General features: G+C 42.5%; 2 protein-coding genes across 3 annotated transcripts; one reads left to right on the top strand and one right to left on the bottom strand.

Annotated features, from left to right (window-relative positions):
- Positions 1-13,322: 13,322 nt before the first annotated feature.
- On the top strand, positions 13,323-118,489 carry LOC121282077 (transmembrane 9 superfamily member 2-like). Of its 2 annotated transcripts, XM_041195510.1 has the most exons (18): positions 13,427-13,552; positions 17,853-18,059; positions 26,035-26,102; positions 41,599-41,692; positions 47,908-48,035; positions 54,568-54,697; positions 57,612-57,739; positions 64,033-64,147; positions 66,210-66,289; positions 69,585-69,693; positions 70,573-70,705; positions 75,944-76,063; positions 77,965-78,022; positions 83,178-83,337; positions 86,376-86,527; positions 88,608-88,719; positions 94,924-95,095; positions 117,468-118,489. In XM_041195510.1, exons 2-18 carry the CDS (start codon positions 18,057-18,059, stop codon positions 117,533-117,535), a joined length of 1,830 nt encoding a protein of 609 aa, XP_041051444.1. In that variant the 5' UTR covers positions 13,427-13,552; positions 17,853-18,056; the 3' UTR covers positions 117,536-118,489. The 2 variants fall into 2 exon arrangements, with proteins under 2 accessions (XP_041051443.1, XP_041051444.1); XM_041195509.1 differs by lacking the exon at positions 17,853-18,059 and having other exon boundaries at positions 13,323-13,552.
- An 8,989-nt stretch (positions 118,490-127,478) lies between these two features.
- gpr101 (G protein-coupled receptor 101) lies at positions 127,479-128,744 on the bottom strand. The gene has a single exon (XM_041196202.1). The coding sequence runs from the start codon at positions 128,742-128,744 to the stop codon at positions 127,479-127,481; it is 1,266 nt and encodes a 421-aa protein (XP_041052136.1).
- Positions 128,745-130,945: the final 2,201 nt, after the last annotated feature.

Raw genomic sequence — 130,945 nt, 5'->3', positions numbered from 1 at the left:
AGGGCTATAGGCCAAGCACTGGAAAATGGGATTAATGTAGTCAGATCTTTGTTGACCAGTTCGGACACGATGGGCCAAATGGCCTCCTTCTGTGCTGTAAATGTCTATGAGCCTATGATGGCATTGTGATGGGCAGATAACCATGTCAATTGCCAATCAGAGAGCTGGCTCAGTGATTATGTCAAGCCTCGCTAGTCAGACCTTTAGGTCCAGAGCAGTATCCTCCCACTTGATAGGCTGGCATCTGGGGCCTGGGCATGCATCTCTGATCTCGCACAGTCGCTGCCATCTAGCAGACGTTTCAGGAGTCACCAAGTGCCAGCTAGATCCATAACTCTGCATCATGCATGTGGAGAATGGGAACTACTGTAGGGGTGATGTCTAGCTGTACACGTAGTCACGACATCACACTACAAGCTGCCATGAGCACCTAAGATCCCCGGCTATTATTTGAAATGTAACCTACACCCAAGCCTGACTGGTGTTACATGGAGGCCATTGAAAGATGTACCGAGTTAGATTGACTCCAATGCGGGTCACCATTAAAACCTATAAGATCCACATAAACCAGTCTTCAGTGCAGCAGCATCAGGAGATGAAGATGTAACAATGTGTGTGAGACAATTAGTGGTGATGTCCCTTGCGCTAGTAATGTGTGAGATCCCTGTGGACTGTAACTCTGCAAATGCCTGATGGCCTTCAGAGAGTGTGAGCTGAGATTCAGGAGAAGGTTGACAGACCCTGGCAGAACAGATGAGATCATTCATCCTCTTCCTGCACTGGATAGCAGTCCCCTTCTGATGAGAGCAGTTGCTGACCACACTGGCAGCCTCCGTCCAGACCCTGATGGTGATGCTGGTAGACCTCTGGCTCCCATCACGGGGGTAAAGTATCTCCTGCCGGTCCTTGACTGCTTGGAGGAGTCCCGTGAGTGCCTTGTGGCTGAACTTGTGGGCACAGTGCTTGTCTTTTCTCGGGGACATCCTGGTGCTTGCCACAGCAAGTCCTGGGCTGCAGAGAGTGAATGCGTGCAACCGTGCTGTTTAAATATGGCACTCTGAAATAGGAGCCAATGAGGTCACGGCGGGGTGGACGAATCCCCACCCACCCTGCCACGAGATATGACACACTGCTCATTCATGCAAACATAGGGAGGTGAAAAGCAGGTGACCTGGCGCTAAAGTGTGCCACACATGCTGGCCGGCGGATACCATGGCGACTTTCCAACCCACCACCATACTTAGCCTCCGGAGCTCAAAATTCCACCCATTGACTCTGTTCCTCTCGCTACAGGCACTGCCAGTCCTGCTGGGTGTTTCCAGCACTTTCTGGTTTTATTTCAGATTTCCAACATCTGTATTTTGCCTCCATTTTAAAAGTTATGATCAATCTTCATAAGGCACTGATTTGGCCTCAAACTGAGTACTGTCCCAATTATGGGCATCACACATTAGGAAGGATGCAAATGCATTAGAAAGGATTCAAGATTGGCTCCGGGTGCGAGAGACATCAGTTTCATGGCCAGCCTGAAGAATCTGGGGCATTTTTAAAAAATGTATTCATTCACAGGACGTGGGAGTCGCTGGCTGGTCCAGCATTTATTGCCCATCCCTAGTTGCCCTTGAGAAGGTGGTGGTGAGCTGCCTTCTTGAACCACTGCAGTCCCTTTGGTGTAGGTTCACCCACAGCGCTGTTAGGGAGGGAGTTCCAGGATTTTGACCCAGCGACAATGAAGGTACAGAGATATATTTCCAAATCAGGATGGTAAGTGGCTTGCTGGGTAACTTGCAGGTGGTGATGTTCCTATGTGCCTGTTGCCCTTGTCCTTCTAGATGGTAGAGGTCACGGGTTTGGGAGGAGCCTTGTTGAGTTGCTGCAGTGCATCTTGTAGATGGTACACACTGCTGCTACTGTGCATCGGTGGTGGAGAGAATGAACGTTGAAGGTGGTGGATGGGGTGCCAGTCAAGTGGGCTGCATTCTGCTATGTCATGTTGATTTTCTTCAGTGTTAGAGGTGCTGCACTCATCCAGGCAAGTGGGCCATGTTCCATCACACTCCTGACTTGTGCCTTTTCGGTGGTGGATAGGTTTTGGGGAGTCAGGAGGTGAGTTATTCGTCTCAGGATTCCTAGCCTCTGACCTGCTCTTGTAGCCACAGTGGCTAGGAATCTGGTTAGTTCAGGTCAGTTTCCGGTCAGTGGTAAGCCTCAGGATGTTGATAGTGGGGGATTCATTGATGGTAATTTTTTTTATTCATTCACGGGATGTGGGCTTCGCTGGCTGGTCCAGCATTTATTGCCCATCCCTAGTTGCTCTTCAGAAGGTGGTGGGGTGCTGCCTTCTTGAACCGCTGCAGTCCATGTGGTGTAGGTACACCCACAGCGGTGTTAGGAAAGGAATTCCAGGATTTTGACCCAGCGACAGTGATGGAACGACGATATATTTGTGGGTTTGGAAGGTGCTGTCGAAGGAGCCTTGGTGAATTCCTGCAGTGCATCTTGTAGATGGTACACACTGCTGCCACTGTGCGTCAGTGGTGGAGGGTGTGAATGTTTGTGCATGTGGTGCCAATCAAGCAGGCTGCTTTGTTCTGGATGGTGTCGAGCTTCTTAAGTGTTGTGGGAGCTTCACTCATCCAGGCAAGTGGGGAGTATTCCATCACACTCCTGACTTGTGCTTTGTAGGTGGTGGACAGACTTTGGGGAGTCAGTTTCTGGTCAATGGTAAGCCCCAGGATGTTGATAATGGTGGATTGATACAGTGATGGTAATGCCATTGAACTTCAAGGGGCGACGGTTAGATTCTCTTGTTGGAGATGGTCATTGCCTGGTACTTGTTGCGTGAATATTACTTGCCACTTAAGAACATAAGAAGTGAAGAAATAGGAGCAAGAGTAGGCCATTCGGCCCTCAAGCTTGCCCGCTCCGATCAATAAGATCACGGTTGATCTGCCCCAGGCCTCAAATCCTCTTTTGTGCCAGATCCTCATAGCCCTCAATTCCTCAATATTTCAGAAATCTATCTGCCTCCTCTTTATCTAGTCTCCAGAACTCTCTAGGGTAGAGAATTCCAGACATTCACTATCCTCTGAGAGAAGAAATTCCTCTGCATCACAATTTTAAATGAGTGTCCTCTTAATCTGTATCTTTGTCCCCTGGTTCAGCCCAAGCCTGGATATTGTCCAGGTCTTGCTGCATTTGGATATGGACTGCTTCAGTATCTGAGGAGCAGTGAGTAGTGCTGAACATTGTGCAATCATCAGCGAACATCCCCACTTCTGACCTAATGATGGAAGGAAGATCATTGATTAAGCAGCTGAAGATGGTTGAGCCTATGACACTACCCTGAGGAACTCCTGCAATGATGTCCTGGATCTGAGATGACTAACCTCCAACAATCACAACCATCTTTCTTTGTGCTAGGTACGATTCCAACTGGTAGAGAGTTTTCCCCCTGATTCCCAATGACTCCAATTTTGCTAGGGCTCCTTGATGCCACACTCGGCCAGATGTAGCCTTGATGTCAAGGGCAGTCACTCTGACCTCACCTCGGGAGTTCAGCTCTTTTGTCCATGATTGGACCAAGGCTGGAATGAGGTCAGGAGCTGAGTGGCCCTGGTGGAACCCAAACTGAGCATCAGTGAACAGGTTATTGCTAAGCAAGTGCTGCTTGATAGCACTGTTGATGTCCCCTTCCATTACTTTGCTGATGATCAAGAATAGACGAATGATGCAGTAATTGGCCGGGCTGGATGTTCCTGCTTACCGTGGACAGGACAATTTTTCACATTGTTCCAAGGCTGCTCTCCTTAGAGAGAAGGTTGAGAGAAGATTTGATGGAGGCATTCAAAATTCTGAGGGGTCTGGACAGAGTAGATAGAGAAAATGGTTCCCTTGGCAGGAGGGTGGAGAACTGGATGAGGCCAGTTTAAGGTGAATGGCAAAAAGAACCAGTGCCAACATGAGGGAAAAATGCAACAAGTGGTTTGAATCTGGAATGCTTTGATTGAGAATGAATCGGCCTCTGCCACAATCACAACCTTCAAAAGGGAAATGGATAAGTATTTGAAGAGAAAAAATTTGCAGGGCTATGGGGAATAAGTGGGGAAATGGGCCTCCCTAATATCTCTTACGGAGAGCCAGCACAGAGACGAGTGCGCCAAGTGGCCTTTTTATTGCTGTACATATTTTATGATTTTTCATACAGGTGGCTCTGAATAAGTGATCCAGGCCTGAAACAAGCATAGAATTCCAATGTACAGTGTCAGCTGTGGCTCAGTTGGTAGTACCCTCACCCATTCAGAACCACTAGGTCCTGGGTTCAAGACCCACTCCAAAGCTTGAGTTCATAAAAATCAAGGCTGACACTCTGGTGCAGTCCTGAGGGAAAACTGCACTGTTTGAGGTGCTGCCTTTTGAATGAAACATCAAACTGAAGCCCCATCTTTTCAGCTGGCTATAAAAGATCCCATAGCACTGTTTGTAAGAGGAGCAGAGGAGCTAGTCCTGGTGTCCTGGTCAATATTTATCCCCCAATCGACATCAGCAAAATGAGATTATCTGGTCATTATCACATTGTTAAGCACATTCATAAATGTTGGCAGAATACAGATAGTCTATCACAACCGAAGCAGAAGAGGTCATTTCCCATTTATTCCCATATAGAAATCTTGACCAAGCCCAACTTTTAAAGTGTGATTAAACTGCAAGTGTAAGCACTGTGCAACAGTTTGGCCAAATTGCTGAACTTATGCCTTAACACTGGGAGAGGTTAACTCAATGACCTATTCGACTCCCTGAGCAAACATCAGCAGCAGAAAAATTGCAAGGCCCTGTGGTGAGATTGTGAGTGAGGCTGGATTTGGCTGAGAAATCGGGTCTCTGGACATCAATTCCGAAGAGTTGGCATTTCCGACAATGGCAACTCAATGTCTCCTTATGGCTGGTTCAAAAGAGGGAAAAGGTGCCAATGTATCAGCCCAGTGCCATTGAACTGGAACCACTCTGGAAGAGTGGCCTCTTTTATAGGGGTGCAACAAATAGGAAACTAAATCTTTAAACAAAGGAAACTTATAACTTAAATTATCGTCATTTGGTTGTACAAAACTTGAGTATTGCTGAAAAAAGAGACTTTTTTTTTCTAAGTTTTTCATCTTGCACTCATAAGAACAATTTGCAGGGGAAATAACATATTTACACTGTATGAGAAGAGAGTGCTAATTGATTGGCATGTGGACTTAAAGTGGCACTTTAAGTGGCAACTTAAATTATAATAAAAGCAAAATACTGTGGGTGCTGGAAATCTGAAATAAAAAGAGAAAATGCTGGAAATACTCAGTAGATTTAACAGCATCTGTAGAGAGAGAAACAGAGTTAAGATTTCAGATGAATGAACTTTCATCAGAACTTAAATTATAGTTTATCACCAATGTCCACCAAACATTCCGGTCCCTGTAACTTTGGCCAGTCGTGATGTACTGGCAGGCACTGTGTGCTCTCTCCCCAGGGCATTACAGGATGGACAAAGCCACAGAAGACAGGCAGGCAGCCAGAGCAACAAGCAACCCTGTGCCTGTTCACGGGCTGCATCTTGGATCAGTCAACGGCCACCTTGACGCGGCCCAGGAGCAGGAACGGACCCATGAAGAGATCCCCAGACTTGCACTCCCACCCAACCTTCCAGAGAACCTCTCGCACCCACCCCACGCCACCCTCACCCCCATACACCCCACTGCCACTCACCACCATATCATATCAACAATTTCCAGTTCCCTGGCCCCAACCGCCTCCTCTTCACCATAGACGTCCAATCCCTCTACACCTCCATCCCCCACCAGGATGGTCTGAGGGCCCTTAGCTTCTTGCTCGAACAGAGGCCCGAACAATCCCCATCAACCACTACTCTCCTCCGCCTGGCTGAACTTGTTCTCTCACTGAACAATTTCTCCTTTAACTCCTCTCACTTCCTCCAAATAAAAGGTGTGGCTATGGGTACCCGCATGGGCCCCAGCTAAGCCTGTCTCTTTATGGGGTATGTGGAACATTCCTTGTTCCAGTCCTACTCCGGCCCCCTCCCACAACTCTTTCTCCGGTACATCGTTGGCTGCTTTGGTGCTGCTTCATGCTCTGGTCTGGATCTGGAAAAATTTATTAATTTTGCTTCGAATTTCCACCCCTCCATCATTTTCACATGGTCCATCTCTGACACTTCCCTTCCCTTCCTTGACCTCTCAGTCTCAATTTCTGGTGACAGACTGTCCACCAATATTCATTACAAGCCTACCGACTCCCACAGCTACCTCGACTACAGCTCCTCACACGCTGCTTCCTGTAAGGACTCCATCCCATTCTCTCAGTTGCTTCGCCTCCGATGCATCTGTTCTGATGACGCTACCTTCAAAAACAGTTCCTCTGACATGTTCTTCTTCTTCCTTAACCGAGGTTTTCTGCCCACGGTGGTTGACAGGGCCCTCAACCTTGTCCGGCCCATCTCTCGCGCATCCACTCTCACACCTTCCTCTCCCTCCCAGAAACATGATAGGGTCCCCCTTGTCCTCACTTATCACTCCACCAGCCTCCGCGTTCAAAGGATCATCCTCCGCCATTTCCACCAACTCTAGCATGATGCCACCATCAAACATATCTTCCCTTCATCCCCCCTGGCGGCATTCCACAGGGATCATTCCCTCCGGGACACCCTGGTCCACTCCTCCATCACCCACCTACTCCTCAACCCCCTCCCACGGTACCTTCCCATGCAACCGCAGAAGGTGCAACACCTGCCCCTTTACTTTCCCCCTCCTCACTGTCCAAGGGCCCAAACACTCCTTCCAAGTGAAGCAGCGCTTCACTTGCACTTCCCTCAATTTAGTCTACTGCATTCACTACTCCCAATGCAGTTTCCTCTACATTGAAGAGACCAAATGCAGACTGGGTGACCGCTTTGCGGAACACCTTCAGTCTGTCCGCAAGAATGACCCAGACCTCCCTGTTGCTTGCCATTTTAACACTCCACCCTGCTCTCTTGCCCACATGTTCTTTCTTGGCCTGCTGCATTGTTTCAGTGAAGCTCAATGCAAACTGGAGGAACAGCACCTCATCTTCCGACTAGGCACTTTACAGCCTTCTGGACTGAATATTGAGTTCAACAACTTCAGGTCATGAACTCTCTCCTCCATCCCCCACCCCCTTTCCGATCCCCCCATTCCAATAACGTATAATTTTTTTACAAATATATTTTTCTTTTCCCACCTATTTTTAAATTTATTTTGATCAATTGTTTCATCTCCACCTTTTAGCCCATTTCGATCCCTTCCCCCCACCCCACTAGGGCCATCTGCCACTAGCTTATCCTGCTTGTTACCTTTAATGTCCCCATTAGCACATCCTTTAGATAATATCACCACCATCAACACCCCTTTGTCCTTTTGTCTATGACATCTTTGGCAGTCTCTTCTTGGCCTCCACCTATCACTGGCCCCCTATCCAGCTCTACCTGTCCCTCCCACCCACCTCTACCAGCTTATATTTCATCTCATTGCTATATTTTTTAGTTCTGATGAAGGGTCATACGGACTGAAAACGTCAACTGTATCCCTCTCCGCAGATGCTGTCAGACCTGCTGAGTTTTTCCAGGTATTTTTGTTTTTGTACTAGATTTCCAGCATCCACAGTATTTTGTTTTATCCCCACCATGCTGCGTGGCCAGAAATCAGGAGCGAGGAATTGAACTGGAGCCAGAAGTTGGGAAGCAGCCCCTTCAAGTAGTGGGACAGAGGCTGCATCCTCTCACACTCTATACAAAAGTGAAATGTGGACTCATCAAGGATGCAAATATTATAGGCATCTAGGGAGTCCTTGGAATGGGGTAAAAAGCTGTCTGAAAGAACTGCTTCCAGGCTACAGATGCCAGGAGTGCTAGGAATCAGGTGATCCATTTTGCTTGGCCAGTCAGAGATGTGTTTTTGAACCCTGAACTTTTTATGTACTCCCCTTACCTTTGTTTAGCACTTATCTTATCCAGCCTATTTTACAGATACCCAGACAGTTTGCATCTGAACAAGGGCTATCTTCTATGTGCATTAAGAAAGAACTAACTTGCATTTCTATAGCACCTTTCTATAGCAGCTTCAGAACATTATAAAGCATTTTACAGTACTTTGTATGTGTACTCATTGCAGGAAACGCAGCAGCCAATTTGCACATAGCATGGCCTTGCAAACAGCAAGACAGATAACCTGCCTTAATGATGTTGGTTAAGACATAAATACAGGCAAGGACACTGGCCTCTCCTGCTCTAATAGTACAATGGGATCTTCCCTGTCCTCTTTAGAGGGACCTGTCTCATCTGACAGTGTTGCACGCCCTCAGTATTGTACTTCTCTGGACGTATGCAACGTGCATTTTAAAAGAATCTAAGCAAGTGATAGCAGAGGCACTGTTACACTTATTTAATAATTCTTTACAAAAAGATATAGTGGCAGAGGCCAAGTGGAGAGCTAATATTATATCTATATTTAAGTAGTTGTATGCTGGCATTACAATGATATAATTTCCCCACTGACGCTGTTAGACCTGCTGAGTTTTTCCAGCATTTTCTGGTTTTGTTTCAGATTTCCAGCATCCACAGTATTTTGCTTTTATTTTACAATTTTGCAACTGGGCTAGTAATCCAGAGGCCTGGACTAATGGTCCAGAGACATGAGTTCAAATCCCACTGTAGGAATTTAAATTCAATGAATTAAATAAACCTGGAATAAAGTGCTGGTATCAGTAATAGTTACTATGAAACTACTGGATAGTTGTAAAAACCCATCTGGTTTCACTAATATTACTTAGAGAAGGAAATCTGCCATTCTTACCCAGTCTGGCCCACAGGTGATTCCAGAACCAGAGCAATGTGGCTGACTCTTACCTGCCCTCTGAAATGGCCTAGTAAGCCATTCAAAACAAAAACAGAATTACCTGGAAAAACTCAGCAGGTCTGGCAGCATCAGCGGAGAAGAACACAGTTGACGTTTCGAGTCCTCATGACCCTTCAACAGAACTGAGTAAAAATAGGAAAGGGGTGAAATATAAGCTGGTTTAAGGTGGGGTGGAGGGGTGTTGGGGGAGAGAAGTGGGGTGGGGAGGTTGTAGGGACAAGCAAGCAGTGATAGGAGCAGATAATCAAAAGATGTCACAGACAAAAGAACAAAGAGGTGTTGAAGGTGGTGATATTATCTAAACGAATGTGCTAATTAAGAATGGATGGCAGGACACACAAGGTCCAGCTCTAGTGGGGGTGGGGTGGAAAGACTAGCAGGGCATAAAAGGTATAGATTTAAAAATAATGGAAATAGATGGGAAAAGAAAAATCTATATAAATTATTGGAAAAAAACCAAAGGGAGGTGGAAGTAAGCCATTCAGTTGTATTCAAGGCAATAGCTCATCAACACCTCTACAAATGGACAATAAATGCAGGTCTTGTGAGCATTGTTAATGAATACGAAGTGGACTGGTCTATTGTTCCTCAGAAACAATCTTTTTTATAAGTTAGAGAATTCCAAAGATTTACAACCCTCTACCATTACAACAGTGATGAGTATTTCACTTGCCTGTAAAGTGCTTTGAGACATCTGGTGGTTATGAAAAGCACTTTATAAATGCAAATCACTTTTTTCTCTGAATTAAGAAATTTCTCCTCATAGTCCTAAGTGCCCAAGCCATTTTCTTGGGACTATGATCCCTAGTTCACTGCTCTACTCCATCCCCATTCCTGGCCAGTCACTTAGATTGACCCAGACTGACCCTATGTTGAGTTTCTAACTCCATATCCTTTCCATTATTATTTACATAACATTGTCCATCCCCATCTGCTAAAAATGGACTAAGATGAAAGCAAAATACTGCTGATGCTGGAAATCTGAAACAAAAATAAAAATAAAAATACCTGGAAAAACTCAGCAGGTCTGACAGCATCTGCAGAGAGGAACACAGTTAACGTTTTGAGTCCGTACGACTCTTCATTAGAACTGAGGGAATATAGAAATGGGATGAAATATAAGCTGGTTGGGGTGGGGGGGGGGGAGGGGTGGTGGTGGGGAGGTGGTGGGATAGGTACAGCTGGGTAGAGGGCCAGTGACAGGTGGAGGCAAAGAAGAGATTGCCAAAGATGTCATAGACAAAAGGACAAAGGGGTATTGACGGTGGTGATATTAGCTAAGGAATGTGCTAATTGTGACATTAAGGGTAGAAAACAGGACAAACAAGTAACAGATATCCCTAGTGGGGGTGGGGGTGGGGTGGGGGGAAGGGATCGAAATAGGCTAAAAGGTGGAGATGAAACAATGGATGGAAATACATGTAAAAATAATGGAAATAGGTGGGAAAAGAAAAATCTATATAAATCATTGGGAAAAAGGGGGATCGGAAAGGGGGTGGGGATGGAGGAGATAGTTCATGACCTGAAGTTGTTGAACTCAATATTCAGTCCGGAAGGCTGTAAAGTGCCTAGTCGGAAGATGAGGCGTTGTTCCTCCAGTTTGCGTTGAGCTTCACTGGAACAATGCAGCAGGCCAAGGACAGACATGTGGGCATGAGAGCAGGGTGGAGTGTTGAAATGGCAAGCAACAGAGGGGTCTGGGTCATGCTTGCGGACAGACCGGTGTTCCGCAAAGCGGTCACCCAGTCTGTGTTTTGTCTCTCCAATGTAGAGGAGACCGCATTGGGAGTTGTGAATGCAGTAGACTAAATTGAGGGAAGTGCAAGTGAAATGCTGCTTCACTTGAAAGGAGTGTTTGGGCTCTTGGACGGTGAGGAGAGGGGAAGTAAAGGGGCAGGTGTTGCACCTTCTGCGGTTGCATGGGAAGGTGCTGTGGGAGGGGTTGTGGTGTAGGGGGTGATGGAGGAGTGGACCAGGGTGTCCTGGAGGGAATGATCCCTATGGAATGCCGCCAGGGGTGGGTGAAGGGAAGATGTGTTTGATAGTGGTATCATGCTGGAGTTGGCGGAAATGGCAGAGGATGATCCTTTGAATGCGGAGGCTGGTGGGGTGATAAGTGAGGACAAGGGGGACCCTATCACGTTTCTGGGAGGGAGGGGAAGGTATGAGGGCGGATGCGCGGGACATGGGCTGGTCACGGTTGAGGGCCCTGTCAACTACCGTGGGTTGAAAACCTCAGTTAAGGAAGAAGGAGGACATGTCAGAGGAACTGTTTTTGAAAGTAGCATCATCGGAACAGATGCGACGGAGGCGAAGGAACTGAAAGAATGGGATGGAGTCCTTACATGAAACGGGGTGTGAGGAGCTGTAGTCGAGGTAGCTGTGGGAGTCGGTAGGCTTGTAATGAATATTGGTGGATAGTCTGTCACCAGAGATTGAGACAGAGAGGTCAAGGAAGGGAAGGGAAGTGTCAGAGATGGACAAGTGAAAATGATGGAGGGGTGGAGATTGGAAGCAAAATTTTCTTTGGACTCTTAACTTCTCGTTTCTGATCTGTGTGTATGTGTGTTGCTTTTTAAATTATTTTTCTCGGATTTTTAGACAGTAATAAACTTGATTTTTCTTTAACTCAAGGAAGCCTGATTAAACTGCCTCCTTCTAAAAAACAAATACATTTGGACTGGGAAAAGGTATCCACAGGGGGGGAGGTGACCAGCCTTGTGGTGACCAGCCTCACGGAGACCAGCCTTGTGGTGACCAGCCTCGTGGGGACCAGCCTCGTGGTGACCAGCATTGTGGTGACCAGCGTCATGGTGACCAGCCTCATGGTGACCAGCCTCGTGGTGACCAGCCTTATGGTGACCAGTGTCATGGTGACCAGCCTAATGTTGACCAGCCTTGTGGTGACCAGCGTCATGGTGACCAGCCACATGGTGACCGGCGTCATGGTGATCAGCCTCGTGGTGACCAGCATCGTGGTGACCAGCGTCATGGTGACCAGCCTCGTGGTGACCAGTGTCATGGTGACCAGCCTAATGGTGACCAGCCTTGTGGTGACCAGCCTCACGGAGACCAGCCTTGTGGTGACCAGCCTCACGGAGACCAGCCTCATGGTGACCAGCCTCGTGATGACCAGCCTTATGGTGACCAGCGTCATGGTGACCAGCCTAATGGTGACCAGCCTTGTGATGACCAGCGTCATGGTGACCAGCGTCATGGTGACCAGCCTCGTGATGACCAGCGTCATGGTGACCAGCGTCATGGTGACCAGCCTTGTGATGACCAGCGTCATGGTGACCAGCGTCATGGTGACCAGCCTCGTGATGACCAGCGTCATGGTGACCAGCCTTGTGGTGACCAGCGTCATGGGGACCAGCCTCGTGGTGACCAGCCTCGTGGTGACCAGCGTCATGGTGACCAGCCTCGTGGTGACCAGCCTTGTGGTGACCAGCGTCATGGTGACCAGCCTCATGGTGACCAGCCTCGTGGTGACCAGCCTTATGGTGACCAGCCTCGTGGTGACCAGCCTTGTGGTGACCAGCGTCATGGGGACCAGCGTCATGGTGACCAGCGTCATGGTGACCAGCCTCGTGATGACCAGCCTAATGGTGACCAGCCTCGTGGTGATCAGCCTCGTGATGACCAGCGTCATGGTGACCAGCGTCATGGTGACCAGCCTCGTGATGACCAGCGTCATGGTGACCAGCCTCGTGATGACCAGCGTCATGGTGACCAGCGTCATGGTGACCAGCCTCGTGATGACCAGCCTCGTGATGACCAGCGTCATGGTGACCAGCGTCATGGTGACCAGCCTCGTGATGACCAGCGTCATGGTGACCAGCCTTGTGGTGACCAGCGTCATGGTGACCAGCCTCGTGATGACCAGCGTCATGGTGACCAGCCTCGTGATGACCAGCGTCATGGTGACCAGCGTCATGGTGACCAGCCGAGGGGGTTGGATAAAGTCCATTCCTTCTCACCAGGCAGCAGCACAAATTCGGGCTCCCGTTCGGGGACCTCGCCCGGAGGACCAGTGGTGACAGTGGGATTGTGGGATTCGAAACACCGAGCGGTCAGCCATGGTCTTAGTGAATGGCCGAGCGGGCTCGAGGGGCCTGAATGACCCACTCCAGCTCCCCATTCGTCAGGCTGTAGGATGCTGGGGTACAGGGAGGTCAGGGGTCCTGGTGGTCAGGGGGCCCAGTTACCATGGAGCCTGGTTCCAGGGAGCTGGTTGCCCTGGAGCCCCGTTGCCAGGGGGTGTGGTTGTCAAGGCCTTGGTTGGCAGGGAGCCCAGTTACCAGGGAGCTGGTTGCCATGGAGCGGGGTTGCCAAGGCTCCGGTTGCCATGGAGCCGGGAGGAGGCGGGGCTCTGTGCCACGCCCACCCACAAGGCCCCGCGCGCGCTGGCTCGCTCCCAGACCCGCTCCCGCTCCATGTCGGCACCGTCAGTTCACACAGGCCGAGGCCGGTTCAGGCCCAGGCCCAGCCCCGGCTCCAGCTCCGGGCCCGGGCCGCGGGCTCTGCTCCTCACCGCCGCCCTGCTCCAGCTCTCCTCCGCTTTCTACCTGCCCGGACTGGCGCCCGTCAGCTTCTGTCAGAAAGAAGATGAGACCGAGACCTGTAAGGTAAGAGCGGCCCGGGGAGAGGGCCCGGGGCCCGGGGAGGGGGCCCGGGGAGGGGGTCCGGGGTCCGGGGAGAGAGGGCCCGGGGCCCGGGGTCCGGGTGGAGGGCGGGAGAGGGCCCGGGGCCCGGGGTCCGGGGCCCGGGGGGAGAGGGCCCGGGGCCCGGGGGGAGAGGGCCCGGGGCCCGGGGAGAGAGGGCCCGGGGTCCGGGGAGAGAGGGCCCGGGGCCCGGGGAGAGAGGGCCCGGGGTCCGGGGAGAGAGGGCCCGGGGAGGGGGTCCGGGGAGAGAGGGCCCGGGGTCCGGGGAGAGAGGGCCCGGGGTCCGGGGAGAGAGGGCCCGGGGCCCGGGGAGAGAGGGCCCGGGGCCCGGGGAGAGAGGGCCCGGGGTCCGGGGAGAGAGGGCCCGGGGTCCGGGGAGAGAGGGCCCGGGGCCCGGGGAGAGAGGGCCCGGGGTCCGGGGAGAGAGGGCCCGGGGTCCGGGGAGAGAGGGCCCGGGGTCCGGGGAGAGAGGGCCCGGGGTCCGGGGAGAGAGGGCCCGGGGTCCGGGGAGAGAGGGCCCGGGGTCCGGGGAGAGAGGGCCCGGGGTCCGGGGAGAGAGGGCCCGGGGTCCGGGGAGAGAGGGCCCGGGGAGAGAGGGCCCGGGGTCCGGGGAGAGAGGGCCCGGGGTCCGGGGAGAGAGGGCCCGGGGTCCGGGGAGAGAGGGCCCGGGGCCCGGGGTCAGGGCCCGGGGAGAGAGGGCCCGGGGTCAGGGCCCGGGGAGAGAGGGCCCGGGGTCCGGGGAGAGAGGGCCCGGGGTCCGGGTGGAGGGCGGGAGAGGGCCCGGAGCCCAGGCCCGGACCCCGGTGTCAGGAACCGGTGGGGGGTGGGGTCAGGGCCCGGGGAGAAGGTCCAGGGCCCAGGGTGAGGGCCTCCTCTCTCTCCCCGGGTTGAGCTGTCTCTCTCGGGCGGGGGTGGGGGAGCAGGCCCCGCAGCCTGGAGCTGGTTGGGGAGAGGCCGCGGGGGGGGGAGCGGGGGGGTGGGGGTGGGGCGGGCGGTGAGGGCCCGGGTTCAGAGGGAGGGCCTCCTGTCTCTCCCCCCACCCCCCACCCCGGGTTTGAGGTGTCTCTCTGCAGGGGGAGGGGGAGGGGGAGGGAGGCTGGGCTGAATGTGCCGGGTGGAGCTGAGGTTTCAGTGCTGACTCTCAGCATGTGTTAACAGATGTTAATGTGATTCTTATCAGTGAAACCTTATCAGAATCGGTGTTGAACGGGGTCCAGGTGGCGTCTTATCCTCAGTTTCCTTGTTGTATTTCAGAGGGAATCGTGTTCCACCCCTGGGACTGTGATATAAGCAGCTACAAAACCACAGCATCAGAACCAGGGAATGTACCTGTACCAGACATGAATTCATAACAGGGATATCGATAGTTATTAAAGATATGAGATGTTTAGGAGGAAGAGATGCCTTCGCTCTGGTTCCCAAAACTCCACTTGAAGTTCATCTCTGGGTCAAATACAACACCCAGATGAAAGCAGGCTGGTTCAGCCTCAGACAGGGAGAGGGATGGAGCAGGTGATTAGCTAACAGAGCTTGTAGCTGGATCTTTTCAACATTTACTTGGAGGAAATTTCTGCTGATCCAGTACTGGATGTTGGAGACAAGCAGTCTGAAAATTTAGAGATGGTGGTGGTGAGAGAGAGCTGGATGTTGTTAGCAGACACATCGGAACAGACGTTTTCAGATGCAACAGATGTTGCGTCGAGGTAGAATTTAGATGAGAAATAGAAGGGCGTCTAATATCGATACTGTGGGACGCCAGAGGTGACAGTGAGGAAGCAGGAAGAGAAGGCATTGCAGGTGATACTTTGGTTATGATTGGATAGATATGAATGGAACCAGGTGAGTGAAGTCCCAGTGGAGAGGTGTTGGAGGAGGATGGTGTGGTCAACTCTGTCAAATGCTGCAGACAGGTTGAGAAGGGTGAGGAGAGAAAGTTTATGCCTATTACAGTCACATAGGATGTCATTTGTGACTGTGAAAAGAGCTATTTTGGTACTGTGGTATGGAGGATTCACACATGGAGCCCCAGGATAGATGGACACATATCTGGGAGTTGACAACACGTTCAAGGACATTGTTTTTGTTCCAACCTCCCTTTCTTCTCCACAATGCTGGCAATACTCAGCAGGTCTGGAGAGAGAACCTGAAGAAGTTCTGAAGAGCAGTAAACTTCAAATCGACACTAACTTTGTTTCTCCCTTGACAGATACTGCCAGACCTGCTGAGTATTTCCAGCACTTCATTTTTATTTCAGATTTCCAGCTTTGCAGTATTTTGTTTTTTATTCAAGAGGTTGGAGATGGGACAGTAGTTTGCAGGATGTTGGGGTTAAAAATTGTTATTTAACAAGAGGGGTGATGATGGCAGATTTAAGAGAGATGGACAGCACCTGAAGTGATAGAACTGTAAACATATCAGCTAATTTGGCACTAACAGGAAAGCACAGATAGCTCCTGTTGTTTTGCTAAAATAATTCAAAATGAAGCAGCTCCATTAAGCAATTCAAAAATCAACACAGGAGCTGTCCTTTACATAATTTTGATTTAAATTAAGAGTACCAGGCTGTCTGGACGTTCCAGTCATAATGCAGTAAAGGAATACACTGCTTCAATGCAGAACAATACTAGAATGTGGTGTCCAAATCTTGTTCCATAATAGTTTCTTAAATACACCTAATTTCCTTAATTAACAGATTTAAATTCATTTTTCCTGTATTTCCAACACAGAGTTTAGGTACTCTTTAGATGCATCTAAGAAGCTTTCACTTTGCACTATAATGCTTTTTTTGTTTAAATTGTTTAATAAGGTAAGTAACCTAATACCCCTTTTCTCTAAACTGTCTCACCTTTCATAAACTCCAAACAATGTCTTCCATTTTGTTGCATTGCCACTGTTGAAATTGAGACTTACTGCACAGTGTTCCTGTTCTGAGCACAAGCTATGCAGTCAAACTTTACAAACTCTATCTAGGTGTCAATAGACATTATTTGTAAACTCGCCTTCTCTCTTCCTTGTTTCAACTTTTTTGGCCTGAGCTGATGGGATTTGTGCACCGTAATATTGGGTTTCACATATCACTACGAAAAAATCCCAGTTTAATTTCCTTGCTAACCTCATCCATGGCTGTCATGATCCTCCCATTGGCAAAATAAAAAGCATGTATGATTGTCCTCAGTGGCTTGATGTAGGGAGCAGAAAAATGGCCACGATTGCAATCCCTAGTTGAGAAGTTACTGTTGGGTGAATATGTGACTGGACATCGCGCAATGCTCCTTGTATTCAAATTGTATGGTTTGTAATTGATGTCAAAGGCCAAAATGTCAAGTTGTAAGGGCCCAAAGGGTGAAGAACAGCTGCAGCCCTGCATGGAAGCAGTGCCTCAGAAAAAGCAGGACAAATATTGGGGGAGAAAATTGGTTCCAAAAGGAAGAGAAACTAAAACATATGTGGGAAATTAGAATAATACATAACCAGTGCTTGATAAAGTATTCATGCCTTATTCTTGTTTTGGTGCCATCTTCACCCATCATAGCACTATCCTATTAAAATAACAGGAGTGAATAAAGGGCTATTTATTATCCTCCACTCTTAACATAACTCATTCATCACAGATTCAATTTCTGATAATATTCATAACAGATCCCAGGGCACTTTGAAAATCATATGACTGCTTAGTGTCAGTCCAGATTTGTGAAAGGGGAAACCTGAGATGTTTAAGGTTGTAAATTTTAAGATGGATAAGGGGAGCCAGTGGATAGATTTACTTGGATTTTCAAAGAGGATCCAACAAGAGGTTATTACACAGTGTTCGTGCTCATAGGATTAGGTTATTTTTGGCATGGATTGAGGATTGGTTTATGGGCACAGAACAGAGTTGGAGTAAATAGGTAATTTATAGGTTGGCAGGTTGTTATTACTGGGGTATCGAAAGGATCAGTTCTTGGGCCTCAGCTATTTACAATCTAATGTGTCAACCATGGCTTAGTCGGTAGAACTGAGTCAGAGGTTCAGGGTTCATGTCCCACTCATCTCATCCATAAGGCAACGCCTCCAACAATAGAACACTCCCTCAGTACTTGATTTGAATGCTCAGGTCCAGGTGTTTAAACCAAGGAAGTTTTACTGTGCACAAATCGACTAATGCATTTCCTACGTTACAACAGTGACGAGACTTCAAATAGGACATCATTGGCTGTCAAGAGCTTCTTGGTGTTCAGTGTTTGTGAAAGGCACTATATAAATGCAAATCTTTTTTTTCTTACAGCAGTGACTTAGATGAGGAGACGGTGTAATGTATCCAAGTTTGTTGACAATGAAAAGTTGGTGGGAAAGTGAGGAGGACACAAGCTGCAAAAAGGATTTACAGGTTAAATGAGTGAGCAAGAATGTGGCAGAAGGAATATAATGCAGAGAAATGTGAAGTTGTCCTCTTTTGTAAGGAAAAACAGAAAAGCAAAATATTTTTTACATGGTGAGAATCTGGAAAATGTTGGCATTTGGGAGGGTGTGGGTGTCCTTGTACCTGAATCACAAAGTTAGCATGCAGCTACAGCAAGCAACTAGCAAAGCAAATGGCCTTGACTACCAAGGAATTGGCATATGAAAATATAGGGCCTTGGTGAGACCGCACCTGGAATACGCTGTACGTTTTTGGGCTCCATATCCAAGGAAGGGCAAACTTGCCTTTGAGGGAGTGTAGTGAAAGTTCTCTGGATTGATTCCTGCAATGAAAGGGTTGCCTATGAATGAGGTGATTTCATTGAAACGTATAAATTTCTCCAGGGGCTTGACGGGCAAGATGCTGGGAGAATATTTTCCTAGCTGGTGAATCTTGAACACAGTCACAGTTTCAGAATAAAGGCTTGGTCACTTAGGACTAAGATGAGGAAAAGTTTCTTCACTCAAAGGCTTATGATTCTTTGGAATTCTATACTACAGGGAGCTGTGGATGTTCAGCTATTGAATATATTCAAGTGAGAGATTGACAGACTTTTGAATCTTAAGATATATGTGGTCAGGGTGAGAAGACGTATTTGAGGTAGAAGATCATCCTTGATCTTGTAACATCCGATCAAGGAGCAGAAGTAGGCCGCTCAGCCCCTTTAGCCTGCTTCGCCATTTATGAGATCATGGCTGATCTGATAGTAACCTGAAATCTGCATCTCCCTATCCCTGATAACCTATTGACCCTTTGCTTTCAAAGAATCTATCCACCTCTGCCTTAAAAATATACAAAGACTCAGCTTCCACCACCTTTTCAGGAAGAGAGTTCCAAAGACTCACGACCCTCTGAGTGAAAAAAATTTCACCTCATCTCTGTTAAATGGGTGACCCTTATTTTTAAACAGTGGCCCCCTCAAGATCTTGTATGTTCAACCAAGTCCCCTCTTACTCTTATCTCCAGTGGATACAAGCCTAGTGTGTCCAACCCTTCCTCATAAGACAGCCCGTCCATTCCAGGTATTAGTCCGGTAAACCTTCTCTGAACTGCTTCCAAGGTATTTACATCCTTCCATAAATAAGGCGACCAGTACTGTACAACTGAAGCATTACCTCACTACTTTTGTATTCAATTCCCCTTGCAATAAATTATAACATCCTATTAGCTTTCCTTATTACTGCTGTACTAGCTTTTTTTGCGATTCATGCACCAGGACACCCAGATCCCTCTGCATCTCAGAGCCCTGCAATCTCTCCCTATTTAGATAATATGCTTCACTTTTATTCTTCTTGCCAAAATATACAATTTCCCATTTCCCCCACATTATACTCCATTTGCCAGATCTTTGCCCACTCACTTAAACTTTCTATATCTGTTTGTAGCCTCCCTATGTCCTCTTCACAACTTATTTTCCTACCTATTTTTGTGTCAATGGCAAATTTGGCAACCATCCCTTCATCCTAGTCATTTATATAAATTGTAAATAGTTGAGGTCCCAGCACTGATCCCTGTGGCACACCACTCATTACATCTTGCCAACCTGAAAAAGACCCATTTAGAACTTAAGAAATAGGAGCAGGAGTAGGCCATTCAGCCCCTCAAGCCTGCCCCACCATTCAATAAGGTCATGGCTGATCTGTCCCAGGCCTGAACTCCTCTTTCGTGCCGGCTCCTTTTTTGTGCAGACTCCTCATAGCCCTCAACTCCCTGATATTTCAAAAATCTACCTACTTCCTGTGTAAATACTTTGTGATCTAGCCTCCACAACTCTGAGGTAGAGAATTACAGACATTTACTACCCTCTGAGAGAAGAAATTCCTTTGCATCTGTTTTAAATGAGCGTCCCCTTATTCTGTAACTATGCCCCCTGGTTGGAGCTTCCCTCACTAGTGGAAACACCTTTTCATCATCTACCCTGTCAAACACCCTCAGAATGTTATACGTTTCAATAAGATCACCCTTCATTTTTCTAAACTCCAATGAATAAAGGCCTAATCTGTTTAGCTGTTCTTGATGAGTCAACCTCTTCATCCCAGGAATCAGCCTAATGAATCTCTTTTGAACTGCTTCCAATGCCAGTATATCCTTTCTTAAATACGGGGTCCAAAACTGTGCGCAGTACTTCAGGTGTGGCCTTATCAACACCCTGTACAGTTGAAACAAGGCTAATGTTTTTTAAACTCCAACCCCCTAGCAATACAGGCCAAAATCCCATTTACCTTCTTAATTACTTGCTGCACCTGCATGCTAACTTTTTTTGTTTCATGCACAAGAACACCCAGGTCCCTCTGTGCTGCATTTTTTTGGCATCTCTCTCCATTTTAAATAATAGTCTGCCTTTTGATTTTTCTTACTAAAGTACATGACCTCACACTTTCCTACATTAAACTCCATCTACCAAGTTTTTGCCCACTCACTCAACCTCTCTATATCCCCTTGCAGATTCCTTATGTCCTCATCACAACATGCCCTCCCGCCTATTTTCTTATCATGAGCAAATTTGGATACATTACACTCTGCCCCCTCCTCCAAGTCATTAATATAGATAGTAATTAATTGAGGCCCTAGGACTGATCCTTGTGGCACTCTACTAGTTATGCCTTTCCAACCTGAATAAGACCCATTAATCCCTACTCTGTCTTCTGTGCGTTAATCAATCCTCAATCCATGCTAGTATGTTGCCCCTAATATCGTGAGCTCCTATCTTGTGCAATAACCCTTTATGTGGCACCTTACTGAATGCCTTCTGGAAGCCCAAATACACAAAGCTACTGGTTCCCCTTTAGGGAATTATTTATGCCTACTCTCTGCTTCCTGTCAGCTGACCAATCTTCTACCTGTGCCAATATGTTACCCCCTATACCATGAGCTTTAATTTTCCACAATAAATTTTGATGTGCCACTTTATCAAATCAATCAATTATTGAATAGCAGAGCTGGCTTTAAGGGTCGAATGATTTACTCCAGCTCTTTTTCTTTTTAATGCCTGATGGTAGTTCTAAACTTTTTTGGAAATAATAATGAACTTGTTGTTTCTAACCATAGTAAAGCATGTTGCTGGAGTGCAGTTGGAGGTGAAAGTAACGGTCATTGTTGTCTAAGATAACTGCTATGCTGCAGAGACCACAAGATAGCTATAAATTAAGGAACGTTGTTTAGCTGAGGTAACCACATTACAAATACAGATGAGGAAGGCCATTTGCTATTTTTTAGCTCAATTTCCCGTCAATTACTTCGATTGGATAACCTACTCTCTCAGCTTCCTGTGCCGACCAGAGGATTCACAGGCAAAAGGCAAATGTGCTGGCCAATGGAGGCCAGAATCACCAGTGGACAGCCCTGCATTTGGGGATCCTCTTTGGAACCACGTGGGATGAGTATATTGCACAAAACACCAATGTGGGTTGCTTCACAGCCCCAGGTTTCAGTGTTCATCTTGTGGCCTTGTTAAAAAATGTGCTCCATAATTACACTGGAGATTGCAGCAATCTTTTTTCATTATCTGAAAGGGTTCCTCTTTTACGCCACCCTCTCTATCATCAGTGATATTGGGTGTTTGGCATGAGGGTGAGAGAAGGGAGAATGATCCCTTAGTAGATTTGCTCCTGTGCATGGCTAAGCCTGCTGTCCAGGAGGTGTGGCATCTGACCATTTGCTGCTCTTTCAGACTTTGCACCTGGTGATCTTGGATCGCATGGTGCTCACCAGTATGCTTGAAGTCACCACAGCACATTATTGCTTATTGATCGTAAAATTTGAATGATGTATTGTATTCATGATGTTCTCCTCTTGGGGAGGGCATGTATGCAAAATGTACCATGGTGACTTTGGACTCGCCGCAGTGTCAGTCTGATCTGTTGTTGGACAGTAGACCCAGAAAGTTGTGACAATTCTCCCATCATTGCATCCAACAATCTCTCAAATATTCTAATATCTTTGTCTTCTCTACTTCATCTGGATGTCAATTTCCTGTGCCAATCATTAACCAATATTACATCAACCTGAAATGCATGCTTGTACTTCTGGTAAACAAATCACATGAATTTTTTTATATACCAAAAACTTGTAAGTGGGGTGTTTGTTGTGAGCTAGGGGGTAGGCATTTGGAGCTGCTGCTTTCAATGGCTATTATGAGGTCCATTGTAAAGGATATTTAGGGTAGAGTAAAAAGAAGCTGTGGGCTAGACAAATAGGAATTCAAGCCTGGGTAAAGATATTTGTAGGCGTTTTGGACAGTGCTGGGTTGGGTGGGCAGCTGAAAGAGGCAAACAGCATAGATTATGGTGTGGCTGGTGAAGATTGGCATTGAAGTCTGGTGCAGTAGGAGATGGAGATATGGTTAATATGGAGGGTTGGCCTTTTGGGACTGGAGCAGCAACTGAATGCACAAGAAGTGGAGACCATGGACTAGATCAAAGGGCAGGACCTTCTCTAGCTTGTACTCCTGTTATTTTGACTGTATAGTTCCCAATCGTTTTGGGGTTACTGGTTACTGCTCCACAGTGGGTATATTGTATTGTGCTTACTAGGATTCTACATCACTTTCAATCATTTCCCAGCTATTTTAGTACCATTCATCGAACACTTGGGTGTTAATGTTGACCTCTTATTGATTAGAATTAATGTGTTAACTTTTTCCAGCCACTGTTCTACCAACTGAGGTAACCAGCCACAATTTATTTATTTACAGCCTGGCATAAACAAGTTGGTTTGAATGATTTTGCTGATAATGAACATGCCAACATTTTGAAGTTGAAGTTTGGGACGGAGGCTTTTGATTAACCTACAATCCATTATATTGTGTAAAATTGACTCAGGAATTCATTACAAGCCCTGATAACTTGATACTCCTTGATGTTTCATGATACCCTTCTTCAAGATAACCTCTTCTCAGATTACCTGCAGCAGACATCAGGTGCTCTGTCCTGCAATTTTGAGGACAGTCCTTTAGCCCGTTAAATATTTTAGAATGTAACCAATTTCGTGATCCGTGTCCCAAATAGGCTAATTGTCCTTTAAAATGGTTAATGATAAAGTGTCCAATAGTATGAAAACAAAATGCTGTGTTACAGACAGGAGGGAGCCCTAATTTCTCCTTTCACCAGTCCATAAATAAAGATATTTTTGATCTGCTTCCCCCTTTACAAGTGGTGTATTTTCCAACCCCTCAGTTTTGATGTGATCCAATTTCTATTAATAACCCCTTGAGATAGGATGAACTCAATGGATTAGTTTATTTTCACACTCTGAAACTGCGGGAGGAGGGTTGCAACATTGCGTCCTGTACTTTCATACAGTAAAAGAAGGATAGACAAAAGAGAGATTTACAGGGCAAAGACCATAGAGAAAAGAATTGTTTCACATGGATTCCAGAGGCAAAGCCCGATGAGGTATTTTTCATAGAGGTCGGTGGGCTGAAAACCAGTGCTGCTTAATTCATTTTTCCGGCGGTGTTGGGTTCACGTGATGAGATAGGCATGTAGAGATGAATCGCTGTAATAGGTGAGGGTGCAGGTTTCCAGTGGAGGCAGTGTAGCTGGGGGCCAGATGTTCAATCTGGGCAGAGCCCCTTTTCTGTGATGCTGCTTGGAGGATGGTAAACAGCAGACTGAGATTTTGCAGTGCAGCAAGGCAATATGACTGGTTCCACAAGCTAGGAGCCCATGTCACATGACTTCTACCTCTTCACATTGTCTTTCGTCTGGGCCTGCAAGATGGTTAAACCTCTCAACCATGAGGAATTGAAAGGAAGTTTGCAGGGCCCTTTGTCCGAGCAGATGAATAGAGTCCGATTGGCGAACGTGGGTTATGAAATACAGCACTCTTGAATTTAGCCTGTGCAGCCAACCATTAATGTCTCTTCAGAGACACTGCTACTGTTAAATGGCAACATCTGGCAATGTCTGTTAAATTCACTTTCAGTTTGATTCACTGCATAAGGAGACTATTTGGTTCTGCTGGTTCCTTGTACTTTCCAGGTAGCTCCTTTTGTTCAAAGCTCACAGACAAACACAGCTTCAGCCATTTTAAAAGGTCTTTGTCCAGTTTTTTAAATTTTAGAAATAGTCATGAGGATATCTGTATATTTTAAACATATACAGTGTGAGGCTTTAGCCCCCTCACAGCTGGAAATACTTAGCAGGGCAACCAGTGTCCGTGGAGAGAAAAACAAGAATTAACTCTGTTTCTCTCTCCACAGATGCTACCCGACCACCTCAGTATTGGCAGTGTTTTATGTTCTTACTGCAGATGCTGGGAACCTGAAATATTTTGTTTTTCTTAGAGTCTGATGATGGCTTACTGCACTGATGAACAACTGCACTTTGCACTTCCTGACACTTTTAACCAGCTGCTCAGTCGCTGCTCCTTGGTGTGTTGGTATACAAGTGCTATACAATTAATTTCTTTTTGTGTGTTCAAAAACATGCCCTTCTTGGATTACTGCTCTTAGCACTGCCTGCACTTAGTGCAACTTAAACAAGCAAATTGCTGAACGAAGCGGACTTCACCCAGGATCAGAATCCTCTCAACTACTGATAAATTTATAGTGAATTTTTGGGTTCCTAGCCAAATCAATTAACATAACAGGACTTAAAAGATCTGAAACAGTCTGACACAGTCTGGGATTAATTTTCGACATTGAAGTTTCTCTATATCTGTTTTCTTTACAGAATGATGTTTTAAAATCTGGACATTGTTCAAGTTCAGTGCCCTGTTAGCCTATCATCTTCATGAGAGTTGAAGTTCACACAGGGTTTTAACATTTGGATGTCTTCCCGTAATAGTTCATTATGGACTTGGTATGCAATGAGACAGATATAAACCGCGACTGTTAAATGGCAACATCTATTAATGTTCTGATGAAGAGTCATTCAGCCTCAAAGCGTTAACTGTATTCCTCTCCGCAGATGCTGTCAGACCTGTTGAGTTTTTCCAGGTATTTTTGTTTTTGCTTTGGATTTCCAGCATCTGCGGTTTTTTGCTTTTATCTATTGATGCCTGTTGAATTCGCTTTCAGTTTGATTCATAGAACGATACACTGCATGAGGAGACTATTCGGCCCAGTGTGGCTCTGCTGATTCTTTGAAGGACCTATCCAATTAGCTACACTCCCCTGCTCTTTCCCCATTGCCCTGTAAATTTGTCGGTTTCAAGTATTTATCCAGTTCCATTTTCAAAGTTAATATTGAATCTGCTTCCACTGCCCTTTGCAGGCAGTGAATTCTAGATCATCGTAACTTGTGTGGAAAACTCTTACCTCCTCTCTGGTTCCTTTGCATATTATTTTAAATCTGTGCGCTCTGGTTACTAACCCTCTTGCCAGTGGAAACAATTTCTCCTTACCTTACCACAACCCTTCATAAAGAATTGAACTGTAATTATAACATTTACCCGAACAGTTTTTCCCTGTAAATATCTTATCTGCTAAAGCTGGTTTCAAGTTCTGTGGCATTAACTTTGTGAGGTTTTCAGTATAGACCAAGAACTGAACACGCGACCTTGCTGATATGTTACTTGTAACTTCATTGACTCACTAAGCCACAAGGCCACATCCATCATTGTTTGCACCAGAATAATCTAGAGGAGAAAAATATATCTTCACGTAGCAATTTAATTTCCATTATCCTTTTCTGAACAATATCTTGCATAGTGTTAAGTTTCTGATGAGACAGATGAAAGAATCGTTACAATATTATGTACTGATGCATTTACAGCTTTATAACTAAAAAAATTTCTTAGATTATTTACATTAATAAATTTGCAGGTGATCTCTAGTATGCATGCATGTAAGCAATAAGCATGGGATGAATTATAATGTTTTCAGTAAATAGACAACATTGCCCAGAATTATAGATATTATTTCCCCCTCTTCCTTCAAAATTGCTGAGTGGAAAACTTAGGCGTTTTAGTAAAATCTTAACATTTTGAATACAGCAGTAAAGTTACAGTTTGTTGAAAGTTTATTTAAAATGCAAATACTTAAGTTTGTTTTTTCTATTTTCAGTCAAACATTGAAGTATTTGTAAATAGATTGGACTCTGTGGAATCTGTCCTACCATATGAATACGATGCGTAAGTATATTTAAAAGTTGCCCGTCAATTATATTTTAACAATGCTGATTAATCTATATTTGAGTGTATTGTGGCTGGCCAGAATCCCCCTCAGCTGCTTTTCAAAAGTGCATTGAATATCACTGGCTAGTTATCTTTGGCACTGAAGGTGGGTGGAGGCAATGTTTTCATCCCTTAGTCTTTTTGTGTGTTTGTAAACAAAGTATCTCAAACTAATGGATGGATTTCAATGAGACTTGGTACCCAGATAGAATATGACCCAGGGAAGAACAGATTAGTTTTTGGTGATGACGTAGATCTGGATCCTGCAATTTTTTTTGAAGGACCTGTTAACATTGACATTTTCATTTCAAATGTTGTGGATTGTCACAGCTGCTGTGGTGCAATTTGTAATAGCTGTCCAAATGTGCACAGCATTTTCATAGGTTGTTGGATGCAGATTGGCCTGAAGCCTCCTCAGTTAGATGTAGGCACTTAATACAAAGATTTATTTTTTCAGCTTTGTAGTTAGAGCAAATATCAGGCAGGGGGAAGCCTCAAGAAAGAGCTGCGTAATTGTAATTATGTTGAGTAATTATAGTTTGGTAGCTACAGTGTGGTGGAGGTATGCGCTCAGAGCGCACTCCACTGGTTCATGGAATGTTTTCATAGTTATGGGCTAGGAATAGGAGGGAGAGCTTTAGATTTGTGAGGCATTGGGATTGGTCCTGGGACAGGTGAGACCTGTACAAGAAGGATGGGTTACATCTCAACAGGACTGGGTGTCCTCGCGGGGAGGTTTGCTAGCGCTGTTGGGGATGCTTTAAACTAGATTGGCAGGAGGGTGGGAACCTGAGGGGAAATTCAGAGTGGAGTGGAGAGGAGAAAAACTGGCAGTGGGGAGTAGAGAAATATTAACTCCTAATGAGGATATATCAGGGAGTAGTATCAAGGTACGTAGAATACTTGGAGAGTTTGATAGAATTAGAGTAGGCAAAAGTAAGTCATTGGATGGGGTCAGAATAAGGGGGAATGTTTAAAAAAAAGTCTAAATCAAGGCTAATGTGTATGTATGTGAATGCACGAAGTGTGGTCAATAAGATTGGTTAACTGCAGGCATAGGATGACAAATACAATTATGGTATTGCAAAAACAAAGACCTGGCTCAAAGAAGGGCAGGACTAAATATTCCATGGTACAAGGTGTTTAGGAGAGACAGGAAAGAAAGAAAAGTTGGGGAGCGGTAGTATTGACTAAAGATGGCATCACAGGACTGGAGAGAGGATGTTCCAGAGAGGTCAAGGACGGGGAAAAAAGCATATAATTGTGCAAAGACAGATGGAATTCCGGAAGATTGGACAGAATATAAGGAACAGCGAAGAATGACTAAAAGACCAATAAGGAGGTAAAAATTAGAGTATGAGAGAAATCTGGCGAGAAATATTAAAAAAATAGAGTTTTTATAAATATGTTAAAAAAGAGTTAACAGAGTGAGTGTTGGTCCTATAGAAATCCAGTCTGGAAAATTGGTAATAGGAAAACAAGGAGATGGCAAATGAATTGAACAGGTATTTTGCATCAGTTTTCACTATAGAAGATACAAGTAACATCCCAGAAGCAGAGCTAGACCAGGAAATGGATGTAGTGAATGAAGTCAAGAAAATTACAGGAAAGTGGTACTGAGTAAATTGTTGGAACTGTGAGCTGATAAGAGCCTGGGTCCTGATGGACTTCATCCTAGAGTCTTAAAAGAAGTGTCTAGTGAGATCATTGATGTATTGGTTTTAATCTTCCACAATTCCCGAGATTCAGGCAAGGTCCCATTAGATTGGAAGATAGCAAATTTAACTCCATTATTCAAAAAGAGGAGACAAAAGTGGAAAACTGCAGGCCTGTTAGCTTAACATCTGTCAAAGGGAAAATTTTAGAAGCTATTATTAAATAAGTTATAGCAGGGCACTTGGATAAGCTCAAGGTCATCAGGCAAAGTCAACGTGGTTTTGTCAAAGGGAAATCGTGTTTAACCAATTTATTGGAGTTTTTTGAGGAAGCAACTTGTACTATGGATAAAGGGGAACCAGTGGATGTACTATACTTAGATTTCCAAAAGGCATTTTAGAAAGTGCCACATCAAAGGTTATTGCAGAAAATAAAAGCTCATGGTGTAGGGGATAACATATTGGCATGGATAGAAGGTTGGCTGGCTAACCAGAAGCAGAGTAGGTGTAAATGGGTCTTTTTCAGCTTGGCAAGATGTAACGATTGGTGTGCCACAGCGATCAGTGCTGAGACCTCAACTGTTCACAATTTATGTAAATGACTTGGATGAAGGGATGGTTGCCAAATTTGCTGATGACACAAAGATAGATAGGAAATTAAGTTGTGAAGAGGACATGAGGCTACAAACAGATATAGATAGGTTAAGTGAGTGGGCAAAGATCTGGCAAATGGAGTATAATGTGGGGAAATGTTAAATTTATAAGCCAAGCTATTCCAGTACAGCTACAACACTGGCATCTACCCGGCTATGTGGAAAATTGCCCAGGTATGAACCAAGCAATGAGTAACCCACCTACTAACCCCCCAAAACCTGTCCGCTATCTACAAGACACAAGTTAGGAGTGTGATGGAATACTCTCCACTTGCCTGGATGAGTGCAGCTCCAACAACACTCAAGAAGCTTGGCACCATCCAGGACAAAGCAGCCTGCTTGATTGGCATCACATCCACAAACATTCACTCCCTGCACCACCGATGCACAGTATTAGCAGTGTGTACCATCTACAAGATATACTGCAGGAATTCACCAAGGCTGCTTAGGCAGCACCTTCCAAACCCACGACCACTACCATCTGGAAGGACAAGGACAGCAGATAGATGGGAACACCACCACCTAGAAGTTCCCCTCCAAGTCACTCACCGCTGTGACTTGGAAATACATTGCTGTTCCTTCACTGTTGCTGGGTCAAGATCCTGGCACTCCCTTCCTAACAACAGTGTACCAACACCGTATGGACTGCAGTAGTTCAAGAAGGCAGCTCACCACCACCTTCTCAAGGGCATTTAGGGATGGGCAATAAATGCTGGCCCAGCCAGCAAAGCCAACATCCCATGAATGAATGTAAAAAATAATGTGGGAAACTGTGAAGTTGTCCATTTTGGCAGGAAGAATGAAAGTGAAACATATTATTTAAATGGTGAGAGATTGCAGATTTGAGGTGCAGAGGGATCTGGGTGTCCTGGTGCATGAATCACAAAAGGCTAGTATGCAAGTATTTAGGAAAGCTAATAGAATGTTATAATTTATTGTGAGGAGAATTGAATACAAAAGTCGGGGAGGGTGGGGTGGTGGTGCACGCTTTTGTTGTACAGGGCACTAGTGAGACCACTTTTGGAGAACTGTGCGCAGTATTGGTCACCTTAATTAAGGAAGAATGTAAATGCGTTGGAAGCAGTTCTGAGGAGGTTTACCAGACTAATACCTGGAATGGGTGGGTTGTCTTATGAAGAAAGGCTGGGGAGGTTAGGCTTGTATCTGCTGGAGTTTGGAAGAGTAAGAGGTGAGTTGATTGAAACCTTTAAGATCCAGCGGGGTCTTGACAGGGTGGATGTGGAGAGGATGTTTCCTCTTGTGGGAGAATCTTGAACTAGGGGTCACTGTTTAAAAATAAGGGGTCGCCCATTTAAAACAGATGAGGTGAAATTTTTTCAGAGGTTCATGAGCCTTTGGAACTCAATTCCTGAAAAGGTGGTGGAAGCAGAGTCTTTGAATATTTTTATGGCAGAGGTGGGTAGATCCTTGGTAAGCAAGTGGGGGCTGGTGATAGATTATCGTTGGTTAGTGGGGTGCAGATTTCTGGTTACTATCAGATCAGCCATGACCTTATTAAATATAGCAGGCTCAAGGGGCTGAATGGCCTACTCCTATTTCTTGTTGGTATGTTCGCACTTATGTTCGTCAGAATGAAAAAGGTGCAATAGCATTGATTGGTGTAGTATATAGACCACCAACTTGTGGAAGGGATGTAGAGAAACAAATTTGCAAAGAAATTAGAAAGGTGCAAGAATTAGAGTGTAGTCATAATGGAGGACTTCAGTTACCCAAATATAGACTGGGATAGGAATAGTACGGTGGGGCAAGAGTTCCTGGTATGTGTTCAAAATCATTTTCTGCAGCAGTATGTTTCCATTCCAACAAGAGGGCAGGCACCATTAGACTTGGTTCTAGGGAATGAGTTGGCCTTAGATCAGATATCAATGGGAGAGCATTTAGGGGACAGTGACCATTGTATCATAAGGTTTAGGTTGGCTGTTGAAAAGGACAGGGCACAATCCAGAGCAGGGATGATTAATTGCAAGAAAGCCAAATTTGATGGGATGAGAATGCACCTGAGTCAAGTGAGTTGGAATCAAATATTGTCAGAAAAGACGGTGACTGAAAAATGGGCTACCTTCAAAGAAAAAGTATTGCAGGGAATGTCAAGATATGTCCCCTTGAAGGGCAAAGGTAGAGCAAATAAATCCAGAATGTCCTGGATGATGAGAGAGAGAGAAAGGTGAAGATGAAAAGGAAGAAGTGCGTGTATGACAGATGTCAGGTAGAAAATAACAATGGAGAATCAGGCCGACTATAGAAGGACCAGAGGGGAAATGAAGAAACTAATTTAAAAAAAGCAAGGAATAGTGCCTGGCAAGAGAATGGCAGCTAACATAAAAGGGAATCCCAAGGTCTTTGAGAAGCATATAAAAGGGTGGTAAAAGAAAGATTAGGACCAATTAGGTATTTAAAAAGGGGACTTGCGTGTGGAGGCAGGAGAAATAGCGGTGGTATTAAACAAATACTTTGCATCTGTCTTTACAAAGGAAGAAGGTGAGAGAGGAGGTAACTGGTTCACTATAAGAATTGACAATTGAGAAGGAAGAGGTGTTAGGCTATCTTTACTTAAAATAGAAGGTACCAGGGGTGGATGAGATGCATTTGAGGGAAATGAGTGTGGAAATTGCAGAGGCACTAGTGATAATCTTCCAGTCTTCCTGGTGTGGTGCCAGAGAACTGGAGAATTGCGAATGTTGCATCTTTATTTAACAAGGGGTGCAAGGATAAAGCAGGCAGCGACAGACCAGTCAGTTTGACTTCAGTGAGAGGGAGCCTTCTGGAAACTTTAGTATGGGATAGAATCTCTAATCACTTAGACAAGTGCAGGATAATTAAGGAAAGCTAGCATGGAATCATTGAGGGAAAATCGTGTTTAACTAGCTTGGTGGAGTATTTTGAGGAGCTAACAGAGAAGGTTGATAACGGAAATGCTGTTGATGTGTATACGGATTTTCAAAAGGCATTTGATAAAGTGCCACTCAATAGGCTTGTGAGCAAAATTCTAGCTGATGGACTGAGAGAGAAAGTAGGCATTTGGAGAAGAAATTGGCTGAGTGACCCGAAACAGAGAGTAGTGGTAAATGGTTGTTTTTCATATTGGAGGAAGATTTGCCATGGAGTTCCCCAGGGGTCACTGTTAGGATCCTTGCTGCTGCTGAAATATATTAATGACCTAGACTTCGGTGTTTGGGACATGATTTCAAAATTTGCAGATGATACAAAGATTGGAAATGCTGTCAAGTGTGCTGAGTCTTGAACTTCAAAAGGACATAGACAAGCGGCAGATGAAGTTCAATGTAGAGAAGTGTGAGGTGATTCATTTTGGCAGGAGGAAAAGGTGAGACGGTATAAAATAAGGGGAGAAACTCTAAACGAGGTGCAGGAACAGACTGGTGTATATGTACAAAGGTCATTGAAGATGGCAGGGCATGTTGAGAGAGCAATTAAAGCATATCGTGTCTTAGGATTTATTAGCAGGCGTATTGAGGACAAGAGTAAGGAAGTTGTGTTGAACTTGTACAAGACACTAGTTAGGCCTCATCTGGAGTACTGCATCCAGCTCTGGGCACCATACTTGAGAAAGGACGTGAAGGCATTGGAGGAGATTCACAAGAATGATTCCAGGCATAAAGAACTTAGTTATTAGGATAGATTGGAGAGGCTGTGACTGTTTTCCTTGGAGAAAAGAAAGATGAGAGGAGACTTGATGGAGGTATTCAAGATCCGGAGGGGTATGGACACGGTAAATAGTGAGAAATTGTTCCCACTCGAGAGCATCAAGAACTACAGAACAGGGGAATGGGACTCGGTTTGAGAGCCAGTGCAGACTTGATGGGCTGAATGGCTGCCTTCTGCACTAAAGATTCTGGGATAGGAGATAATTTTATCTCATTGCCTTGCATTTCATTTCATGAATCTTTTGAAGTTAGGTTCTAAGGTTTTTCTAAGAATTTGGTTTAACTGTGAACCATACAGGATCTTGAAAGGCCTGTCACTTTTACTCAGTCATCACTGTTTTTACCTGATGAAAATTTATGTTAAGATTTTTTGAAATCCCTTTTGTCAAAGTGTTTCACTGAGGAGATCTTCTGTTTGACAATTATAGTTTGATTTCTCAACACTTTGTTGCCCGTTAACATTAAAGCAAAATGTTGCTGTGAACTTCCATGGATTAAATGCTGCAATTGATGTCTTTTGAATGCTATAGAGCAAATGCACGGTTATTTCCAACTTAAATTCCATATCCTTATTTAGGAACTGTATGTAATACTGGAAGCTGCCTGCACGACTTGAGCACAAATGACATTAAAAGTCGAGCATGTTGTTGCTTTGCTGTGCTTTTCATCTTTGCCTCCAACGAACATAAGCTGTCCACATCTGGAGCTTGAAAATTATTTTCCTTGGAGGTAATTGCCTGATGTGGATAATGCTACTTATGCATCCTCCAGAAATCATATAGTGTCACAATAATTAGAAAGTTCCTTTTTGGTTTTTGATCCAAAATCGTTAACCCTTACTATAAAGTGATAGTCAGAAACCAGGCAGTATGCAAAATAATGAGGGGTGCATTGCCATAACTCCCTAGGTTTTACTTTTATAAATGGACGTACTGCACTCTAAACTTGTTGAGATGAAAACATCCATTAGTTCTTGGGGCTGACTATTTGAATCAGTCAGTCAGATGACTAGATGTTTATACCTGATCAAGTTGAGAATTTTAGCTTCATTAAGCCAGACCCATGGGCGAAGCTGCTTTCAAATCCTAAATATTGCAAAATGTTGTATTAATCAAACAAAAAATGAGCCTGAACTGACATTTCACCTGCTGATTTGTCGGGGCCCTTCCCTAGGGCTCCCTGGCTGTGGCCCCCTGCTGTCTGGAAAGCCCATAAATTTGGCCAGCTGATGGGTGAGGAACAGAGTTAAAAGATGATAGAGATCCTCTAAATCCCCTACTTTGAGTCCTTCAGCTGCTTCTAACTTTCCCTGCTCTTTCCTTACCTTCCTATTAATATCAAAGCCTTTTTGTTGGTAACAATTAGTATGTTGCAGCTGATGTAAATGACTTCCATGATTGAATGTGACCTTGCCAAATGAGCTTCTGTTTTAAAAAAAAGTTGATGTATTTTCCACAAGTTCATGAAGTGAATTTGATCAAACCCTTTGTTTATCTTACTGGCTGAGATGGAAAGTGAACTTGGTAAGAATCTTGCAGTATAGAAGGAAGCCTTTTGCCCATTATGCACTGTACTGGCACAGTGGCCGTGCTATCCCATTCGTCCCAGTCTCCACTCTTTCCCCAGTGCCCTGCAAATGTTTGTTTTCCTAGTAAATTAGATTTGATATTGAGGAATGAGTCATTTCATGTTGATCCATTTCCCTTTCTCCCAATTTTGTTTCTATCATCTTCCCTTCCTTCTGAACGTTCTGCTGTGCTGGTTTATGGTATTTTTTTATTTATAGGATGTGGGTGCGGTGGGCTTGACCAGCATTTATTGCCCATCCCTAATTGCCCTTGAGAAGGTGGTGGTGAGCTGCCACCTTGAACCACTGCAGTCCATGTGGTGTAGGTGCACCCACAGTGCTGTTAGAGAGGGAGTTCCAGGATTTTGACCCAGCGACAGTGAAGGAACGGTGATATATTTCCAAGTCAGGATGTTAGTGGCTTGGAGTGGAACTTCAAAGTAGTGGTGTTTCCTTGTGTCTGCTGCCCTTCTAACTTCTAGATGGTAGTGGTGGTGTATTTGGAAGATGCTGTTTAAGGAGCCTTGTTGAGTTCCTGCAATGCATCTTGTAGATGGTACACAGGTGGTGGAGGAAGTGAATGATTGTGGATGTGGTGACAATCAAGCGGGCTGCTTTGCCCTGGATGGTGTCAAGCTTCTCGAATGTTGTTGGAGCTGCACTCATCCAGGCAAGTGGGGAATATTCCATCACACTCCTGACTTGTGCCTTGTAGATGGTGGACAGGCTTTGGGGAGTCAGGAGGTGAGTTACTTGCTGCAGGATTCCTAGCCACAGTATTTATTTTTTTTTTGAGTTTTCACATTTTATTTCGCAACTACTGTACATGAAGGCACAGTACCACAACAGACCAATGTACAAGATCTTCTCATGACCAGCATCTGAAGTGCCTCTAAATTGTTGGTCTTAGAAAAAGATGTATAAACAGAAGCACAGAGTCCATTTGCCATGTAAGATTCAACAAAGACTGATCAGTACTGCATCTTCAGCAGTTGTTCACCTGGACCTCTGCCTCATCTTTCGTCTTTTACGCTTCAGCCTGCGCATACGCTTCTTCTGCCACTTAGCTGTCATGTCAACAAGGATCTCAAAATCCCAGAACCGAAATGGCTAGTCTGTCACTCTATCAGTAATTACATGTCAAGGCCCAATAACCACCTTCTTGTTGACTGGCAATTACATTGTATAGCAATTGTATTAAGATGATTACATTGTTAAAGCAGGTGATGGGCATTGGCTCAGGCATAAATGGGTACAGCTGTAACTTCTCAGGGTGGGAAAAGAAGTCTGTCACTGTTGAGCTGGCCGAAAGAATAATCCTGCTTGAGGTAAAAGACCAGCTTCAGCCTCATTCTTCCCTTATATACAATAATTGGAGTTAACGTTCCCATTCAGTTTCTGGTCAATGGTAACCCCCAGGGTGTTGATAGTGGGGGATTCAGCGATGGTAATGCCATTGAATGTCATAGGGCAATGGGTAGAATCTCTCTTGTTGGAGATGGCCATTGCCTGGCATTTATGTGGCATGAATGTTACTTGCCACTTGACAATATCCAGGCTTCAGCTGATCAGGTCTTGCTACATTTGGACATGGACTGCTTCAGTACCTGAGGAGTCACAAATGCTGTTGACCATTGTGCAATTATCAGCGAACATTCCCACCCCTGGCTTTATGATGGAAGTAAGGCCATTGATGAATCAGCTGAAGGTGGTTGGCCTAGGCCTAAGGAACTCCTGCATTGATGCTCTGGGACTGAAATGATTGGCCTCCCACAACCACAGCCACCTACCTTTGTGCTAGATATGATTCCAACCAGTGGAAAGTTTTCCCCCTGATTCACATTGACTCCAGTTTTGCTAGGGCTCCTTGATGCCACACTCGGTCGAATGCTGCCTTGACATCAAGGGCAGTCACCCTCAACTCACCTTGGGAGTTCAGCTCTTTTGTCCATGTTTGAACTAAGGTTGTAAGGATGTCAGGAACTGAGTGGCCCTGGCAGAACCCAAACTGAGCGTCAGTGAGCAGGTTTATTGCTAAGCAAGTGCTGTTTGATAGTACTGTTGATGACTCCCACCACTTTTTGCTCGTGATTGAAAGTAGACTGATGGGGTGGTAATCGGCCAGGTTGCATTTGCCCGTTTTATTTGTGGACAGGGCATAACTGGGCAATTTTCCACATTATTGGGTAGATGCCAATGTTGTAGCTGTACTGGAATGGCTTGGCTAGGGGCGCAGCTAGTTCTGGAGCACAAGTCTTCAGTACTATTGCTGGAATGTTGTCAGGCTCCATAATCTTTGCAGTATGCAGTGTCTTCAGCCATTTCATGATATCATGTGGAGTGAACCAAATTGGCTGAGGACTGGCATCTGTGATGCTGGAGACCTCTGGAGAAGGCCAAGATGGATCATCCACTTGGTACTCCTGGCTGAAGATGGTTGCAAATGCTTCGGCCTTGTCTTTTCCAGTGATGTGCTGGATCCCCCATGATTGAGGATGGAGATATTTGTGGAGCCTCCTCTTGTTAATTGTTGTAACACCATTCACAACTGGATGTGGAAGGACAGCAGAGCTTAGATCTGATTATCTGCTTGTGGGATCGCTTAGCTCTGTCTGTTGCATGCTGCTCTTGCAGTTTGGCATGCAAGTTGTCCTGTGTTGTAGCTTCAGGTTAACACCTCATATATATATAGGGATGTCTAGTGCTGCTCCTGGCATGCTTTCTTGCACTAACACAAATAAAAACAGAAAATACTGGAAAAACTCAATAGGTTCTGCAGCATCTGTGGAGAGAGAAACAGAGTTAACGTTTCGAGTTCTCATGACCCTTCTGGTTGAATACGATACTGTTGCTGCTGATGGCCCACAGCCCCTCATGGGTGCCCGGCCTTGAGTTGTGAGATCTGTTCTGAATCTATCCCATTAAGCTAGGCCACACAACATGTTGCGAATGCAGGACTTCATCTCCACAGGGAAGGTATGGTGGTAATTTTTACCTACGCTGTCATGGATAAATGTGCCTGTGACAGTTGGTTTGGTGAGGACAATGTCGAAAAAATATTTCCTCTTGTTGGTTCCCTCACCACCTGCTGCAGAGCCAGTCTAGCAACTATGTCCTTTCGGACTTGGCCAGCTCAGTCAGTGGTGCTGCTGAGTCACTCTTGGTATGGACATTGAACTCCCCCGCCCAGAGTACATTCTGTGCCCTTGCCACTCGCCATGTTTCTTCCAAGTGTGCTCAACCTAGAGGAGCACTGATTCATCAGCTGAGGGGGATGGTAGGTGGAAATCAGGAGGTTTCCTTGCCATGCTTGACCTGGTCTCATGAGACTTCATAGGGTCCGGAGTCAACCTTGAGGACTCTCAGGGAAACTCCTTCCTGGCTGTGTAATGCTGTAGCGCTACCTTTGGTGGGTTTGTCATGTCGGTGGGTCGGGACATACCCAGGGATGATGGTGGTGTCTAGGACAATGGCTGTCCTGTATCATGCTGAGTATGGCTATGTCAGATTGCTGCTTGACTAGTCTGTGGCAGCTCTCCTGATTTTCGTACAAACCACTAGATGTTGGGAAGGAGGAGATTGCAGTGTTGACAGGGTGGGGTGTGCCATTGTCTATTCCGGTGCCGAAGCCCATCTGTTGTTCCTTCAGGTTTTGTTCCTTATTGATTTTTCTGTTGTGGTTTGATACATCTGAGTTGCTTGCTAGGCCATTTCGCAGAGTAGTTAAGAGTCAACCACATTGCGGTGGATCTGGAGTTGCATATAGGCCAGATGAGACAAGGAGACAGATTTCTTTCCCTAAATAACATTCGTGAAGTTAAGATCGGAGCAGCAGTTTTGGGTGACTTCATGTTTACTTGGGTGGGGGGGTTAGAATGTGAATGACCAGACAGGTGTACATTGGAATAAAAACAAAAACAGAATTACCTGGAAAAACTCAGCAGGTCTGGCAGCATCGGCGGAGAAGAAAAGAGTTGACGTTTCGAGTCCTCATGACCCTTCGACAGAACTTGAGTTCGAGTCCAAGAAAGAATTGAAATATAAGCTGGTTTAAGGTGTGTGTGTGGGGGGTGGAGACAGAGAGAGAGAGAGAGAGAGAGAGAGAGGAGTGGGGGTGTGGTTGTAGGGACAAACAATAGTGATAGAAGCAAATCATCAAAAGATGTCAACAACAATAGTACAAAAGAACACATTGGTGTTAAAGTTAAAGTTGGTGATATTATCTAAACGAATGTGCTAATTAAGAATGGATGGTAGGGCACTCAAGGTATAGCTCTAGTGGGGGTGGGGAGAGCATAAAAGGTTCAGAGTAGTTAAGAGTCAACCACTTTGCCGTGGATCTGGAGTTGCATATAGATCAGATGAGACAAGGAGGCAGATTTATTTCCCTAAATAACATGCATGAAGTTAAGATCGGAGCAGCAGTTTTGGGTGAAGCAGCATTTCATTTGCATTTCCCCCAACTTAGTCTACTGCATTCGTTGCTCCCAATGTGGTCTCCTCTACATTGGAGAGACCAAACGTAAACTGGGCGACCGCTTTGCAGAACACCCGCGGTCTGTCCGCAAGAATGACCCAAACCTCCCTGTCGCTTGCCATTTTAACACTCCACCCTGCTCTCTTGCCCACATGTCTGTCCTTGGCTTGCTACATTGTTCCAGTGAAGCCCAATGCAAACTGGAGGAACAACACCTCATCTTCCGACTAGGCACTTTACAGCCTTCCGGACTGAATATTGAATTCAACAACTTTAGGTCGTGAGCTCCCTCCCCCATCCCCACCCCCTTTCTGTTTCCCCCTTCCTTTTTTTTTCCAATAAATTATAAAGATTTTCCTTTTCCCACCTATTTCCATTATTTTAAAAAAAAATTTTTTTAAATTTAAAAAAAAATTTTTAAAAAATCTTTTATGCTCTCCCCACCCTCACTAGAGCTATACCTTGAGTGCCCCACCATCCATTCTTAATTAGCACATTCGTTTAGATAATATCACCAACTTTAACTTTAACACCTATGTGTTCTTTTATACTATTGTTGTTGACATCTTTTGATGATCTGCTTCTATCACTGCTTGTTTGTCCCTACAACCACACCCCCACTCCACTTCTCTCTCTCTCTCTCTCTCTCCCCGCCCCCCACACACGCACGTTAAACCAGCTTATATTTCAACTCTTTCTTGGACTCGAACCAAGTTCTGTCGAAGGGTCATGAGGACTCGAAACGTCAACTCTTTTCTTCTCCGCCGATGCTGCCAGACCTGCTGAGTTTTTCCAGGTAATTCTGTTTTTGTTTTTGTTTTGGATTTCCAGCATCCGCAGTTTTTTTGTTTTTATCTCTGTACATTGGAATAGTTGGGTCTAGAGGTAACAAACTCATGGATGACTGTATACCATTGTGCTGATGCCTCAGCCAGATCTGAGAGGCAGATTTAATCAAGATCTTTAAAGGAGAATGAGGTCATTATCTCAAAATTTGCAGGCACTGGGGAAAAGGAATGGGATGAGGTAGTTGTTCTTGCTGAGAGACAGCACAGATGTGTGGGACGAATGGCCTCCTCTGACCATTTTAGGATTCTATGATTTGCACATTAAACATTGTCAGCTGTATGTGTGGTAATGTCTGAAAACCCATCTTTGTTTCAGATTCCAAAACATGCTACTGGGAGATGTGCACTTTCCTTGTTTGCTCGATTAGGTTATACTATCTGCTCATTGGGGTATGCCTGTCTGACGGAAGTCCCGAGGGCTGAGATACAAGTTGATGAAGCTAAAGCTTCAGAGTTACAGATTTGTGCTGGTTTGTTGCTAGGGTTTAACTATCTAAAATTGTGCAGCTTAATACTAGTAAGTTTCTTGCTCCTTGTACACCTAGCATCATCCTATCCATTAGGGAATTAGCTTGCAAGATTATCTGATGGGGAGACATCTGGTGTCCAGCAATAGGGCTAACTCTCCATGATTCATTAGTCTGGCAGACTGGCTGACTAGTCATTAGGCTGCCCATTTAGGTACTGAATTACTGATCCAGCCACCAAGTGTTTCTCTGTTCTGAAGAGCTTAGAGTCCATAAAGAACAAACAGTCACATTGATTCAAAAATAATTGACCATGCATTACAAAGGAATGGAATTCTGTTAATTGTAAATTGAGCCAGTGAGGCTAGTCTGTGGGTACATTGTTTATATTTTTGGAATGCCTTAAATTTAAAAATATAGAACTCTTGGAGGTTGATTGGGAAAAAAAACCACCAAAATTTAAATCTAATTGAAGGTATGACCATAGAACATAAGAAATAAGAGCAGGATTGGACCATACAGCCTGTTGATCTTGCTCCCCCATTTCATATAATCATGTTTTTTCTTGGGCATTTTCCTGCCCATTCGCCATTTCCCTTGATTCCCTGAGAAACCAGAAATCTATCTTAGCCTAAATATATTTACTAGTGCATCCATCCACAACCCTCTGGGACCATCCATTTAAAAAAAAAACACTTGTGGGATGTAAACTACAAATTGCCAAGTCCAGGTTTATTGCCTGTTCCTAATTTCCTTGTGGGCAATTAAGAGTGAACCATTGGTATTCCGGAGAAGAGCCATATTGGACTCGAAACATTAACTTTGTTTGTATCGCGCACAGATGGTGCCAGACGTGCTGAGTTTTTCCAGCACATTCTGTTTATATTTCATATTTTCCAGCATTTTGGTTTTATGTAAGAGTGAACCATGCTGGTTTAGACTGGAGTCGCATATTGGCTGAAAAAAGGGCATTAGGGAACCAGTTGGGTTTTTATCAAAGTTCAATGGCTGTAATGTTTGTTTTATTATAATTGGCTTTTTATTCTCAAAGTGCCATGGTGGAATTTGTACTTGCGATCTTTGGATTATTAGTCCAGGCCTCTGGATTGCTAGTTCATGTAACCACTACACTTTCGTACACCTGTATAAAATGCTGAAGTTAGCTCAAGTGTAATGAGTTCACGGTTAACATGCTTCGGGTGATTTTTCATGGGCGGATAGTTTTACCATTGAGTAGCAGGTATACAAAACAGAATCTCAAAGGGTAGTTGGTTGATGATGTGTCGCTAAATTCCTTGAAGAGCAGGATGACGAGCTGGTTGGTGTGTGGTTCAGTGTTATTTGGATAAATGTAAGTAATGAGATACTCGGGCTGCGAGAGGGGGATGAGCAAGATTTGAAGAAAAGATTGAATTTTTAGGAAAGGCCTGGGCTGAGCATCAGAGATGTAGTGATGGATAAATATTCTGAGGTTTTGCCTTCATGATTACAGTGTTTATGTCAGGGAGCATTTATGGAGTTGTTCTTCTCAGGAACTTCGGGATAGATTCCATGATCGGGTCAATTGCAGGTTGAACGGAGCAGGTTTGCTGGAGTGAATGACCCTTTCTTGTTTGGTGCTCTGTATAACGTTTTGTTAACATAAACGGCATTACTCATGTGCCAGGAAAGGTTAGACTCTCCTGTTTAAATGTAGTATCGCACTGGCACTCATCTGGTGTTCATTTCATATTAGTACAGTGAGAACCTTCAATCTTAAATTTGGTTAAAAACTGGTGGGCCTACCTTAGGTCATGTGTGCCAACAAGAATGAATGTAGCAACATGTAAACAAGTGGGTTTGGGGTTGCACATTACTCATGAAGGCATCATTGTTTGATGTTGCATGGTTATTGTTTTTTTTTTGATTTTCAAGTTGGAATGTTTTCTTGAATTTTTTGTCCAAATTATAAATAGAGCATTACAATGTGACAGCTCATCAATTTTGCTTCCAGTTGTTGTGGTATCAGCTACACCTGTTGTATTAAAAGAAACATTTATCATGCTTTTGCTTGTAGTTAAACTGGAGTGATGATACAATTATAATTAGGTGTTTGCTTTCAAAGGTTTGACTTTTGTCAGAACGAAACTGAGAAACGACCTTCTGAAAATTTGGGACAGGTGTTGTTTGGAGAGAGGATCGAGTCATCTCCATACAAGGTACTGCACTTTGAGACTTTTGAAACATGATTAGCAGTGATTGAAGTATTTCACTTTCATTATGTAAAGGTAAGATTAAAATTAGCTGGTATCCGATCAAACTCCATTGTCAATGAAAGAGGGTATTTGCATTGAATTGAATAGAGTATACTGCACAGAAACAGGCCATTTGACCCAACTGGTTTATATCAGTATTTATGCTGCACAGGAGTCTCCTCCCACTACTTCATCTCACACGAGCTTGGCCTAAATAGCCAAGTGGTTATGGTACTGGGTTTGTAACCCCAAGGTCAAGAGATCAAATCTCACAATGGCAAACAATGTAACTTCATCTGAAACAGATGGAAATGTGTTTGTACTTGAAAGAGTTACTTCATCTCACACGATCAGCATATCTTTCTATACATTTCTCCCTTGTGTGTTTATCTAGCTTTGCCTTAAATGTGGGATACAGTTGGGCTACAAATTAAATGGAGCACACTTAAAAGCTAACTCTTTGACCAAGCTTTTGGTCACCAGTCCTAATACTTACTTAAATGGCTTGGCATCAAGTTTTGTGGTGCCTGGGGACATTTTCCTCTGTTAAAAGTGTTGCAAGCAATTTTCAACCACCAGCAAAAAATAGAAGCAGCAAGATGCATATAAATGCAAGTTAACTAATGATTACATTTGTGAAATCATTTTTGGTTCATTCAGTTTGTTCCTGAAAGTACCATCATATCGAAAGGCCGTTAGCAATCCAGACCTGCCAAAATATTAAAGTCTGGTGGAGGGGAAAGGCCACAAGAACAGACTTTCAATATCTCTAGCCTCCACTGGAAAAGAAGCCGGGTGGTCTTTTGTGGAGCAGAATCACCATACTTGTTCAAAAGAGACTCTGAAAATGTGCTGTTGAACTTATTTTTTGTGTTTTATTAGTCCATTGGTTTTAACTTTTCCCATTTTATATGTCAGGAGCCAGACTGTGATTTCCCCCCTCCACCTTCCTATCTGGGCTCACAGTTACACAATATATGGTGATTGACTCCACAGGTTAAGTATGCTCCCTTTAGTTTATGGTCCATTTGTATCTTGCAGCTTCTGATTCTGCTGGTGGTTGACTATTGCTGAAGATCTATTATTTCTGGAGCTTAAGAGTGAGGCTCCCCATCAACTCGGTGTTCTTTTCAGCACTTCTCAATTTATTTACTTTTTCAGTTTGATGGCTTTTCCTCCTGGCTTTTATGTTTTATTCCTAGTTGAACAGGTCTTTTTTACATAACTCAGGAACATACATGGTTGTGATGCTGAATTTTGGTATGTGTAACATTCTTTCTCCATATGTTCCATTTTAAATTTGTAGGTTTATTTTGAAATGGATGCACTTTCTGATTTTTCTCTTGTTCATATTACATTTTTGTGTGTATTTCTACTTTCTAGATTTTTTCACATGTGCCTTGTCACGGATGCTGGTGGATTGTATCTGTCCAGATTTTAATTATCAGTGAAAGAATGAATTTCAATGTATATGATAGTATAAGCAATGTTTTATTTTTGTTTAAACCCTAAAAGTCATTGAGTTAATTCTGAGATAGGTTTTTAGCTGTTCAATGTTTTACATTTCTTTGATGAGAGAGAGAGTGGGATATTTGTGATAAATCATATGTTGTGTGCAACAAGTCACTTTTCCCACCTACAATACGTAGGACTACTATGTAGTACGTCACCAGGCTATGTCCTTTTTATTTATGAAAATATGGTTTTTAATTTTCAACTGACTGGAAATTTTGTAACTTGAAATGAGCCCGAACAAGCTACTTAAAAATGCAAGGCCACATTTCAAGGTGAGGTGAAAAACAAGACACGCTTGGGGGAATGCAGAGGGAGAGATGTTTCCTATAATTCAAATGCAAAGTGCTGGAAGTTGAAACAGTGGCTGCCATACAGACCCACCCAAAACCCCTTGTAAAGACACAATAGGTGAAGTGTTGTGATATGGCAGGTGGTATTTGCCAGGCTGACCAAATTCACAAAGGAAACTTGGCCACCCTGTCACAACGATTTTACAGTTTGTATTTATTAAGAGAAGGCTTATGTACTGAAGTCAGAAGTAATAAGATTTTAAAGATTAAATTAAAACATTTATTAACAAAAGAAAAAACTTTGAACACACACACAAGATTACAGTTAGACAGTTGTAACGGTTCTTAAAATTTCTACTTAAGCAAACTCCCAACTGCACACCCGCTTTAAGGCAACTGGCCAAATAGATTCCAAATTTATAGTCATCCAGCAATTTTACCACAAGCACCCACAGAACAATGGACCTTTAAACGCTATTAACATGACTTTGGTTGCTGGAACAGCATACTTCTGCAGGGTGGCTAGAGGTTTTATCCCCAAGTCTGTTTCACAGTGATTTTTCAAGGGGAGGCGATGGCCTAGTGGTATTGTCACTGCACTAGTATTCAAGAGACCCACAGTAATGTCCTGGCGACCCGGGTTCAAATCCCACCACGGCAGGTGGTGAAATTTGAATCCAATAAAAAAAAATTTAAAATGAAATCCATCTGATTCACATAAGTCCTTACCTGGTCTGGTCTACATGTGACATTAGTAATGGAAGGGGTCATCAACAGTGCTATCAAGCGGCACAGTCTTAGCAATAAACTCCTGACCTCAGCTACTGCATTGTTTCAAACATGGACAAAAGAGCTGAACTCCCGAGGTGAGGTGAGAGTGACTGCCCTTGACACCAAGTGCGGCATCGAGGAGTCCTAGCAAAACTGGAGTCGATGGGAAGCATTGGGAAAACTCTTTGCTGGTTGGAGTTACTCCTAGCACAAAGGAAAGATGTTTGTGGTTGTTGGAGGTCAGTCATCTCAGCATCACTGCAGGATAGTGTCCTCAGCCCAACCAACTTCAACTGCTTCATGCATGACTTTGCTTCCATCATAAGGTCAGAAGTGGGGATGGTCACTATTCATGACTCCTCAGATACTGAAGCAGTCCATGTCCAAATGGACAATATCCAGGCTTGGGCTGACAAGTGGCCAGTGACATTTGTGCCACACGAGTGTCAGGCACTGACCATCCCCAACAAGAGAAAATCTAACCATCGCCCCTTAATGTTCAATAGCATTACCATCACTGAATCCCCCACTATCAACATCCTGGGGGTATAGTATTGACCAGAAACTGAACTGGATTAGCCATATAAATAGTGTGGTTACAAGAGCAGGTTAGAGGCTAGGAATCATGTGCCGAGTAACTCATTTCCTTACTCCCCAAAGCCTGTCCACCGTCTACAAGGCACAAGTCAGGAGTGTGATGGAATACTCCCCCACCTGCCTGGATGAGTGCAGCTCACACAACACTCAAGAAACTGGACACCATCCAGGACAAAGCAGCCCGCTTGATTGGCACCACATCCACAAGCATTTACTCCGCCACTGATGCACAGTAGCAGCAGTGTGTACCATCTACAAGATGCACTGCAGGAACTCACCAACGCTTCTTAGACAGCACCTTCCAAACTCTCAACCACTACCATCTAGAAGGACAAGGGCAGCAGATAGATGGGAACACCACCACCTGGAAGTTCCCCTCCAAGTCACACACCATCCTGACTTGGAAATATATCGCCGTTTCTTCACTGTCGCTGGGTCAAAATCCTGGAACTCCCTTCCTAACAGCACTGTGGATGTACCTACACCACATGGACTGCAGCAGCTCAAGAAGGCAGCTCACCACCACCTTCTCAAGGGCAACTAGGGATGAGTAATAAATGCTGGTCCAGCCAGCGAAACCCACATTGTGAATTTAAAAAAAAAAAGGCAGGGCATTTGGGATGGGCAATAAATGTTGGCCTAGCCAGCACCACTCATATCCCATGAACGAATAAATAAAAAAAAAATCTCACATGGCCACACCTCCCTCAGCCTTTCATCCTCCTTTAAATATATTTCTCCTTTTTTGATCTGTAAATCTCATTGTATCAACTTATCTTTAGAAGCAGTTTTTCCTAGAATATAAAGATCGTTCATGTTACCATTATCATTTCCCAGCACTTCTGGGGAAAAATAACTGTTTTATTTATCTTACCAGTTGTAAACATTTCCCATGTCCCTTTGAGAATCAGACACTTCTCCAGTTATCTAAAAATACAAATTTCATTTGCACCGTCTCTGCTGAGACTTCACCCTTTCTTTACTTATTTCCATTTCGAATACCTATTTTACGCCTCACTACGTTGATAATTTAACCTTGCGGGCTACCTATCCCTAATTTAATTTAAATTAGCCACACACATATGCACACACATCCTGCTATAAAATATCTCTCAATATTAGGAAAAAGTGTAACAGGCTGGGCTGCAGCCACTGCACAGAGATCGCGAGAAAGTTTTCAGCAGAAGAAACCGGCTGAAATCTCATCCCCCCCCCCCCCCCCAACAATTGCAGCAACATCTATATCTAATTGCATTCATGAAACCAGCTAATTCAAATCGGCCACAATGTTTAAAAATCTACACCTCAATGGCAAGCAGAGGACACTTAACAGTATATTCTTTTAACTTTTTAACTATTGGACTCTAGTTTCCCTTCTTTCTGATACCTGTGTGTGTGATGTCGAGAATTTTTATTATTTTGAGCTCAGGTTTAGTGGTTAATAAATATGCCAGCTCTTGACTCAAGAAAACCTTGTTTAGTTGGCTCTGAGTTGCTCACAGCTTAAATAGTTAAATATGTCTGGATTTGGAAAAGGCATATCTTGTGAAAAAGAAACTTAAACCTTTGTTGTGACCAAACGAGGAGGTTGAATAGAGGAGAGCCAGTTCAACCCTTCTCACCTGGTCGTAACACATGAAATGCAATTATAATATTGTGGCCCTGTGAGGAGTCAGAAGCTTGTTGACATTCCACTGAAGGATTTAAATGCAAAACCTAGGCCAATATGCTGGTACATGCTAAGTGAGTGTTACACTGTTGGAGAGGCAATGCTGACCGAGGTGTGATATTGGAAAAGTTAACCAGTTTTCGTTTTTATTCATTCACAGGATGAGGGCATTGCTGACAAGGCCAGCTTTTATTGCCCACTCTTGCCAAAATGGGGAAGGAAATCTGCAGCCCTTAATCTCATAAAGCAGATGGGTTTTTTGTGCCAACCTGGTAATTTCATGGTTACTGTTATGGACAGGAGGGGGAATTAATTTAAACAGCCCTGACTTCTCCCCTCATCATCCGTCTGTAACAGGTGTTTTTGATTTTTCATTTCCCCCTTTATAAGTGGTGGTGTGGTTTCCTCAATCCTTCAGCTTGAAGTGATCCAATCCTCTATTTAAAAACCCCACAGCAAACTCGAGATAAGGTAAATTAAGAGGGTTGGTTTATTTTTCACACACAAAATATGGGAAAGGAGATTTGCAACATCTGCCCCTTTTTGCATTCATACAATAAAAGTGGGATAAGGGAAAGAAAGGGGTACAGGGCAAGACCATGATAAAAATAAGCGTTATGGTTTTGCACGAGTCCAGAATTAAAAGTCCAGTGGCATATTCCTTCAGAGGTTGGCCAGCTGAAACTGTTGCAGGGTGATCCATCGCCCAGAAGCAAGGACTGCCACGCTGGAAGAAGGCACGTAGAAATTAATGAGTCTTATAGGCATCAGCACAGGAGCTCCAGTATTCCAGCAGTACAACATGTAGATGAGGGCTAGGCGATTTTAAACTTGGACAGAACTCTTTTTGCTGCTACTTGTTACATGGGAGCCACTCTCTCTCGGAATCCCTAGCCCAAGACCGCCCGAAGTGGAGGGAAGGCATTTGGGAAGGAGCTGAACACCTTGCGTCTCATCGCCAAGGGCTGGCTGAAGCCGAGGGTCGTCAGCGAAAGGAGCGGGTGGTGACCTGGGCACCTCACCCACCCGTTCCCCTATCACCGTCTGTCACACATGTGACAGAGACTGTAGGTAGCGTAATGGACTCTTCAGTCACCTGAGAACTCATTTTTAGTGTGGAAGCAAGTCATCATCGACCCCGCGGGACTGTAAGAAGAGGAAGTACATGCTACATTACAATGAAGCATTCAATACTTCTAAGTTCTCAAGTAAAAAATAATTTTGTCATACAGCTAATAATGTTGGGGCCAGCTCTATTGTACTTACATGTGATAAAGATTAAGTGACTTAACAATTGGGTTCATGAGCTAATATGACCCTTTTTCCCCCCTCGACAGTTTACTTTTAACAAACCTGAAACATGCAAAATGATTTGCGTCAGATCCTACAATCCAAAAGATAAGCTGAGTGCAGACAAGCTGTCTTTCATAAAGAAAGGAATTCTGCTGAATTACCAGCACCACTGGTAAGTATGTTGAATAGCAATAATGCTTCTTGATAGAAAGTGTTTGGTTTGCAGCTATTCCTTTGATCTGTTACAAAGATTTTCACGGGAAAATATGAAACAATTATGATTCTTCTCAGATTTTACTAAATTTAGAAATTTTTGCATATAATATACAGCACAGTCAGAGTAGGTCATTTGGCTCAACCAGTCTGCTGGTGTTTACACTCAACACTAGTCTCTTCCTGTTCCACTAACCTCATCTTGGGCTTTTAGCACACCAACAACAACTTATATTTATACATCCCTATCTCAGCTCATCTGAAGCTGAAACCCTCATCCATGACTCCATTACCTCTACACTTGACTATTCCATCGCATAGTTGTCTGGCCTCCCACGTTTTACCCTCTAAACTTGAGGTCATCCAAAACTCTGCCATCTGAGTCCTAACTCGCACCAAGTCCCATTCCAGTATCACACCTGTGCTCCCTGATCTACATTGGCTCCCAGTTAAGCAATGTCTTAATTTTAAAATTCTCATCCTTACCATGAAATTCCACCATGGCCTTGTCCTTCCTGTCTCTGTAATCTCTTCCAACCCTCAGATATCTGGACTCCCCTAATTCTGTTCTATTTTACACTCCCAACCATAATTGCTCCGCTCTTGTTGTCCGTTTCTTCAGTTGTCCAGCTTCCAATCTCTGGAATTCCCTCCGTGTACAACTTAGCTTCCCTACCTTGCTTTCCACCTTTAAGATACTTCTTGTGCAGTTTTGGTCTCCTTATCTGAGGAAGCTTGTATTTGCTATAGAGGGAGTGCAACGAAAGTTTACCCGACTGATTCCTGGAATAGCGGGAATGACAAATGAGGAGAGATTGAGTCGATTAGGATTATATTCGTTGGAGTTCAGAAGAATGAGGGGGGAATCTCATAGAAACCTATAAAATTCTAACAGGACTAAACAGGGTAGATGCAGGAAGGATGTTCCCGATGGTGGGGGAGTCCAGAACCAAGGGTCACAGTCTGAGGATATGGGGTAGACCATTTAGGACTGAGACGAGGAGAAATTTCTTCAACCAGGGAGTGGTGAGCCTGTGGAATTCGTTACCACAGAAAGTAGTTGAGACCAACACATTGTATGTTTTCAAGGAGTTAGATATAGCTCTTGGGGCGAAAGGGATCAAAGGATATGGGGAGAAAGCAGGAGCAGGCTATTGAGTTGGATGATCAGCCATGATCATAATGAATGGCGGAGCAAGCTCAAAGGGCCGAATGGCCTGCTCCTAGTTTCTATGTTTCTTACAATTTAGCTCTTTGACCAAATCTTTAACAATGCGCTTCACAGGAGCATTGTAAAACAAAGTGTGACATTGAGCCACAAAGGAGGCATTGGGTCAGGTGACCAAAAGCTTGGTCGAAGAGCTCGATTTTAAGTAGTCTTTTAAAGGAAAGCAAAGTAGAGAAGTAAGGCCATGGAGGGATTTAAAGACTAGGATGAGAATTTTAAAATCAAGACGTTGCTTGGGGAATGGGACTTGGTGTGAGTTAAGATATGGGCAGCAGAGTTTTGGATGGCCTCAAGCTTGCAGAGTGTAGAATTTGGGAGACCAGACAGGAGAGTGATGGAGAGGTCATGGAATCCTGGGTGAGGGTTTCAGCAGTAGATGAGCTGAAATGGGGATGAAGTTGAGCAATGTTAGGAGGTAGGAAAAGGCAGTTTAGAGATGCCACGAAGATGAGATTGAAAGCTCAATTCAGCATCAAATGTGACACCCAAGTTACGAACAGATTGGCTTCATCTCAGACTGTTGCCAGGAAGAGAGATAGAGTTGGTAGTCGGGGAACGGAGTTTGGAATGGGGACCAAAAACAACAGTTTCAGTCTTTCCAATATTTAATTTGAGGAAATTTCTGCCCATCCAGTACTGGATGCAGGATGAGCAGTCTGATAATTTAGCAACAGTGGAATCATCGAGAGGTGGTGCTGAGGAAATGATGGGTGTCATCAGCATACATATGAAAGCTAACCTTGGCCTTTGGAAGATGTCGCCAATGGGGCAGCATGTAGATGAGAAATAGGAAGTAGAAATATCTTTCTAATCCTCCTCTCATATATTCATCTAGAAACGTTCTCTCCACACCTACCCTATTCAACCCATTCTTAACCTTAAAGACCTCTGTCAGGTTACCTCCCCAACCTGTTCGATAGCTGTAATCTGTCACCTGGTACCAGCTTTGTAAATTTTTAATGAATTTTCTCTGGTGATTCTGTCAATTTTTATCGTTTGAAGATCAGAACTGTGTACAGGTTTAACATCAATTCAGTACCTTTGAATTTTATCTATCTGGGAAAGAAATCCCAGTGCTTTGTTAGCATGTTTAATTGCCTTCCTGTAATACTACTGATAATGATTTATGCATTTGTATCCTGAGCTCTATTTGCTCTTCTACCCCGTTTAGTTTATTATTTTCTAATATGTAGGTGATGTTTCTGTTTTGCTTACATAGTGCATCAACTCACATTTACCCTTGTTAAAAGTTCATTTGCAACTTAGTTTTGTTTGTATCATGTTGGTGTCAACCAACCCCCCCTAAAATTTGATAGCATCTGCAAATTTTGATCACAGAATCACAGTGCAGAAGAGGTCCTTCGGCCCATCGAGTCTGCACCGACACGTGAGAAACACCTGACCTATCTACCTAACCCCATTTACCAGCACTTGGCCCATAGCCTTGAATGTTATGACATGCTAAGTGCTCACCCAGGTACTTTTTAAAGGATGTGAGGCAACCCGCCTCCTCCACCCTCCCAGGCAGCGCATTCCTGACTGTCACCACCCTCTGGGTAAAAAAGATTTTCCTCACATCCCCCTAAACCTCCTGCCCCTCACCTTGAACTTATGTCCCCTTGTGACTGACCCTTCAACTAAGGGGAACAGCTGCTCCCTATCCACCCTGTCCATGCCCCTCATAATCTTGTACATCTCGATCAGGTCACCTCTCAGTCTTCTCTGCTCCAACGAAAACAACCCAAGTCTATCCAACCTCTCTTCATAACTTAAATGTTTCATCCCAGGCTACATCCTGGTGAATCTCCTCTGCACCCCCTCCAATGCAATCACGTCTTTCCTATAATGTAGTGACCAGAACTGCACACAGTGCTCCAGCTGTGGCCTCACCAAGGTTCTATACAACTCCAACATGACCTCCCTACTTTTGTAATCTATGCTTTGATTGATAAAGGCAAGTGTCCCATATGCCTTTTTCACCACCCCACTAAGTGCAGCTCCATCTTCAGAGATCTATGGACACACATGCCAAGGTCCCTTCGTTCCTCAGAACTTTCTAGTGCCATGCCGTTCATTGAATACTCCTTCCAAAGCCTATCACCTCACACTTTTCAGGGTTAAATTCCATCTGCCACTTAACTGCCCATTTGACTATCCCGTCTATATCTTCCTGTAGTTCAAGACACTCAACCTCACCGTTAACCATCCGGTCAATCTTTGTGTCATCCGCAAACTTACTAATCCTACCCCCCACATAGTCACCTATGTCATTTACATAAATGACAAATAATAGGGGACCACCTTATCAAATTACCATGTGCATTTGCTGCCTTTATAAGTTTCCCATGTGGGACCTTGTCAAAGGCTTTGCTGAAATCCATATAAACTACATCAACTGCACTACTCTCATCTACACACCTGGTCACCTCCTCAAAAAATTCAATTAAATTTGTTAGGCATGACCTCCCTCTGACAAAGCCATGTTGACTATCCCTGATCAAACCTTACCTCTCCAAGTAGAGATAGATACTCTTACTCTGAACTTTCTCCAATAGTTTCCCTACCACTGATGAGAGACTCACTGGCCTGTAGTTCCCTGGCTTATCTCTACAATCCTTCTTAAATAGTGGAACCACATTAGCTGTTCTCCAGTCCTCTGGCCCCACCCCACCCCACCCCGTGGCCAGAGAGGAATTAGAAATTTGGGTCAGAGCCCCTGAAATCTCCTTCCTTGCCTCCCTCAGCAATCTGGGACACAAATCATCTTGACCTGGCAATTTGTCCACTTTTAAGCCTGCCAATACCTTGTCACTCCCTATTTCAATTTGCTTAAGAACCTCGCAGTCTCTCTCCCCGAGTTCGATACCTTCATCATCATTCTGTTGGGTGAAGACGGACGTGAAGTATTCATTCAACGCTCTAGCGATGTCCTCTGGCTCCAGCCATAGATTGTCCCTTTGGTCCCTAATGGGCCCTACTCTTTCCCTGGTTATCCTCTTCCCATTGATATACTGATAGAATATCTTGGAATTTTCCCTACTTTTACCAGCCAGAGCTTTCCCATATCCCCTCTTTGCTCTCCTAATTGCTTTCTTAAGCTCCACTAATGCCTCTGTTGATTTGCTTCCCTTGCACCTGCCAAAAGCCTCTCTTTTCCTTCTCATCGTAACCTGAATATCTCTGGTCATCCATGGTTCTCTGGGCTTGTTACTCCTTCCTATCACCCTAGAGGGAACATGTTGAGCCTGTACCCTCCCCATTTCCTTTTTGAACACCCCCAACTGTTACTCTGTAGATTTCTCCACAAATAGCTGTTCCCAGTCTACCTTGGCCAGATCCTGCCTTATTTTACTAAAATCCACTCTCCCCCAATCCAAAACATTTTTTTGCAACTTGTCTATTTCCTTGTACATAACAAACTTAAACTGTACCATCTTGTGGTCGCCATCACTAAAATGCTCCCCCACCACCACCACCTCAGCCACCTGTCCGGCTTCATTCCCCAGAATTAGGTCCAACAATGCACTGTCCCTTGATGTTGAGTTATTTGTTCCTAAGTCCAAATCATTAATGTAAGTTATGAATAACTGTGACTCCAGCACTGGTTGTTGTAGAGCACCACATTCTACCTTTCTCCAATCTGAATGACTACACTTTAGCGCTGCTCCCTGCTTTCTTGCCGCATAGAACGAATATCCTATCTTGGAATCTTACAGCACAGAAGGAGACAATTCAGCCCATTGTGCCTCCTTGAAGTTGAGATCCAATTTGTCCCACTCCCATACTCTCTCCATTTCCCTTTAACTTTTCTCCTTCACGCATTTATCCTATTTCAGTCTGGAAGTTGCTATTGAAGCTGCTTCCATCTCTCTCAGGCAGTGCAATCCAGTCCAGATCATCATAACTTGTTACATGAAAAAGCCTCCTCATCAGTGCCTCTTTAATATATAAACAAATGAGGAACCCTAGTTGATTTTTTCCCCTCCTGGTTCAAGGTGATTCCACTTGTGGCCCATGCTCTGCCATCTGGAGCTCAAACGAGACCTCAAACTGGGACCGCCTGGGACTGAATAGCTCACTGCTGGATCAAGTACCCAGTGTTCATAAAATACACATTTCACAAAAGAAAAAGAAAGGATTACTTTTATATGATGTTTTTTAATGACCTCATGATATCCCAAAACACTTTGCAGCCAATGAAGTAGTTTTATTTGAAGCGTGGTCAATGTTGTGACATAAGGAAATGTACCAGTCAATTTATACACAGCAAGATCTCCCAAGATAGCAATGAGATAATGGGCTAGATAACCTGTTTTTGAGTGTTAATTGAGGGATAAATACTAATCAAGATACCAGGGAGAAAATTCCATTTCTTGTTTTCTAAGTAGTGGCCATGGGATCCTTTACACCTGCCTGAGAGGGTAGATGGTGCCATGATTTAATGGCTCAGCACCTCCAGTCATGCAGCAGACTCTCAGTATTATACCGTCGTGTCAGCTTCAACTCTGTGCTCAAGTCTTTGGAGGAGGATTTGAAAGATATCAAAAGATTCTTTTGGTTAATTTGCTATCCATTCAGCCATTTGCCCCGTGACTCCGCATGCCATAATTTTTGTTGTGTGCCTACAGTGTGGTACCTTATCAAAACTTTGTACCAGAGTTCTAAGAACACCTCAAGTCGAGCGGACATTCTTTATTCTTTGAGCACTCAAGTGACCTCATTATTATGGCGCTCAGCTGTAGGTTGAGGAAGATAGTTTGTTGATTAGCAGGATGGAAGAACATGAAATAGATGGATCTTGGTCATTGCCGTTCAGCAGTTCCTCTGAAGAGGAATTGCTTCCCTAATAGGACAGATGGATAATTGGATTCAATCAGTTCATCGCTCGTTGACCTTGTAATGGTTCAGGGTAGATTATTCCATTGACCGTTTTGAACCTGAGATGATACTGGAGGTGAGTTTGCAGAGGATCTTTATTTTCCAGTTTCTTTACAAAGTTTGCTCCTTGTCATTCAGGTAGATCAATGCTTGAATAATTCATGATCAATGTATCGTGCTGATATGTCACAAACTGCTCCCAGACTTGGCAGCTGGTGGCACTTATTAGAATGCATTATTTGGCTGTCTACCTGGTAACATGTTAACATGAAACTCTGCTTCATTTTTGCAGGTTGAGTTTTAAAATATTGTATTCAAATTCATGTTCTTTTCAATCTTGTGTAATTGAAAAGCTGCATTATACTTGGTGTGGTCCATTTTGTAGGATCATTGATAACATGCCTGTCACATGGTGCTATGATGTGGAAGATGGCCAAAAGTTTTGTAATCCTGGATTTCCAATTGGATGCTTTGTTACTCAGGATGGCCGTTCAAAAGATGCCTGTGTCATCAATGTAAGTTGTCCTTCTCTAAGTAACTATTTGCATCTAGCATTTTTTAAAAAGTTGTTTGTCACAGTTAATCAGTTTTGAATGTAGCCCTTTACACAACATTACATAGAATTTGCAGTACAAAGAAGGCCTTTGGATCTTGGTTGGTCTTTGTGCTCCACACGAGCCATTCCTACCCCATATCGTCTCAATCTTTCAAGATATTCTTCTATTCCCTTCTCCTTCATGCACTTATCCAGCTTTCCTGTAAATGCATCCTTACTATTTGCTTCAACTACTTGTTAATAAGTTCCACATTTTCGTCATACTCTGGATAAAAATGTTTCTCCTAATAGATCCATTAGTGACGTTCCTATAATTATGACTCCTAGTATTTGACTCCCCTCCAAGTGGAAATACTTTCTTTACATCTGCCCTACAACAGTCCTTCATAATTTTGAAGACCACCTTTGGAGAAAGGAGTCCAACCTGTTTAGTCTTAATAGCTGTACCCTTTGTTCTTTTAAATCTATTTTTGAACTTAATCCAGTGGTTCTGTATCCTTCCTTATAATATGGAGACCAGAACTATGCATGAGTGGTCTAACGATGCTTCCTTCCAATTTAATACAACTTCTGAGATTTTTTAATACTACCCCTCAAGCAATGAACCCCAGTCATATTTTAGAGCTTTGTTAACTTGCATTGTTATTTTTAATGATTTGTGAAACTGTTCCCCTATATCCTTTGGTGCCTTTACTCCATTTAGGCACTTATTTTCCAAGGATCCCTGGTATCTTTGACTACAGTTAGAAATTTGGAGTCATTCTTTATTCCCTGGATTGGTATTTTATGAACGTATGAATTATGAACATGAGTAGGCCGCTTGGCCACTTGTGCCTGCTCTACCATTTAATAAGATCGTGGCTGATCTGATTGTAACCTCAACTCCACATTCCTGCCTACCCCGGATAACGTTTCACCATCATGCTTATTCAGAATCGACATTCCGAATCCTCTGCATTAAAAATATTCAAAGACTCTGCTTCCATTGCCTTTTGAGGAAGAGAGTTCCAAAGACTCGACTGTTAGAGAAGAAATTTCTCCTCATCTTTCTTAGGTGGGCGACCTGTTATTTTTAAACTGCGACACCTAGTTCTAGATTCTCCCACAACAGGAAATATCCTTTCCACATCCACCCTGTCAAGTCCCCTCAGGACCTTTTGTGTTTCAATCAAGTCGCCTCTTACTCTTCTAAACTTCAGTGGATACAAGCCTAGTCTGTCCAGCCTTTCCTCATAGGCCAACCCTGCCATTCCTGGTGTTAGTCTAGTAGTTAGTCTCTGAACTTCTAACATATTTACATCTTCCCTTAAATAAGGAGACCAGTGCTGTACACAGCACTCCAAATGTGGTCTCACCAATGCTCTGTGTAAGTGAAGCATAACCTCCCTAGTTTTGTATTCAATTCCCCTTGCAATAAATGTTAAAATTTTATTAGCTTTCTGAATTACTTGCTGTACCTGCACATTGACCTTTTGTGATTCATGCACTAAGACACCTAGATCCCTCTGCAACTCAGAGCTCTGCAATCTCTCCTTACATTTAGATAATATGCTTTTCTTTTCTTCCTGCCAAAATGGACAATTTCACATTTTCCCACATTATACTCCATTTGCCATTTCTTTGCCCACTCACTTACCCTATCTATCCCCTTGCAGCCCCCTTATATCCTCTTCACAACTTACTTTCCCACCTATCTTTGTGTCATCAGCAAATTTAGTAACCATACCTTCAGTTCCTTCACCCTGGTCATTTATATAAATTGTAAAAAGTTGACCCTTCTATGCCTATTCTGTTTCCTATAAGGTAGCCAACCTTCTATCCATGCGAACATGTTACCCACACCACGAGCTTTTATTTTCTGCAATGACCTTTGATGTACCACCTTATCAAATGCCTTCTGGAAATCTAAGTACAGAACATCTACCAGTTCCCCTTTATCCACAGCACGTGTTACTTGCTCAAAGAAGTCCATTAAATTGGTGAAACATGATTTCCCTTTCACAAAACCATGTTGACTGCCTTGAATTTATCTAAGTGCCCTGCTATAACGCCTTAGTAATAATAGCTTCCAACATTTTTTTTCTATCTCAGATGTTAAGCTCTTGACATATGGTTCCATTTTGCCACACTTGTAATGATTACATTCAATAAACACGTGTTTCTTTAGCTTCAGAGCCCATATCTATCTTGGTTTTGTTTTTATTCTTTCATGGGATGTAGATGTCACTGTCAAAGCAGCATTTCTTACCTATTCCTTGTTGCCTTTGAGAAAGTGGTGGTTAGCTGCCTTGAACCCCTGCAGTCCATGTGGTGTAGGTACACCCACAGTGCTGTTAGGAAAGGCATTCCAGGATTTTGACCCAGCAACAGTGAAGAAACGGTGATATAGTTCCAAGTCAGGGTGGTGTGTGACTTGGAGGGATACTTGCAGCTGATAGCGTTCCCATACCCCTGCTGCTCTTGTCCTTCCAGGTGGTAAAGGCCATGGGTTTGAGTGTTCCTTTTTAACTTAACCTTTTTTCCCCCACTAAATGGAACAAACCTTTTGCCTGTATTAGACTGAGTTCTATTGTGACCAGACGATGGCTCCTCTTTTTTTGTTTAGTAGCTTTAAAATGTGTCTCTCTTAGAACAATTTTCACTATTTTGTTGAACCACCGATATGATTGTCTGACTGTGTTTGAAGCAGATGCACCTGAGACAGTTCCAGTGTAATTGTGGCACTGTGGATTTGAGATGTGTTATCTGTAGGCAATGAAGAATATGTCTGATTAAGGCAGTGCCAAATTTCTGATTGTGAATCTTAATTAGATACGTTTTGCCACAAGACTTTCAAGTTTTAACATCCTTACCTACACTTTGTTATATTACAGTCTGAATTCAACAAGAAGAACACCTACTATGTCTTCAATCATGTGGATATCTTCATTACATATCACAGTGGAAAGAACAAGGAGTGGGAAGGTGCAAGACTGGTTGCTGCAAAATTAGTCCCCAAAAGGTAGGATCATTGGTGTTTGGGGAAGGGAGGGGAAGAGTAGGAGGAAACTGAGGAATGAATTTTTCCTCAACTGAATATGTTTGAGTCAGTGTTTGATATTTAATGTGTGAACATTCCAGGGTTGAACATTTTCTATTCATTAATAGATTTTTATCATTAAAAGTTGCCTGCTGGCCAAAGTTGGATTATGCTGTTAACTGCTTTCAATGTATAAAAGGCTTGTATCTGTCACTTCAGAAAGCGAGAAGTATCCAAGAGGCAGTGATTTCATGCTGTTTCCTGCCAATCTGGGGCTGCAAGTTTACCCAACACATCCCAATCTGAAAATTTGCCCTACCGACAATTAATTAATCTCTAATTAAGTTTAGAATTTGCGGCAATTAGACATGGCCTTGGAGAAACACAGCAGCTTAAACATAGCCTATATAATATCAGTGGAATAATCCATTGTGTATTACATGCTATAATACCCCTCCCATTATAAAAGAGTGCCTTTATCCTACTTACTATCAGCAATTACCCCTTCCTCTCCCCAATCTACTAGTCATGATTAAATATTGAAGAAAATACAAGCATTACCTACCTACAGTGGTTGGAAAATGAAGTTAGCTATTATATGTTTCCCTTTTTTAAATCAAAGTCTGCATGTAAACATACTGATTTGCTTTGCCACTGAGGTTAGGTGCCTTGATCTCCTTTTAGTGTGTCTGTATCACTTCTGTGTAATTATTTTAACTAGGTTTTTTATACTTATTTAATTTCTGATTAATTCTGGGGAAGGCAGTCTATCAATTCCTTTGGATATAATAAAGCAAACAAATTATGTACCACAGCTTCCATTATTAGCTATTTTTTTCCACTAAAGGCAACCTTTCTAATTCCCTTTTTTGCTGCAATATTCATTATCTGTTCTGGCTCTGAATCAATTTCTTTAAATCTTGTGTTGCTGAAGAAAGACGATTTGTCAAAGCTTTTCATCTTGCACTCATCAGGGCAATCACAAGAATACCAATGTCAGGGGAAGCAGCAACTTTATACTGTATGAGAAATGAGTGGTGGTTGGTTGGCAAATGGACTCTGGTAGAGGCGTTGCCATGGATAATGTACCAATTAATAGTGACTGACAGATAACTGTCAAGCATTATTTGAAATTCAAACCAGGCAGCATGACTCTGATCAAGGCGTTGCCCTGAGGAATGAGTCAGTGAATGGCTATCACTTATTTTGTTTAGCTGAAACAGGCGCATGCGCAATGTGTGTACATGTTCTTGCTGTCTGCAAAGAACTGGGCTCTGTGTATTAATATATGTAGCTTGAAGCAGACAGAGAATGTGTGCACACATTGTGCTTGCACTTGCTTCAGCTAAACAAAATGTGATAACCATTCGCTGACTCATTCCTCAGGGCAATGCCTTGACCAATCAGAGTCGAGCTGTCTGGTTTAAATTTCAAACAATGCGTGGCAGTTAACTGTCAGTCACCATTAATTGGTGCATTATCCATGGCAGTGCCTCTACCAGAGTCCATTTCCAGCCAATCAGCACACTTTTCTCATACAGTATAAAGTTATTGCTTTCACTGACATTGTATTCTTGCGATCGTCCTGATGAGTGCAAGATGCAAATCTTCGACAAAATGCCTTTTATCAGCAATACTCAAGTTCTGTACTACTAAACGGCTTTCTTTACATCTTTCAACTTTTTTCTACGCTCACTTCATTGCCTACTGGCCAGAATTGGATTGTTGTGTAAAAGGCTTGTATCTGGCTCATATCCTTCACTGCAGAGTGAAAAGTATGCGAAAAGACAGACAAAAGTATTACAAAAGAAATCTAGAATATAGGATTTATATTCTACCATATGTGTGCGAATCAGAATTCATAATTTGGAAATAATCCTGGGAGTCACTGGTAGTTTGGAGAGTTGGCATGCAATCTGGCATGCCCCAATCAGCAAATAAACCAAAAGAAATTGTTTAAAATTCAATCACAGCACTTTTTCTTGTAACTAGAACTGAAAGCATGAGATTTTAAATTCCCCCGGATTTCTTTTCAGTGTTACATTTCAATAAAAAGCCCCAGTGGATTGAAAGCAAATGTAACACTGCTGTTCAGGAAGGGAGGGAGAGAGAAAACTGGGAATTGAGGGCCAGTTAACCTGGCATCAGTCATCAGAAAAGTGCTGGAATCTATTATTAAGGAAACTTGAACAATGCACTTAGAAAATCATAGTATGATCAGATAAAGTCAACATGGTTACCTCATCAAAAAGTCCAGAAAGATAATTAAAACATGATTTGCCCTTAGCAAATCTATGCTGGCTTTCTTTAATTAATCCACATTTGCCTACGCAGCATTTAATTTTGTCCAGAATTATCGCTTCTAGAAGCTTCCCCACCACTGAGGTTAAACTGACTGGCCTGTAGGTGCTTTCCATTATTTTTTTAAACAGACAAGAAGCAGAGAGTACGGATAAATGGGGCATTTTCAAGTTGGCCGGCAGTGAATAGTGGAGTGCTGCAATGAACAGTGCCGGGGCCTCAGCTATTTACAATCTATATTAATGACTGGGATGAAGAGACAGTAATGTATCTAAATTGTCTGATGATGGAAAAGTAGGTTGGATTGCAAGCAGTGAGGAGGGCACAAAGAGGCTACTGTGACAGGCAGGAGGGGGATTAATTTAAACAGCCTTGATCTCTTCACACTCTACAGTCTGTAAACAGGTGTTTTTTGATTTCCCCCTTTATAAATGGTGGTATATTTTCCCCAAACCCTTCAGTTTTGGAGTGACCCAATCCTTTATTAATAACCCCACAGCAAACTTGGGAGAAGGTAAAATAAGATGGGTAGTTTATTTTACACACAAAACACGGGAAGATGTTTCGCAATGTCTGCCCCTTTTGCATTCATATGAAAGAAGAGGAATAAGGGAAAGAAAGGTGTTCAGGGCAAAAACCACAATAAGAATAAGAGTTATGGTTTCACCTGAGTCCAGAATCAATGTCCAAGGAAGGCCCTTTTCAGTGACTTTGGCAGAATTCCCGGTCTTGGTCCTAGGAACTCGGTTGCAGGTTGAGTCCATTGAAGATGCAGCAAAGCATTCTTGTATCCTGGTTGGTAGTTTACTCTGTAGGTGAAATACAAAGTTCTTTTTTGGAAATCAGATATGGAGAGAGATGGAGGTCAAAGGCAGGCTGCTGGCCTGGAGCCCAGTTCTCGTTGGAGGTTAAACTGTAACTGGAGGTAAAATTGAAAAGCTGTATAATTAGAGGAATTTTGACAGCTCAAGTCTCGGTCATGGGTGATTTGGGTGAGCCATTCAGCTAACGAGGCCCCTGGTTGAAACCCATTGTGTTTTGGAGCAAGTAATGGTGAGGCCATTAGCACAACATTGGAGATTAGAATACCTTTGTCTGTAGCTGGTTTATCGCCTGTTATCCTTTGTGTTGGCTTAGCTGGAATGTTTATACAATGCAAGTTACATTGCAGAGAGTTTTATGTGTTGGCCTTTGTTTGTTTTCAAACTGCTCAGAAACCTCCAGAAACCAGCATGTGATCAGCTGTAGCCATTTTATCAGCCCAGCAATTGTTGGTTTTTGAAAAAAGCAGAAAAAATAATTTTATTAAGTTAAAAGCAAAAAACTGTGGATGCCGGAAATCCAAAACAAAAATAAAAATCCCTGGAAAAACTCAGCAGGTCTGACAGCAACTGCAGAGAGGAACATAGCTAACATTTCGAGCCCGTATGACTCTTCAACAGAGTCGCTGATGTAGACATGTATTTTTCTTCCTGTCTCCTGGATGGGACACTGCAAAGAGAGATAGGCAAGCTAAGTGAATGGGCAACGAGGTAACATATAATGTGGGGAATTGAGGTTTTTCACTTTCGTCGTAAGAATAGAAAAGCAGAATTTTTTTTAAAAGATGACATAAAACTTGCAAATGTTAATGTTCAGCGGGTGTACTTATACTAGGAGCACAAAGTTAGCATGCAAGTGCAGCAAGCAATTAGGAAGGCAAATCGCACGTTGGCTTTTATTGCAAGGGGTTTGGAGTACAGGAATAAATACATCTTTCTACAATTATACAGGGCATTGGTGAGACCACACCTGGAATACTGTGTGTAGTTTTGGTCTCCATATTTAAGGGAAGGATATACTTACATTGGAGGCAGTACAGCGAAAATTCATTAGATTGGTTCCTGGGATGAGAGATTTGTCCTATGATGACAAGGCTGAGTATATTGAGTCTATATTCTCTGGAATTTAGAAGAATGAGAGGTGACCTCATTGAAATATAATATTCTGAAGGGGCTTGACCGGGTAGATGCTGAAAGTTTCCCTGGCTGGGGAACACGAGGCAGAGAAATTTGTAAGCAGTTTTATCTAAATCAAACAACAAATATCCATTATTATCTGTTGCCTGAAATAAGTGCTGATTAATTGGTGTATTGACTTAAACTTTACATGTGGACCTTGTGGCTGGGTGGAATGCACCCAATCTTCTCATGAAGACAAAAAAACTTGGATGCTAATTCCCCTCTTTCATTGGTCAAAACATGTGTTCATATATTTTTGCTTTTCTGTTCTGTTTCCTCCCTCCACTGTTTCTCCCAAGTTGTTCTCTTGAGTAGCGTTCTTTTGCGCTAACTGAAAGTTCTAAAGCTGTTTTTCTTGAAGTCACATTTGCAGAATCACCAGGGATTCCAAGTTACTATATTCCAGTTAGTTCAGGCCACGGTTCCTGACTTAAAGTGCAACTTGGGTGTTAGTGTGAAACAGAAACTCCTTTGCACTAAACTAAAGCTGTACTGTGTTAGGACCAAGTGAGAAGGGGTGAACTGACTCCCCTCTATTCAACCTCCTCAGTTGGTCGCAACAAAGGTTTCAGTTTCTTTGTCATGAGGGCATACCAAGGTTCCAAATCAGAATGTAACTCTTTCGAGTACAAACACGTTTCCATCTGTTTTTTTCAGATGAAGTTACATTGTTTCATAATTTTACCATTGTTGAGATTTGAACTCTTGATACTCTTTTGAGTAAACCTGTTTCCATCTGTTTCAGATGAAGTTACATTGTTTCATAGTTTGCCATTGTGAGATTTGAACTCTTGATCTTGGGGTTACAAACCCAGTGCCATAACCACTTGGCTATTTAAGCCAAGCACCCAAAATGTGATTGATCAAGGCCAGATGTATGAAGTTAATGGCAACTCTTTCGAGTACAAACCCGTTTCCATCTGTTTCAGATGAAGTTACATTGTTTCATAGTTTGCCATTGTGAGATTTGAACTCTTGATCTTAGGGTTACAAACCCAGTACCATAACCACTTGGCTATTTAGGCCAAGCACCCAAATCAGAATGTATTTAACTATTTAAGCTGTAAGCAATAACGAGCTCGTCAAACAAAGTTGTCTCACGTCAAAGAGCAAATTGATTAACCATTAAACCTGCGGAGAAGTTATAAAAATGTGACATCAAGTATTTGGCTCTCATGCAATCATTTGGGCCCCACATACATACGCACAGGTATCAGAAATAAAGGAAGTTAGAGTCCAGTTTTTAAAAAAAAGTAAAAGAAAATACAGTTAAGTGCCTATTGATTGTCCTTGATGTGGAGGTTTTAAACGCTGTGGCTGACTTAGGTTAGCTGGTTTCTTGGATGAGGTCAGATGTGGATAATGTTGCAATTATTTACAAGGTCTCGGTTCACTGGTAGGTTTCTGGTAGAGTTGGCTTCTCAAACCAGGTGATGCTCTTGTTCCAAAAGAGAGAGAGCAGCCCCCAGCTTGTTTCCTTTACTTGAGACTTCTTGACACTGCCTGTGTCAACTTGCAATCTCTCTGGGCAGTCTTTCCATGAAATACTTCACCCATTTTGCACTTCCAAGAGGTTTTGGGTGTGTCTGTCTGTAGCAGCCATTGTTTCAATATCCAGTTCTTTGCATTTTTAATATCTCTCTTCTTAGACAGTTACAAGTTTTGATAGTTGTCTGGATTATGGGAAATGCCTCTCTCTTCACACACACCTGAGGGGGATTTATTTGTTTTTCACCATCACCTTAGAATGTGGTCTTGCATTTTTAAGCAGTTTGCCCTGTCTTAGTTCAAATTGCAAAATTTCCAGTCAGTTGAAAGTTGAAAGATCATATTTTCAAAAACAAAGGGGCATAGCCTCATAACAAATGTACTGACAGTCCGAAACAAAGCTTATTTGACTGTATATGAAAGAGATTAATTTTTTTTCAGTATTAGCTATCAATGTTTAAAATAACACTTGTACTTTCTTTCCAGTTACAATCATGCAGACTTAACCCACCCTAATTGTGAGGGACCTCCGATGGAGATTCCTGCTGAAGACAAAGAAAAGAAAATTAATATTATGTACACCTATTCTGTTACATTTACTGTAAGTAACGTAAGCGTCTTTGAATTTACCTTTCATGTAGCCCAGTCTGAGCTCGTGCCTTGGGCAAACCTTAAAGCGTTAGAACCATTTTATCCTAGATGCCTGGATACAGTGTTGCTTTAACTGGAGCCCACTGCAGTATTTATTCCTATGACCAGAAACCCCAAGTCAACTGTTAAATTGAGCTGCTTCACATGGCAACATTACAGTGACTTTGTAGATGTTTATAAAGCAGCTGTACAGTAGTTTCAATTATTACAAGATGGCCCTGGCTTCAGACTAAATCAGTGCAAGCTGCAGCCAAAGTAAGGCCTGCTGAGGGTTTTGCATTGGGTCCAAGGCTATGTAAGGAAGCTTTCACCAGCAGTTGGTGTGAAGTTCACTTCTCAGTTTCAAAGCTTAAGTCTGAGTGCAGGGAGCTCTGCCTGTTCCCTGATCATTGAGAGATGATGGCAGAATAATTTACCACCTCTGGTTTCGGCTTGTACCAAAATTGTATGAAAACTGATAGGTAGAGTGCAACTACACGCAACATATAATTCTGGGTCCATGGATAATCGCATTCTCAATGAATGACTTAAATCCCAATTATTTGATTTTGATAATAGATCTAAAGATTAAACCTGGGTGTGGCAATAAAAAATTGAACTATTCAGTTCCTTTACCTGTCACAGACAAGTGTAATGCCTGTACAAAATGTTCAGCATTTTGTCTTTGAAATATATAATAACCACAATCGCAGCGAATTGTGTAGAATTTCATAAGCTGATGTGCCACTCTTGCCTTCACAATAGTTTTAAAAGAAGCTTTTTCCCAGTGTTTCTCAGTCATTTACTGAGAAATGAAACCCTTTGATATTCTCAGAATCATGTTTGGCTTGTTATTTATTATTGTCAATGTAGTTTTTGAATCTCTTGGCACAGAAGTAGGTCATTTGGCCCATCTTTCCTGTGCCATCTTTCTGAAAGAGCTATCCAATTAGCCCCACTCCCCTTGCCTTTGCCTGGAGCCCAGTAAATGCTTCCCCTTCATGTATTTACCCAATTCCCTCTTGAAAGTTGCTATTGAATTTGCATCCACCCTCCTTTCAGGAAGCGCATTATAGGTTGTGGCAGCCCCTGCATTAAAAAATAATTCTCCTCATGTCACCTTTGGCTCTTTTGCCTTTTGCTCTTAAATCTGTGTCCTCTGGCTAGGAGCACTCCTGTCACTGGAAACAGCTTCTCCTTGTTTGTTGTATCAAAATCCTTCATGATTTTGAATACCTCTATTAAATTTCTTCTTAACCTGCCCTTGTCTCTCCATATGACTGAAGGTCCTTATCCTGGTACCGTTCTGGTAAATCTCCTCTGCATCCTCTTCAAGGCCTTGATATTCTTCCTAAAGAATCTCTCAATATTCCAGCTGAGGCCTAACCAGAGCTAATGAATTTGTAGCCTATGTTATGCATCATGCTCCAGCAAAACGTTACACAATGTTGCTCTTTGGACAGACCCTTTCCTTTGAACCACCAATCTGCAGGAGGTTTTGCAGCTGAAGTTTAGTCTTGGTGTTTCATTCTTTTAGAACACTTTTTATGAAGAAAATTTTATTGTCCTTCAATCATTTGCTTTGCAAATTTCAGCTTTGAAGATCTGGTAGTTTATTTTGGCTTTTGAGTAGTAACTTTAAAAAAATCTGTTCAGAATCCAATGGTAGTCAGCAGCTCTAAGTGTCCAACTGCAGAAAGACTCCTTGTACTCATGTATGCAAGTAAGAAGAACACTAAATTTTACATCAACACTGCAACAAAATGTAAGATAATAGTTGGATGTTAATGTCAAAGACCTTTACTATGTTCTATAGTCTGGCAGCTTAATGTTTTATGTAACTAAATTCCAGTTTTGCACGTTAGTTTTCAGTTGTGTTTACTAAAGTGATAAATGCCCATGAATGTGATTTAAATTGAGTTGTTATATTTTACTGTGCCGACCCCTGCTCAGTAGTGTTTACTAGCAATGTTTCGTAGAATCAATTGAGTGTTGTAATAAATATGAAATTACCATTTTGTTCCTTCCACCAGGAGGATGCCAAAATAAAATGGGCTTCCAGATGGGATTACATTTTGGAATCCATGCCGCATACAAATATTCAGTGGTTTAGGTATGCAGTGTCTTTCTTTAACCTCTTATAAATTGCTAATGTAACAACCCACCCAATTTATGGGAAATCTTGCTCATTTCATTGTTAGGTTGTGAAATAGTCACTATTTGGCCTTTAAATATTGCAGCTGAAATTCTTTGCATCTTGCTGTACTGTTAGAAGACAAAATACAGTTTTGCCCTTCAGCATCAGATCCTGTTTGTGAATGGAAAGGAGTTTTGCCATGTTGCTATATCTTTATTCATCAGTGCTGTTGCCTTAGGTTGGAACAGTCCAAAGAACAGTGTAGCTGTTGCAAAATAATAGCCCAGATTTTGCGATGGTAATGATGGCCAAAGTGTCAGTGTTTACTACTGAAACTGACAGCACCTTTGGGAACCCATGCATGCAAATGATAATGTTGTAATCCAGAAGTTGCTGTTGATAATTCTGTGCTCCTCCAGAGGGTGCTGTTGAGTTTTCCCCCCAGAGTGCAGTCTTTAGGCAATTAGTAAACTGATCAGAGCTTTCACTTCCACATTTGTAGTCCCAAGAAGGCAGCTCACCATCCATTTCTCAAGAGCGATTAGGATGGGCAATAAGTGCTGGCTAAGCCAGCGATGCCCACATCCTATGAGTGAATAAAAAAAATCTTTGTAGAAGTACATAAGATTTTTACCCAGCTACAGTGGAGCAGGGCACCCCGAGTTACACAATGCAAGCTGGTGAATTAAAGGTCAGGAAATAAAAACAAAGATTTAAAGTATTTTATAACCTATTGGCTGATGTAATATTGAAGAGTGTTTCATAACCCAGCACTTCTGATGAACAAAACAAAAACAGAATTACCTGGAAAAGCTCAGCAGGTCTGGCAGCATCGGCGGAAAAGAAAAGAGTTGACGTTTCGAGTCCTCATGACCCTGTTTTTGTTTTGTATTTCCAGCATCCGCAGTTGTTTTTACTTCTGATGAACAGTTCAGCCTGAAGTATGGGCTCACTTGACTATAGGGAATTGGGACTTTCAATCTTGTTTCTGTGCAAAAATTATGAATTAATAATTTGGTTCAGTTTATTAAATTCGTGAAACTTTGTCATGTCTGAACTGTAGTATTTAGTGTCTTCTGTGGAAGTTTAGTTTGTAAAATTGAATCTAGAATATAGCCCTTTGTCACTTTTAGAGGAACTTTTTCTTTTGGTCGTAGGGTCATTGACGGCATAAATAGAGGCCATTCGACCCATTGAGTCCATGATGGCTCCCTGCGTAGCAATCCAGTCAGTCCTATTCCCTCACTCAGTCCCCATAATCCTGAAAGGTTAGTTCCTTCAAGTGCCCATCCAATTTTTCTTTTGAAATCATCAATTGTTTCCACTTCCACCATCCTTGTGGGCAATAAGTTCCAAGTTATTACCACTTATTGTGTAAAAATGCTTTTCCTCACATTTCCTCTGCATCTCTTGCCCAAAATCTTAAACCTGTTTCACTCGTCCTTGTACCATCAGCTAATTGGAAAAGTTTTTCCTTGTCTACCTTATCAAAGCTTGTCACAATCTTGTACACTTCTATTAAACCTCCCCTCAATCTCCTTTGCTCCTAGGAGATCAACCACAGCTTATAACAAACCACCCCCACCCAGCCCCCCAATTCCCGGAACCATTCTGGTAAATCTGCTGTGCACCATCACAAGGACCTTGACATCTTTCCTAATGTCTGGTGACTAGAACTATGCACAATATTTGGTCTAATTGGAGCTTTATAAAGGTTCTGCTTTTGTACTCGATACCTTTATTGATGAAGCCCAAGATCCTATATGTTTTGCTACATACTCTCAATATGTCCTGCCACCTTCAAAGATTATTGCTTGTGTACCCCCAGATCTCTGTCCCTGCATACTCTTTAGATCTTTGCCATTTAGTCTTATTGTCTCTCCTTATTCCTTCTGCCAAAATGCATCACCTCACACTTTTCTATGTTAATTTTGAAACTTTACTCCACATTTCAAGATCAAAGTCGTGTGCATATATAGCATAGAAAGCACTAACCTTGTTAACGAAGAATTTTAAAGCCAGTGTAATAAGGAAGGACATTCACAGGTGGGTTGCACTGCATTTTGAAAGTGCACTCACTAACCCTGCCTTTGATTAACTTCATTTTTAATTAATATAAGAACATAGGAGCAGGAGTGGATCATAAGGATGCCCCAAGCCTGCCCTGCATTTCAGTATGATCCTGTCTGACCTTCTGCCTCAGCTCCACTTTCCTGCCTGCTTTCCACGTTCTTTAATTCCCTGAAAGGCCAGAGGCTGGATTTTCAAAGTGGGATTGGAAGCCTGACATCCGGATGAATTCCGGGTTCTAACCTGGCACCCTTTCATCTGTGTTGCTCTTGTAATGCTATTTTTAAACAAATGTGCTGATAGGGCAGAAGGCGAGCTTGGCACTTAGTTGGAGGTGCTGAGCACCTCCAGGTGGGAGGTGCCTGTCTAACACCAGGTTTTGGCTAAGTTGAGAGGCTGTCACTTTCTTGTTGAGTAGAGCAGGCAGCTGATGAAGGAGCCAGAAGGATAAAGATGGTGTAAAGTTGCTATGGATGTCAAGGTGCAGCAGTCGATACAGTGCTCGTTGACGACTCAAATTTCACAATAAGTACAGATGAAAATGAAGTTCCTTTTGCCCTTCAAATGACCCTGATAATTGTACACAAATGACCGTGATAATTGTACACCAATGTGCACCAGACTGGTGTCATCCAGAAAAAATATTGAAATACCTGTTCTATCCCAGACAGGCCCTTTGACAGGTTCCTTAAGGTGCCTACAAGGCAGTTAATTGGCATTGAGCAGGTTTCTGATTTCCTCCCCTGGCAGACCCTTCGAAAATTGCAAACTGTCTTAGAGGTAATGGGATCCACTTTAGCTCTCCAGGAATGTAATCTTCAAATCACACCTGCACCTGGCAACTGAAAATCTAGCTCCACAAATTACCTATCTCAACTTTGAATGTTTCCAATGATGGTGCATCCACAACCCTTTGGGGTATAGTATCCCAAGAATCACAACCCTTTGTGTGAAGAAATTTCTCCTTATTGCAATCCTAAATGATTGCCCATTATCTTGGGGCTATGCCTCCATATTCTAGATTCCCCAGCCAGGGGAAACAACCTCTGTGTCCACCCTGTACATCCCCTAATTTTAAAAAAGCTGATTTGAAATACTTGGTTCATTGTTCCTTTCAACAATACAGCTGGCAGAAGTCTGTGTAGTTATTTACAAGGAGCTAATAATTAATGTTCTCATTTCCCTTTTCTTTCTTTCTCAGTATAATGAATTCCTTGGTGATTGTCCTCTTCTTATCTGGCATGGTGGCAATGATTATGCTTCGGACTCTTCACAAGGATATTGCTCGATACAATCAGATTGACTCTGCAGTAAGTACTATGTGTCTTTGAAGGGTAGCAATACTGCTTATTGCCTCGAGTACGGTTGTGTTTTTCTTATGTGCAGAAGGCATGACAATCCTTCCAAAACCTGCTGTATCTCTTGGGGTTGCTTAATCTGTCCTGTAGTCGATAACTATCTAATCACCCTTGGTTCCTTAACAGTCACTCCTTTCTCTCACTTTGCTGATCTGTGGCCTGTAATTCTCCCAACATTCCTGACTTCTTCCACTGTTGGAATATACAGTATTATATATTCTTGCCTTGACTACATTAAACCAACAATCATCACAGCCTTCTGCTGCAATTAGTTCTTTTTCCAGAACATTAAAATGGTGGAGCTCTACTTTGATTAGTCTTTCCTTTCTCCTACAGGTTATTGGAGCCCAAACGTGGCACCACCTCCCCCCTGATTTACTACTATCCCTTGTTGGGATTGTGCACTGTGGGCCTTGGCCCTTGACTTTGCTTTCTCAACTTTTAAAACCCTTTCATTACATTAATTTTTCAAATGTACTCTTGATATTATTAAAATTATTTTCAATCTATTCAGGACAGCTCCGAGCACACTACAGGTATTGGTATCAGAGAATCTTCTGCTTTGTACTAACATTGAAGTTGTGGGACAGATCTGGAACTGGGGCCAAACCGGAGTCCAAGATGAGACTGCTTTTATGGAATTGTACTTCATATCAGGCCAGGCCACAGCAACTTTCAACTTGGTGCAAACTGGAAGTGTCTTTGCAGCAAGAACAGTCCTTTTGTTAATCCACCCTTATATTTGTGAATTTGTGAAATTTGGTCATTTTTCACTTAGTATCAGGAGAGAGAGAAAACCTGATAAATGCTAATGATGCTTCTTTTGTGTAGGAGGATGCCCAGGAAGAGTTTGGTTGGAAGTTGGTGCATGGTGATGTCTTTAGGCCACCCAGGAAGGGAATGCTTTTATCTGTTTTCCTTGGACAAGGAACACAGATCTTCATAATGATGTTTATCACTCTTTGTAAGTATTATTTGATACTGAGAATAAATACAAAACTGAGTCTGATTTCTAATTTAGGCTTATTGTTTTAGCCTTTGAATGTTTCTGGGCTAGTTTCTGAAAATAGCTCCACAGATTGCATGTATTTGGCATCATTGACATAGCGTCTCAAAGCAGTATATAGAAGAATGGTGGAAGGAGAGGAACTCAGGATGACTGAGGTGAGGTATGAGAGTGTTCTGTAAGTGTTTTCAAAGGTGGGAGGTGAGATAGCAGGTTGGTGATGATTAGAGAGAGAGTTTGGTGCTTTTGGGGAGATCAAACAAGGCAAAGGAATGGACAGTTAATGGGAGAATACCGAGAGATGCAGAGGTAGTAAAGGACCTTGGAGTGAATGTCCACAGATCCCTGAACGTCGCAGGACAGGTTGATAAGGTGGTTAAGATGGCATGTGGAATCCTTTCATTTATTAGCCGAGACATAGAATATAAGAGTAGGGAAGTTATGCTGCAGCTGTATAAATTATTAGTTTGGGCAGAACTTGAGTACTGCGTGCAGTTCTGGTCACCTCATTACAGAAAGGATGTAATTGCACTAGAGCCAGAGGTCTACAGCACAGCAAAAAGGACCTTCGGCCCGTCAAGTCTGCGACATTAGAGAGGGGACAGGGGAGATTTACAAGGATGCTGCCAGGACTGGAAAATTACAGCTATCAGGAAAGATTGGATAGACTGGGGTTGTTCTCCTTCGAACAGAGGAGGCCGAGGGGAGATTTGATTGAGATGTATAAAATTGTGAGGGGCTTGGACAGAGTGGATGGAAAGGGCCTATTTAATTCAGCAGAGAGGTCAATGACTAGGGGGGCTTAGAATTAAAGCGATTGGTGGAAAGATCAGAGGGGAGATGGGGAAAAGTTTTTTCACCCAGAGGGTTGTATGGCCTGAAACTTTACTGCCTGAAAGGGTAACAGAGGCAGAAATCCTCAACTCATTTAAAAGATGCCTGGATATGCAGCTCAAGTGCCATAACCTGCAGGGCTACGGACCCAATGCTGGAAAGTAGGATTAGGCTGGGTGGCTCGTTTTTCGCCCGGCACAGACACGATGGGCCAAGTGGCCACTCTTTCTGTGCTGTAAACTTTCTGATTCTATGGTAGTGTCCCTGAGACAGCTTAAAGTTTTGGCACTTTGAGTAAAGCAAGAAGAGGCAAAGCACAGATGGGTAACCTTGTCAAGAATGGGATGATGTTGGCTGTGGAGATTATGTAGTAGCTTTGGATCTTGGGGGTGATGGGAGAGTATTCGAATTAGCTGTAATGCCTGGCTCAATAATCCAGAGTTATGAGTTAAAATTGCACCATGGCAGCTGGGGGATTTAAATTCAGTTAGCTAAATAAATTTGGAATTAATAGATATTGTCAGTAATGGTGACCATGAAACTACCAGATTTGTATAAAAGTTTACTAATGTTTGTTAGTGAAAGAATACCAGCTATCTCAGTATCTTTACAGTGCAGAAAGGGCCATTCGGCCCATCGAGCCTGCACTGGCTCTCTGAAAGAGCATTCCACCTAGTCCCACTCCCCTGCCTTATCCCTGTAGCCTTGTGCATTGCCTCTTTTCAGGTAGCAATCCAATTCCCCTTTGAATACCTCGATCGAATATGTCCCCACTACCCTCTCGAGTTCGTTCCAGACTCCAACCACACTCTGGGTGAAAAATCTTTTCCTCCCATCATTTTTACCCCGTTTGCCAATTGTTTTGAATCTGTGTCCTCTAATTCTTGTGTTCTCCTGCGTGGGAACAGTTTATTGCTATTTATCCTGTCCACACCCCTCAGGATCTTAAATACCTCTATCCAGCCTCCTCTCAGCCGCCTTTTCGAAAAGGAAAACAGTCCCAACCCCTCCGATCTATCCTCACAGCTACAGTTCTTTATCCCAGTAATCATTGTTATGAATCCCCTCGGTACTCTTTCCAATGTCTTCATGCCCTTCCTCAAGTATGACACCCAGAACTGGATGTAGCACTCCAGATGGTAGCACTACCAATAAAGCCTAAGATACTATATGCTTTATTAACGGCTCTCTCACCATGTCGTGCCATCTTCAATGACCTATGTACGTATACACTGAGGTCCCCCTGTTCTTGCACATCCTTTAGAGGCTCTCCCTTTATTTTATACTGTCTCTCCAAAACCTTCCTCCAAAACAAATCACCTCACACTTCTCTGCATTGAACTTCATCTGCCACTTGCCTCCCCAATCCACCAGCATGTATATGTCCTTTTGAAGTTCAAGACTATCCCAATCACAGTTAACAATATTTCCAATCTTTGTATCATCTGCAAATTTTGAAATCATGCCCTGCACAAGACAGTCTAGGTTATTAATATATATCAGGAAGAGCAAGGGTCCCAACACTGACTCCTGACTTTTCTCCAATCTGAAAAACAGCTATTTATCACTACTCTGTTTCCTGTAATTCAGCCAGTTTCTTATTCAAGTGCCTACTTTCCCTTTTATTCCATGGGTTAGAATCTTGCCCACAAATCTGTTGTGTGGCACTGTATCAGATGCCTTTTGAAAATCCATATACATCACATCAACAGCGTTTCCTTTATCAACCTTCTCTCTTACCACCTCTGGGGGGGAAAGCTCCAGCAAGTTTAGTTAAACATGATTTTCCCTTAATGAACCCATGCTGGCTTTCCTCAATTATCCTAAGTAGCTATTGATTTTATTGAGTACTATAGTTTCCAGACGTTTCCCTACCGCTGAGGTCAGACTGACTGGCCTGTAGTTGCTGGCTTCATCCTTGCATGCCTTTTTGAACAAGGGTGTAGCATTCACAATTCTCCAGTCCTCCCCTGTGCCTAAGGAAGACTGGAAGATTATCACTAGTGCCTCTGCAATTTCCATTCTCCCTTCCCTCAGTACCCTTGGATGCATCTCATCTGGTCCTGGTACCTGATCTATTTTAAGTAAAAATAGCCTTCCCCAGTCTGGCCTTTTTGTGACCCTCGACCAATAGCAATGTGGTTGATCTTTAACTGCCTGATGAAATAATTGAGTAAGCCACTTGGTTGGAACAAAACTGCAGGCTGAAGCTACACAGATTGCCATCGCCACCACCTTGAGGGCAATTAGAGATGAACAGTAAATGCTTGTCTTGCCAGCTGACATCCAATGAATGAATGAGAAGAGTGTTTAAGGACTCTAGAAAAAATGGGAGGGAAGAAAAGATATAGTGGAGGTTTGTTTTTTATTTGTATGACTGGGGAAACAGTTCAAATTTGATGTCAAGGTTAACAGTCCATTCAAAAGCTTCAGCTGTTGCATAGATGGGCAGCCTTGGCCGTGGAGTTATGTAACAGCTTTGGAGGTTGGGGATGATGGGAAATGCCACCAGGAAATGGCGTCTCGGATCAGAAGTTCAGTATATGAGTGATGTTTGACTTGGATGGCCACGGTTATAATTTGAGCTGTTTCTCATATTCCACTTGTGGAGGGATGTCCACATTTTCCGTGGAAGGTTAAAATCTGGGACTTCACCTCTTGGTGGCACCCGAGAGCTTGAGCTATTGTCAGTTTGTAGGGTGTGGAGTGTGTTCCAGTTGGGACTACAGGGTTTCATAAAAGTGTGCGTGTCGTTTTTTGTTTTTTTGAGGTCCGTGTCAATTGGAGTGCTTTGTTAGCTGTCAGCCAATGGTGTCCTTTGAGTAGGATGTATTTCCTGTGGACATTAGGAGGTTCAATATGTGCTAGGACAGGTAGCCACTCAGGCTGCGTTGGTCTCAAGAAAAATGGCCTTCAGTGATGTGCAGCTTTCTGGTTAGAAGATCAGCTTTGGATTGAGCAGTTCAGAGATAAAACTCTATGAAATGTGGGAGAATACAGTTTTATGAAAAAAAGTTGAAACCACCCATTGTCACGCAAATTTGTGCTTTCTTGGAAAATTAAAAACAAAAAATGAGGGAAACAACGGGTGAAGTTGTTTTGATGTGGCAGATTATGTTTGCCAGGCGGATCAAATCCACGAGGGAAACTTGATCGCACTATCACAATGGTTTTGCGATTTGTATTTATTTTGAGATGCGTGCACTGAATTCAGAAGTAATAAGGCTGCCAAGACTTATGGATTTTTTTCAAAAACCTAAATTAAAATATTTATGAACAAAAGAGAAGCTTTCAAGCACGTACATAGAGCTATAAATTACTATTACAATAACTCCTCAAATCCCTAATTAACCTGACTCCCTGTTACACTCCCTTTAAGGCAATGGTCCAAAATCGATTTTAGATTTTAAACAGATCCAGCAAATTAACACAATACCTTGGACAGTGGAATTCCAAATTGCTTTCTCCTCCAGCTTCGGATTCTGTAGACAGCAGGCTTAAGCACAAATACTAGAGGCTTCATTAAGGCTACTTCACACTTCTGTTAGATCTCACATGGCTTCTCCTGACACACAGTCTCATTCTCCCTTTATATATGTTTCTCCCTTTTTAGTATGTAAATTCCATTATTTAATTTCTCATAATATAAATCTTTCCATGTTGCCAACATTCTCATTAACCTCATTGAAATTCAAGCTCCCCTTCATTTATCTAAAAATGCAATTTCCTGTTATATCTTACATGCTAAGACCCCAACCATATTTACCTACTAGCATTCCAGAGATACTTCTACACCCTACATCTTTTGATAACTTCAACTTGCAGTCTGCTTCGCTACAAAATGTAATTAAATCTCACACAGACAGGAAACAGCCCCCCCCCCAACCACCCAATAAACCTACTTTACAATAAAGCAGAAAAATATTATGAAAATTATTGCACACACTTGACAAGGTAAAATCTGCGCAAGAGTAGAGGAGTTAATTTTGTAGGTGGGACTTTCATCAAAACAAAGGGATCTCAAATGGCCAACTCCTTGTTTTCAGCATGTATTCTTTCGCAGTCACACCGCAATTGTGATTGTTTGTTTCATTCAATTTTATGATGCAGAACGTAAAATGTAACAGTGGAGATATTTAATTACAACTACAGGTTTAATATTGGCCTGCATTCTTCAGGTTGAATGTGTATGGTGGGGCGGGGGGGAAGTCAAGTTCCTTGTTATGAAAATTATAGAAGTACAGCATTGTATTGTAATGTACTGAGGAAGAGCTGTATTCAATTGAGAAAATACGACCTGGAAAAGTGATATTTTGCTGTACGTAATAAGACATTTCATTTCTTTTTCCACCCATTGTATAGTCCTTGCATGCCTTGGGTTCCTTTCACCAGCTAATCGAGGAGCATTGATGACCTGTGCTGTTGTTCTGTGGGTCTTGCTAGGAACACCTGCGGGCTATGTTTCTGCCAGAATGTATAAGAGTAAGTGACGCATGGTGTAATTTTCTTGTCATTGACTATATTTGCGCTGTGTTAAATTAATCACATTGATAGTGGTGATTGAGATGATGTTGCAAGAATGTTAGTAACCCAGAGTGACTGCAATCAATAAACTGGCATAAGATATTGTATGTGATGTCTGAGCGTGTACTGTAGTATTAACTTCTCAGAGTATGGATTTTGATTGTCAGTAGATTTGCTTCCTTCATTTTTATTTATTTCATCATTCAACATCTGCATTCTGAAACAAAAACGGAATTACCTGGAAAAACTCAGCAGGTCTGGCAGCATCGGCGGAGAAGAACAAAGTCGATGTTTCGAGTCCTCATGACCCTTCAACAGAACTAAGTAAAAATAGGAGAGGGATGACTTTTACTTTTACTTAGTGACTTTTACTTAGTTCTGTTGAAGGGTCATGAGGACTCGAAACGTCCACTTTGTTCTTCTCCGCCGATGCTGCCAGACCTGAGTTTTTCCAGGTAATTCTGTTTTTGTTTTGGATTTCCAGCATCCGCAATTGTTTTGTTTTTATCTCTGCATTCTGAAACTTGTTTTCATTATGAATGGAAATGGAAGAGAATCCATTCAAAGAAATTTAAACCTGCTCTGTATTTTTGTGGTGATGTTTTAAATTGAAGGCTCCCTCATCGCTACACATCCAGGAAAAAGCCTTTCTTGCCTTACCCTTTCAAAACTCTACTCAATTTTTAAAAAAAAAAGTTGAATTTACTCTCCGCTTGCCCATTGCTTCAATGGAATTAGCCCCAATGTCTCAGGTCACTCTGATAACTATAATTCCCATTCCTAGTATTGTGATGTGTTTTGCCTCTCATGTGCCTTATGTTTTGCTTTCAAGGACATGGGAAGTAGACTCTTCTGTGTAAATTCAACCAAGTGTAAACTTCTCTTGATTACTGTGTTGGAATGAGGAAAGTAAAATGTATACCTAGAATTGTACAACATTGAAACAGGCCATTGAGACTAAGGGATTTGCACGTCTTCATGCTCCACAAGAGTCTCTACCCACCTTATTTCATCTCTCCCTAATAACTTATCCTTCTGTTTTGTGAATGGTTTGAGTAAAAACAAACTTGGAGCATAGTCACAAGGTTTATTTAGAAGACCTTTTTTGCGATGTACACAGGTTTCAGTTTCATGGTTAATAAGTACAAATGCATGAAGTCTCCATTTATTTATAGCAGCTACACTTTATCTTCATAGGAACCCAATAAAGATTGTGTCCCATTGAATTGCTTTGTAGCTTCACATCCAAGGGCTCTAGGAGCATTTTCACGAAACAAGATAGAGGTTTTACTTGTTTTTGTTGTATACTATGGCTAAGTCAGTCAAACAAATTTAAGAAATCGGAATCAAAATACTTGGATGCTGGAAATCTGAAATAAAAACAGAAAATACTGGAAGTACTCGGGCCTAACAGCATCTGTGGAGAGAGAAGCAGTTAACGTTTCAGGTCAATGACCTTTCATCAGAACAATTTGGGAAATCATTTGGGAATCTTGTCCCTTTTGAAAGAAACACATTGGAAAAGCAAAGCTGTCTTCACTAATTATTTTGACTAGAGATTGTATCTGGTTAAGAAATTTGTTCAAAAATGCTTACTACGCATAAAGACAGCCAAATTGTTTCTGTGCTGTGATTGGTATGAATTGAGAACTGATTCTCTATTTACTTTAGGATTGCATTGGGTCTTGATTTTTGCTAGATTATTGGGATGTGGGGTCTCCCTTCTTTCAGTCAGGAGTGTCAAAACACTCAACAGTGTTGAAGTTGGAAACGACTTGCGTACTCAGGATTGCTAGATCAACAAAGTTTTACGTGATGATCTTTGCTAGTGGTTTTTAATTGTTATAATCTTTCCACAGCTTTTGGCGGTGAGAAGTGGAAGACCAATGTTCTCTTGACTTCTTTTCTGTGTCCTGGGTTAGTACTTGTCGCCTTATTTCTGTGGTTTGTTGTAGAATCTATGCTTTGCTATAGTATTTGTAATGCGCATAATTTGCATGCATTAATGTCAGATGTGCAGATAAAGCGAGATGAGTAGATCTTGTTGAAACAGTGCAGTGTAGGGCAATGAATACCTGATTAAAGTGCAGAATTCTGATGTGTACCATTTAACGTTTCATTTATTTCAGATTCCTTAAATAACCAAAGAACTTAATAAGAACATAAATAGGAGCAGGTGTGAACTGTTTGGCTCTTTGAGCTTCTGCCAAGCAATGCAATCAAGCCTGATCTTTTACCTCAACCTTCCTGCACTACCCCCATATTCCTTAACTGAAATTCAAGTCCAAAAGAAATTATTAGTTATAGATGCATCCCTCATATAAACATGCAGCTTGCTCACATTCCTAAAGAGTTAAATAAGATCCAGGTTAAGGGTTAATTAACATCAAGGACGCATTTACAGAGCTGGTGTCAGCTCGAGGCCACTTCCTGCACTTCAGTTCCAGCCTGGTTACGTTGCACAGGCAGAGATATCTTAATACAGTAGTTAAAAATTGATGCTCAGTGTTTCCCCACTTGTGCTCTAACCAGATGGCAATCTCTTCTCCCGCTCTTCCAAATCATTTTAATGGACAGGGAGACCTCAAGCTGGAAAGTGGACAGCCTTGATTCACATGTTTTGGATAATGGAATAGGGGAGTGTCGCTAAACAGAAGTGAGTGCTGTTGATGTAAGAAGTGTCTGGATACGCCAGCTTTACATTGCAAGTTTAGCACGCTGACTGCATTACACTCCTCCTTCCTTAGATGATTCTCCCTCCTGATCATCAATCCTAAACTCGCACCAATTTTAAACTCGTACCTTTATATTACACATTTTCCTAAAACCAGTCTTATATTAAACTCATCTATTTGTTCTTCCCCTTTAACAACTGTGACTGCACCCAGACTACTTTTCCCTTAGTGTAAATTGGTTCTTAAATTGCGTAGTATCTCATTTACTTAAAACAGATGGAACATATTTCTTTAAAGTACTTCTCCTCCCACTTTCTATTGAAGAAAATGACAGTCTTGGCTTAAATTTTTAACATCTTTTCAAATGTCAAAGAAAATAAGGTTTGATTATCGTTTTCTTCTATAAATAAAAAGTGCTTCTTAGGTGTTCTTCCCCTCCCCCCCAAACCACTGACCTCAGCTAGTTTACTGTGTCATTCGTGGAAATTAGTCTTTTCACTTGGCATTTTTTAAAAATATGTAATCAAATGGCACGAAATGAAGCATTTAGATGCTTCATTTCACTCATTGACTTGTTGCTCAAGAGTTAAATTCCCATCAATCTTTTAGAATAAAAATTAAACAATAACAACTTGCATCTCTATAGTTTTTTAATATCGAAAAAGGTCACTGTAGGAGAGGGTGTGGGAAAGCGTTGGGCTGTGTGGTAGAAGGTTGGAGAGAGAGAGAGGCTGGATGGTGGCTGCTTCATGATGGAGGTGGACTGAGTGATGGTTGGTTTGAGAGAGAGAGATGGACTGAGTGAAGGTCTTAGGAGACAAAAGCAAGAAACTCAGTGCTGAAAAGCTGAGGGACAGAAAATGCTGAAAATATTCAGTAGGCCAGGCAGTGTCTCTAGACAGAGAAACAGTATTAACATTTCAGAGTTCTGGTGAAAGATCATCGACCTGAAACATTAATTCTGTTTCTCTGTCTGCAAATGTTGCCAGACCTGCCAAGTGTTTAAAGGTTTTAGGAGAATAGGCTGAAATGACAGATGAGAGAGAAGAGGTTAGGTTTTGGGTTTTTTGAAGAGACCAAGACAGATTAAAAGCTTTGCCACCAGGTGAGAAGGGATACACCTGAACCCACAAATGGTGAAATGTAGAGTATGGATTGGGATATATAGACCCTGAGGAAATTTCTGTAGTTGGGTGGAGAAGGCTGTGGAGCGATTTGCAAAACAAGACAGAAATATAGAATTTAATCGATTGAGGGACAGGGATCTATTGGGTGCTAGCAAGGTCATGGGTCGTGGGTGAGTGGGATCTACTTTAAAACTGAACTTGGGCCCTGAAGCTTTAAGCATCTTGAATTCTAACTCGCAGGAAAGAGTTTGAGAGGCTGGGCAAGGAGGGCAGTTTCTCCTTGAAGCTGATGGTGTTTGAAGTATAAATGCTCTTTGCCCTTAGTTGAGAGGAGTCTTCTGTTTATGAATGAAACAGCAGACTTGGCCAGTACAGGCAGAAGGTATTTCTGTGCTAATTGTGCTCATATGCTGGACTCAAATGTTGATTTAATCAATTATTCATTATGGTCTTTTGACTGAAATATGTCCTGGTGTAACTGCAGTTCAGTGAGTGAATCGAGTTGCTGCTTAAATCGCAGTTTACATTTGTTAATGTATATATTAACATAAATTGAGATAATCTAAATAATTTGTAGCCTGTCTTATTTAATGTATGATCACTCATTTAAAAACTGCATACTGTCTCATTTAAAACCATTTTATTTTGTTGAGTTTGTCAGATGTTTCAATGTTTAATTCCAAAATGGGCTTTTATAGGGAATAAAGCTATTTGCAGCATATTGTAAAGCTGTAATCCAACCAGGAATTCGAATTGTAAATTAATAACAACAAAAAACCACACCTTTCTGTGCTGGCGTTTATGCTGCACACACATCTTATCCCACACCTCTCCTCGCCCTGTGGACATATCCTTCAAATGCTTTCTCATGGGCTCATCTAGTTTCCCCTCAGATTTTTTTTTTAATATTCATTCACAGGATGTGGGCTTTGCTGGTCAGTCCAGCATTTATTGCCCATCCCCAGTTGTCCTTGAGAAGGTGGTGGTGAGCTGCCTTCTTGAACTGCTGCAGTCCATCTGATGTAGGTACACCCACAGTGCTGTTAGGGAGGGAGTTCCAGGATTTTAACCCAGTCACAGTGAAGGAACGGCGATATGTTTCCAAGTCAGGATGGTGAGTGACTTGGAGGTGAACCTCCAGGTGGTGGTGTTCCCATCTATCTGCTGCCCTTGTCCTTCTAGATGGTAGTGGTCGTGGGTTTGGAAGGTGCTGTCTAAGGAGCCTTGGTGAATTCTGTATCTGTTATTCACCACAACTACTTCACGTGGTAGTGAGTTCCACGTTCTCACCAATCCCTGGGTAAAGACGCTTTTCCCAATTTCCCTATTGGATTATTAGCAGTTATGACCGCAGCTGATATTAGTGGACAAGACAGATCCCAGAATGGAACCTGGCTTGATAGATCATAATTTTTTTTAAACCATGGAAGGTACTTACGAAAGCAGATTCACAGCAGTGTTCTGTTAACTTTTCAAGCAGAAAGGTAGAACATTTATTACACAAGAAACATAAACTATATTACACGAGACAGCAAAAAGGTTTGAAAAATTTCAATACAGACACCAAAAAAAACTTATTCAAACTCACGCTATCCTTTTATCCCAGCAAAACCCTTACAGACCCAATGCCCCAGTGAAGAGGTACCACTGTTTCCATACTATGGCTAGTGTTGGTTTCAGTTACAAAGAGGTTTCTTTTCCAATAGACCTCTGAACGTTCACAAGAAGTCCTTCCACAAATGATATCTTCCTTGAGATATCCAGAAAACACACTCTAAATTCACTATTACTTTAACTTTAGAGCAATACAAATGAGTTCCTTAACAACCTGGCATCATTTCCAACGAGATCAGGTCTTAAACCTTTTCTGTCTTGACTTTGTGGTATGCATATACCAACTGAAACTAAAAACTACTTTTCTTGTTTCTCCCTGTATCTCTGTGGGCCTCTCTCTGATCCCCTTTGTTGGGCAACAGTTTTTTTTAACCTTGTTTTTCTTTGCCCTCACTTTCCCTAAACTACTAACCCCTTGGTAACCCATTTCTTCACTGAGTCGTAAAACTGCATTAAAATGCATGTATATAGGCCGGCCTCCAGACTTGCTGGCTCCATCTCACAAAAACTTTAAACTGAAACCAAACCCAAGTTTCACCTTTCTTAACACAGAAATAAAGAATATAAATTAAACTTAAAGCTATATCTTGTTCCTAGCATCCATAAATACAAATATTCCTTACTTAAAACTGTCTCTAGTTCCTAACATAGTGATTATATTTTATATTTATGATCCCTATTTCTGATCTCTCAAGTGCAAATTCCTTCTATACCTCTACCCTATCGAACCACTTGGTCATAAGGGCACCACTTCAACCTTCACTTTGCCAGAGAAAAGAACATTGGCCCTTTTATTCTTTTCTGATATTATAACCTTTCCCCTCTATCCCTTTTGTAATTGTGAGGCCGGACTTTACCAAGGGAACGCTGAACCGCATTCCTTGCACATCCTGAACTCCGAGGGGGAGGTTTGTACAGTTTGTGGATGTATTTGAAGTCCTGAGATTTCTCCAACTCAGCTGTTGGATATTCTGTTTAATTCTGTGTAAAGACCTCCTGGGTCTGCTGCCTTCCTTGATAGTCTATTAAAAGTGGCTATTTTATTGCATCACAAGATCACACAGTTAATTACCCAAGATTATATTCTGTCCTGTAACAGTGAGGACTGATGATACAGCAATATTTTGATGAGGTGATCGTTTAGCTAGTATTACTCGCATGTTTTTAAGAATCAAAAATTAGTCTAAATTGCAGCCTTTTCATTTTGCTCAGTTATTCCGGTTGAATGTAAAGTAGTGTTACAGAAAGAAAGATAGTTTAGCATTTATTTAGAGATTCATCTGATAAACATGCACCTCCCTAACTCAACAGCCACAAATTTAATCTGTCTCTTGCGTACAAGTGAACCCCTAGTTAGTGCCCAACACCTACAAACAATTCAACACAAGGAATATACAATTAACAAGTGGAACTTGAAACTAAAATGTTTGAGTTTTAACTTCTTTGTTTAGTCTTTCCATAATCTGTGTTTAATTTGACAACAGCTCTCCTGGGTTAATTTGTTCATTTATTGCAGTCATGGTGAATGTAGAAGCACTGTAAGTTGAATTCTGCAGTAATTTGTTTTTTTTTAAAGCCAGATTTGAGTAGAATGTCTAATGGAACCATGCTGCTGCACTATATTTAAAATGAACACAATGTTACTTTCATTCACAGAATTGTCTTCATTGATTTCTTTATCACAAACCTCATCCTTTGGGTAGAAGGATCTTCTGCTGCCATTCCCTTTGGAACACTAGTAGCAATTTTGGCAATGTGGTTTGGAATTTCAGTACCGCTGACTTTTGTTGGTGCTTATTTTGGATTTAAGAAAAGGGTGAGTTTCACAAAATGATTACTGCACAAACACTTGTAAACTGTGGAGTTGATTTGCTGTGTGTACACGAAGATGCAAAACTGTGGGGAAAATAAATTCTACCTGGAATGTATTAGAGCAAATAACCCTAAAACTACTATTAGTTGAGTCAGGGCACTGGGTTAATGGTCAGGTTTGTGAAGGGAAAATTTTGAATGGACATAGGTAAGTGTTTCCTTACATACGGGGTGATCAACGGCTGGTGTAGGTTACCAGCAAGGATAGTTGGGACCAGGATATCAGACTATCAAAAACTGCTTTAGCAAAAGAACAAAGTTGAATGGGGATAACTTTTGTCTGTAGTTATGTCAATAATTTTGACATAAGCCTGTGCATTTTAATTTTCATTGCAAGTGATGAATAAAAGTCCAAAGCATAGTGATAGAGATTGCAGGAAAACCTGCAAAGTTCTGGTAAATGGGCTCTAAGGATTTTTGGAAATGGTATCACCGTGCATTGGAACACTTCTTGCAGATGGAAACAAAGGTAAATCTGAATTTAGGAAAAGCCTATATCAGGATGAACTAATAATTTTCATAATGCTATTGGAATTTATTGTGATGTAGAGAAATTGTGGGGCCTCTGTGTGTGTGGGACTTAATTGAATTAAAGACAGCTGGTCTGAAGGCTTTGATGAATCAGAAGATAAGCTAGGTTTGAAATGTTAGGTCGGTAAACATGGGGGACGTTTTAAAATGTAAGGTGTAAAGAGAACATTTGCATTTTAAAATAAACTAGAGCAGCTTGAATTCAAAATAAGGGGTGAAATGTTTCACCTAGCCAGGAGAAGTTAAGACAGTGTGTTTATTTTTCCCAAAGATTACTGGTAAAGTTGGTACTATGATAGATTTTTATTACTAGAGGGGTGAAGTCCAAAGACATAGTGAAACCATGGGAATTTGCATTCAAAGGGGAAAATATGTATAAAGGAGTGAAGGCTGTGTGCAAGGGAAGGCATTCTAAGATCTAACACGAGTGTGAAAAGCCTCCAGCATCTAAGCCTCAAGCTGCTGTCTACAAGGAACTGAAGCTGAGAAAAACTCAGTTTGAATTCGACTGTTCAGGATATTGTGTGTTACTTTTCCTGGGTCTTTTAAGATTTGAGTCTTACTGTTACCTTAATGAAAGTGTAACTAGGAGCTAGATGAACTAGGGGAATTAGAAGTTATAGTAGTAACTTGTAGATCTATGTATGTGCTTAAAATCATTTCTTCTATACATAAAAATTTAATTTAGTTTTGTATGAAACTTAAAAGACTTGGTGGACTTATTGCTACTGAACTCGGGGCACACGTCTTGAAATATATATAAATTATGAAACAGTTGTGGCAGTTGTTTCAAGTTTCCCTTTGGGATTTGGGCAGGCCAGCAGTCACCATCGGCTATCTCATAGCACCCATCAATGTCACTGAGTCAGGAGTCCATATGTAATTACTCTATATTGTGGACATTTCACTTACCCAACTTGTTTTGCATGTAATTTACCACTGATTTCCTTTGCTGATCACCTCTGAAAAAAATGGATTCATGCAGCTCTTTAGGTCATCATCCCTTCTGTCACTGTTGCTAGAAATAATGAAGTGGGGATTTGAGGAAATGCACATCTTGCTTTGAACATGATTGTAAATCCTGTACAAATCATCAATGTACATTGGTGAGCAAATCATAAGTGATGATTTCAGCTAAGTGATCATGATATAATATAATTTATGCATGGTGATGATGACAATTCGGTCTTTGAGTATTGTGAATTCAACTATTTGTGATAACTGTTTTCCCAATGGTTTAACTCATATTCCTCCTGTTCTGGTATATTCTTATTTCTCATAAGCATGCAATAATTTTTATTTAGGATTATTACAATTATTGTTGGCATGTTTTTATTATTTGAAGAATATATATTTATGCTGTGTGCCACACAATATATGGGACTGTCAAAAGCCTCTTCACCCCTCAAGTGGTAAGGCATGAGTGTGATTACTTGTCTGGATGGGTGCAGCTGTAATAGCATGCAAGAAGCTTGGCACCACACAATAAAACAATCTGTCTCCCATCTTGAACATTCACCATGGCTGCAGGATGCACTGCAGCAACTTGCCAAGACTTCCTCAACAGCATCTCCTCAATCTCTGCCATCTAAAAGGACAAGACAGCATGAATACATACCTTTAGGGCACATGCCGTTCTGACTTGGACGTATATTGCTGTTTCTTCACCGTTGCAGAGTCAAAATCATGGAACTCTGTCTAACAGCACTGTGAGAGCACCTTCAGATTATGGACTGCAGCGGTTCAAGAAGGAGGCTCACCACCACCTTGTCGAGGGCAGTTATAGATGGGGCAATATATGCCAGCTTGCGAGCAGTGCTCACATCCTAAGAATTTTTTTAAAGTGAGTTTTAACAGGCATCAATCAGTGGGGGAGATCAGAAGCAGCAATTGAATAGGGTTGTAAATTGTAGAGGGGTTGACATTTTCTATGTGAGGGACATGACACATAATTGAAATGCTGCAGTCAGTATTTTACTTTCAAAATGAAACAAGTGAAGCTTTAATGTGTAGCATGTTCATTATACTTGATGCTATATTCATTGAGTGCCTTTTTTCCTCACTTCACTCTGGCCCATGCTGATAACTGATTCTATTTTAAGAATTTGTGTTCAGAATATTTAGAAATGGATTGTTATAGAATGCACTTAGCTGTGAGAGTCAGTGCACAAAAAGGGGATGTAGCAAAATAAAATCATAAATGCAAAATAAAATCATAAATATGCAAAATAAAACCTGAGATGTGCTAGACTCTGCCACATTAGCGATCCGCTAAGCCTGCACAAAAATTATCAATCCTATAGCTTTACTGTATTCCTTGGGTAATTTGTGCATGTTTTCTGTTTTCACTCTTCTGACAAGAAAATCAGACCTTTTAAATGCGATGCGCAACAGTAGAAATTGTAGTTACCATCGACAAGTGCAGTTGATTTTTGTTCATTTTTCTTTCAGCCCATCGATCATCCTGTCCGCACAAATCAAATTCCACGTCAAATCCCAGAGCAGTCATTTTTTACTAAACCTTTACCAGGCATTGTGATGGGTGGCATCCTACCTTTCGGGTGCATTTTCATACAGCTGTTTTTCATTCTGAACAGCATCTGGTGAGTCAAAATTAATTGAGCTGTGGGGAAAAAAATTCAATGCATCTTTATTTTTCAGCTATAAATATTTGGATTGAGCTATCTTAAGAATGTATTGTCAGCCTGTGACTGGTAGTTACAGAATCCATTCTAGCCAAGTAATAGCAAAGTAGAATACTGCAATTGCTCCAAATCTGAAATAAAAACAGAAAAATGCTGGAAATACTCAGTGGGTCAGGCACCACCTGTGGAGAGAGAAGCAATTAAAGTTTCAGGTCAATGACCATTCAAGTCCCTAGGACTTGATGCCCTGCATCCGAGGGTCTTTAAAAAAGTGGCTGCTGAGATAGTGGATGCATTGTTTGTAATTTTCCAAAATGCCCCAGATTTTAGAAGGGTCCCATCAGATTGGAAAATAGCAAATGTAACTCCACTATTTAACAAAGGAGGGAGACAAAAACCAGGCCAGTTAGACTAACGTCTGTCATAGTAAAAACACTAGAATCTATTATCAAGGAGGTTATAGCAGGCCACTTAGAAAATCTTAATACAACAGGCAGAGTCAGCATAGTTTTGTGAAGGGGAAATCATGTTTAACTAACTTATTAGAGTTCTTTTTGGCAAAGTAATAAGCAATGTGGATAATGGGAACCTGTAGATGCAGTGTACTTGCATTTCCAAAAGGCATTTGATCAAAAAATAAGAGCTCATGGTATAGCAATGTTAGCATGGAGGATTGGCTCGCTAACAAGAGGCAGAGAGAAGGGATGAATGGGTCATTTTCAGGTTGGCAAGCTGTAGCTAATGGAGTGCTACAGGGATCAGTGCTGGGGAATCAACTATTTACAATTTACATCAATGAATTGGATGTAGGGATCAAATGTATAGTTGCTAACTTTGCTGATGACACAAAAATGGATAGGCGAGTAAGTTGTGAGGAGGATGTAAGGAGTCTGCTAAGCAATATAGATAGGATAAGTGGGCAAAAAATTGGCAGATTATAGTATGGTAAAATATAAGGTGCCTGGGACACCTGTAAGGTATGATTCCATGAGTATGACTGTGTCATGGTTGTTGCTTGACTGGCCTGTGGGACAGCTCTCCAGTCCCTAGTTTGTGGGACAAGCCCCCAGATGTTAGTTAAGACGACTTCAGGGTAGACAGGGCTGGGGCTTTGCTATTGTTGTTTCTGGTGCCTAGGTCGATGCTGGGCGGTCTGTCTGGCTTCGTTCCTTTTTATTGACTTTGATACATCCGGTTCAGAGGGCATTTAAGAGTCAACTCCATTACTGCGCATCTGGAGTCTCAAGTAGGCCAGATGAGGATGGCAGTCCCTTACCTAAAGGGCATTAGTGAACCTGGGTTTTTACAACAATGGACAATGGTTTCATGGTCATCATAAGCCGTTTCATTCCAGATTTTTATTGAATTCAAATTCCACCATCTGCCGTGGTGGGATTCAAACCTGGGTCCCCAAACCATTAACCTGGTTCTCTGGATTACCAGCCCAGTGACAATAGCGCTACACCATCTCCTCCCCATGCATGCAGTCTGGTGCTACAAATAACAATGAGATGAGTGATAAGTTAGTGCATATTTGGTGGTGGCTGAGAAGAATGTTTACTGGGACACCAGGAGAACTCCCTTGCCCTGCTTTGACCAATACCATGGTCAGCTCAGATGATGTACCATCCTGTGCAACAACCTTCTGACTGATGTGTAAATACTACAAACTGAGCCAAATTGCTAATTTTGCTAACTATAGTACCAAACAATCTGCTTTTGTTCAAGTGTAACGTGCAAGCATTTTTTTTGAAGAGGTGCAAGCTAAGCGTTACTAAGCTTTGAACAGCAGAGAGCAGCAGGTTTACAGCAAGATTTCCTTTGCAGCATAGAAGTATGCAACTTACTCATTGGTTCAAAAACTTTATCCTTGAGTACAATTATTTCAGTTTCAAAATCAGTTTTAAAAAAAACACAAGACATTGTTTCTGGATGAATTGACGTTGTTTGGGTGACACATTACTTGTATTTGTAGACTTTTGCATTAACACTTCCCAATATTCACCTTGTGTTAATTAATTATATATTCCATTTTCAGGTCTCATCAGATGTATTACATGTTTGGTTTCCTTTTCTTGGTGTTCATTATTCTGCTCATCACTTGTTCAGAAGCCACCATCCTGCTGTGTTACTTCCACCTTTGTGCAGAGGTTTGTACTCCCAAGTTCATTATCTCCAGTTACATTATTATAACAAGTACAGATTTTAACAGCAATTAATGCTGAAACATTACTGCAGCAGAGACAGTAATTTGTCTTTTTTTCTATATCTCCCTATTCCTTTTTATTCCAGTTCTAAGGGGAAAAGAAGTTTAACCCCTGTCAGTAGAGTTTATCGTAAATAAAATTAGTGCATTTTATTCATGGCTGTTTCATGTTTCTCATTTGGGTGAGAGAGTAATATTACAATGAGATTAAAAGATTGACTTCTTTCCCTTGTATGAAATTTAAAGTGAGGACTGCTTCATTGATAATTTTCTTCTTAAAACGTATTTGATTTCAGGTACCTTCAAGGCCCATGAACCATTAGCAAAATATATGGTTAAATAACTTCACCCTTTAGATCAGTTTGTAATATTGCTTCAATTAGTGAGCAATTCGATGGATCATTAACAACATTGTGCATGACTAATTTAATTGAGTTATTTTGAAGAATGGATAAATGGAATGAAATAAACAAGCTTGTGTGGATATTTCAAATCATTTGATAAGCTATCTCGAGGCTTGCTACAAAAAACTATGGTTTTGCAGAAAATGCAGAAGGTTGTTTAAAAAGTTGGCTTTAATGATGGATCAGAAATAGAATTGGGAATAACGGATGCTGCTCAGATTGGAGGTGGTGTACCCCAGGAGTCAGTGCTGTGTCCAGTTTTGTTTTCTGATGTATTTGGACTTGGGCATGGGAGCACCATGTTGAAATTTGTTGACCGTACAAAAGTAAACCAATGGGATGGTTGTAAAAGGCCCCCAGAAGACAGAGGTTAACAGAGTTGGCAGACGAGTGGCAATACTTTTCACACTGGAGAATTGAGAGTTGATTATATTTGTGGGAAAAGAAGACAAGGCATGGGAGGATGGTGTCAATAGAAAGGTGCTGAAGGGCATGGATGAAATGAAAGATCTTAGGTCTCAAATAACTGATTCCACGAAACTCTCAAATAGGTAAAACATAGGAACAGGAGAAGGCCATTCAGCCCATCGAGCCAGCTTTGCCATTCAGTACAATCATAGCTGATCATCCACTTCAAAGCCTTTTTCTCTCACTACCCCCATATCCCTTTATGACATTGCAGTTTAGAAATCTGTCAGCCTCTGCTTTAAACATACTCAATAACTAAGCTTCCACAGCCCTCTGGAGTAAAGAATTCCAAAGATTCACAACCCTCTGAGTAAAGAAATTTCTCTTCATTTCGGTTCTAAGTGGCTTCCCCCTTATTTTGAAATTGTGTCCTCTGGTTCTAGACTCCCCAACCAGGGGAACATCTTAACTGCATCTACCCTGTCTATCTCTTTTAAGTATTTTGTAAGTTTCAATGAGATCACTTCATTCTTCAAAACTCAAGAGAACACAGGCCCAGTTTCCCCAATCTCTCTGTTTGGACAGTCTTGCCATCCCAGAACGAAGTCTTTGCTGAACGCCCTCTATGGCAATAATATCTTTCTGAAAGTAAGGGGACCAAAACTGCACATAGTACTGCAGGTGTGGTCTAACCAAGGTTCTATACAATTGAAGCAAGACTTTGCTATTCCTGTACCCAAATTTTCTTACGATAAAGCTTAACATACCATTAGGCTTCCTAATTGCTTGCTGCACCTGCATGTTAACTTTCAGTGACTCATTGACGAGGACACCCAGGTCCCTTTGTACATCTACGTTTTCTAATCTCTCACCATTTAAGAAATATTCTGCACATCTGTTCCTCCTACCAGAGTGGATAACCTCTCATTTTTCCACCTTATGTTTCATCGGCCATATTCTTGCGCACTCACTAAGCCCAAATCCCTTCGTAGCTGCTTTGCATCTTCCTCACAACATATTCCCATCTAGCTTTGTGTCAACTGTGAACTTGGAAATATTACATTTGGTCCTCATATCCAAATCATTGATATACATTGTGAACAGCTGGAGCCCAAGTACTGATCCTTACAGTACTCCACTAGTCACAGCCTGCCAACGCAAGAATGACCCGTTTATTAACACACTCTATTTTCTGCCTGCCTGTAACCAATCTCAAATCCATGCCAGTATATTTTCTCCTATCCCCATGTGCTTTAATTTTTCTAGCCAACCTCCTGTGGGGGACTTTATGAAAAACTTTCTGAAAATCCAAGTACACTATGCCCACCAACTATCCTTTATCAATTTTGTTGGTAACATCCTCAAAAAAACAACTCCGGGTTCATCAAACATGATTTCCCATTCATAAATCCGTATTGGCTTTGCCCAATCAGATTACTTATTATCTAAGTGTTCATTTATTACATCCTTTTTGACAGATTCCAGCATTTTTCCTACTACTAATGTAAGGCCAACAGGCCTATAGTTCCCTGTTTTCTCCCTCCCTCCCTCCATTCTTAAATAGTGGGGTGACATTTGCTACCTTCCAATCATGGTGAGAGATTAGAAAACGTAGATGTACAAAGGGACCTGGGTGTCCTTGTCAATGAGTCACTGAAAGTTAACATGCAGGTGCAGCAAGCAATTAGGAAGCCTAATGGTATGTTAAGCTTTATTGTATTGAATTTTTGAAGATGATCACAAATGCATCCACTATCTTCATAGCTACCTCTTTAAAAACTCTGGGGTGTAGAATATCAGGTCCAGGGGACTTATCCTTCAGTCCCATTAATTTCTGCAATACAGCAATACAACCTTCTTACCAATCCTAATTTCCTTCAATTTCTCATTTTCCCTAGTCCCTTGGATCTCCTAATTCTGAAAGATTTCTTGTACTTCCTCAGTGAAGACAGCCACAAAGTAATCATTTAGCTTCTCTGCCATTCCTCTCTTCCCCGTTATAAATTCTCCTGACTCTGCCTGTAATGTCCCCACATTTGTCTTAGCCAAACACGGCCTTTTTCCATACCTATAGAAGCTTTTACAATCTTGTTTATGTTTTTTGCTAGTTTGCATTCATATTCTATTCTCTGTTTATCAGTTTCTTGGTCCTCCTTTGCTGTATTCTAAAATGCTCCCAGACCTCAGGTTTACTGGAATTTCTGGCATCTTTATAAACCTTTTCTTCTAATCTCATACAATCCTTGATGTCCTTTGCTGGTCACGATTGACTGACTTTTCTTTTTGTGCCTTGAAGGAATGTACAGTTGCTGTAATCTATGTAATAATTCTTTAAAGACTACCCATTGCCAGTATATCGTAATACCTTTTAATGTATTTTTACAGTCCACCTCAGCCAACTTTCCCCTCACACCTTCATCATTTCCCTTGTTAAAATGTAACACCCTGGCTTCAGATAGAATCTCACATTGCTTGGAAGTGAGATAGTTCAATCATATTACGGTCACTCAATCCTAAAGGCTCTTTTTTTCCGTTCATCAACGGGATGTGGATGTTGCTGGCTCAACCAGCATTTACTGCTCATTCTGATTGCCCTTGAGAAACTGGTGATGAGCTCCTTGAGCCACTGCAGTCCATGTGGTGTAGGAACACCCACAGTGCTGTTTGGGAGGGAGTTGCAGGATTTTGACCCAGCAACAGTGAAGGAACGGCGATATATTTCCAAGTCAGGATGGTGTGTGCCTTGGAGGGGAACTTCCAGGTAGTGGTGGTCCCGTGTATCTACTGCCCTTTTACACAAGATTATTAATTAGCCCTTTCTCATTACATAATATAAGACCTAAAATAACCTGTTTTTTAGTTGGTTCCTCAACATACTTCTCTAGAAAACCATCCCTAACACACTCCAGAAACTCATCCTCCATGGCATTAGTGCTCATTAGATTTACCCAGTCTGTATGCCGATTGAAGTCACCCATGATTACTGTATTACCCATGCTACATGCTTCTCTAACCTCCTGATTAGTACCATGGCCCACACTACCACTACTGTTTGGTGGCAAAAAACAACTACCAATGCCTGTTGCTGTTCCTTATCTCCACTCAAACAGATTCCACATTTTGTTCTTCCGATCTGAGATTTCCCCCTCCCTTTACTAAAATAATCCCATCCCTTATCAACATCACCTCCTTTTCCTTTTTGCCTGCCCTTCCTAAATGTCGAATATCCTTGAATATCTTGGTCACCTTTATCCATGTTTCCAAAATGGCAATTAAATCATACCCATTTACCTCTATTTTTTCCTTTAAATCATCTATCCGGTTAAGAATGCTGCATGCATTCAGATAGAGTGCCCTTAACTTTGTCTTTCTAACTGTTTAACTTTTTAAAACCATCAAAAAAAATGAGCATTTTGGGTTTTATAAATGGGGACAGTTAACTAAAGAAACAATGACAGATTTATTCAATATGTTGGTTTGGACCATTTTTGGAATACTCGGTGCAGCTTGGATGCTCCATCACAGAAAGAACATTGAAGCCAGAGACAGTGGACAGTGTAGATTCACCCGGAAGATGCTAAGGATGTGGAAATACAATTTTGAGAAGTGACCTGAGAAACTTATGCTGGGGACTGGTTCCCAATGAAGCAGAGAAGGAAAAAGGCAATTTAATGGATATTTTTAAATTAGGTGGGGTTTCGCGATGAAAATTTATTCTTTACAGCATCCACTGCTTATAGAGGGCAAATTGCATTGACACCAGATTGTCTTGTATAAGTGGTGGGGCCTTAAAACCAAGCATTGGAGGTTCAGAAACATTTTTGCAAGTCGGTGCTTGGCTAGGTTGTTAATGTTTGGTGGCAACTTTCCCAAGGCTCCGTGCAGCTTCCAGTTCCATTCATGTGACTTTCAAGAGCAAGTGACAGAGTTGTGATGTGGTACCTGATTGCAGCCAGGCCAGATAACATGCTGGTGTTGTAGGGGAGTCAAAACTGGTGTATGCAATTTATTTTAGTAGATTTATTGGAGTTTCCTGAAAGGTAATTATCAAATTAATTAGTCCCATGAATGTGTATGGTGGTTTGTAGTTAATCACTCAAAGACTTGTTAATATATTGACTGATCTCTGTTGTTTCAAGGCTGTATTGTTTATTGCTGAGACTCTGGTCTCTGCTCCTGATTGCCATCAAGTGACTGCTGCTGGTAATGCGCACATGTGGTCCCTTTCCTCTGAAATCCTTTGTGGTAGTCTGCTGCTTCTTAACATCAAGGTTCATGGTTACTTGGGCCAGGAGAGTCCCCATTGCCAGTAGAGCTGTATCCTGGTGAAGAATCCACTTTCAAGAGGGGATGCCAAGAAAGCAAGCACTTTATTCTACTGCATGCTTTGCTGTAATCTGTTTTAACAGCCACCTGCTGCACACCCTCCCAGTCTCCATCCTATGCTGTGTTGTTTTCATTTATATTTTCTAAAGCAGTCCTGAATTTGATTTTTAAAAATCTGCATATTCACATTTAAATAATAAAATCTCTCAAACTTGTTGATCATCTTGTCCATAGAGATATTGGGCAGGATTTTTGGGCACCTGTGCAGGCTGGTGGGTGGTTTGCTACCATCATCCTGCCCCCAGGCCATTTTTTCAGTCATGGCATGGGGGCAGCAGGTAGCCTGTTAAAAGTATTTAGAACGCACTTAAGGGCCTAAAGGCAGGGGCCAGCTGGAAGTTTGTGGTTGATCTCCAGTGTCCCACCCCTTCCCCCACCGACACATCAAGAACTATGCCATTGGCGGCCTTGTGTAGGTCTGGGAGGCCATGGCTTCAGGCAAACTGAGGCCTTCCCCATCTGCCTGCCCACAGCTGTAGCTAAAGGCTGCCCTGTGCCCTCAGTAATGATCGCTCAGCTTTTGAGGGCAATTTTAAATTTAAAAGCTTATAATATTGGAAAGAGGGTGCCTCAAAATGGAGGTGCCCACTCTCTCCTTATCAGAACTGCAGACTGCTGCTGCTTCAACCTCCCATTGACCCTCCCTCTTCGAGAGCCTGGTTACTTGGACAGTGAGCACACCCTGTGACCACCAACTGGCCAACTTGGGGAAAATCACTGTTGGTTGACTGTTTTCCCTGCACAATGCGAGATTGGGAACTTCATTTGACCCTGATGTCAGAGTTCTGGCCCAGAGGACAAAATTTTGCTCGTTGACGCTTTTGTCTTATTTTGAAAATTCTGCAAAAGTTAAATGCAATTTTTTTGTGCCTGTTTTCTGACATTGTGCAGCATTGTTTTCTTTGACTAGATCCTATTTAATGTTGTTATACTATGTTATTGCTTTATAGGATTACCACTGGTGGTGGAGATCATTCCTGACAAGTGGATTTACAGCTGTTTACTTCTTTGTGTACGCTGTTCATTACTTCTTCTCCAAGCTTCAGATCTCGGGTGCCGCAAGTACAATATTATACTTTGGATACACACTTATCATGGTCTTGATCTTTTTTCTCTTTACAGGTAGGGTGGAAATTTATTATATGATATATTTTTCTGCCTATCTTCCAGGTGAAATGCATTTTCACTTTTTTTTTAGGTAAAGCTGATTAATAAATGTCACCCTATAGGATTTACAAGGAATGCAGAAATGTTCTCAGTAGTTCAGCATTCTGGAGATTAATTTTGCTTGTGGTGGCTAATGGTGCTTTTAAAAATTTGGATGTGGGTGTTGCTGACACAGTATTTATTACTCAAGTCTAGATGCTTTGAGATGATGGTGGGCTACCTTCTTGAACTCTTGTAGGCCACTTCAGAGGGTAGTTTAGAGTCAACAGCGCTGGTAGACCAGACCGGCCAAGGACAACAAGTTTCATTCTCTAAAGGATGTGGGTGAAACAGACAGGTTTTTATAACAATCCAACAGCATCATGCTCCCTTTTACTGTACCAGAGTTTTCTTTCCACATGTAATAACCGTATTATTACACTTGGAAAACAGTGGCAGAATCGGACAGAGTCAGCATGGATTTACAAAAGGGAAATCATGCTTGACAAATCTACTGAAATTTTTCGAGGTTGTAACTAGTAGAGTTGATGAGGGGGAGCCAGTGGATGTGGTTTATCTGGACTTTCAAAAGGCTTTCGACACAGTCCCAAAGAGATTAGCGTGTAAAATTAATGCGCATGGGTTTGGGGGTAGTGTATTGAGATGGATAGAAAACTGGTTGGCAGACAGGAAACAAAGCGTAGGAATAAACAGGTCTTTAGATGAGGGGACTAAATATATCTCCAAATTTGCAGATGATGCAAAGCTGGGTGGGAGGGTGAGCTGTGAGGAGGATGCAGAGATGCTTCAGTGTGATTTGGACAAGCTGAGTAAGTGGGCCAATGCATGGCAGATGCAGTATAATGTGGATAAATGTGAGGTTATCCACTTTGTTAACAAAAACAGGAAGGCAGATTGTCATCTGATTGACTATAAATTGAGAGAGGGGAATGTACAACAAGACCTGGGTGTCCTTGTACACCAGTCGCTGAAGGTAAGCATGCAGGTACAGCAGGCGGTAAAGAAGGCAAATGGTATGTTGGCCTTCATAGCCAGAGGATTCAAGTACAGGAGCAGGGATGCCTTGCTGTAATTATACAGGGTCTTGGTGAGACCACATCTGGAATATTGTGTGCAGTTTTGGTCCCTTTATCTGAGGAAGGATATTCTTGCTATAGAAGGAGTGCAGCAAAGGTTTACCCGACTGATTCCTGGGATGGCGGGACTGACATATGAGGAGAGATTGAGTCGGTTAGGATTACATTCACAGGAGTTCAGAAGAATGAGGGGGGATCTCATAGAAACCTATAAAATTTTAACAGGACTAGACAGGGTAGATGCAGGAAGGATGAATATTAGTAATGGTAGAGTGGGGGATATGTTAGGCCATAAGGTTACATATTGCATTTGAGCACATCTCTGCTGCTGCTGATGCTCACGGTGCCTCATGAATGCCCAGCCTTGAGTTCCTAGATCTGTTCGAAACCTATCCATTAGCATGGTGGCAGTGCCACACAACATGATGGAGGGTATCCTCAATGTGAAGGCAGGACTTTGTCTCCAAATGGATCGTGCAGCAGTCACTCCTACTGATACTGTCGTGGAATGATGAATTTGCAGCAGGCAGGTTGGTGAGGATGAGGTCAAGTATGTTTTTCCCTCTTGATGGTTCCCTCACCACCTGCTGCAGACCCATATAGCAGCTATGTCCTTTAGAACTCTCCAGCTCAGTCAGTAGTGATGCCACCAAGCCACTCTTGGTGGGCATTGAAGCCCCCCCCCCCCCCCCAGAGTATATTCTGCACCCTTATTGCTTCCTCCAAGTGGTGTTCAACATGGAGGAGCACTGAGGGAGGGCACGTGGTAATCAGCAGGAGGTTTCCTTGCCCATGTTTGGCCTGATGCCATGAGACTTCGTTGTTGAGGACTCCCTGGGCAACTCCCAGTGTCACTGTATACTACTGTGCTGGCACCATTCATTGAAACTGACTTAATTGAATGGTGATGGTGGTGTCTGGGACATTATCTGTAAGATACAATTCTGTGAGGATAACTGTCAGGCTGTTGCTTGACTAGCCTGTGAGACAGCTCTCCCAGTTTTGGCACTAGCCCCCAGATGTTACTAAGGAGAACTTTGCAGGGTCAACAGGGCTGAGTTTGCCTAGGTCAGCGCTGGGTGGTCAGTCCAGTTTCATTCCTTTGGAACTTTATTGTGGTTTGACACAACTGAGTAGCTTGCTGGGCCATTTCAGAGGGCATTTAAGAGTCAGTCACATTCCTGCAGACCAGACCAGGTAAGGACTGCAGATTTGTTTCCATTAGTGAACCAGATGGGTTTTTATGACATTCGACAATGGTTTCATGATCATCATTGGACTTCTGATTCTAGATTTTTATTGAATTTAAATTTCGTCATTTGCCGTGGTGGGATTTGAACCCGGGTCCCCAGAGGATTACTCTGGGATACTAGTCCAGCAACAATACCACTATGCCATCACCTCCCTGTCAAGACCCGTCAGGATCTTAAAGGCTTCAATTAATTTGTCCCTTACTCTTCTAAATTCCAGTGGGTATAAGCCTAGTCTGTCCAACCTTTCCTCATTGGACAATTCTTCCATTCCTGTTATTAGTCTAGTAAACTCTCTCTGAGCTGCTTCTAACTCGTCTACATCTTTCTTTAAATAAGGAGACCTGGACTGTATACAATGTTCCAGGTATGGTGTTATGGCACAACAGTTTGTAAAGACTGAGTTATTTAAAATCCCAGAGGGAAACTTTAAACAACTGTCATAACCTATATTTTCAGTTGGTATGTTTTGAGTTGCAGCTCTAAATTCAGGAATAAGATCACTGGTTCTCAGGAGATTTTCATATCAAACTAAATGAGACATTTATTAATTTACAATAAATTAAACACACACATGGCTACAAATTACTGCTATCATAACTTCTAACAAATTCCCACATCAGTCTCCACCAAGGCAACAATAACCAATAAGCTTAACCAGACACCAGGCAAAGCATTTTCACCGCACAAATTCAAAATGAGGTTCCTTTCAGTTTTGTTTCTTTACAGCCAGTTGTAGGCTTACAGGCTTAGATCTTACATGCCTCTGACCTGTATGAACACACGCCTTCCCTTTGAATGCAAATTCTCATTGTATCACCAGGCCCTTTGAACCACCTCTTCGAACAATAAATCCCTTTTCATAGGACCAATTTTATTAGTAATATAAACATTGCTTGATGTCTCCTAGCTAGGTGTAAGATTTCACCCCCAATCTTTGAATGCTCTATTCAACAAAATGCAAATGTACCCTCTACCTCTGTTTATATCTCAAAACTACTATACATCAAAACACCCAGGCTAACTGGCTTTAATCCAATTAACATTCACACAGACTAAACCTCTATTTAAAAAAATAATAATTTCCAATAACATTATATACATTAATATCTCTTCCTGACATGCCTCACCAATACCCTGTAAACTGAAGCATTACCTCTCTGCTTTTGTAATCAATTCCCCTCACAATAAATGGTAACACTCTGTTGGCTTTCCTAATTATCTGCTGTGCCTGCATACTAACCTTTTGTGATTCATGCACTAGGAAACCCAGATCCCTCTGAATCTCAGAGCTCTGCAATCTATCACCATTTAGATGAGAAGCTTCTTTTTTATTCTTCCTGTCAAAATGAACAATTTCACATTTGCCTGATAATACTCTATTTGCCAGGTTTTTGCCCACTCCCTTAACCTATGCCACTTTGTAGCCTCCTTGCATCCTCTTCACAATTTACTTTCATACCTATCTTTGTGTCATCAGCAAATTTAGCAACCATTCTTTTGGTCCCTTCATCCGAGTCATTTATATAAATTGTAAAAAGTTGAGACCCAGCACTGATCCCTGTGGCACACCACTTGTCACATCCTGCCAACCAGAAAAAGACTAATTTATGCCTATCTCTGCTACCTGTTAGCTAGCCAATCTTCTATCCATGCCAATATGTTACCCCTTACACCATGAGCTTTAATTTTCTGCAGTAACCTTTGATGTGGCACCTTATCAAATGGCTTTTGTAAATCTAAGTACGTCCACCAGTGTCCCTTTATCCACAGCACGTGTGACTCCTTCAAACAACTCCAATGAATTGGTTAAACACGATTTCCCTTTTACAAACCATGTTGACTCTGCCTGATTGCCTTGAATTTTTCTAAGTGCCCTGCTATAACATCTTTATTAATAGCTTCTAACATTTTTGCTGTGACAGATGTTTGGCTAACTGGCCTTCTAATGCTATTCTAACTGGTATTCTAATTCTCAAACAGCCATGGTTGGATTTGAATTTGTGTTCTCTGAATTGATCCAGATATTGTTTAGTAGTATAATCACTGCACTAACGTACTGCTTTCAGTATAAACCACAGCTGTTTTATTGTCGCATTGATGTGATGAATGAGCAAGTTTAATCCTTCGTAATGTAAAGATGCATTATTTCATGCAGTTCAAACTGGCATTACCATGCCAGCAGCCCTCCTTGATTTGATTTGATGCATGTAAACACCTGAGTTTCAATTAAGCATTTCCAATTAGGGTGCTGGCCAAAGTAGATATAGTAATATCTGTATTTTCCTGCCCCTAATGTAGAATGCTCAACTGACAGGAGTTTGGCTGTGATCAATCACTTTAATGAGGAAACAATTTAGCAGCAAAACAAGATGCATGTTTCTTTTGGTCACTTGGACAGAAATCCACCATAGTATTTATCAGTCCCAGACTTCAAAATCCTGAGAAATCCACAGTGATTTTGTTTTATCTGATGCACGTTCATTACCCATAAGACACGGCATCAATTATATTTCAAAACAAATAATAAATTGAGATAGTATGGTAGGTTGTACCCTTGGCACGTCACTGACTCCATATTAATTTGCATAATGCAGAAAGGAAAGTTTTTTACTGAATTTTCTTTAATGTACGTTTTTAATCAAATTCCGCACTTCTGTAGGCATCAGTATTTTAACATGGCACTCATTAACCAGGTGTTACTGTGACAGGTTTGTTGTTCAAAAAAATGTATAATGCAGTCCTTTTTCTGGCGGGAACTAATCTTCCTAAATTACTATTTCATTCTCTTCTATCTTGCTGCATGAGTGATTCCTTTTGTCAGAATGGGGTTTTGGTCTATTATGGATATATATTATTTGTACTTGGGTGATTGCTGCAGCACCCACCACTGTGAGGAAATTGTGAGCTCCAAGAAGCATGAGGCAGCTGGGCTTGGAGTCCTTCTGCGTGACTTATAATCAGCTGCTTGTGCTTTGTATCCCTACGAGTTCATACAGTGAAATGAAAGTGTGCGGTTAAACCAAAGTCAGGCTTTAACATGGATCTCTTTCTTGCTAGGAAAGTTTTGAAATGGTTTAAGATTTTATTATTTTAGAGATGGGGAAAAAATAGCTTCTGCATGATTCACTGTGTTTCCTTTGAGCTGAATTTAAATAAATAGCAGACAAGCAGGGGAACATATGCAGCAGCAGCTCTGAACAACCTTCAGGCTGGAAAATAGATTCTAGGAACTGAAGCAGGGCTGGCACTTGTTTTGTTGGACCATTTTCACAGAGTACAATATTTGTTCTTAGATAACTGGAAGCATATTACAGGGTTGTACGATATTGTCAAATCTCAGGTAGTCATTGCATTTTCTGTTTTACAAGGATGGCCTTGCAGCCAGTGATACACAATGTATTACTATGCTAAAGTATAGAGATGGGCACAGGTTTAAAGTACCGATTTGTTCGATTAAACCTGAGTGTGGTGATGGCAGGTTCAGTTGAGGCATTCCAAAAAATTAGACTCTTATTGGAAAAGGAGGATTGAACAGGTTTATGGGAGAAGGCGGGGAACGCATGAGACGAATTGCTTATTCGGAGAGCCTGTGCAGACATGATGGGCCGAATGGCCACCTCCTGTGCTGTAACAATTCTGTGATTAAGGCTCCAAGTGTATTTGCTCTACATTTTTGAAGCCCATTAGATGTTAGCTGCTTTTTGAGATGTTGGGCCAGTTGAGAATTACATTTTTTTAAGCCCCACTCTTCAGGCTCATTAGATGTCACAGATATTCTGATACTTGGAATTGCTAAGTATTTCTTGATGCAGTTTAAATTGAGTGGTCTCTATCCTGCTGCACTTCGGACTGCTCGCTTTGCATTGTAAGAGCTGTATTGAGGGCCACTGTGGCCTGTGCCAGCCTCTTTGAAGAAAGTGGCAGTTGGTCATGAACACACAAGTAGTGTTGGGTGTAAAACAGTAGCTAGCATTCTTTGAAACTACGCATGTATAAATCAGTATAACTATTCAAAATAGTCATGGATCAAATGTTCAGCTTTGTGTAATTGTGAAAAGCTAATTCTGTTTATTATAGGAATGTGGAACTTAAGGGCAGGAGTAGGCCATTCGGCCCTTCGAGCCTGCTCCACCATTTGATAAAATTGTGGCTGATCTGACTGGTCTCAAATCCACCTCCCTGTCTGCCCCCATAATCCACGACTCCCTTGTTTATCAAAAATCACGTTTAAAGATACCTGATTAAGAAATACTAAAAAGAAGGCACTGGATCTGAAATTGCATTAAATTTTGCATTCTGTGACCACGGCCTCTATAATTTGAGTTCTGACGCTGAAACTGCTTCATCACTGCTTCAGTATCTGATGAATGTGTTAATGAAGTACAGTTAAATTCAGGCACATAAATATTAGAAAAATAATCAGTAACACTAATATTTATGAAAATAAATTCATGATTGCTTTCATATTAGGCATATATATTTCAACTTTATTTCTAAAGCGAACAGCTGTTGTTATACTTGACATATGGAGTTGTAATTAAAGATGCTCTTGGGCTATTAAAATGAAGCAGTTTTGAGTGAATGATCATTTTCTACCTATTTTTAACATGGTATGCATATCAGGTTTCACATGCGTAGGATTGTGCTCTCTGCTCTAAGTAAAGTGAATAATCCGTTACTGTGAAGGGAAGTGAAGATCAGTTTACGTAATTACAAAATTTTATGCAAGCATTTTCAAATTAAAGTGAGTAGTTTGGAGGGAAAAAATAGTTACCTCAATTAAACAGTTCTGATACAACAATATGGAAAGTGTGGGTTATGGGTGATGATTTGGGCAATTTTAGCAACAATTAGTATAATTGGGTTAACTTTCTATTTGTCAAAGCTAACTTCAGAGCATACAGGGAGACTTGTAAAGTTATCCCTTTTCTGCTGTAGGTTGCTTCTTACTCAATGTTTTTCACTATCTGCCTTTCACGAATTTCTGTTACATTGTGGGATGGAGTTGAAACAGGTTTTTTCTATCATTTTAACTTCATTATTTTGTCTGGATGCAGTGCTCTGTGTTCTTGAAAGGCTGATTCCTGAAAATATTGCAAAGCAGGTACAAACTGTAGAAAGGAATTAACTACATGAAGCTTGCTGTTTTGGAGGCAGGACAGCTCTTTTCTCTGCCTTTTATATATTTTTTGTATTGGAGCTTATGTTATCGGTCTACAGTGGTACAGAGTCAAAGCTCACTGTGCCAATCTTTTTGTAGACCTATATACCACAAGCAATGTAAGTGCAAAGCTCTGTAGTCCTATCATACCCAATCATGATTGGTGATGGACAATTAAACAACTAACTGGAGGAGGAGGCTCCAAATAACATTTGTGCCACACACGTGCCAGGCAATGACCATTCCAACAAGAGAGAATCTACCCGTCACCTCTTGATATGGCATGGTTTAATGGCATTACCATTGCTGAACCGCCCCCACTATCCATATCCTGGGAGTTAACTGACCAGAAACTGACCTGGACCAGCCATATAAATACTGTGGCTACAAGAGCAGGTCAGAGGCTGGGAATCCTGCGATGAATAACTCCCCTCCCGGTTCCCCAAACCCTGTCCACCATCTACGAGGCACAAGTCAGGAGTGCGATGGAATACTCCCCACTTGCCTGGATGAGTGCAGCTCCCACAACACTCCAAGAAGCTTGACACCATTCAGGACAAAGCAGCCCCGCTTGATTGGCACCACAAACATTCACTCCCTCCACCAGCGATGCACAATGGCAGCAGGGTGTACCATCTACAAGCTGCACTGCAGAAACTCACCAAGACAGCACCTTCCAAACCCACAAACACTGCCATCTAGAAGGACAAGGGCAGCAGATAGATGGGAACACCAGCACCTGGAAGTTCCCCTCCAAGCCATTCACCATCCTGACTTGGAAATATATCGCCGTTCCTTCACTGTCGCTGGGTCAAAATCCTAGAACTCCCTCCCTAACAGCACAGTGGGTGTACCCACATAACATGGAATACAACGGTTCAAGAAGGCAGCTCAGCACTACCTTCTCAAGGGCAACTAGGGATGGGCAATAAATGCTCACCCAGCCAGCAAAGCTCACATCCCGTGAATGAATAAAAAAAAATCCCCATCCTCAACGATGGGAAGCCCAGTACATCGTGCAAAAGACAAGGCTGAAGCACTTGCAGCTACCTTCAGACAGAAGAGCCGAGTGGATGATCCATCTCTGCTGCCTCCTGAGGGCCCCAGGATCACAGATGCCAGTCTTCAGCTAATTTCACCCACTCCAAGTGATATCAAGAAATGTAGAAAGAGCTGGATACTGCAAAGGCTGTGGGCCCTGACAATGTTCTACCAATAGTACTGAAGGCTTGTGCTCCAGAACTAGCCGTGCCCCTAGCCAAACTTTTCCAGTACAGCTACAACACTGGCATCTACTTGGCAATGTGGAAAATTGCCGAGGTATGTACTGTACACAAAAAGCAGGACAAATGCAACCTGGCCATTTACCGCCCCATCAATTTACTCTTGATCAACAGCAAAGTGATGGTGGCTATCGTCAACAGTGTATCAAGCTGTGCTGTACTGGGCAATAACCTGCTTACTGGCACTCGGTTTCCGTTCCACCAAGGCCACTCAGCTCCTGACCTCATTACAGCCTTGGTCCATACATAGACAAAAGAGCTGAACTCCACTGATGAGGTGACTGCCTTTTGACATCAAGGCAGCATTTGACCGAGTGTGGTTTTAAGGAACCCTCCAAAACTGAAGTCAATAGGAATCAGGGAAAGTTCTCCACAAGTTGGAGTCATACCTAGCATAAAGAAAGATTGTTCTGGTTGTCAATCATCTCAGTCCCAGGACTTGCTGCAAGAGCTTGTCAGGGTAATGCTTTAGGCCCAACCCATCTTCAGCTGTTTCATCAATGACCTTACCCCTATCATAAGGTCAGAAGTGGGGAAGTTCGTCATTTGCAATGACTCAGATACTGAAGCAGTCTGTCCATTTGCAACAGACCTGGACAACATTCTAGCTTGGGCTGATAAGTGGCAAGTTACATTCATGCCACATAAGTGCCAGGCAATGACCATCTCCAAGAAGAGAGAATCTAACCATCTTCCCATGACATTCAATGACATTACCATCTCTGAATTCCCCAATATCAACATCCTAGGCGTTACCATTAACCAGGAACTGAACTGGGAAATATATCGCTGTTCCTTCACTGTTACTGGATCAAAATCCTGGAACTCTCTACCTAACAGCGCTGCGGGTGTACCTACACCACATGGATTGCAGCGGTTCAAGAAGGCAGCTCACCCACCACCTTCTCAAGGGAAACTGGGGATGGGAAATAAATGCTGGCCCAGCCAGCAATGTTTACATCCCATAAATGAATAAAAAACAAATATATAATGTCAGAGCGGGTCAAAGGCTGAGAATCCTGTGGTGAGTAACACCTTTTTAAAAAAAAATTCTTTTGTAGGATGTGGGCGTTGTGGCTAGGCCAGCATTTATAGCCCATATTTATATGGCTCACCCAATTCAATTTCTGGTCAAAGGTAACTCCCAGGATGTTGATAGTGGGGGATTCAGTGATGGTAATGCCATTGAATGTCATGGGGCAATGGTCAACTTCTCTCTTGTTGGAGATGGTCATTGGCTGGCACTTGTGTGACGCGAATGTTACTCGTCAGCCCAAGCCTGGATATTGCCCAGATCTTGCTGCAATTGGACATGGACTGCTGCAGTATCTGAGGAGTCATGAATGGTGCTAAGCACTCTGCAATCATCGCACATCCCCATTTCTGACCTTATGATGGAAGGAAGGTCATTGGTGAAGCAGCTGAAGGTGGTTGGACCTAAGACACTACCCTGAGGAACTCCTGCAGTGATGTCCTGGAGCTGAGATGACTGACCTCCAACAACCACAATCATCTTCCTTTTGTGCTAGGTATGGCTCCAACCAGTGGAGAGTTTTCCCCCTGATTCCCATTGACTCCAGTTTTTCTAGGGCTCCTTGATGCCACACTTGGTCAAATACAGCCTTGATGTCAAGGGCAGTCGCGCTCACCTCACCTTGACTCCTGAAAGCCTGTCCACCATCTACAAGATACAAGTTAGGGGTGTGATGCAATACTCCTCACTTGCCTGGATGAGTGCAGCTCCAACAGCACTCAAGAAACTCAACGCCATGTGGAACAAAGCAACCCGTTTGATCAGCACCACATCCACCACCTGTGTGTACTACCTACAAGGTGCACTGCAGCAACTCAGGATGATTGCATCTTCCAAATCCGTGACATCTACCACCTCGAAGGACAAGGGCAGCGGATGCATGGGAACACTACCTGCAAATTATTCTCCAAGCCCCACACCATCCTGATTTGGAACTATATCGTCGTTTTCTTCACTGCTGGTTCAAAATCCTGGAACTCCCTTCCTGACACCACTATGGGATGTACCACCTGGACTGCAATGTTTCAAGAAGGCAGCTCACCACCACTTCCAAGAGCAATTAGGAATGGACAATATATGCTAGCCTTGCCAGTGATGCACGAAAGAATAAAAAAAAGGAGGTTGCAGCTAAATGGAAGTACACTGTATTCTCTCTAGTCTGAAATGGGCTACAGTGTGATTTTCAGGCAGCCTAAGGTGAGTTTGCAGAGGATGGAGGATGCATTAACATCTTTGAAGATAATCACTTAACCCAGTCTTCTGAATGCCCTTTGAGAGTTGTGAGCACAATTGGAGCATTTTCATTATGGCTTAAGAGGCACCACTGCTAGTTTGACAAAGTGGATTGGTCCTATTCTTTCTCTGTTGGTGTCTGTGTTCAAACCCAGCCCAGGCTGATGGGATAAAGTGCACTCTAAAACTAGCTCTTTCCTACATCACAGCGGTGACTGCAACTTATAATTCCTTATTGCTTGTTAAGTGCTGAGATTATGAAAGATGCTACATCAATGCAAGTTTTAGTTTCTTGAGTGATGTTTGGAGCACTGCTATTCAGGCTTGTTGTAAAATAAGCTTTTGGATAGATCCAACTCAGAGATTTGTGTACATGGAGTTTACAGCACAGTACTGCACACATTTAAACACAACTATAAACTAGCATAACATAAGCCAGGAAGGTTAATTCTGCAGGCAAATGCAAACAGTGTTTTGTGCAGTAGGGACTGTTTTCTGAGTATGGGGTTAAAGCATATTACTGAAGCTTTGCTTTCTATTGTAGTGCTACACCTGACCTGGGAGTGCTCAGTATTGACACTCAGTATCCAGAGTGAAGAAAGTGTTCTGTTCCCAGCACTCTCACACCTCGCTTCAATCAGTGGAAAATAGTTACCATGAATTTCTTAAATAAAAGATCAGTATTTGGAGTGGATGATGGGTGAAGGAGCCAGATACATAAAATATGCACCATTATTAATACTTGTGTCACACTAATACTGTAATTGGATACGTTAGTTAACCAATAGGTGTCAGAAGGTTGGAAGAAATTCCAGCTAAGCTAAAATTTAAGATCATCAGAAAGAACCCACCTAAATGTTAAAGAGCCTTACCACATCATGACTGACTTTAACTATTAAACCAAAGAGAACTTTTTTATAAAAATAAAAGTACTGTGAACCCATTAACTCTGTTTGCCTTCTTTACTTTCCCTGCTGTGTGTTTCCTCTGAATTGCTGCTTTTATCTTCACCCAATTTTCTTGTCTATTTTAACCTATTTGAGTTTTTTTCTGCTGTTTATAGCATATTAGGGTTGACATTATGCAGGTCTTCAAAAATAATCAAAGATAAGCTTGATTTATGTAACGTAGTCAGACGCACAAGGACTGAAAGGCACAAGCACATGATTCACAACTTCCAGCAAGCTTATAGATTAGATGTGCTTTTTCTCCCTCAGAGAGGGATGATCTCAGTTTCTATACACAATTTGATTAGGTGTTACAAAGGGATCGTAACACTGATGTCTTTTCTTCAGAGATAGGTGAAGGGATTTAGTCCCCTGGAAATAGGGGATCAACAGGTGGGAGGCAGGGGAAAGTCTATGAAAGAATAACCTTGTACGAATACTGGACAGTGAGCCTGAGGGGTTGAACAGCCTTTCCTCATTCTGAATTTTCTTGTGTTGTAAGTTTAACCATTTTCTGCCTCATTGCTTAATCACAAGAGCCATAGGATGTCATATCAGGGAATTATTCCTGCTGTCATATACATGTTAGGGAGGATATACTAGCCTTAGAGACAGCCCAGTGACAGTAGCAATAAAGAAGGAAGTTATAGTGATGTTGGACAGGATGAAAAAAGATGAGAGTTACATAGAAGATTGGCAGTCGGAGTTGAAACGTTACTCAGTCCAGATGAAATGCATTCTAGTAAAGTAGGGTAGAAATTGCGGAGACTCTGGATGTAATCTTCCAGTCACCCTCGGATATATGGATGGTGCTAGCAGGATAGTTGCAAATACTACACTTTCTTTAAAAAAAAAAAGGGAGTGGGCTAAAATCTGACAGATGGAGTATGATGTGGGAAAATGTGAAGTTGTTCACTTGGCAGGAAGAATAAAAAAGCAGAGTAACTTAAACAGAGAACGACTGCAGAATTCCAAGGTGCAGAGGGATCTAGGTATTATTGTGCATGAGTCACAAAAAGTTAGTATGCAGATACAGTAAGTAATCATGAAGGCTAATGGAATGCTATCCTTTATTACGAGAGGACTTGAAAGTTACAGTAACAAAATTCTGCTTCAGTCATACAGGGCATTGGTGAGACCGCATCTTGAAAACTGTGTGCAGCTTTGGTCTGCTTATTTAAGGAAGGATGTAAATGCGTTGGAGGCAGTTCAGAGAAGGTTTACTAGATTGATCTGGAATGAACAGGTTGTCTTATGAGGAAAGACAGACTCGGCTTGTTTAGAAGAGTGAGGGGTGAATTGATTGAAGTATACAAGATCCTAAACAGTTTCGACAAGGTGGACATGGAAAGGATGTTTCCTCTTGTGGGTGACTCCAGAACTAGGGGGGCACTGTTTTAAAATTAGGGGTCGCCTTTTTAGGACAGAGATGAGGAAAAAAGTTTTTGAGGGTTGCATGACTTTGGAACTCTGTCTCAGAAGGTGGTGGAGGTTGGATCATTGAATATTTTTCAGGCGGAGGTAGATTCTTAGGCAAAGTAATCAAAGATTATCTGGGATAGATGGGAATGTAGAATTTGAAACACAAACAGATCATTCATGATCTTATTGGAAGTGGAGCAGACTCGAGGGGCTGAATGGTTGACTTCTATTTCATATGTTTGTATGAAATCTGTTGCGTACAAGCTAGATGGTGGGGCAAAACTTTGTCGCAATTTGGTAAGAAATTAATTGACATTTTGGAAATTAAGGGTTAATAAATGAAAGTCCACGCAGATTTGTTAAAGGTAAATAGTGTTTGACTGATTTAATTGAGCTTTTTGAAGTAATAGAGTCGATGAGGGTGATGCAGTTGATATGCGTATGATAAAGTGCCATGTAGTAGACTTGTTTGTAAAATTCAAGTCCATGGGATGAAAGGAGTAGTGGCAATATGGATACAAAATTGGCTGAGTGACAGAAAGCAGAGAGGAGTGGTGAATGGTCATTTTTGAGACTAGAAGGAGTGGTGTTGCCCTCAGAGTTCAGTACTAGGCACTGCTCTTTTGATATGTAATAATGACATAGACTTCAGTATGCAGATTATTATTTCAAACTTCGCAGAAGATGCAAACCTCAGAAATGTAGGGAACAGTGAAGAAAATCGTAACTGATCTCAGAAGGACATGGAAAGACTGGTGAAACGAACAGACACATAGATGACATTTAATGCAGAGAAGTGTGATATGATACATTTTGGTAGGAAGAATGAGGAGAGGCGATAGAAAATAAATGGTACAATTTTAAAGGAGGTGCAGGAACAGAGACCGACCTGTGAGCCTATGTACACAAGTATTTGAATGTGATAGGACAAATTTAAGAAGGCTGTTAAAAATGCAGATAGAATTATTGGCTTTTTATTACTAGAGAAATAGAATACAAAAACAAGGATGTTATGCTAAAACCTTCTTAAACACTGGTTCGGCCTCAACTGGAGTATTGTCAGCACCACAGCATGCACAAGACATTTGCTACAGTTGTACCATAGATGAGGTTATGTGGAGAGACTGGAGAAACTGGGATTGTCGTCCTTCGAGCAGCGAAGGTAAAGGAAAGATTTGGTTGAGTGTACAAAATCATGAAGAGTTTTCATAAAAGAAAAACTGTTTCCAGTGGCAGAAATGTCAATACCAGAGGGATGCTAATTTGAGGTGATTTGCAAGGAAATTTTTTTGCACCATGAATTGTTGACCTCAGCTGATGTTAATTGCTGCACAAACCAAATCCCAGAGGGAAACTTGGCTTATGAGTCCTACCCTTTTTTTGTATTCTGGAAACGAGAAGGGGACATACTGATCTCAACAGTAAGTCTGGTAACATTTTTGGAATTTTAAAAGTTTTATTAGAAGAATAAAAGAAAACTTAAGCACTCAAGATTACAGAAACATTCTGACATTTAGTCTTACAAAACATTCCCCGACAAAGACACACTACTTGGTCGGACCCAGAAGTAAACACCTTCCAGGCAACACTCCCTTATATATGTTTAACTATAAAAATACAGTAGCATTAACCCAAGGCAAACTGCTGTAGCTTTAATAAAGGCATATCACATGACCTGTAACACTCTTCCATTCTGCTGTGAAAATCCAAGCTTCAGAATAAAACTACTTTTTGCAGCCCAAGACTTTTCTGACTTGACTGGATGGTTGATTCAAACTGCATCCTCTCTCAGCCACAGCTCCAGCTACTACATTTCACAGCTCCCGCTTAACCCTAAAATACCTTTTTTCCCTTTCATCTCAGGTTCCATTGTTCTCACACATCTTTGAAACTCAAATCCTTCCAAATATAAGATCTTTCATGTTTTCATCTTGTCTTTGCTTTCAGGTCAATAAAATATAATATCCCCCCTACTATTTATCTATGAAACACCTGCAAGATGCAAACATGTTTCTTATTACCTCTGATATTCAAACAAATATTCAACTTATCTAAAAATGCAAATATTAGATGTAACTTATTCACTGGTACTTCAAACCTAGCACCTTTATCCTTTTCATGTTTTAAACCCCCCCAGACAACCTGCCTCCTATTAATCTCTGCCCAGCTTAATTAAATCTCACACACACACACACACACACACACACACACACACACACACACACACACACACACACAGAGAGCCTTTTTCACAGAATAACACAATATTCCCCAAAACATTTTTTAAAAACAGCTATTTCTCAAGTGCGGTCATGAGTGGTGCTAGAAACAGATTCAATCGTAACATTCAAAAGAGAATTGAATATATACTGGAAATGGTGGGGGGGGGGGGACCTTAATGCAGCAGGGAAAGATCAGCAGTGGGACAAATTGGATAGACTGGTACCATGGACCTTGTGTGCTGAATCATTCTGTGATTTTTTGGCAGAAGGCAGATGAGGCTTCAGTTATATATGAAATAGGGCATGGAATTGGGATTAATATGAGAGTTGCCCCTGCCATCCAAATGGTCGAGTGAGCTCAATAGGTCAAGTACCTCCTCATGTTCCTGTCATTGTTTGTTGGCTGGGGAGGACTTCCATAAAGTAAAAAGTGAAGGTCAACTCTCACCAGCTTTCTACTTGATGGAAAAGCTAGGCATGACAGATTGGTGAGAAAATACCATTCATCTTGGGAAGTGTGGTCTCCAATCAGGAAACTGGCTGAGAGCCCCTGTAGTGCTCAAGAAGGTTCGTTAAATAACAAAGGAACGTTTGAAAGACAAAGCTGCATCATTCTTTTTGCATTAGTGAGTTAAATAGTGGCTCTAATACCATAGAGGGGCAAACTTCAAAGGCATCATATCTAAAAATGGCCATTTGATTCTGAAACTTCAATGTGTATTGTTGATAAATAATATTAGTTGCTATGGGGAATAATAAATGCATCTGAAGCCTTGGTTACTGCTGTTATGGCAACTTATGAACTTCAAATGATAACCAATTGATAAGCAGCACATTATTTAGAAATGCAAGTTGTTATATATGCAGATACAGAGTTAAAGCTGTTTCTTGACAGACAATTTTCAAACAGAAAAAGGATTGTGTAAAATATATTCCAGTTGCTAATTACTCTTTAAATCTAGTAGAATAAATGAAACATTTATGGATTTATCTGTTTAGAATGTTAAAATTTAAAATCTGATGTGCAGGAAAGCAAGAACTCCTTGCCCCTGAGAGAGTGTGTTTTTGAGCACTTCAGTAATTACAGGACCATTTGTTGTGCGAGAGGACCATGGGAATTGGTAGATGTGGGGAAAAGAACAGACCATCTAGTTCACCTTCCACCATTCTGGTAGTTGTGTGATCCGGCAATAATGGAGTTGTTGACTAATCACAGTGATCAATCTCAATCAGTGAGTGTATAAGAGACCCAGCCATGAGGTGAGGAAATCCCCCAGTGGTGGAGAGGTTTGGGAACTAAAGGTCAAAAGTCACCTGTTCCTCCAACCTAATCATCACATGTCATATAACAGATTAATCAAATACTGGATCCCAAAATATTATTTTCTGACGTTAAGCCCCTAGCTCTAGTTTTTGTTCTGCCTCCCACATTGCTCTCTGCTCAGGAACCAGCAGGGTTCTGAATATCAGTTACATTATAATGCCAGGAGGGAGCTGTATGGTGTGTTGGTTTTCTGCTACCTTCAAAAACAAAGTTTGAAAAGTTTCCCTTGTGACAGAGCCAGCCCTGGAATTTGAGAAGGGGGCCTCACAATTCACTTTTGAGGTTTGTAAATGTGACCTTTTACCTTTTGATAGATTGTATACGAAAATAATATTTAGTTTTATATTGGAGTTGTATCATATTGTATGCGAAGCTATTAAACAGCTTTATATCAGAGTTACAACTGATGAAGGCTGGTAAATACATTAATGTCTTTTTTTGAAAATTTGCTCTCATTAATGATTTAAATGATTGGACCATTGTGTTTCCTGTAAATTAATTTTTTAAAAAATTGTCTCCATTTAAGTATCTGTTGCATATTGTAGGATTGAATTCCATCTTGATTAGGTCTAGATAACACATGCACTTAGCAAACATAGGAAAATGTTATGACTTAAAGACAGATGTGGCTTCCCAATGCATGTCCAAAGTCCCAACACCTTTTGTTATTGCATCAATTTATTTATTCCTGAAGAAGAGTAGTGTTTTCGGGCCCTGGTGCAGCATCTCACAATTACATTTGGGTGAAGCCTTCATCTTTCACATCAAAAATAAAAATACCTGGAAAAACTCAGCAGGTCTGACAGCATCTGTGGAGAGGAACACAGTTAACTTTGAGTCCGTTTGAGTCTTCAACAGAACTAAGGAAAAATAGAAAAGAAGTGAAATATAAGCTGGTTTAAAGTGGGGGGGGCGCTGGTGGTAGGACAGGTAGAGCTGGATAGCGGGCCAGTGATAGGTGAAGATAACCAAAACATGTCATAGACAAAAGGACAAAGAGGTGTTGAAGCTGATGATATTATCTAAGGAATGTGATAATAAAGGTACAGATAGCCCTAGTGGGGGTGGGGTGGGGGGAAGGGATCGAAATAGGCTAAAAGGCAGAGATTAAACAATGGATGGAAATACAAAAATAATGGAAATAGGTGGGAAAAGAAAAATCTATATAAATTATTGGAACAAAGGGGGTGGGGGATGGAGGAGAGAGTTCATGATCTAAAATTGTTGAACTCAATATTCAATCCGGAAGGCTGTAAAGTGCCTCATCGGAAGATGAGGTGCTGTTCCTCCAGTTTGCGTTGAGCTTCACTAGAACAATGCAGCGGGCTAAGGACAGACATGTGGGCATGAGAGCAGGGTGGAGTGTTGAAATGGCAAGCGACAGGGAGGTCTGGGTCATGCTTGCGGACAGACCGAAGGTGTTCCACAAAGCGGTCACCCAGTCTGCGTTTGGTGTCTCCAATGTAGAGGAAACCGCATTGGGAGCAGTGAATGCAGTAGACTAAATTGAGGGAAGTGCAAGTGAAATGCTGCTTCACTTGAAAGGAGTGTTTGGGCTCTTGGACGGTGAGGAGAGGGGAAGTAAAAGGGCAGGTAGACTTGTAATGAATATTGGTGGACAGTCTATCACCAGAAATTGAGACAGAGAGGTCAAGGAAGGGAAGGGAAGTGTCAGAGATGGACTATGTGAAAATGATGGAGGGGTGATAATTGGAAGCAAAATTAATAAATTTTTCCAGGTTCAGAAGAGAGCATGAAGTGGCACCGAAGCAATCATCGATGTACCGGAGAAAGAGTTGTGGGAGGGGTCTTTTATTAGTTTTTAATTTTATTTTTATTTGTCTTTTATTAGTTAACCAATTCTCTATCCATGCTAATATGCTACCCTGAACACCATGAGCTCTTATTAACTAGCCTTATGTGCGGTACCTTATTGAACACTTTTTGGAAATCCAAATATATTACATCATCTGGTTCCCCTTTATCTATCCTTGTTGTTTCCTCCTCAAAGAATTCTAATGAATTTGTCAGGCTTGATTTCCCCTTCATGAAGCCATGCTGAACCTGCTTGATTATATTATGCATTTCTAAATGCTCTGCTTTTGCAGCCTTTATAATAGACACTAACGTTTTCCCAATGCCGGATGTTAAGCTAACTGGCCTATATTTACCTGTTTTTCTTTTTTTGTTCACCTCCCCCCCGCCACCCTGCTTTCTGAATAAGGGTGTTACATTGGCAGTTTTCCATTCCTCTGGGACTTTTCCAGAATCTCAGGATTCTTGGAAGATTACTACCAGTACATCCACTATCTCTGTAGCTACTTCCTTTAATATCCTAGGATGCAACCCATCAGGTCCAGGGGACTTATCGGCCTTTAGCACCGTTAGTTTCCCTAGTACTTTTTCTCTAGTTAAAGTTATTGTATTCATTTCCTCCCCCACTTTTTCCCCTTGATTATTTAGTGTTTTTGGAATCCTATTAGTGTCTTCTACCATGAAGACTGATGCAAAGTATTTATTCAACTCCCCTGCCATTTCCTGGTTCCCCATTATTATTTCCCGAGCCTCATTCTCATAGTGGCCTATGTTCACTTTGGTCTCTCTATTCCTTTTTATATATCTAAAGACTCTCTTACTGTCCGTTTCTTTATTACTTGCTAGTTTACCCTCAAAGTTTATTTTCTCCCTCATTTCTTTTGATCATCCTTTGTTGGTTTTTGAAACTTTTTCAATCCTGTAGTGTACCATTAATCTTTGCCACATTGTATGTTTTTTCTTCAGTTTGATACTATCCTTAACTTCCTTGGTTAACCGTGGTTGGTTTATCCTCTTCCTAGAATCCTCCTTCCTCACTGGGATATATCCTTGCTGTGAGCAGAGTAAAATGCCCTAAGATGCTTCACAGGACTGTTATCAAAGAAAATTTGACACCAAGTCATATTAGATATTCAGACAGATGGCCAAAGAGGAAGGTTGTCATGAGTGTCTTGGACGAGGAGAGAAGTGGGGAGGTTGAAGGTGGGAATTCCAGAGCTTAAAACCTTGACAATTTAAGGCATGGCCACCAATTGGGAAGTTATGAAATGGAAGGTATGCAATATGGGATTTATTTCCTCCCCCACTTTTGCCCCTTGATTATTTACTATTTTTGGAATGCAATTAGTGTCTTCTACCGTGAAGACTGATGCAAAGTATTTATTTAACTCCCCTGCCATTTCCTGGTTCCCCATTATTATTTCCCCAGCCTCATTCTCTAAGGGGCCTATGTTCATTTAGGCCTCTCTCTTTTTTAAATATCTAAAGATTCTCTTACTCTTCGTTTTTATATTACTTGCTAGTTTACCCTCAAAGTTTATTTGAGAGGTATGCAATATTGGCCAGTATAGGAGGGATCTTGGAGGGTTGTAGGGCTGATGTACGTTATGGAGATAGGGAGTGGAGAGACCATGGAAAGATTTGAAACAAGGATGACAACACCCAGTTACATCAAACTGAGGAGGGCAAGGAATGGACAATAAATGCTGGTGATACCAACATCCAAAGAATGAATTTAAAAAGTTTCTATTTCTGCAATAAAAACAGGTAAGGCTGGCAGTACTCAGGTCTGTGGGCAGAGTAACAGTTAACAGTTCAGGTCAAAGACCTTCCATCAGAACTGGAATAAGTAAGGTTTTAAGCAATCCCAGAGGCAGGGAAGTTGGCAGGGAAGGTGAAGAAAGAACAAAAGTGATTTTCTGTGATAAGGTGAAAGGCAGGAGAGATTAAGTGCCAATAGGGATAATGGTGCAAGGCAAAAGGAGATGGGAATGGACAAGTAACAAAAGATATGCTTAAAGGAGGCTTAAATGGAAATAGCAGAATTATCAACAGTTTGCAGTTGGGATCAATGGGGGCAGAGGAGTAGCATAGTGGCTATGTTACTGGGCTAGTAATCCTGAAGCCTGGTCGAATGATCCAGCGATGAGAGTTCAAAATTAAATTAAATGTGAAGTAAAAATCTGGTATCAGTAATAGTGATGAGGCAACAAGCAGATTGTGCTAAAGACCCTTTTGTTTCACTAATGAATGAAATCTCTCTTCACCCAGTCTGGCCGATGTACAACTCCAGACTGGCAAATGGCTGAGCCAAGCCACTTGGTTGTATTCAAGAAGGTGGCTCTCTGTCTCTTTCTCAAGGGCAATTAGGGGTGGGCAGTAAATGCTGGCATTACCATTTACGAGCAGATCCCATGAAAGAATGAATAAATGAAAAAGGCTTTGATCTGAAATTGTTCAACTCAAATGTTAATATCTGGAAGGCTATGAAGTGCTGATCGAATTGAATCTTGCAAGTAATAACTGATTTCTGTCTTCCTCCCAAATGTACTACCCCACATTTATCTATGTTGAACTTCATTTGCTAATTATTTTTCCATTCTGTAAATTTATTAAAGTTCCCGTAATTTGATGCAATCCTCTTCAGTATTGACCATTCCCTCAAATTTGGTGTCAATCACAAATTTAGGAATTGTTTTATTGATTACAAAGTCCAAATCGTAAATGTAAATTTTGAACAGCAGTGATCCTTGTGGAACACCACTTCCCACCTTCTGCCACTCTGAATGACTACCCTTTATTCCCACTGTCTGCTTTCTGCCTTGACGCCAGCTAGCAACCCATTCTGCTGCTTGTCCCGACTCCATATTCTCTGACCTTATTCATTAATCTTTTATGAGGCACCTTAATGAAGACCTTTTGAAAATCCAGATAAATAACATCTACTGCATTACCATTGTCTACTCTTCCCTGTTAACCCCACCTCAAAAAGTTCATTAAAGTTGGTCAAGCAAGATTTTTCCTTTTGAAACCCATGCTGACTATTTAATATTATATTCAATTAATTGAATTTAAATTCCCCATCTGCCACTGCTGCATTTGAAATTAAGTCCCAGGATAATAGGTCAAGGAATCTGGATTATGAATCCAGTGACACAACCAGAATGCTACTGGGAATGCTATCCCACACTTTCCCCAAATCGTTTTGATTTTTTTTCTCCTTCAACTATTTATTCCTCTTTTTAGTATTATGTGATGTACTGCACTAGTAACTTTTGAATATTACAGCTATAAGTGAAAGTGCCTTGTTTTATGCTATAACAAGTTCATAGGCCACTTTCCTTGAGCAGTGTTACAATAAAACTAATATTTATTAAAACTGCACAAATGCTTAGTGAAACACTAGCACTGTGGAGATGACTAAAATTAGATCAGAAGACCTGCTATTGCTGATGCCAGTGAAACCTTTTTAAGTGATGATTAAATCTTAACTAGAAATATTGATAACTATTTTTTGCAATACTGTCATGTGTGAGTAACTGTTTTTCTTTATTTCAGGGACTATTGGATTTTTTGCCTGTTTTTGGTTCGTCAACAAGATCTATAGTGTTGTGAAGGTGGATTAATAATGGGCTCCATGTGGAGCAGATTATGATGTGTATTTTCTTTTTCTTTGCATTTAAACTATTTATCATATAGCTTCAATTCCTAAAAGTTTTCTAGAGAACATTATTCACTTTTAATTGCAAATTTAGGATAATAGCAACAATAAAAATAGTTTAGTTCACAATCACTGTCAATTTGCAATCATGTACTTATGGTTAAAGTAACAGGTCAGGTAAAGCTTGGCTGGCAACTGTAAATTCAGAAGCCTTTAATTCAATGCATTGGCTTTGACCTTTTCATTTTGGTTTTGGTGCATGCTTGGGCGTGCTCTCCAGCTACGTGCCATTGGTGGGGTGGCCTCGCCCAGCAGGAGGGCATGGTGGACATGTTGGCACAGATTTCCAACAGTGCATCGTCTACTGCAACAGCAGCGCACTCTGATTTCCAGTGCACATTTGCGCCAATTGAGCCTTCCCACTGGTAGCACAAGGTGGAGGAATGACCCCTGCTGTGTTTATTCCAAAGATGTCAGTCACTGTGCTCTGGTGTTTCTCAGTTCCAAAGTTTGTGCTTAAATGGAGAATTGAATAATTTTACTAAAATGAATTTTGAAGCTCTGCATTAAAAAATTTGCAATAATATCAATTGATTGTACATACATCCTTTGTCCTTTCCTTTCTAATGTAAATACATATGGAGTTACATTAACTAATGTTTTCCCTTCTATTTCAAGTTAGATTTAACTTTGTTCCCATTTTCCCAACAGCAGCAAAGATTTGATGTTCTTTTATCTGTATTTTCTTGTACTGTGAAATTTTGTAAATAGTCCCAAGATCCACATTAATTTGAACAAGGGGTTATTTAACTAGTACGTTAAATAGCACAGATTGATGGCTTTGTTATCTATCCGCAGTGCCTGATTATGTCTTGAAAATATACCAATTTTTGTTCAATAAACTTGAGACGAATCATCATTTTTTACCCAGCTTTTTTCTTAATAAAGTTTCATTGTAAACGTTTTGACCAAATTACGAGAGAAAATAGTTTCATATTCTGTTCAGGGTGCTTTTACATTTACAAATTTCACCATTTGGACTTGTTAGACTTCTTAAACACACACGTGCACCAGTTGTAATCACAGAATTTCACACTTAAAACTCAAAGACACAATTTTAAAATTAAAGCTGGACCATTTAGGAATAAAATCGGAAAGTACTTTTCACACAGTGGAAAGCTGTAACTCCCTTTCTCAAAGGCTGTAGGTGATGAAAACCAACTAAAATTTTCAAAATTGAGATTGATAGATTTTTAAAAATATAAAAACAAAAAACTGTGGATGCTGGAAATCCAAAACAAAAACAGAATTACCTGGAAAAACTCAGGTCTGGCAGCATCGGCGGAGAAGAAAAGAGTTGACGTTTCGAGTCCTCATGACCCTTCAACAGAACTGATAGATTTTTGTTGGGAAAGGGTATTGAGGGATATGGGACAGAGGGAGGTATATAGAGCAGACCTGAGAGGCTGAAAGAGCTACTTCCTGTTCCTATGCTCAAGCAAGACTATGGTATGAATATATTTGTCGAATGTCATCTTCTGGACCAATGAAATGACATCACTGAAATGAAATTGGTTGAGAATTTTGTAGTTTCACAATATTGCAGGTCAGAGACCAGTCTCAACTAACCTTTGGAAAGTTTTATTTATGCTTATTATTCAACTGCCAGCCAAAACCTGACAGCTAGAGTGTGGAAAATCAGGGTTCGATAGTGTAGAGAAGAGAAACTTCTTTAACAAATGAGCTCATGATAACAGAGTGCAGAAGAGATCCTTCGGCCCATCGAGTCTGCACTGACATGTGAGAAACACCGACCTACCTACCTAATCCCATTTACCAGCACTTGGCCCATAGACTTGAATGTTATGATGTGCCAAGTGTCAATCCAGTGGCAACCCACCTCCACCACCCTCCCAGGCAGCACATTCCAGACCCTCACCATCCTCTGGGTACAAATGTTTTTCCTCACATCCACCCCCCACCCCCCCCCCCCCCCCCCCCCCCCCCAACCTCCTGCCCCTCACCTTGAACTGTGTCCCCTTGTGACTGACCCGTCAACTAAGGGGAACAGCTGCTCCCTATCCACCCTGTCCATGCCCCTCATAATCTTGTACACCTTGATCAGGTCACCCCTCAGTCTTCTCTGCTCCAACAAAAACAACCCAAGTCTATCCAACCTCTCTTCATAACTTAAATGTTTCATCCCAGGCAACATCCTGGTGAATCTCCTCTGCACCCCCTCCAGCGCAATCACATCCTTCCTATAATGTAGCGACCAGAACTGCACACAGTACTCCAGCTGTGGCCTCACCAAGGTTCTATACAACTCCAACATGACCTCCCTACTTTTGTGATCTATGCCTCGATTGATAAAGGCAAGTGTCCCATATGCCTTTTTCACCACCCCACTAACATGCTCCTCCACCTTCAGAGATCTATGGACACACACGCCAAGGTCCCTTTGTTCCTCAGAGCTTCCTAGTGTCATGCCGTTCATTGAATACTTCCTTGTCAAATTACTTCTTCCAAAGTGTATCATCTCTCACTTTTCAGGGTTAAATTCCATCTGCCCATTTGACCATCCCGTCTATATTTTCCTGTAGCCCAAGACACTCAACCTCACTGTTAACCACCCGGCCAATCCTTGAGTCATCCGCAAACTTACTAATCCTACTCCCCACATAGTCATCTATGTCATTTATATAAATGACAAATAATAGGGGACCCAGCACAAATCCCTGTGGTACGACACTAGAGCATCCTTCTGTCATCACCCTCTGTCTCCTACAACTAAGCCAATTTTGAATCCACCTTATCAAATTACCCTGTATTCCATGTGCATTTGCCTTCTTGAGAAGTCTCCCATGTGGGACCATGTCAAAGGCTTTGCTGAAATCCGTATAAACTACATCAACTGCACTACCTTCATCTACACACCTGAATTACCTCCTCAAAAAATTCAATCAAATTTGTTAGGCATGATCTCCCTCTGACAAAGCCATGCTGACGATCACTGATCAAACCTTGCCTCTCCAAGTAGAGATAGATTCCTTCAGAATTTTCTCCAATAGTTTCCCTACCACTGACGTGAGACTCACTGGTCTGTAGTTCCCTGGCTTCTCTCTACAACCCTTCTTAAATAGCGGAACCACATTAGCTGTTCTCCAGTCCTCTGGCACCTCCCCCGTGGCCAGAGAGGAATTAAAAATTTGGGTCAGAGCCCCTGCGATCTCCACCCTTGCCTCCTTCAGCAGTCTGGGACACTAATCATCTTAACCTGGATATTTGTCCACTTTTAAGCCTGCCAACAAACCTCCAATACCTTGTCACTCCCTATACCAATTTGCTTAAGAACCTCGCAGTATCTTTCCCTGAGTTCCATACCTTCATCCTCATTCTCTGGGGTGAAGAAGGATGTGAAGTATTCATTCAACACTCTAGTGATGTCCTCTGGCTTCACCCATAGATTGCCCCCTTGGTCCCTTATGGGCCCTAATCTTTCCCTGGTAATCCTCTTCCCATTGATATACTTATAGAGTATCTTGGGATTTTCCCTACTTTTACCAGCCAGAGCTTTCTCATATTCCCTCTTTGCTCTCCTAATTGCTTTCTTAAGCCCCACCCTGCACTTTCTGTACTCCACTAATGCCTCCGCTGATTTGCTTCCCTTGTACCTGCTAAAAGTCTCTTTTCCTTCTCATCGTAACCTGAATATCTCTGGTCATCCATGGTTCCCTGGGCTTGTTACTCCTTCCCATCACCCTGGAGGGAACATGAGATTTACCCAGAGTGGTGAGAATTTGGAACTCTCAACCACAGTGAGTGGTTGTAGCGAATAGTATAATGCACTTAAGTGGAAGCTAGCTAGTCATGAGGGGGAAAGGAATGGAAGGATATATTGACATAGGATGAGATGAAGAGGTGTGGGAAGAAATTCATAGAATGGCTGTAGCACAGAAGGTGGCTATTTGGCCCATCGTGCCTGTGCCAGCTCTCTGGAGGAGCAACTTTTATGGTCTTACTGTTGCCTTTTCCCCATAGACCCTGCAAATTTTTTTGCTTCAGTTGATGATCCAATTTTCTTTTGAAGACCTCATTGAATCTGCCTCCACCACGTTCTGGCAAAGCATTCCAAATCCTAACTACACACTGCATAAAAACATTTTTTTTCCCTCATGCCTCCATTGCTTCTTTTGCTAATTCACCTCCTCGTGTGGAGCATAAACACCAGCGGTGGTTAGTTGGATTAATTAGCCAGTTTCCATGCTGTAAATTCTATGCAATTTGTCCTTGAGTGATATTTCAGATGAACCACTAATTTTAAAAACGAATAATTTCTGGTTCTCTGGAGCAGTGGGTTCGTGCAAGAGCTTGACAGAAGGCAACCAAGTATGGGAGCAGTTAAGAGTGCAAGTGATGGAAAACATGCAGGTGGTGTGAGCTTAGGACGAGGAGAGAAAGTGATGGGCTAGGAGTGGCTAGAGACAGACTCTGGAGCAGGTGCTATGTAATTGGCAGCAGTGGCATCTGCCAAGAGCAGTGAAATGAGAGGTTTGGGACTGCTCACTGCAACAGAATATGGATAAAGGCTGTGCATAATAGTGACATTAGGAACAGAAGCAAACCACTCAGTCCGTCGAGTTTTTTCTGCAATTCAATCAGATCATGGCTGCTTGGTACCTTGATTTTTTTCCACATGAGCTCTATAACCCCTTGTTAATCTTAAAAATCAGTCTATTTCGGTCTTGAAAGTTATGATTGTCCCCTAATGCCCACAATCTTTTGTGGGAAGAGAACTTGACTCTGTTGTTGGGGAGGATGTAAATGAATGAAGAGTAACAAATGGCTGATAAATTTGACAGGTTCTGCGATGAATGCACTTTCCAGCAAAGACATTACAAAGAGATTGCACAAGTTACTGACTTTATTTCAGCAGAGAGAGAGAATGCAGCCAGACATCAAAAATAGTAGGCAGCATGCTAGAAATCCAAAAAATGCTTGTCGGGAAACCAGGGTAAGTCTGGAGTCAATGGACCTCAGGACACAGGAATAAGCCAACATACCCTGGAAAATTGGTACTGGTAAATATCCAAGTATGTTTTTCCAAAAGTTTGTTAAATGTTATTTTACAATGCAGTTAATTGAAGAGTTACAGCCATATCCAAACTGAATGAACTGGAACATTACTACACATTGACAGAGGGAGTCTTGATCCACTTGACTAAGTTTAAGGATTAAACCAAATTTATACAGGTTCAGCATTGGTGCAAAGCACAAACTGCACTCAAAATATTCTTCAGTGATTATGCATGGAAAGCATATTTTAAAATGGAATGCACCTTAACCTGTAAAAATCCTCGATAATTAGTGATGGCTGCTTTTGGATATTTGTTGCATGCTTGTTTCATCCACAAGAGCAGCATTATCAACCCAAAATACCCTGGGCTAAGTTATATCTGGCCCATGTTGGTTTGATGTGCAGCTTTGAAAATATGTTGCAAGGGGGCCTGAAATATAACAATGTCTGTGGCAAGAGGTGAGGGAACCAACCAGAGGGAAAAACATACTTGACGTTATCCTCACCAGCCTGCCTGCCGCAGATGCATCTGTCCATGACAGTATCGGTAGGAGTGACCACTGCATAGTCCATGTGGAGACAAAGTCCCACCTTCACCTTGAGGATAACCTTCATTGTGTTGTGTGGCACGAACACTGTGCTAAATGGGATAGATTTCGAACAGAGGTAGCAACTAGAGACTGGGCATCCATGAGGTGCTGTGGGCCATCAGCAGCAGCAGAATTGTACTCGAACACAATCTGTAACCTCATGGCCCAGCATATCCCCCTCTCTACCATTATCATCAACTCAGGGGATTAACCCTCGTTCAATGAAGAGTGCAGGTGGGCATGCCAGGAGCAGCACCAGGCAAACCTAAAAATGAGTTGTCCACCTGGTGAAGCTACAATGCAGGACTATTTGTGTGCCAAACAGCATAAGCAGCAAATGATAGAAAGAGCTAAGCAATCCCACAACCAATGAATCAAATCCAAGCTCTGCAGTCCTGCCACATTCAGTCATGAATGGTGGTGGACAAACAACTCACTGGAGGAGGAGGCTCCGCAAATATCCCCATCCTCAATGATGGAGGAGCCCAGCACATCAGTGCAAAAGATAAGGCTGAAGCATTTGCTACAATCTTCAGCCAGAAGTGCTGAGTGGGTGATCCATCTTTGCCTCCTCCAGAGGTCCCCAGCATCACAGATGCCAGTCTTCAGCTAATTCAATTCATTCCACATGATATCAAGAAATGGCTGAAGGCACTGGAAACTGCAAAGACGATGGGCCCTGACAATATTCTGGCAGTAGTACTGAAGACTTGTGCTCCAGAAATTGTTGCGCCCCTAGCCAAGCTGTTCCAGAACAGCTACAACACTGGCATCTACTCAGCTATATGGACAATTGCCCAGGTATGTCCTGTACACAAAAAGCAGGACAAATCCAATCCGGCCAGTTACCACCCCATCATTCTATTTTTGATCATCAGTAAAGTAATGGAAGGGGCCGTCAACAGTGCTATCAAGCAGCACTTGCTTAGCAGTAACTACTCACTGACACTCAGTTTGCGTTCTGCCAGGGCCACTCAGCTCCTGACATTACAGCCTTGCTTCAAACGTGAACAAAAGAGCTGAACTCCTGAGGTGAGGTGAGAGTGGCTGCCCTTGACATCAAAGCCGCGTTTGACCAAGTGTGGCATCAAGGAGCCCTAGCAAGATTGAAGTAATTGGGAACTGGGGGAAAACTCTCCGCTGGTTGGAGTCATACCTAGCACAAAGGAAGATGGTTGTGGTGGTTGGAAGTCAATCATCTCAGCTCCAGGGCATCACTGCAAGAGTTCCTCAGGGTAGTGTCCTCGGCCCAACCATCTTCAGCTGCTTCATCAGTGACCTTCCTTCTGTCATAAGGTCAGAAGTGGGGATGTTCACTGATAATTGCACAATGTTCAGCTCCATTCATGACTCCTCAGATACTGAAGCAGTCTATGTCCAAATGCAGCAAGACCTGGACAATATCCAGGCTTGAGCTGACAAGTGGCAAGTAACATTCGCACCACACAAGTGTCAGATAATGACCATCTCCAACAAGAAAGAATCCAACCATCGCCCCTTGACATTCAAAGGCATTACCATCACTGAATCCATGATCAACATCCTGGGGCTTACCATTGACCAGAAACTGAACTGGACTAGCCATATAAATACTGTGGCTACAAGAGCAGGTCAGAGGCTAGGAATCTGTGGCAAGTAACTCACCTCCTGACTACCCAAAGCCTGTCCACCATCTACAAGGCACAAGTCAGGAGTGTGTTGGAATACTCCCCACTTGCCTGGATAAGTGCAGCTTGACACCATCCAGGACAAAGCAGTCCCCTTGATTGGCACCACATCCACAAACATTCACTCCCTCCACCACTGACGCACAGTAGCAGCAGTGTGTACCATCTACAAGATGCACTGCAGAAACTCACCAAGGCTCCCTAGGATGCACCTTCCAAACCCACGACCTCTACCATCTAGAAGGACAAGGGCAACAGACAGTTGAGAACATCACCACCTGGAAGTTCCCCTCCAAGCCACTCAGCATCCTAATTTGGAAATATATTGCTGTTCCTTTACTGTCGCTGGGTGAAAATCCTGGAACTCCCTCCCTAACAGCACTGTGGGTATAGCTTCACGTGGACTGCAGCAGTTCAAGAAGGCAGCTCAGAACCACCTTCTCAAGGGCAATTAGGGATGGGCAATAAATGCTGGGCTAGCCACGAAGCCCACATCCTGTAAATGAATGAAATACAATTTGACGATTTTTAAAACATAAATATATAAGAGATGTAGTTGTGGTTGCCTGCTCAGGTAGACATATTCCTTAAGGTTTCATCACTTCCAATCATCCTGTCAATGGTCGCCTATCATGTCCATCTCGGGGCACTATCTCCCCACAGCCGATTGGAAAATTAATAGTCTCTTCATTAGCTGGTTACATGAGTCTTAATTGTCAGTCATACATCTCCAATACTTTTAAAACAAATAATAATGTTTAAAAAAGAGAAAAATTCTTGTTTTTAATGCCATGTTAAATTTTCTCCTGGTAGCAATGTTCCAGGAGATTAATCTTTTAATCCTTAGAAACTCCAGGATGATCCTGGAGGGTTGATAGTGACATTTCTGCTTTTTTTTGGAGCCTGTAGGTAATTTATAGGGAGGTCTCGTGATGCAGTGGGTAGCATTCCTACCTCCAGGCCAGAATCTCTGGGTTCAAGTCCCACTTGAGGACTTAATGGCCATAGAAGGTGAGTTCATAATGTGGCCAAACAGAGCGATTATCGGCCTGTAAATCCTCCCAATGTGCCAGGTGGAAAGAGTGACGCAATAATATTTCGGCACAGACTTGAAGGGCCGAATGGCCTGTTTTCTGTGCTGTAGTGTTCTATTTTTCTATGGTCAGCCATACTGCAGAAGGTGACAGCAAAGCACTGCAGTACTTTGCCAAGCATCATCATGGATCAATCCAATGGAAGTCAATAGTTGTCAAAGCCCTCTTAGGGCAGGGTACCTGAAGGAGGAGAGTAACTTATGAAGATTGAGAGGTGATTTCATAGAGGCATTCCAAATCATGTGGGGTCTAGACAGAGTAGATGGGGAGAAACTGTTCCTATTGGTGGAAGGATCACAAAGGGAACAGGTCTGACCGTTGGGCAAAAGAAGCAATGGAGACATAAGGAAAAGTTTTTTCACACAGCGAGTGGTTACAATCTGGAATGCATGGCCTGAGAGGCTTTCAAGAGGGAAATGGATTACCTGAAAAGGAAGAATGCGCAGGGCTACAGGGAGGAGGGGGAGTGGCACTAGGTGAATTGCTCCTAGGGAGGGCCAGTGCAGACATGATGGGCTGAATAGCCTCCTTCTGTGCTGTAGCCATTGTCATTCTATGAAGTACACCCCCTTTAAATTGCTCTGCGCAGCCACTGAGAACTTGGGGTTGTGATCATGCAGTTTACAGGGAGCCCTGAATGTAGGATATAAAAATAAACTGGGTGCATTGACATTTAGCCTAATGCTGTGAAAGTTCTCTGCCCAGCAACTTTTTACATTTATTTCTGAGAAGTTGGCAAGGCCCCATTTTTTGCCCATTCTTAATTGTCTTCTTGAGCTGCTATCGCCTTTGTGTAAGGATGAAAATCATTTTAAATGGGTTTAAACTCTGTTAAATAACAAATTTGGCATCTCCGTATGCTAGTACAGTGGTTCTCAAACTTTCTGGGTTGAAGAAATCTTTTTCAAATGGGTTAGTCATCACAGCCCCCCATCTAAATTATATCATACTCAGATAATTAAAATTCTGCATGTAATGATTATTTTACCAATGCTTTTAAGGAAATGTTTTCTTCCAGATACCAGTGAGATGGATGTTGCTGCTTCTTGCTGCAGAGTTTGTCTCTCCTTGCTTGCTGCCATTCGGAGATGAGACAGCCAGCCAGTTTTCCACTGCACGTGGGGTGGCTGAGCTCTTCTCCCACAGCACATCTCACCTTTCACATTGTTTCACAGATTCCTGGAAAGTCTGCCTGGATCCTGAGGGATCTGTGGACACTAGTTTGAGAACCACTGTGCTGGTATTCCACTGTGTAACTTCCAGGACCATAATTTTTAGAAAGTTAAACATCATAATGAAATAATCCAGCATTGATTAGAAAATTACACTATTATCCACCCATAAAAAATAAGTTATTCTACTACAACGATTTTTTTGCAGATACTGCACTAAGATCTTAAACTAATTCAATATGTGCAAATAAATGGTGTCCTTCATTGGTTAGCTCTCCAGATTAAGAGGGACTATAGACATTATTTTTTTACTTTACTCCTTTGTCAGATGGTTGGCTGGGGAGGAGGTGGGGTTCATTTTCTGAACTACAACTAGTTGATAGTGTCTCCCTGCGATAACCTTTGGGACTCTGAGGTCTGGAGATGTCTGTGGGAGTTAGTGCAGAAATGGCTGCTTCTTCCCAAGATTTCAGGGGACAGATTCGAGAAACACCTGTAGAAAAACGTGAGTGGGAAATCTTGCCATCTGTCATGGTGAAATAACCATCCAGCTGTGAGTTCCTGGGTTGCAGCTGCCTGCAGCAGGAGCCGCAGAGCAGGATGAGAAATTCCCTCCTGATGTTCCTGTGCATGTAACCATAGATGTAAGGGTGGATGCAGCACTGGCAGTAGAAGAGGATCAGAGCCAAAGTGGTGAGCCAGGGAGGTGAGGGCGTGGAGCTGCTGATGGTCATGGTGCTTAGGATGCTGTAAGGACCCATGCTGAGAATATAGGAGGACATGATAACAAAGACCACCCTAGCTGCTTTGCAGCGGCAATGAAAGCTCCGATGACGAGCTCTGGGCCTTAGACTAAAAATGGAAGTGTTGGTCATATCCGAACCCCTTGGTTGAATGTTGGGATTGGCCGGGTGAACCAGAGCATTCTGCCTTCGGGCTGCCCTCAACACCATCCAGTAGCAGCCCAGCATGATAGAGACAGGCAGCCAGAAGGTGAAGAGTGTGGTCAGCAGGGTGTAGGAGGGACTGGATGGCCAGATGAGGCTGCAAAAGTTGTGACCATCATAGCCCACCTGCCCCCAGCCATAGAGAGGGGGTGTACTCTGTGCTGTACCAAGCAGCCAAGTAAAAACAATCAGGTTATTGCCTCTCCTGGGTGTCATTCGAGTGGGATAGGACAAGGGATGGATGATAGCCAAGTATCTATCAATGGAGACCACGACTATGGTATTAACACCAGCAAATGCAAAGAGATGCATCAAGACAACCAAAACCTTGCAGAGGCCTCTGTTCAGTGGCTGGATCCCGGGTACACTGCCCATAATCACCAAGGGCATCACTGTGACTGTTTGCAGCAAGTCAGCCAGTAGCAGGTTGAAAACAAAACGGTTTGCCACATGCAGCAACTGGGGTTTCCTCTGGAGCACCATCAGTACCATTGTGTTCCCAAACAGTGAGGTGCAAAGAATGGTTGAGACCAGGACAATCCTCAGCAAGTTGTCTGCACATGGGCTCTGAGTGCCAGCCCAAAGGGTTGAGTTGGTGATGTTACTGTGGAGTGTGAGCCCAGCCATCTCTCTCCGAGTAATTGGGGAACTCCCCTCCTCCGCTGACCCTTCCAGGCCCTTCCACACACACAAAACGCCCTCCTCAATTGGTCCTAACAATTTTCAGCAGGTGGATCATTCCCAAGCTCTCCTTCCATCTCGGGAATCCTGGCTGGCTCTGGGAGCCTCTCTCCTTGCTTCCACTCCACAGGCTTTGTGCTGATCAATTCCAGAGTCACCTGAAAGAACATGACATCACATTACTAACTGGTTACTGATTAACTGGTTACTGATCAGTAACCGGTTACTGATTAACTGGTTACTGATCAGTAACCGGTTACTGATTAACTGGTTACTGATCAGTAACCGGTTACTGATTAACTGGTTACTGATCAGTAACCGGTTACTGATTAACTGGTTACTGATCAGTAACCGGTTACTGATTAACTGGTTACTGATCAGTAACCGGTTACTGATTACTAACTGGTTACTGATTAACTGGTTACTGATCAGTAACTGGTTACTGATCAGTAACTGGTTACTGATTACTAACTGGTTACTGATCAGTAACTGGTTACTGATTAACTGGTTACTGATCAGTAACTGGTTACTGATCCATCATCCCCTCAAATTCCACCCAGTCATATCCCATCATAGAGATTCTTCCTGACCAACCTCCACAGTCTTTAAGACTGAAGCCACATATCCACACCATCACTGTGAATGTCTATATCCACCTCCGTAACATTCCCCAACTCAACCCCTGTCTCAGCTCTTTTGCTGCTGAAAACCCTCATTCATACCTTCCTTACCTCTAGACTTGTCTATTCCAATACTCTGCTGGCTGCTCTCCCACATTCCAACCTCTGTAAACTTGAGTATGCCCAAACATCTGCTACCTGCGTCCTAACTCTCACCAAGTCCTGTGCTCACTGACCTATAGTGACTTCTGAATAAGCAACGCCTTCATTTTAACATTCCCATCCTTGTGGTCATATCCAGCCATGGTCTCGCCCCTCCCTATGTCTGTAATCTGCAGCCTCACAACCTCCCAAGATCTCTGTGCTCCTCCAACTCTGCCCTTGTATACACCTCCAATTTCCATTGCTCCACCATTGGCGGCTGTGCCTTCAGCTGCCTGGGTCCTGGGTTCTGGAATTACCCCCCGAAACCTCTCTCTCCTCCCTTAAGACGCTCCTATCAGCCTTTTGGTCATCCGTCCTAATACCTCCTTTGGTGGCTCTGTGTTAAATGTTATTTTATAATCCTCCTGTTGATGCAGTGACAGAGCTGGTTAGACAACTCCCCTGCTTTAGACACACTGAACCCCCCCCCATTTCCCCAACATAACCCCCACCCCCTCCCCCACCCCCAAGCATGGACTCCCTTCAGGGCTGGATGAAGAACCCCCTCCTTTTACCCCTATCTCCCCTCCACACCACCCCCCCCCCCACCGCCCCTCACCCCCTGACCATCACCACCAAATGTGACATTCAGCCAATGTAATCTGGAAACCACCTGCCGGCTGCTGAAATATTGCGGACGGGTTTTGGTGATGGTCCCAATGAGAGGGTCAACCTCAGGAAGGGAAATGGTGCTGAAAACCGATTATAAATTGGAAATCTCAGGAGGTGAGAAAGTTGGGACCGGATTTAATAATCACAGGGGGTGTGAGGGGTGGTGAGGGGGGGGTGAGGGGGTGGTGGGGGGGTGAGGTGAGGGGGTGTGAGGGGGTGTGAGGGGGTGTGAGGGGGTGTGAGGGGGTGTGAGGGGGTGTGAGGGGGTGTGAGGGGGTGTGAGGGGGTGTGAGGGGGTGTGAGGGGGTGTGAGGGGGTGTGAGGGGGTGTGAGGGGGTGTGAGGGGGTGTGAGGGTGAGGGGGTGAGGGGGGGGTGAGGGGGTGAGGGGGGGGTGAGGGGGTGAGGGGGTGAGGGGGTGAGGGGGTGAGGGGGTGAGGGGGTGAGGGGGTGTGAGGAGGGGGTGAGGAGGGGGTGAGGGGGGTGAGGGGGGGTGTGAGGTGAGGTGAGGGGGTGAGGGTGTGAGGGGGTGTGAGGGGGTGTGAGGGGGTGTGAGGAGGGGGTGAGGGGGGTGAGGGGGGGTGTGAGGTGAGGGGGTGAGGGGGTGTGAGGGGGTGAGGGGGTGGGGGGGGGTGAGGGGGTGAGGGGGTGTGAGGGGGTGAGGGGGTGAGGGGGTGTGAGGGGGCGTGAGGGGGTGTGAGGGGGTGTGAGGG

The sequence above is a fragment of the Carcharodon carcharias genome, chromosome 9 (assembly GCF_017639515.1).
Source record: "Carcharodon carcharias isolate sCarCar2 chromosome 9, sCarCar2.pri, whole genome shotgun sequence".
NCBI classification, from domain to species: domain Eukaryota; kingdom Metazoa; phylum Chordata; class Chondrichthyes; order Lamniformes; family Lamnidae; genus Carcharodon; species Carcharodon carcharias.
Note: the sequence above shows the minus strand (reverse complement) of the source record. Positions and strands in the feature narration are given on the sequence as shown.

Bases quoted from the DNA above. Each gene is read 5' to 3' on its own strand.
- LOC121282077 (XM_041195509.1), top strand. From the start codon at position 13,361: ATGTCGGCACCGTCAGTTCACACAGGCCGAGGCCGGTTCAGGCCCAGG. The intron at 13,553-26,034 runs GTAAGAGCGGCC...TTCTATTTTCAG, and splicing joins ATGAGACCGAGACCTGTAAG to TCAAACATTGAAGTATTTGT. The intron at 88,720-94,923 runs GTTTGTACTCCC...ATTGCTTTATAG, and splicing joins ACTTCCACCTTTGTGCAGAG to GATTACCACTGGTGGTGGAG.
- gpr101 (XM_041196202.1), bottom strand. From the start codon at position 128,744: ATGGCTGGGCTCACACTCCACAGTAACATCACCAACTCAACCCTTTGG.